Source organism: Loxodonta africana, chromosome 17 (genome assembly GCF_030014295.1).
Source record: "Loxodonta africana isolate mLoxAfr1 chromosome 17, mLoxAfr1.hap2, whole genome shotgun sequence".
In the NCBI taxonomy this organism is placed as follows: Eukaryota; Metazoa; Chordata; class Mammalia; order Proboscidea; family Elephantidae; genus Loxodonta; species Loxodonta africana.
The window spans coordinates 5,359,584-5,503,762 of record NC_087358.1 but is presented as its reverse complement, the minus strand read 5'-3'; the positions used below and the strand labels follow the sequence as shown (position 1 = coordinate 5,503,762).

General features: G+C 43.0%; 1 protein-coding gene across 1 annotated transcript; it reads left to right on the top strand.

Annotated features, from left to right (window-relative positions):
* The first annotated feature begins 53,217 nt into the window (after positions 1-53,217).
* RXFP2 (relaxin family peptide receptor 2) lies at positions 53,218-134,041 on the top strand. The gene is given in 18 exon segments (XM_023547263.2): positions 53,218-53,415; positions 71,894-72,040; positions 75,866-75,943; positions 80,491-80,596; positions 81,298-81,369; positions 89,395-89,466; positions 94,853-94,924; positions 97,536-97,607; positions 99,716-99,787; positions 103,008-103,079; positions 105,486-105,557; positions 115,030-115,101; positions 115,209-115,280; positions 119,273-119,344; positions 125,898-126,127; positions 127,035-127,445; positions 131,598-131,816; positions 133,788-134,041. Coding segments are annotated over 18 exon segments (2,214 nt in total). The 5' UTR covers positions 53,218-53,366.
* Positions 134,042-144,179: the final 10,138 nt, after the last annotated feature.

The window sequence follows — 144,179 nt, the reverse complement described above, 5'->3', positions numbered from 1 at the left end:
TTTTAGGGCAATAAAACTATGGTGTACAATAAATAATGGTGAATACAAGACATTAAAATTTGTCAAATGAAATGATACTGGTGAAAAGTGAGCTTCTTACCTTAAGTAGACACTTGAGACTATGTGGGCATCCCTGTCTGGAGGTGAGATGAGAAGGCAGAGGGGGCCAGGAGTTGGTTGAATGGACATGGGAAATACAGGGTGGAGAGACGGAGTGTGCTGTCACATTGCAGGGAGAGCGACAAGGGTCACATAAAAATGTGTGTATAAGATTTTGTATGAGAAACTGACTTGAATTTTAAACTTTCACTTAAAGCACAATGAAAAGAAGAGAAAAAAGAATTTGCCAAAATAATATAAATTCATAGTACAATAAATAAATGCTGTGATATATAAATATTTAAAAAATCATGTAGGAGATTGAAAGATCCCAGAATGGAATGCAAAATGTGACAGAAGAATCTAAATAGACATTTTTTAATGTGATGGAGAAACAAATCACCAACTTCATATGGAAGGGAAAGAAGCCCCATAAGTAAAGCATTACTGAAAAAGAAGAAGAAAGTGGGAGGCCTCACTCTACCTGATTTTAGAACATATTATACAGCCACAGTAGTCAAACAGCCTGGTACTGGTACAACAACAGGCACCTAGACCAATGGAACAGAATTGAGAACCCAGATATAAATCCATCCATGTATGAGCAGCTGATATTTGACAAAGGCCCAGTGTCAGTTAACTGGGAAAAGATAGTCTTTTTAACAAATGGCGCTGGCATAACTGGATATCCATCTACAAAAAAATGAAACAGGATCCATACCTTACACCGTGCACAAAAACTAACTCCAAATGGACCAAAGACCTAAACATAAAGACTAAAACGATAAAGATCATGGAAGAAAAAATAGGGACAACATTAGGAGCCCTAATACAAGGCATAAACAGAATACAAAACATTACTAAAAATGACGAAGAGAAAGCAGAAAACTGGGAAAAATCCAGTGCCGTCAAGTTGATTCCGACTCATAGGGAAACCCTGGTGGCCTAGTGGTTAAGTGCTACAGCTGCCCACCAAAGGGTCGGCAGTTTGAATCCTCCAGGTGCTCCTTGGAAACTCTGTGGGGCAGTTCTACTCTGTCCTATAGGGTCGCTATGCGTATGAGATAACTGGGAGCTCCTAAAAATCAAACACCTATGCTCATCTAAAGACTTCACCAAAAGAGTAAAAAGACCACCTAAAGACTGGGAAAAATTTTTCAGCTTTGACATCTCTGACCAGCGCCTGATCTCTAAAATCTAAAAATTGGGCAAAGGATATGAACACACACTTCTCTAAAGAAGATATTCAGGCAGCTAACAGATACATGAGGAAATGCTCTCGATCATTAGCCATTAGAGAAATGCAAATTAAAACTACAAAGAGATTCCATCTCACTCCAACAAGGCTGGCATTAATCCAAAAAACACAAAATAATAAATGTTGAAGAGGCTGTGGAAAGATTGGAACACTTCTACACTGCTGGTGGGAATGTAAAATGGTACAACCACTTTGGAAATTGATTTGGCACTTCTTTTTTTTTTTAAGAAGCGAGAAATAGAACTACCATACGACCCAGAAATCCCACTCCTCGGAATATATCCTGGAGAAATAAGAGCCTTTACATGAACAGATATATGCACACCCATGTTTATTGCATCACTGTTTACAATAGCAAAAAGGTGGAAGCAACCAAGGTGTCCATCAACGGAGGAATGAATAAATAAATTATGGTATATTCACACAATGGAATACTACACATCGATAAAGAACAATGATGAATCTGTGAAACATTTCATAACATGGAGGAACCTGGAAAGCATTACGCTGAGTGAAATTAGTCAGACGCAAAAGGACAGATATTGTATCAGACCACTATTACAAGATCTTGAGAAATAGTTTAAACTGAGAAAAACACATTCTTTTGTGGTTATGAGAGGGGGAAGGGAGGGAGGGTGGGAGAGGGTTATTTACTGATTAGATAGTAGATAAGAACTACTTTAGGTGAAAGGAAGGACAAAACTCAATACAGGGGAGGTCAGCACAATTGGACTGGACCAAAAGCAAAGAAGTTTCCTGAATAAACTGAATACTTCGAAGGTCAGCGTAGCAAGGGCAGGGGTTTGGGGACTATGGCTTCAGGGGACATCTAAGTCAATTGGCAAAATAAATTCTATTAAGAAAATATTCTACTTCCTACTTTGAAGTACGGTGTCTGGGATCTTAAACGCTAACAAGCAGCCATCTAAGATGCACCAATTGGTCTCAACCCACCTGTATCAAAGGAGAATGAAGAACACCAAGGTCACAAGGTAATTATGAGCCCAAGAGACAGAAAGGGCCACAGGAACTAGAGACTACATCATCCTGAGACCAGAAGAACTAGATGGTGCCCGGCCACAACCGATGACTGCCCTGACAGGGAACACAACAGAGAACCCCTGAGGGAGCAGGAGACCAGTGGGATGCAGACCCCAAATTCTCATAAAAAGACCAGACTTAATGGTCTGACTAAGACTAGAAGAATCCCGGTGGTCATGGTCCCCAAACCTTCTCTTGGCCCAGGACAGGAATCATTCCCAAAGCCAACTCTTCAGACATGGAAGGGACTGGACAATGGGTTGGAGAGAGATGCTGATGAAGACTGAGCTACTTGTATCAGGTGGACACTTGAGACTATGTTGGCATCTCCTGTCTGGAGGGGAGATGGGAGGATAGATGGGGTTAGAAACTGGCAAAATGGTCACGCAAGGAGAGACTGGAAGGAAGGAGCAGACTGACTCATTAGGGGGAGAATAAGTGGGAGTATGCAGTAAGGTGTATATAAGTTTATATGTGAGAGACTGACTTGATTTGTAAATTTTCACTTAAAGCACAATAAAAATTATTTTTTAAAAAAGAATCTAAATATACATCAAATGTATGAAAAGACCTCACTGAGGGGGGTGAGTGAATAAGGTGCTGACCTTTGAAGATGAGTGGAGTCGAAAGATTAAAGGCAAGAGTAATTGTACATAGCACTGTACTTTACTTGATAAAGGTGTTGTCCTGCCATGGTGGTGGTTGTTGTTGGGTGTTGTCAAGTTGATTCTGACTCAAAGTGACCCATGTGACAGAGTAGAACTGCCCCATAGTGTTTCCTAGGTGGTAGTCTTTACAGGAGCAGATCACCAGGCCTTTTCTGCTTTGCCATCAGAGTCCCTCACGGGGGCACAGGTTATCAATTCTAAAACCACTACACATGTATACAGGAATTGAACAGTAAAGTAAAGGATGGCAGATCATGGGAGCGAGGTTTCTCACTTTTTAAGTGGGAGATTACAAAGAAACAAGAAGAGTCTAGGGTAATTCATATGGTAATGGATTAGAGTTGGGAACATCAGTATGAACTCACGTTTAGCTTACAGATGATTACGTATAAAACTATGTGTAGATTTGTGTATCTACATGGAGGCCCTGGTGTCACAATGATTAAGAGCTACGGCTGTTAAACAAAAGGTCTGCAGTTAGAATTCACCAGGTGCTCCTTGGAAACCCTATGAGGCAGCTCTACTCTGTCCTATAGTGTCACTATGAGTCAGAATTGACTTGACGGCAATGAGTTTTTGTTTAGTATATACACGAGTTAGTATATACACAGATATCTCCTTTCTCTCTCATCTAAGAGGGCCTAAAAGCAATGACACCCCAGTATCAGTGAGCCCACCTAGTACCCAGATCTTGATGTCTAACACCATCTTCCAATAAAAGGAGCCAGGGCTTCTTGGATAAATGGCTGATTCTAAGATTGAGGCAGGGAATATACAAGATGAGCCTGGACCATCTTGCGCCAGAAGGTAAGAAAGTGCTCAATCAATCAATCAATAATCAGTCCACAATGATGGAGCTATCAAAGGGATACAGGCACCAACTGAAAACTCTCCCAAGGGTCAAAGTAGTACATACAATTTGAGCAACAAAATAAAGTAGTATTGAATTACAACCCAAAGTATAAAATAAATATTTGTGAGTCTATACTAATATAAATAAATGATTAAAAAAGTAAATGAATAAGGGAGAATAGAAAAATCTCCCCTGTAAAATATTTCCAAGTAATTTATGTAGCTACTCTGCCCTCGAGAAGACGGAGCACCGTTAAGTGTGGGCTACACATACTGACGCCTCTCCAAAGAGTACAGTATGAAAAGAGGAGGAAAAAGAATGACTTTACAGTGGAGAAAACTGACAAGCACTACTTCAAGCCAAGTGATCACGGTTAACATCAACAATGATAGGCCAGATTGAGTATATACCCTTGAAATGATGTGACGAAAATGGCACTTAACCTCTGAGGTCTTCCTCCAAAAAATACATCGTTGTTGAGTGCTGTCAAGCTAATTCCAACTCACAGCAACCCCATGTGTTACAGAGTAGAACTTCCCTATAGGGTTTCCAAGGCTGTAATCATTATGGGGAGCCTGGTGGTGCAGGAGTCAAGAGCTTGGCTGCTAACCAATAGGTCAATTCTGATTCATAGCAACCCTATAGGACAGAGAAGAACTGCCGCATAGAGTTTCCAAGGAGCGGCTGGTGGATTTGAACTGCTGACCTTTTGTTTAGCAGCTGAACTCTTAACTCTTGTGCCTGCTGCCAGGGCTCCTTGCTCTCTGTTAGTGGAAAATATTTCAGTTTTCCTTCTCTAACAGGTTTCCCTCTTACACAGGTTCTGGCTTTTGCAGGTTTCACTGTACAAAGATACTGCTGTATTTCTCTCTGGTTCCCATTTTTCAGGCATTTGAGAAAATGAAGGGCATTGATGGCTACTTGCCAGATTGGATTCCCTTGATGAGTGCTCATGTTAAATGATACATACATTCACCATTCCAAACATTTCTGATTTAAAATGAAATATTTGGACAAAATTCAAAGCACTCATTTTATGTGATATCAGGCATCCAAAATACTTGGGAACATCTTACCTAATGCTCTATCTACCTGCCACCAAACGATCAAGTCATAGGTAATTGTCACTAGATCCCAGGAGTAGTACAAACCCATATGGACATCTCATTCCCAAGTTTTTCCTTTTAAGCTTTTTGATTAGTCTATTTTTTGCCCCAACCGTTATCCATCCCTTCAGGCAGCCACAATATTAAGCAACTGCCCTTAATTGCTTTTGACAATTCCCTCTCAGGACAAAGCCTTTTCACACTGGGTGAGCTCTGAGCCCGGTCAAATACAGGCAACTTTGCAAGTGGGGTCTTCCAGAAAATACGTCAAATGATGACAATTCTTTTGTAATAAGGCTTTGAAAGTGCTCCAGCCACATTCTGCTTCCTCCAGTGGCTGTCAGGATATGAATGCAGGATGTGGTTTTTCAAAGGAATCACAGAGCTGAGGAGTGGTAGACGGGACTAGGGCAAATTGAAATGCCACAAAACTCACTGTGCTTACTGAGGTTCAGCCAATTTTCTTAAATAAACATGCCTTAAGATTTTTTTAAGAGCCCTGGTGCCACAATGGTTAAGTGCTTAGCTGGCAGTTTAAACCCACCCAGTGGCTCTGTGGGAAAAAGGCCTGGTGGCCTGCTCCTGTAAAAATCACAGCCCTAGATAAGGCTGTGGGCAGTTCTGCTGTGTCACATGGGGCTGCTATGACGTGGACTCAACAGTACCCAACCACTATAAAAACAACAAGGTTGCTGAGAGCCTTTGGTTAATTCCCTGAGTTCTGAACAAAAGCCGATTCTGACAATTTTGCCAGATTTTCCCTACGCTTTTATGGAGTAGAGAATCATCGGAGGTCTTTGCTGTTGTTGTCAGGTGCCATCAGGTCAGTTCCGACTTACAGCGGCCCCATGTGAAGGAGAAGAATGGCCTCACTGGGTTTTCTAGGCTGTAATCTTCACGGGAATAGATCACCAGGTCTTTGTCCTGAGGAGCTACTGGGTGGGTTCCGACCACCAACCTTTCAGTTAGAGCTTCACCATTGTATCACCAGGAATCATTATCAGAGTCCTTTATTCTACCGTTTTGCTAACGTTCTAGTCACTTGTTAGTCTTCTGATCTCTTCTCCTGCCCTTCCCACCCTTCAATTCATACTCCTGTAATAACAATTTGCAGCTCCCTACACACAGTTCAAAAGAACAAACAAATCTGTCTTGGAAAAAGTACAACCAGAATGCTCCTTAGAAGCAAGGATGGCGAGACTACATCTCACATACTTTGGGCATGTTGTCAGGAGGAATCAGTCCCTGGAGAAGGACATCATACTTATGAAAGTAGAGGGTCAGCGAAGAAGAGGAAGACCCTCAACAGGACGGATTGACACAGTGGCTGCAACAATGGGTTCAAGAATAACAATGATTAAAAGGATGGCACAAGACTGCGCAGTATTTCATTCCCTTGTACATAGGGTTGCTATGAGTCAGAATTGACTTGAAGACACCTAACAACAACAACACACAGTTCATGTGTCTGAGCTTCTTCTCCTATCTTTCCCCAGCCTTGGATGCCCCCTTCCTCTTTTTCTCTTGCTAGTGCATACACATCCTTTAAGGATCAGAGCAGGTGCCTTCCTCTCCAGGGAAGCCTTTCCTGGCCTTCAGGCTAAGTCAAGTTCTCTTTCCCTAGGTTAGCATCATTAGCTCCGCGCATTTATATTAGTGAGCCCACTGCTTTGTTGAAACTCCTCCATTACCTTCTGTCTCTGATCTATACTGTTACCTGCTGGTCTCTTCCACTGCAGGGAAGATCTTTGATGGCAAAGACAGACCTCTTACTCGCTTTTGTATCTGTAACCAGTTGCCGTTCAGTCGATTATAACTCGTGGTGACCCCATGTGTATCAGAGTAGAACTGTGCTGCACAGTGTTTTTCGATGGCTGATTTTTCGAAAGTAGATGGCCAGGGCTTTCTTTAGAGGTGCCTCTGGGTGGACTCAAACCTCCAATCTTTTGGTTAGCCGTCGAGCAGAGCAATCATCTGCACCATTCAAGGACTCCATTGTATCTTTAGTACCAGTAGGGTGTTGTATCCTTTCACCATACTTATTCAATCTACATGCTGAGCAAATAATTCGAGACGATGGGCTATATGAGGAAGAACAAGGCATCAGGATTGGAGGAAGACTCATTAACAACCTGCGTTACGCAGATGACACAACCTTGCTTACTGAAAGGGTAGAGGACTTGAAGCACTTGCCGATGAAGATCAAAGCCCACAGCTTTCAGCATGGATTACATCTCCGCATAAAGACAACAAAAACCCTCACAACTCGACCAATAAGCAACATCATGATAAATGGAGAAAAGATAGGCATCAAGGATTTCATTTTACTTGGATCCACAATCAATGCCCATGTAAGCAGCTGTCAGGAAATCAAATGATGCATTGCGTTGGGCAAATCTGCTGCAAAATACCTCTTGAAAGTGTTGTAAAGCAAAGATGTCACCTTGAAGACTAAGGTGTGCCTGACCCAAGCCAGGATATGGTCAATCACCTCATATGCGTGTAAAGCTAGACAATGAATAAGGAAGACTGAAAAGAATTGATGCTTTTGAATTATGGTGTTGGCAAAGAATATTGAATAGACCATGGACTGCCAGAAGAATGAACAAGCCTGTTTTGGAAGAAGTACAGCCAGAATGCTCCTTAGAAGTGAGAACGGTGAGACTTCATCTCATGTACTTTGGACATGTTATTAGGAGGGATCAGTCTCTGGAGAAGGACATCATGCTTGGTAAAGTAGAGGGTCAGAGAAAAAGAGGAAGACCCTCAACGAGATGGATTGACACAGTGGCTGCAACGATTGGCTCAAACATAGCAATGATTGTGCAGGACTGGGCAGTGTTATGTTCTGCTGTACCTAGGGTTGCTATGAGTTGGAACTGACTTGACCGCACCTAACAACAAGAAGGTGTCCGAAAATGTGAAAACTCAGACACGATGACCCCACCAGCTAGCTCAATCTCAAGTCTTACGAATGGCAGTAAAAGTAAAGTGAATCAGTGTGTGGATTCTGGCAGCTGGTTTTTGTGGACTCAGGGACCCCTGATTCATGTAGCATCTTTGAGGGCAGAGGACGTACTGGGACAGTTGAGGTGAATGGGGGAGAGCAAAGAGCTGTGTGGAAACCCAGAGGCAATGTCTATATGCTCACTGATTTGTCTAGTGTGGGGGAAGACAGGTTTATAGTCCTGTTGTTGTTGGGTACTGTCCAGGCGATTCTGACTCATAGTGACCCCATTGTGTTAGAGAGAAGAACTGCCCCGTAGGGTTTTCTAGGCTGTACTCTTTACGAGAGCAAATCACCAGATCTGCTGCTGGGTAGGTTTGAACTGCCAAGCTCTCCTTTAGCAGCCAAGTGCTTAACTGTTGGGCTGCCAGGGCTCCTTTTTATTGTCCTACAAATCAGAAAAACCTGCAATTGTTCAAAATGTCGAAGCAAGGAATGCAGTCTTTTCCAAAGAGGATATTGGAGGGAAAATAGCCTAAGAATGCCTAATTGATCTGATCCTAAATCAAAGGCAGATTAAATCAAAGGCGGAATATACATTTTATAGTAACAGTAAAACCTGAGTTCAGTAGGCAATGGCCAAGAAGTGGTGATGAGAAGGTAACCTTAAACCAAAAAAACCAAACAGTTTCTGTTGTGTCTATTCTGACTCACGGAGACCCCATATGTGTCAGAGTAGGACTGTGCTCCTCAGAGTTTTCAGAAGTAAATGGCCAGGCCTTTCTTCTGAGGTGCCTCTGGTTGGACTCTAACTGCCAAACTTTGAGTTAATAGCCCAGCGCTTAACTGTTTACACCACCCAGAGACCCCATGGAAGTCCCATTCCCATGATGAAAATAAAAAATTCAAGTTTCTGAAGTCATTAAAGAGGAAAATGCATGTGCAGATGCATAAAGAGGCAAATTAAAAATGAGAGAAACGTGTGTCTGGTTCCTCAAGTGTCCACGAAGACAAGATAACCTGAAAAAGAAATATTCTACAATCGTGCTGGTACGTTGACACCCCTGTAGCAAGAATGCGCAGAAATGTCTGTTTCTCCCTAGACAAATATCTTTTCTGTAAGAATAGCGATGCAACCACAAGTCTTTAGAGTACGCATAAATGAATAAAGAAAGAAATGGATCAATATATAACTATGGCGTAGAGCATGATGTCCTTCTCCAGGGACCGGCCCCTCCTAAAAACATGTCCAAAGTATGTGAGACATAGTCTCACCATCTTTGCTTCTAAGGAGCATTCTGGCTGTACTTCTTTCAAGACAGATTTGTTTATTCTTTTGGCAGTCCATGGTATACTCAGTACTCTTCCCCATCACCACAATTCAAAGGCATCAATTCTTCTTCAGTCTTCCTTATTCGTTGTCCAGCTTTTGCATGCATATGAGGTGACTAAAAATATCACGGCCTGGGTCAGACACACTTTAGTCTTCAAGGTGCCATCTCCACTTTTCAACATTTTAAAGAGGTCTTTTGCAACAGATTTACCCAATGCAATGTGTCTTCTGATTTCTTGACTGCTGCTTCCATGGGTGTTGATTGTGGAGGGATCAATTCCTGGAGAAGGACGTCATGCTTGGCAAAGTAGAGGGTCAGTGAAAAATAGGAAGTCTCTCCATGAGATGGATTGACACAACGGCTGCAACAACGGGCTCAAGGATAACAAGGATTGTGAGGATGGCGCAGGACCAGGCAGGGTTTCATTCTGTTGTACACGGAGTCACTACGAGTTGGCACCAACTCGACAGCACCTAATGACAAAAACAACAACAACATGCTATAGGGCAGGAAGAGAAGTTTGGAAAATGAAAACAAGAAGGGGAGAAACAGGGAAGTGTAGAGAACAATGGTGGGAGAAAGCACTAATCAGGAGACTGTATCTTACAGGACCAGGAGAATAAAAATCCATATCAAACAAACCCAAAGTTGCATCCCACTTTGGAGAGAGGTATCTGGGGTCTTAAATGCTAGCAAGGGGCCATCTAAGACCCATCAGTTGGTCTCAACCCACCTGGATCAAAGGAGAGTGAAGAACACCAAGGACACAAGCTAAGTACAACCCCAAAAGACAGAAAGAACCGCATAAACCAGAGACTACATCAGCCTGAGACCAGAAGAACTAGATGGTGCCCAGCCACAACCAATGACTGCCCTGATAGGGAACACAACAGAGAACCCCTGAGGGAGCAGGAGACCAGTGGGATGTAGACCCCAAATTGTCATAAAAATACCAGACTTAATGGTCTGACTGAGACTAGAAGGACCCCAGGTGGTCATGGCCCCCAGACCTTCTGTTGGCCCAGGACAGGAACCATTCCCTTTAGCCAACTCTTCAGACAGGGATTGGGCTGGACAGTGGGATAGAAAAAGACGCTGCTGGTGAAGAATGAGCTTCTTGGATCAAGTAGACACTTGAGACTATGTTGGTATCTCCTGTTTGGAGGGAAGATGAGAGGGCAGAGGGTGTCAGAAGTTGGAGGAATGAACACGAAAAGAGAGAGTGGAGGGAAGGAGTGTGCTGTCTCATTAGGAGGAGAGCAATTAGGAGTATATAGCAAGGTGTATGTAAATTTTTGTATGAGAGACTGGCTTGATTTTTAAAGTTTCACTTACAGCACAACAAAAATTAAAAACAAACAAACAAAAAAACCCCAAAGTTCAAAGCCAGAGAAGAAGTAATGGCAAAATCAGTTTTTTTCTTCATACTTTTTTGATGAGAGTGGGACAGGTATCATTACTGTTGTGTGCCTCTGTTTAAAGAAACTCGATAAGCAAACACTCATTATCACAGAGCTGACACAGTTGGAGGTGGCTGTATTTTAAGAAGAGCCCCTGGGCGATACAAATGGATAGCAGTGCTACCCAAAAGATTGGAGGCTTGATTTTACCTAGAGGCACCTCAGAAGAAAGGCAGGGTAATCTACTTCTCAAACATCAGCCACTGGAGACCTAGGTAGCATAGTTGTACTCTGACACATGCGGGGTCTCCATGAGTCAGAACAAGTCGGCGGCAACTGGTTTAGTTTTCGATATTTTACTACGGATTTAAATTATAAAGAAATTCTTCCTTTAAATTGCAAGCTTTTCTACTGCTTTTTTTAATGGCAGGAGGGAACCCAGCTATTCCATCAAGTGGGAAATAAGTGAACTGGGGAAACTGGTTGAAAGGAAAGTGATTTTTCTTTTGTGGCGGAGGGGTGGGTGGATACAAAGCTGGGTTACAGGAATTTTCCATCCTGTTTCCATCCTGTCAAAATAGCTGAGAACAATGAGAATGTTCCACAGTGCCACCTAGTGGTCTTGAGGGATGGCTCCCAGAAGCGAGGCAAACTCTGGGTGGATGACAGCTGGTTTCAGGAGCTGCGGTTTCAGACCCAACCTTCACCTTCTAAGGGGTGAGGGAGTTGGACAGGATTAACGGCTGGCCTTGGCCAGCGCTTTGTGGTGAGGCCAGCAGTCCCGCTCCACCCAGCCTGGATCTCAGGGATTTTTATGTCTAAAGCCAGGGCTTTCCTATGAGGATTTATATAACACTGATACGAAACGGCTCGTGCTGGTGCCTTGGAGATTTCGGGCTCAGAACCAAAAGGAGAACCTATCAGACATAGAAATGCACAGTTTTATGAAAGAACCAGGAAGCCCTGATGGCGCAATGGTCAAGCACTCTGCTGTTAGCCAAAATGTTGTCAGTTCAAACCTACCCAGCAGCTCCACAGGACGAAGACCTGGCAATCTGCTCCCGTTTCCTAGGAAACCTTATGGGGCAGTTCTACTCTGTCAACGTGAAGTCGCTTTGAGTCAGGATCGACTTGAGGACACCCAACAACAGCAACAACATGCAAGAACCACTTCTGAGAGTATGGAAATGGCTGGTACACAAATAGTCTCATTCTCGCTTTAAGCTTACACTCTGTCTCCTATTTGCTCAGATACTTGATGACAAGGTCATGGCTTCTGTGGCTATGACATTTAGTTCAAAGAACTGTCCTTTGTTTCCAGGATCACACAGCTGTCCTTTAAGCGACTGGCCTGCCTGGGCCCTGGACCCCTGGGGATGCACCCCCGGCCTTTCTCCCAGCCGGTTTCTATATTATTAGTGGTTCCGTTGCTCCCCACCTTAAACCCTTTGGCTTCTCTTTGCCTTTGGTGTAAAGCTAACATGCCTCAGGGGAGAAACCAAGCACATCAGGATCTCAACCCCACTCACCTCCCCAGGCTCGTCTCCTGCTCACACTCCACGCCCTGCATCCCCGAGTCATCCCACGCGCCTGGCCCATCTCGTGCTGCCCCCACCACTGAACAGTCTGCCTAGCCTCGCTTTGCCTGCTTGTTCCTGCTCATCCTTTGTCCTTCCCAGTCCGAGCCTGGACTAGGGCCCTCTCAACCTTCCCTTGGAGCATTCCATATGAACCATCCTGCAATGCTGGGTACACTCCTTGTGAATGACTTGTACTCCTCCCAATTTAACATATTAACCCCTGAAGGGCCTTCTAGCCCTGTGTCCCCAATGCCTGGAAGCATGCCTGACAGGCGCATCGGTTATCTTGATAAGTATTTGAATGAAAGTAAGGGACAATATTGGATCGGGGGCCTGCTTCTACGCCCCTGCACAGTCAGACAGTCATCTTATTTCCAAATATAAATGTAACAGGTGTTAGTGGGACTGAATTCTGCCCTGTTACATGGGGTCACTAGGAGTCAAAATTGACTTGACAGCACTGAACAGCAACAACTTGTTGCTATTAAACCAACAAACCACGAAGATGCGTGACATTCTAAAGAAAGCCCACACCAGTGAAAGCCAGACATCCCCCACCCCAGGCCCTGTTACAACCAACGCCCACCTACCTCCAGCACCCTGGTCTCATCATAGACCTTGTGGGGACCATGGTGTTCATGGAGGGTTTACTGTCCCCCACAAACTCATGCGAAGCAGCAGAGTCCAGCAGATCCACGTGCGGCCAGTTGGGGTGCCATCAAGAAAGTGGAGCTGGACTCTTGCTCCCCAGCTGGTTGCTCACTGAGTGTGACAACAGAGCTCTTGGGAAAGCCTGCAGTGTCCTCTGGAACTGGAGTGGAAGGACCTGGAGGCTGGTGTTAGCTTCTCAGCTGGGTATTTCTAAAGTCAGAAGGCTTAATGGATAGCCCACACCGGTGCATAACAGCAGACAGTAGTACAGTGTGCCTGGGAAGAAAGGATAGAGGCACACCCTCACTCCAGTTCCTCAAGTCCTCATGTGGCCCTCAAGTGGCCCCATGAAGGAGCTTAAAGAGAAGACAAGATGCAGGAGCTATGGAGTGGCCAGGATGGACACCAGGCCAGGAGAGAAATGTCCTGCTGGGCGGGGCAGCCAAATGTCTGTCTCAAGGTTCCTCAGCAACAGAGAGAACCAGAGAGAAGCTGAACACCATACACCACGTCTGCCAAACCATCTGCTGTAGAGTCGACCCCGACTCATGGCGACCTCGTGTGTGTCAGAGGAGAGCTCTACTCCATAGGGTTTTCAATGGGTGATTTTTTGGGAACGGATCGCCAGGCTTTTCTTCCAAGGCTCCTCTGGGTGGGTTTGAACCTCAGGCCTTTCTGTTAGTAGCTAAGTGCTGAATTGTCTGACCACCCAAGGACAGTACCGCATCTACCAAACTGAAAAACCCAAACCCATTGCCGTCGAGTCAATTCCAACTCACAGCGGCCCTATAGGGCATGGTAGAGCTGCTCCACAGGGTTTCCAAGGCTGTAATCTTTAGGGAAGTAGACTGCTGCATTTTTCTCCTGCAGAGTGGCTGGTGGATTCAAACCACTGCCCTTTAAGTGAGCACATGAGCGCTCAACTGTTCACACCACCCAGAGACTCTGCCTGTCTGCGAAACCACCATATCAGCAGAGGACAATCTGGAACAGGTATCACCTGAGTAAGGCCAGCAACCCCCACGTGTCTTGTCAGTTTGTCGTACTGTGGGGGCTCGTGTGTTGCTGCGATGCTGGAAGCTATGCCGCCGGTATTCGGATACCAGCAGGGTCACCCATGGAGGGCAGGTTTCAGTTGAGCTTCCAGACTAAGACAGACTAGGAAAAAGGACCCGGCAGTCTACTTCTGAAAAGCATTAGCCAGTGAAAACCTTATGAATAGCAGCGGAACATTGTCTGATATAGTGCTGGAAGATGAGCCCCCTACGTTGGAAGGCATTCAAAAGATGACTGGGGAAGAGCTGCCTCCTCAAAGTAGAGTCGACCTTAATGACGTGGATGGGGTAAAGCTTTCGGGACCTTCATTCGCTGATGTGGTGTGACTCAAAATTAGAAGAAACAGCTGCAAACATCCATTAATAATTGGAACCTGGAATGTACGAAGTATGATCTAGGAAAATTGGAAATTGTCAAAAATGAAATAGAATGCATAAACATCGATATCCTAGGCATTAATTAGAGAGCTGAAAGGGACTGGTACTGGCCATTTTGAATCAGACAATCATAAGGTCTTCTATGCCGGGAGCGACAGCTTGAAGAAGAATGGTGTCACACTCACTATCGACAAGAAAATTTGAAGATCCATCCTGAAGTACAACCCTGTCAGTGATAGGATAATATCCATATGCCTACAAGGCAGATCAGTTAATAAGGTTATTATTCAAATTTATGCACCAACTACTAAGGCCAAAGATGAAGAAACTGAAGATTTTTATCAGCTTCTGCAGTCTGAAATTGATCAAACAGGCAATCAGGATGCATTGATAATGACTGGTGATTGGAATGGAAAAGTTGGAAACAAAGAAGCGTAAACCAAAAAAAAAAAACAAAGAAGGGTAGGTAGCTGGAAAATATGCCCTTGATGATAGAAACAATGCCAGAGATTGAATGATAAAATTTTGCAAGACCAACGGCTTCTTCATTGCAAATACCTTTTTTTCACCAACATAAACAGTGACTATACACATGAACCTCAACAGACAGAATACACAGGAATCAAATCGACTACATGTGTGGAAAGAGATGATGGAAAAGCTCAATAACATCAGAGCAAGTCCACCAGAACAAAAGTATGACCTTGAGTATATCCCACCTGAATTTAGATACCATCTCAAGAATAGATTTGACACGTTGTACACTAATGACTGAAGACCAGATGAGTTGTGGAATGATACCAAGGACATCATACATGAAGAAAGCAAAAGGTCATTAAAAAGACAGGAAAGAAAGAAAAGACCAAAATGGATGTCAGGGGAGACTCTGAAACTTGTTCTCAAACGTCGAGCAGCTAAAGCAAAAGGAAGAAATGATGAAGTAAAAGAATTGAACAGGTTTCAAAGGGCGGCTCGAGAAGACGAAGTAAAGTATTATAAGGACATGTGCAAAGAGCTGGAGATGGAAAACCGAAAGGGAAAAACACGCTCGGCATTTCTCAAGCTGAAAGAACTGAAGAAAAAATTCAACCCTTGAGTTGCAATAGTGAAGGATTCTATGAGGAAAATATTAAATGACACAAGAAGCATCAAAAGAAGATGGTAGGAATACACAGAGTCATCGTACCAAAAAGGATTAGTCGACGTTCAACCATTTCAAAAGGTAACATATGATTAGGAACTGGTGGTACTGAAGGAAGAAGTCTAAGCTACACTGAAGGCATTGGTGAAAAACATGGCTCCAGGAATTGACCAGAATATCAACTGAGATGTTTCAACAAATGGATGCAGCACTGGACGTGCTCACTCGTCTATGCCAAGGAATTTGGAAGATAGCTACCTGGCCAACAGACTGGAAGGCATCCGTATTTACACCTGTTCCCAAGAAAGATGATCCAGCTGTATGCAGAAATTATTGAACGATATCACACACTAGCAAAATTTTGCTGAAGATCATTCAAAAGTGGCTGTAGTGGTATATTGACAGGTAACTGATTCAGAAGAGAACGTGGAACCAGGATATCATTCCTCCTGTCAGGTGGATCCTGGCTGAAAGCAGAGAATACCAGAAGGATGTTTACCTGTGTTTTATTGACTATGCAAAGGCATTTGACTGTGTGGATCATAACAAATTATGGATAACACTGTGAAGAATATGAATTCCGGAACACTTAATTGTGCTCATGAGGAATCTGTACGTGGATCAAGAGGCAGTGGTTTGGATAGAACAAGGGGATACTGAGTGGTTTAAAGTCAGGAAAGTTGTGTGTCAGTGTTGTATCCTTTCACCATACTATTCAATCTGTATGCTGAGCAAATAATCCGAGAAGCTGGACTATATGGAGAAGAATAGGGCATCGGGATTGGAGGAAGACTCACTAACAACTTCTGCATTATGCAGATGACACAACCTTGCTCGCTGAAAGTGAAGAGGACTTGAAGCACTTCCTGATGATGATCAAAGACCACAGCTTTCAGTGTGGATTACATCTCAACTAAAGAAAACAAAAATCCTTACAACTGGACCAATAAGCAACATCATGTCAAACGGAGAAAAGATTGAAGTTGTCAAGGATTGCATTTTACTTGGATCCACAATCAACACCCATGGAAGTAGCAGACAAGAAATCAAAAGATGCATTGCATTGGGCAAATCTGCTGCAAAGGATGTCTTTAAAGTGTTGAAGAGCAAAGATGTCACCTTGAAGACTGAGGTGAGCCTGGCCAAAGCCATGGTATTTTCAGCTGCATCATGTTCACGTGAAAGCTGGACAATGAATAAGGAAGACCGAAGAAGAGTTGACGCCTTTGAATTGCAGTGTTGGTGAAGAATATTGAATATACCATGGACTGCCAAAGGAACTACAAACCTGTCTTGGAAGAAGTACAACCAGCATGTTCTTTAGAAGCAAGGATGGTGAGACTGTGTCTTATATGCTTTGGACACGTTGTCAGGAAGGATCAGTCCCTGGAGAAGGACATCATGCTTGGTAAAGTACAGGGTCAGCGGAAAAGGGGAAGACCCTCAAGGAGATGGATTGACACAGAGGCTGCAACAATGTTGGCTCAAGCTTAACAATGACAGTGAACATGGCCCAGGACCAGGCAGAGTTTTTTCTGTGGTACATAGGGTCTCTATGGGTCGGAACCGACTTGATCGCAACCAGCAACAGCAACAGTGGAGATCTTTCAACAGATTTGGTACACATGTATTACCATTTTCTATAAGGCTGTGAGAATGAAACTCTACAGAGGCACTGGATAAATTCTGTTCATAAATGCATTACTTAATAATCTCTTCATTATTCTAATATTTATTTTTCTCGTATCTAACCATGCTTGTTTGAGTTAAAAATATGCAATAATGGTATAAAAAGATGAGTCATTTAAATCTGAATTTTCTTGAAAAGAAAAGTATTTCCCAGTAAAAATATTGCAATGGTATGCAGAGAAACTACTTAAAAATTAACCCTGAAGACCTTGATCAGGGAATTAAAATTCTCAAATACTTAAAAAAGTTATTTCACTTTAGAAAATTTCTATTTTGAAAATTTTTTCATTGTATCATGAACACAAAACTCATTGTAGTTTCTTTGACTTTGCCTAAATTGAACAAAAATGGATCCCTGTTGGCACAAGTGTTAAGTGCTCAGCTGCTTGCCAAAAGGTTGTTGATTCAAACCCACCCAGCTGCTCCTCAGGAGAAAGACCTGGCGATCTATCCCGTAAAGATCACAGCCTAGAAAAACCCCTATGGGGCTGTTCTACCCTGTCACACGGGGTTGATGTGAGTGGGAATCCACTCAACGGCGCCTGACAGCAACAACACATTGAAGATGCTCTCTTGATACATTAATTCGAATATGGACCCCTTTCTAATTATCTTTACGTTGAAGCGGTGACTGATATGGATTGAATTGTGTCCCCCAAAATTTGTGTGTCAACTTGGCTAGTCCATGGTTCCCAGTATTGTGTGATTGTCCACCATTTTGTCATCTGATGTGATTTTCCTATGTGTTGTAAATCTCTATGATGTTAAGGAGGCAGAATTAGGTTGTGTCGTAAATCAATCTCTTTTGAGATATAAAAGAGAGAAGTGATCAGAGAGGCAGGGGGACCTCATACCGCCCAGAAACCAGAGCCAGGAGAATATCGCATCTTTTGGAGCTGGAGTCCTATGCTGAGAAGCTCCTAGAGCAGAGAAAGACTGATGACAAGGACCTTCCCCTAGTGCAGACAGAGACAGAAAGCCTTTCTCTGGAGCTGGCACCCTGAATTTGGACTTCTGGCCTCCTAGACTGTGAGAGAATAATTTTCTCTTTGTTAAAGCCATCCACTTGTGTTATTCCTGTTACAGCAGCACTAGATGACTGAAACAGAATTCTAAACCCTATACTTGTGGACATAATCCTGTTTGGAAATAGGGTTTTCTTTGTTTTGTTACTGAATCTTGTCAATGTCCTAACCCTAATCACTTCTGAGTTATCAAAAGCCCAGTTTAGACACAGGACAAAAGGAGCCCATTGCCAGGAGGTGCTTAGCCATTATGAGGCAAGACCCGTTCCTCCTGTCCATTTTCAGGCAAGACCTGCTCCTCTTGTCCATTATCAGGCATCATTAAGTGACAGCACTCTGTGTGGCTCAATTAGCAGCTGCTCAGACGAAGCAGAACCTGCCCCCTCCTGTCCATTGTCCTCAAAGCTGCATGTGGCTCAAGCCAGTCAAACCCAGTTTACTAGCCTCCATGCAAAAGAAAAAAAAAAAAATGCAATTAGTCTTACTGCGCCTGCACACCATGATAACATGTGTAGTCCACAATGTTTGTGTGTACGTCACGTCCTAGACAGGGACGGTGTAAAAGGTACTGCGTTGCTTTGTTCGGGGAGCTTGATTTGAGGCACGCACTTCCTTGTTCCTTGCCTGCATGCTAGCAAGAAAAGCCCTTCCTCCCTCCTCACCTTGGTGTGTCTTTGTTGACGAGAAGGCACAGGAGCGCTTTGGGTAACACCCAGGTGGAACAGTGGTTAAGCACTTGGGCAGTCAACTGACTGTTCAAACCCACCTGCCTCTCTGTGGGAGAAAGACCTGGCGATCTGTTCCTGTAAAGATTACAGCCAGGAAAACCTGCCGTGGGGCAAAAACATCACAAAGTTTAGTAAAGCAAAATAAGTTTTATTTGGCTTATATTTAAAAGGCGAAAGCGGGAAACGAACAAGCATGCTGCCCGAGCCGTGTCTGCCCGAGTCCAAGGAAATATTACAGAATAAGCGAAAGTGGGAAAACAGACAATCATGCTGCCAGAGCCAGGTCTGCCCAGGTCCGAGAGTTATACATAGAATAGGCAAGAGTGAGAAAACGGACAAGCACGCTGCCAGAGCCCTGTCTGCCTGAGTCTGAGGAAGGCAACAGAGCCACCAGGATATGTTAACATTACAAATGGACAAAACCATTGAAAGCTTCACCTTTCCACAGATTGGCTAGAAACTGTGAGCCTACATTTTGAACTGTCTTTTGTAAAAATCATTGGTACAGGTTTCAGTAACCACAGTCAGGAGGCTCTTCATTGGTCCAACAAATTTTCTATTCACTAAATGCTAATAGAAAAAGGTAAGAGCGGAAGCTCTTTCGTGCTCTGTTTTGTGATTTGTTTATGTGAAAATTTCCCTAAAAGATATTTTCCAAGATTGTCCTAGCTGTTGTTTTTATACCTCAGGGAATAATGGCTCCAATATTATCTCCTAAATCAAACCCTATGCCCAGTTCTCCTCTGTCTCTATGAGTCAGATTCAACTCGATGGCAACGGGGTTTTTAGACACAGAAAACAGCACAAACGGGAAAACAGATGCCATGTGATGATAGCCAAGAAAGGGAGGAACGCTGGGGCTACGGAAGCTGAAAGAGACAAGGATTTCCCTCCAGAGCTAACAGAGAGACAGACTTCCCCTGGAGCTGGGGCCCTGAATTCAGACTTCTAGCCTTCTGCGCTGTGAGAAAATAGACTTCTGATATTTACAGCCACCCACTTGTGGTATGTCCGTTACAGCAGCACTAGATGACTGAGACAGGGCCTTAGATGTTGTCTTAGTTATCTAGTGCTGCAAAAACAGACATACCACAAGTGGGTGGCTTTAACAAACAGAAATTTATTTTTTCACAGTTAGGAGGCTAGAAGTCCAAATTCAGGGTGCCGGCCCAAGGGGAAGGCTCTCTCTCTCGCTCTGTGTTGGCTCTTGGAGGACGGTCCTTATCTCTTCTGAGCTTCTGCCCCTGGAAGATATTCGTGTAGCTTGACATGTCTCTTCCTGTCTCTGCTTTTCTCCCTTGCTTGTTTAATCACTTTTATATCTCAGAAAAGATGGATTTAAGACACGCTTTACTCTAATCCTGTCTCATTAACATAAAGAGGACAAACTCTGAACTAAATGGGGTTATAGCCATAGGCATAGAAGTTAGGATTTACACACACCCACAATTCAGTCCCTAAGAGATGCTATTCTGCTTTTTGCAGGAAAAAACACCTGATACTTGGAAAGGCCTTCACCAAGAGTCACAGATGATTGACAAATGTTAAAATTGGGTCACGTTGCTTTAACTTGTATCAAATGCTGGTTCGGAATGAATTTTTAGTCTCGTGAATGATTTAAGGAAATAATAATTTAATATATTCAGTATCGAGTAAATTTTTATGTTCTTTTCACTTTATCAAGTTAAAAGTAGTAAAAATGTGTAATAAAATGTGATATAAAGTTTTATTTAAAATCTTATCAAATATCCTTTTGGGCAATAAATTTTTACCCGACATAGCTGGTGTTTCCGTTGAACTACTAACAACTCTGCTAGCAGATGGAAAATTTCTGTCATTCTGTATGAAAACCTGCTCCCCAAAGAAACTTTATACAGAATATTGCTTATATTTATATAAAAGAGTGACTAAGCGGAATACGTAAATCTCTTCACGGAAGACAAACTCGGGCTTATACAGAAAAGGCGCTTCTTCCTTGCCGTTGTTAGGTGCCGTCAAGTTGGTTCCCACTCATAGTGACCCCAAGTCCAACAGAACGAAACACTGCCCAGTCCTGCGCCGTCCTCACAATCGTCGTTACGCTTGAGCCCGTTGTTGTAGCCACTGTATCAGTCCATCTCATTGAGAGTCTTCCTCTTTTTTGCTGACCCTCTATGTTACCAAGCGTGATGTCCTTCTCCAGGGACTTGTCCCTCCTGATAAGACGTCCAAAGTATGTGGAACAAGTCTCACCATCCTCGCTTCTAATGAGCGTCCTGGCTGTGCTTCTTGCAAGACAGATTTGTTCGCTTTTCTGGCCGTCCATGGTATATTCAGTATTCTTTACCAACGCCACAATTCAAAGGCGTCAGCTCTTCTCTTATCTTCCTTATTCATTGTCCAGCTTTCACAGGCACAAGAGGCGACTGAAAACACCGTGGCTTCAGGAAAGCACACCTTAGTCCTTAAAGTGACATCTTTGTTTTTTAGCATTTTAAAGAGGTCTTTTGCAGCAGATTTGCCCAATACAATGTGTCCTTTGATTCCCTGACTGCTGCTTCCATGGGCATTGATTGTGGATCCAAGTAAAATGAAATCTTTGACAACTCCAATCTTTGATTCTTCTGTAGATGTCTGAATTTCCTTGCTTGTAACATTCTAAAAGTATTTTATGATATCTGAAAAACCTTTCGTACTTTGCCAAACTCCCAAGATAACTCACTTCAGAAAGACCCAGAGGGTGGGTTAGAAATATGTTTTCCATTATGTTTGATGAAATGTTCAGCATAAATCACATATATATTTGATTTATAAAAATATGTCCTTCAGGTTCAAGTTTCAGTTGGAATGCAAGTATTTGTTAAATAGAAATGGAACTTTTGATTTGTATTCTAGCTCCCTCTTCCTAAACAGTTACGTGATCGTAAAAAAAAAAAAAACAAACCCTCTTTTTCCAAGCCTCAGATTCCTCTTTGTGAAATGAGTTGAACTCGTTGATTTCTAAGATTTCTTCAGTTTCACAGAGCCTGAAAGTGATTAAATGTAATTTAAATTTAAGTGATTAAATATTTACCATGTAAAAAACTATATGTCACATCAATAGAATACTTTCTTTTTCTTGAACCACCAAATGATTTCACCGTTTTAACTCAGAATTTGCGCGGAGTACACTTTGCAATGTTTTGACCCCCCAAAATGCTAATAGACCCTCCTGGCAGGAATTATTAATCATGTATCTCTTTGAGATTAAAACCTGAAGAAGAGCGCGACCCGTAAGCACTTGATTACAATTTGAATTAATTACACACCATCTCACCACAATTTCCCAAGATGTGTTCGACTGAGCTCCAGTCTGCTCTTATAAAATAGTTCTGTTGTCAAACAATTTGGGGGAAATAACGGGTTAGCAAACTTAAACCCATCTCATGACTGAGTTTGGAACACTAAATCCGCTAACTTGAACTTGATTCTCCAGTATGGGTATGGTATGCTATAGGACCCCAGGTGGTGCAAACGGTTAACATGCTTGATCGCTAACTAAAAGGCTGGTGTCCACCTAGAGGCGCCTCAGAAGAAAGGCCTGAGGATCTACTTCTGAAAATTCAGTTATTGCAAACCCCACAGAGCACGGTTTCATTCTGACACACGTGGGGTCGCCAGAAGTAGGAACTCAGCGCACGGTGACTGGTTTTTTGTTTTTCTGGTGTGCTATAAAGGGGTGCTGTCTGCTGTTGTATCGGTACATGACACCCACCCTGCCACCCAGCCCCCCCGCCCACACACACACAGCTCCCAGAGTGAGCAATTAGACAATGCAGTTTTGGATTGGAGCAATTCTTTTTGTACTGGGTGTGTGAGCACTAAAGTGAACACAGGTTGACTATGAGGAGGAGACAGGGCAGACCACAAGCCAGGCAAAGAATGCTCAGGTTACAGGTTCATTTTCAAACGGCCTCTCGGAAAACTAGAGATAAGCAAAATGGGAAGGAGTTTTTGGAGTCAGTGGACTTCCAAGTAGAGGACTTGTCCATGCAGAGCCAAGCGGGACCCCCAGGAGCCTGCAACCTAAGAATTTCTCATGGAAAAGGTGGGCGTGACTTGGTAAGAGCCCCTGCTTACAGCTGCAGGTCCCCGTGAAGGTTAGGGGCTTGCCTAGTGAAGGGCGTCACAGCAGGGCTTTGCTCTCCCGTTCCATCATGTTTCTGGGAGTGGGACACCCATATCGGAGGTAAGAACCCACCAGCAAGGTGACAGGGCTGAGGCTAAATTAAAGAAACCAGCTGCTGCCAGGTGGACTCTGACTCCTGGCACTCGCATGCGTGTTAGAGTAGAACTGTGCTCCACAGGGTTTTCGGGGCTGGTTTTTTGAAAGAAGATCACCAGGCCTTTCTTCCAAGGCACCTCTGGGTGGACTCAAACCTCTAGCCTTTGGGTTAGCAGCCAAGCACAGTAATCGTTCGCGTCACCCAGAGACTCCAAGTGAGACCTTGAAAAGAAAAAGCAATCGCTGTCCTGTAGACACTGGCTCACGGCAGCCCCCGCTGTGTGGAGTAGGACTGTGCTCCATAAGACTTTAAATGGCTGATTTTCCAGAAATGTTTTGCCAGGGCTTTCTTCCGAGGTGCCTGTAGGTAGACTCGGACTGCCGACAGCCAAGTGTGGTAGTGATTTGCACCACCTGGAGGCTCCGTGCTCGCCATAAAACAAAAACCAAACCAGCTACCATCAAGTCAGTTCCGACTCGTGGTGACCCACATGTGTCAGAGCAGAGCTGCGCTCCACGGGTTTTCAGTTGGCTGGTTTTTCCGGTGGGTGACCAGGCCGTTCTTCCCAGACACCTCTGGGTAGACTTGAACCTCCAATCTTTCGGTTAGCAGTCAAATGCCTTAACCGTTTGCACCCCCCAGGGTGCAGGGAAGGGGTAGTACTCACCCCGAAGCCTTGTTCTAACCTCAGGCTGCCCATCCACCTCCACCACACCGGACACCCGGCCCGACGTGGCCCCTGTTCTGTTCATGGAGCAAAGACAGTTCAGAAACAAGGCAGCAGAATTTAGAAATTAAGAGCATGGACTTTGGAGTCAGGTGACCTGGGTTGGAACCCTGGCTTGCCCCTGTACGTTGGTGTGAGCTTTCTGCAGCTCAGTTTCCCTGCTGTAAAAGGGGGGTGATCTTAATAGTTAGCACTGAGGGTTGTTTTGAGGATTCAGTGAAGTGGTAAAAAACCCAGTACATGTAAGTAATTTATAGATGCTCTTAACACAGTTAAGGGAAACCCTGGTGGCATAGTGGTTAAGAGCTATGGGTGCTTAACCAAAACGTCAGCAGTTCGAATCCACCAGGCACTCCTTGGAAACTCTATGGGGAAGTTCTACTCTGTCTTATAGGGTCACTATGAGTTGGAATCAACTCGATGGCAACGGGTTTTGGGTTTTTAACATGGTTAAGGAGCTCTGGTGGCCCAGTTGTTAAGCACTCAGCAGCTAACTTTAAAAGGTCAGTGGTTTGAACCCACCAGCAGCTTCGCAGGAGAAAGACCAGGCTATCTGCTCCCATGAAGATTAAAAAAAAACCCAAACCCATTGCCATCAAGTTGATTCCAGCTCCTAACGACCCCATAGGACAGAGTAGAGCTGCCCCGTAGGGTTTCCAAGGCTGTAATCTTTACGGAAGCAGACTGCCACATCTTTCTCCTGAGGTACGTACGGCTGGTAGATTTGAACCACCGACCGACCTTTTGGTTAGCAGCTGAGCACTTTAACCACTGTGCCACCAGTTCTACTCTGTCACAATGGGTCACTCTGAGTCAGGATCAACTAGACAGCACCCAACAACAGCATCTGGTCAGTGTCTCAGTTTCCTTATCTCTGAAATGGGGATAATAATCACAACGTTATTGCGATAATAATTCACAACGTTATTGCGAAACACTGAAGAGTTAACAGGGGTAAAATACTTATACCACAGCCTGGCAAATCACAAGAACTGTCATTTTTGTTGTTGCTTTTATTCTATCCTCACATGAGTCAGAATAGACTTTCTGGCAACAGGTTTGGTTCAGGTTTGGCTAGTGTTACTCTCTCTCTACCGCTCCAGTGTTGGAGAGCACTTAGTACACAGGAGGTGGATCATTTTTGATGGATGAAGACGCTGCAGGATTTCAGAAGAGAAGGAGATCAGTAAGGCCTCGGGAAGCCCTAGGAGGTTTTTAGGAGGTAGTGGGCCTGGGTTGGCTTCGTGTCGTCCTTGTTGTTGGGTGTCATTGAATCGATTCTGGCTCATAGCGACCCCATATGACAGAGTAGAAGTTCCCCACAGGGTTTTCTTGGCTGTAATCTTTACTGGAGCAGATTGCCAGGCCTTTCTCCCGAAGATCCTCTGAGTGGACATGGATGGCTAGAATTCAGTGTGATAGCGTACACAACGGCACATGGACAGGTGACCGTATAGGTGAATGCAGGCAGATTACAGGCTACATTCCCCTCCCGGATTTAACTAATTCTGTATTATAGGACTTAATTCCATCTATTTTTTATTAATTAAATGCAAAACTTGTTCAAAACGCACCATGAAATGTAGCCTATGACACATCTTTTACTTGTTTGATGTAAAATCAGTTTATATAAACATAAACCAAACTGCATTCATTATCATTGTAAGATACTCTGAAAAAAAAAATCAAACCAAACAATCTTATCATTCAGCTGTGTTATAAGAAATACCCACAATAATTTCACAGAGAACTTTCATTTTTCTCTTAATTTCATTTTTAGCCAACTGAGTCCAATTACAACTCAGTTTCCATTAGTACTTTGGGTTTTTTTTTTTTTTTTTAAGGACTTCAAGCAAAATCTGTGTTTAATCTGCCTGGAAGGAGCCCTGGCGGCTCAATGGTTAAGTATTTGGCTGCTAACCAAAAGACCCGCTGTTTGAATCTACCCAGCGGCTCCGAGGAGAAAGACCTGGTGACCTGCTCCTATAGCCTAGAAAACCCTATGGGGCAGTTCTGCCCCGTCACATGGGGTCACTACGAGTCGGAATCGAATTGATGGCAACAGGTTTGGTTTAGGTTTATAACTAGCATGCAGTCTCCTGGTAGTGCAAATGGCAATCACACTCGGCTGTTGGTAGTCCAAGTCCACCTAGAGGTGCCTTAGAAGAAAGCCTAGGCAATCTACTGCTGGAAAATCAGCCACTGAGAACCCTGTGGAGCACAGTTCTGCTCGCACACGAGGCCGCCATTAGTCGCAGCCTACTCGACAGGGACTGCGTTTTCTTTTTTTCCTTTGGGGTCTCTGGGTAATGCAAACGGCTAACGAGTTTGGCTGCTAACCCAAAGGCCGGAGGTTTGAGCCCACCCAGAGCAACCATCTACCTGGAAGGAAACTCCTTTTTCAACTGTGGAAGGAACAGTTGGGCCATTAGTGTGTTTTCACTTTTCATTCGTTAGCGGAACTGGAGTCTCTTGATTTCTTTCCTTTCCAAACGTCTGCCACTGCCAGCGGGCGCACATTAAGCATGTTGTAACACAATTAACACTGGGTGTTCTTCAGAAAGTAAGGAAGCTTTTTTGTTGTTTGCTATTTATTTCGTAAACTCTATAGCTGTTCCAGTGATGCTACTATATCCGAACAAAAGGGCAAAGGAAACGAGCTCTTTATTGATCTCCCCCGTATTGATCTTCTCTCCTGAAATCCTGCAGCATTTTCGTTCAACGAAGTCAGCTGAGTGTTTTGACCCCACGCTGGCCTCCAGGTGGTTTGGCCACTTACCTGTTCTGGACGGCCTACAGCACGTCATTCGAGGTTCACGCCTTTCCTCACTCGTCTTCCTGGTCATCTTTAGACCCCTTAGGAGCCCTGGTGGCGAAACTGTTCAGCATTCGCCTGCTAACTGAAAGGAGGCAGTTTGAATCCACCCAGTGGCTCTGCAGAACAAAGGCCTGGCAATCTGCTCCTGTAGAGATTACAGCCTAGAAAACCCAATGGAGCAGCTCTACACTCTTACATGCAGTTGCTGGGAGTCAGGATTGACTAGACGCACCTGACGAGAACAACAACCGACTCCCTCGTACTCACTGATGACTTTATCAGTTAATCTTTTCTCCTCCCACTACTACTCATGATATCATTCTCTTGCTCTTTTTTTTCATACTTTATTATGTTTTTGGTGAAAGTTTATACAAGAAATCAGGTTCTCATTGAACAATTTCTGTACATTTTATTCAGTGACATCGGCCACGTTCTTCATAATATATCAGCATTCTCTTTGTTTCTACTTTGGTTGTTCTGTTCCCATTAACCTAGCTTCCCTGTCCCCCCTCGCCTTCTCATTTAGGTCTAGGGTAAATGTTTACCATTTGGTTTCATCTGGATGAACATTTTGAAGAGCCCAGTACTCACAGGTAATATTATCATTTTACGGGCCAATCTGTCACTTGGTTGAAAGGTGACCCCTGGGAGTGGTTTGAGTTCTAAGTTTAAAGAGATCTCAGGGTGATAGTCTCTTGGAGGTTCATCTAGTCTCTACTGGTCCAGTAAGTCTGGCCTTTATTTAGGAATTTGAGTTTTGTTCTACATTTTTATCCCATTCTATCCGAGACCATCTATTGAGTCCTGGTCACAACGGTCAGTAGTGGTAGCCAGGCACCGTCTGGCTCTTCTGGCCTCAAGGTAGGTGATGTCATGACATCGTTCTTAACAACGTCATCATCCACATAGACAACTGATTCCACATCTCAGTCTCCCAAATCCTTGGGCTCTTGCCTTCCAATGGTCTCTTACTTCATCCCACCTCGTTGTTGTTGTTGTTGATGTGTGCTGTTGAGTGAATTGTGACTCATAGCAGCCTCATGTGACAGAGTGGAACTGCCTCATAGGGTATCCAAGGCTATAATCTTTACAAAAGTAGATGGCCAGGTCTTTTCCGCCATGGAGTAGCTGGTGTGTTTGAGCCACTGACCTTTCCGTTAGCCGCCTAGTGTTTAACTACTATGCTACCAGGGCTCCTTGAATAAAAGTATAATTATAATTACATTAATATATATATAATTATATATATGATATAATGTACATATTGTATAATTATATAAATAATTACATTTTTTGTTTACCTAAGTTTGTGAATCGAAAACACGGCAATTGCAATATAGCGGGCTACTTCCCGATTTCTTTTCAACCTCATTAAAATAGCTTTCAAATATTGCTTCATGATAGCATACTTAGGTGTATTCATATTGTATTTGTTGTGTGCTACTGTGTATATGTTTGACTCATGGTGACCCCATGTGACAGAGTAGAACTGCTTCTTAGGGTTTTCTAGGCTGTAGTATTTACCAGAGCAGATTGCAAAGCCTTCCTCCCACAGAGCCACTGGATGGATTCGAACTGCCAACCTTTAGGTTATCAGCCAGGAGCTTAACCGTGCGGTTGAATAAAAATGTCCAGTGATATTTGAAGGATCAGTGGAAAGCAGGAGGTGGTCTGTAGAGCCACCAGGCTCTGTCCTTGATTGATGGGGCCCAAAGCCAGGTTACCCTATTCACAGATGCTGCCATGTTGGAGACAAAAGCTAATATGTTGGATGAGAAAATGTTTTAAAAAAAAGTTGTAACATGCTGAAACAATGGGCTGAAACAAATAAGACAAAATTTAAGGGGGGTAAATATAAAATTTTTCATTTAGGCATCAAAAGAAATCTGTGCACTAGTAGAAGTTGGATCTTCGTGATTTAGCAGAAATAAACGTACGTAAGTCAGCTGTGTATTAGCATAAAGTTAGGGTTTGTCACAAAGAAAGAAATAGACCCACCGTCCGAGGCACGAGCCAGCCCCAAGCTGGAGAGCTGGGCTTGTTTCAAGAGAAAGGAGGGGACTCTTGAAGGAATCAATGGAGGGGAGGCAGGAAAATAGCCAGTCCCCTCTGAGAGGCTCTGGCAGAAATCCTGCCGTGGCTGGAAGGCTGATGGAGGCTGTCTGGCCTGGCTGACCGGTGTCCCACATTTGTTGTCAGATGCCGTCAGATTGGCTCTGACTCATGGTGACTCCAGGCACAACAGAACAAAACGTTGCCCGGTCCCGTCCCATTCGCACAGTCACTGGTGTGCTTCAGCCCATTGTTGTGAAGCTCCGCTGAAACCTGGCCACCACCGGTGACCTTGCTGATGTTTGAAATACCAGTGGCATAGCTTCCAGCATCACGGAAACAACAGCAGCAACATGCAAGCCACCACAGTACAACACACGGACGGTCCAACGTGCTGACGGTACAACACGCTGACGGTCCAACGCGCTGACGGTACAACACGCTGACAGTGGTGGGGTGCCCCACATATGTGGGTTTGAATCCCAGTTATGCCTGTTACTTGTCTCGCGGACTCTTGACAAGTTACTCAGCCTCTCCCAGCCTCCGCGTTTTCATTTACCAACCCCATTGCTGTCGAGTAGACGCCGAGTCATGTCGACCCTGACTCACAGTGACCCCTGTGTGTCAGAATAAAACTGCCCCCTAGGGTTTTCGCCAGCTATAGTGAAAGACCACCAAGTCTTTCTTCCACAGCACCTCTGGGTGGATTTGAACAGCCAACTTTTCAGCTAGTCGTTGAGAGCAAACCCTTTGTGCCACGGAGGGACCTTCATTTACCAAAAGAGCATAATGTTATTAGCACCCACCTCATGGAAACCAAATGAGATAATCCACTGGGTGCAATTAGCCTATTCCCACCACATAACAAACCTCTAATAAACGCTTATTATTAGGCAAAGGCAACACTGGCAGAAGGTGTTAGAGGAAAACAGTTATCATATAGATGGAGGTTGGTATTTTGGAATTTCAGTTTTTTTTTATATTAAAAAAATTTTACTCACTTTATTGGGAGGTTTTGTTATTGTTCTTGTCATTGTTATTTTAATCCAGATGGGTTGCTGTGTGTCAGAATCTACTCGATGGCCACTGGTTTGGTTTTGGGTTTTAAGGGGGCAAAGGAGGAGCCCTGGTGGTGCAATGGTTAAGATTTCAGGTGCTAACTGAAAGGTCAGCGGTTCGAACACACCACCTGCACCGTGGAAGAAGGATGTGGTGGTCTGGTCCTGTAAAGATCACAGCGTTGGAAACCCTGCGGGGCAGTTCTACTCTGTCCTACTTGGTCACTAGGAGTCAGAACCGAGTCGATGGCAGTGGGTTTAGTTTTTGAAGGTGGAAAAGTTGAAAAGGACTATTTGGTTCCCCCTCGTTTGTGGACCAGCGAGCAGAGGGAGCTAAGGGCATCTCTGAATGCAGCCGGGGTCAAGGAAACAGGAACACAGACCTCGTCAGCCACTGCTCTAGCTTCTGCAAAGGGCTTTGTGAAAACCTCTGGCCCTGCCTTGGGGACGCCAGTTTTGTGTATACAAGGGTTTTGTTTATACAACCCGTTGCATTCGAGGGGGCTGAAGACCCAGCTTTGGGACCAAGAGTATTTCCCACAGAAAAGACTAAAAGCAGTCAGTTGGCTTGAGGCCCCGCTGCTGGGCAGCTCACCGCAGGCTGAGAGCTGTGAGCCGTTTCTGGGATACCTCAGGAGTCATGTCTCAGTGCCTCCCCCTCCAACAGGAGGGCACATGGGCGTAAATCCCTGTCACCTGCGTGAGTCAGGCCCTTCTAGACTTGTCCCTGAAGGAGGAAGAAAAAGGCTAATCCCTCAGGAAGAGCAACCACCCGTACCAGTTGTCGTCCAGTCGGTTCCTCAGACTCCCGGAGGCCCTATGTGTGCAGAGGAGAACCGTGCTCCATAGGGTTTTCAGTGGCTGTGATCTTTCGGAAATAGATTGCCAGGGCTTTCTTCCAAGGCACCTCTGGGTGGGTTTGAACAGCCAACCTTTTGGCTAGTAGCACAGCGCTTAACTGTTTGTGCCTCCAAGGGCTTTGCAAAACCAGCCCAATGCCTCATTACTTCACTGCCCCGGCCCTCCTGTGATGGGCACTGGGGTGCTGCCGTGCTGCTTTCTGTCGCACTTCCACCTGTGCCTCCTCACCCTTCTTGCCTTCACGAGCCCCTCCAGCCTGCAATGCTCACTGTGTTCTGCCCTTGAAGAGAGTGCTCCTCAGAGCCAGGTAGATGCAACCCTAGTTGTTACGTTCTAGCTCTCCAGCTGGGTGCAGGGTGCTGGTGTTCACCTCATCCTGATGCTTGATAACTTACCTATGGGTCACGTATGTGCCTCTGTAAATATTAAATATTAAATGTTGTTGTTGGGTGTGGTTGAGTTGATTCTGACTCATAGTGACCCCATGTGACAGAGAAGTGTCCCATAGGGTGTCTTAGGCTACAATTTTACAGAAGAAGGTCACTAGAACGCTCTCCTCCAGAGCCACTGGGTAGGGTTTGTTATTCTCACATTACAAGGAGTTTTGAGGTGAGTATTAATTCCTGGAGAAATCTCTGTAATTTTTTGTTTCCTATAGCTCTGGGTTTTTTTGCTGGGTATAGCTCTTAGAGTAGCCTTGGTGGTGCAGTGGTTAGCTTGGCCGCTAGCCAAATGACGACAGTTCAAATCCACCGGTCTCTCCTTGGAAACCCCATGGGGCAGTTCTGTTCTGTCCTATAGGGTCACTATGAGTCGGAACTGACTTGAAGGAAACAAATTTGGGTTTTTTTCCCCCCTCTGGTATAAGGCACTCAGCTGTTAACTGAATGGTGGATGGTTTGAACCCACCAGCCGTTCAGCAGGAGTAAGATGTGACAATCTGTTTCCATAAAGATTACAGCCTTGGAAACCCTGTGGTGCAGGTCTACTCTGTGCTATAGGTTCACTGTGAGTCGGAATTGACTGGACAGCAACAGGTTTTGTAGCTCTTAGTCAAGGAGCCCTGGTGACACAATGGTTAAAAACTCAGAATATTTTTTCCCCCAGGAAATGTCTACATTAAGCAAGGTTTAAGGAGACAAGCTACGGAAACCCTTCAAAGGGAAGTGTTATCCACATGGCTGTTTTTCTCTCCACTTCTCTATTTGTTTCTCTCGGCCTCTTCCTTCTCACTGTTTCTCTCTATCTCTCTGTCTCTATCCCTCTGACTCTTTCTCCCTCTCTATGTCTCTTTCTGATAGCAATGGCTTCCAAAACGGTCTAGAAACCAAAGCCAAGAAAGATGAACTATACTCTGCTTTAGAATATTGGATCAAGAGTTTTATAAAGCTGGAACTTTTCTTCTTCTTTTTTTATTGTGCTTTAGATGAAGGTTTCTCATCAAACAGTTAGTACACGTACTGTTTTATGACATTGATTAACCACCCCATGACATGTCAACACTCTCCCTTCTCAACCTTGGATTTCCTATTACCAGTTTTCCTGTCCCCTCCTGCCTTCTTGTCCTTGCCCAGGGCTGGTGTGCCCCTTTAGCCTCATTTTGTTTTATGGGTCTATCTAACCTTTGGCTGAAGGGTGAACCTCAGGAGTGACTTCATTACTGAGCTAAAAGGGTGTTCGCGGGCCATACTCTCAGGGTTTCTCCAGGCTCTGTCAGGTCAGCAAGTCTGGTCTTTCTTTTTTGAAATAGAATTTTGTTCTACATTTTTCTCCAGCTCTGTCGCAGACCTAAAGCTGGGACTTTCTAATTGTGTTTAGTGAACTCTCAATATTTACCATTTAGGCCCTTAAGTTAAAATAACGAAAAAGTTAAAATATTTTCATATTTCCTTAGATCCTATTTGCAGTTGTGAAATTATTTTGCTGATACCTGAAAAAATCTTTCTTTATGTAAATTATTTTAAAGGCTTTGCTACATTATGAAACACAGCTTTTCTTATACCTGAAGGTCAAAATGTTTTTCAGAGAAAGACATTTCTGACTTTATCATGAAAACCAATGGGTGAATAAGACTCAGTGGAAAGAAACTCATCTCACGGGTACTGTTGTAGGTAATACAACTATTTCAAGATTCAGCTTTACATTAAGAATTTGGAGTGTGGGAAGGATTTTCGGACGAGGTGATTCCCTCTGAAATTGCACAGTGTGGGCCCTCTGTGATGAATGGGACCCAGCCGGTCACCACTGATTTGCCTCCTGCTGACCCCTCTTTAAACTGCTCGAGAAAATAGAGCAGGCGCAAAGCCACCGTGGTGTGGAAGCCAGCTGTATGCTCAGCATTTCTCCTGCCCGAAGTCCAGGTGGCCCTAGAGGTAGAAGGCTATGAATTACACAGGAAGAAGGAGGAATTTCACAGGTCTCTCAACATCCCCTAATCCACAGTTTTAGGGACTTCATTGCGCTTCGGTGGACACAAACTTCACAGTGTTGGGGACATTGGTGAACAGTCAACCTCTTAAAGAACAGAGTTTATTTTGGAGAAAATGAAGGTCATTTGGCAAACACAGTAAGCCCGTTCCTTCTTAGTAATACTCTTTTCTACATGAGTTTGTTGTTGTTGGGTGTCGTCGAATCGATTCTCATAGCGACACTATGTGACAGGGTAGAACTGCCCCCTAGGGTTCTCCAGGTTGTAATCTTTACAGGAGCAGATTGCCAGGTCTTTCTCCTGTGGATCCGCTGGTAGGGCTCAAACTGCCAACCTTTGGGCTAGTAGCTGATCTCTTAATTATTTCACCGCCGGGACTCATAATGAATGTGAAATAGTAGGAAGAGTTGCCCAGGGAGTGGGCTGCAGCTGCCAGGCTACAAGGAGGAACCAGTGATATCAAAGCTAGGGGGCAGCCAGGCTGGAAGGGGTATCCTTGGGCTTCCAGGCTGTTGTTTTTGTATGTCTTTGAGACAGAGTAGAACTGTCCCATAAGGTTTTCTAGGCTGTAATCTTTATAGAAGCAGGCTGCCAGATCTTTCTTCTGAGGTGCCACTGGGTGGGTTTGAACTGCCAACCTTTCAAGTTATCAGCCAAGCACTTAACCATTGTGCCACCAGGGCTCCTTGCAATTAACTAGAACCAGACCAAATCCACTGCCTTCTAATCGATTCTGACTCATGGTGACCCTGTAGGACAGACTAGAGCTGCCCTGTAGGGTTTCCAAGGCTGTAATCTTTACAGAAGCAGACTGCTGTATCTTTCTCCCACAGAGCAGCTGGAGGGTTCAAACTGCTGACCTCTCAGTTAGCAGCCGAGCACTTAACCACTGAGCCACTAGAGCTCCTGTTACACATGTTTACAGACTGTAATTTCCAGTAATGCAATGGAGCCAGAGGCGGAAGAGGCAGGAGTTGTTCACTTAATGTCATTCAGCACATCACCCATGTGCAGGCTTGGGCTGTGTTAAGAATTCAGGGTAAAATGGTGAAGAAGGCACCGCATTTGTTATTGTACATTGTGGGAAAACGAACACAGAAAAACTACAACACAGAAAGCGTCTTAGAAAGGGTTTCCTAAGGCCTGAAAGTTAAGGAGGGGTGTCTCAGAGCTTACAGGTTAGCCATCTCTGTCTCTGTCTTTTTTTTTTCTCTCTGTCTGTCTCTATTTCTATCTCTGTTTAGTTCTTCTGATATCAATGGCTTCCAGAAATGTCTAGAAACCAAAGCAAAGAAAGATGAAATAAACTCTACTTTAGAATACTGGATAAATATGGTAGTTTTATAAAGCTGGAGCTTTCTAATTGAACTTCTACTTGCAACTTTCTAATTCCTTCTTAACAAAACCTGACTCATGGCGACCCCATGTGTGTCAGAGTAGAAGAACTATGCCCCACAGGGTTTTCAAGGGCTGATTTTTGGAAGCAGATCACCAGGCCCTTTCTTTTGAGGCACCTCTGGGCAGACTCTATCCTCCAGCCTTTTGATTAGCACCCAAGTACATTAACCATTTACATCACCCAGTGATTCCTCTTAGAAGCACAGGCTTACTTGCTCAGCTAGCTACATTGCCACCTGGAATCAAGCAGTACGTTTCCTCTTTTCTCTCTCCAAGTGTGAGTTCTTGTTGACACAGTGGAGCCAGCCCTGACAACCATCTTGCCAGAGTTATGTTATGTGAGAAAGAAAGACATTTGTCTTACACTGTTATCTGGGGATTCTGCAGCCGAACCAAAGTCTAACTAATAGTAGAGGCTAGTCAGAGGAGGGAAACCCTGGTCGTGTAGTGGTTAAGTGCTATGGCTGCTAACCAAAAGGTCAGCAGTTCAAATCCACCAGGCGCTCCTTGGGAACTCTATGGGGCAGTTCTACTCTGCCCTATAGGGTCGCTATGAGTCGGAGTCGGCTCTATGGCAGTGGGTTTGATGTTGGCTTTAGTCAGAGGAGGGGAGAGATAGAAAGTGCCTGGCTTGAGAAATAAAAGCAGGCACGCTGAGTCCTAGGGCGGGTCAGAGAGGGGAGGATTCCAGACAGCAGGGCACGCTGTGGTTGCAGCTTCTCAGACCTTCTTTCTAGCAGAAACCAGTTGCCATGGAGTTGATTTTGACTCATGGCCACTCTTTTGCAGCCGATTTGCCCAACGAAATGCGTCTTTTGATTTCTTGACTGCTGCTTCCGTTGGTCTTGATTGTGGATTAAAGTAAAATGAAATCCTTTACAACTTCAATCTTTTCTCCATTTATCATGATGTTGCTCATTGGTCCACTTGTGAGGATTTTTGTTTTCTTTATGTTGAGGTGTAATCCATACTGAAGGCTGTGGTCTTTGATCTTCATCAGTAAGTATTTCAAGTCCTCTTCACTTTCAGCAAGGAAGATTGTGTCATCTGGATAATGCAGGTTATTAACGAGTCTTCCTCCAATCCTGACGCCACGTTCTTTTTCATATAGTCCAGGTTCTTGGACTCTTTGCTCAGCATACAGATTGAATAAACCAAAAAACCAAACCCACTGCCTTCGAGGCTATTCCGACTCATAGCGACCCGATAGGACAGAGTAGGACTGCCACATAGGGTTTCCAAGGAGCGCCTGGTGGATCTGAATGCTGGCCTTTTGGTTAGCAGCTGTAGCTCTTAACCACGAAGCCACCAGAGTTTTCACCAATTGAATAGGTATGGTGAAAGGATACAACCCTGACACACCTTTCCTGACTTTAAACCATACAGTATCTCCTTGTTCTGTTCGAGTAACTGACTTTTGATCCATGTACAGATTCTTCAGGAGCACAGCTAAGTGTTCTGGAATTCCCATTCTTCACAGTGTTATCTGTAATTTGTTATTATCCACACAATCAAAGCCTTAGCATAATCAATAAAACACAGGTAAACAAACACCTTTCTGGTATTCTCTGCTTTCAGCCAGGATCCATCTGACATTAGCAATGATCTGTGGTTCAATGTCCTCTTCTAAATCTGGCCTGAATTTCTGGAAGTTCTCTGTTGATATATTGCAGCAGCCACTTTTGACTGATCTTCAGTAAAATTTTTCTTGCATGTGATATTAATTATATTGTTTGATAATTTCCACATTCAGTTGGATCACCTTTCTTGGGAATAGGCATAAAAATGGATCTCTTCCTGTCAGTTGGCCAGGAAGCTGTCTTCCAAATTTCTTGGCATAGACAAGTGAGCACTTTCAGTGCTGTATCTGTTTGTTGAAACATCTCGTTTGGTATTTTGTCAGTCCCTGGAGCCTTGTTTTTCACCAACTCCTTCAGCCCAGCTTGGACTTCTTCCTTCAGTACCATTGGTTCTTGATCATATGTTACCCCCTGAAATGGTTAAACGTCAACCAGTTCTTTTTGGTATAGTAATTCTGTGTGTTCCTTCCATCTTCTTTTGAATGCTTCCTGCATCATTCAGTATTTTCACCATAAAATCCTTCAGTATTGCAACTCGAAGCTTGAATTTTTTCTTCAATTCTTTCAGTTTGAGAAATGCTGAGTGTGTTCATCCTATTTGATTTTCTATCTTCAGGTCTTTGCATATGTTGTCATAATATTTTACTTTGTCTTCTGGAGCTACCCTTTGAAATCTTCTGTTCAGCTCTTTTACTTCATCATTTTTTCTTTTGCTTTAGCTACTTGGCGTTCAAGAGCAAGTTTCAGAGTTTCTTCTCATGTCAGTTTAGGTCTTTTCTTTCTCTCCTGTCTTTTTAATGACCTCTTGCTTTTTTCATGTATCACATCCTTGATGTCATTCCACAACTTGTCTGGTCTTTGGTCATGTACAGAATTTCAAATTCTCTTGGAATCTAGACTTTCTGGAGCCATTGAGGCTGGAAAACCCCCAAAACTATTGCCCTGAGATAACCTTTAAACCTTAAACATTAAGCCAAAATTATCCCCTGAAGTCTTCTTTGAACCAAAGAATAGCTTATCTTACTTAAATTGACACCATGGCACCTACAACATCACTCAGAGATTAACTGATTTATTGATTCCTGAGGCCTTGCTCTTTTCTGCCCATTCTTTCTTCTAATATGAGCAGTGGGGCATCTTTCTGCATTCTTCACCCCCCTACCTGAATGTGGGAGATAATACGATAAAGAAACAGAGCACAGATCAGTCTTCACACTCAAGCGAAAGCCAAGGAAAAAGAAAAGAAAGGAGTGATCGTTGTAATGAGAATTTGGGCCAGGGTGAGGGCCTCTGTGGGCTCTGCCAGGCTTGTATGTTTATGATCCTATAAAATGAGGGACTGGGATAATGAACTTGAAAAGAATTTAGATAAAAACGATTTGTGGCTTTCCACTTTAAATTAAAAATCGTTACCCAGTAATACATATGATAGGTACATTATAAATAAAGGCACATTCACTCAGGGTAAGATCTATACACAGACTTGGAAAACTTCAAACAGCCATCAAATAGTGTCCTAATTCATTTTACGTTGCCTGAGGCTTTAACATTAAGGCATTCAGAGACACGGTACAGAGGCACTAGAAGATAGTACCTGCTGGCTAAGTATGTATTAAAATTCAGTCATGTTACACAGAATTTCAGGGGGGAAAAAGGAAGGCAGGAAGGGGGAGGGAAAGAGAAGAAGAGAGGAAGAAAGAGAAAGAAAGGAGGAAGGAAGGAGGGAGGGAGGGAGGGAGGGAGGAAAGAAGAAAACTAACTTAGATAATATCCGGAGAGCATTTTGTGACTAGAGAGACTTGACAGCTCTGGAAGTAAGCCCTAGATAATATACTCTAGGAAACTTGGAAAGAGCCCTGGTGGTGCAATGGTTAAGCGCTCGGCTGCTAACTGAACCCACCAGCAGCTCCATGGGAGAAAGTCCTAGTGATCTGCTACCATAAAGATTATAGCCTAGAAAACCCTGTGGGGGAGTTCTACTCTGTCATTCGGGGCCGCTGTGAGTCAGAACCGACTCGATGGCACCTGACAACAATTGATGTTACTTCTTCATCTCTCAAATTATCAGTCAGGATGCATAGAGCTCTGTTTTTGCCAAATAGCCTTCTAACCCAAACAGGTGGCTCTCTTCTCTGAAATGCCATAGAATTTCTTGACTTCATCTGCCATTTTGGTCCTTTCTTAACTTTTTAATATATCTTGTACCTGACTGTATTTTCAACTCCCTTTTAAATGACAGTTTTTCTGAGCACATGGTTTTAAGTAGCCATTTATTTTTTCTCAGAACTCTGAAGATATCATTGTGCTTGCTCTGGCTTCCATTGCTGTTGTTGAGAAGTCTGCCAGCATGCTAATGTCTCCCTTGTAGGTGATCTGTCTTTTCTCCTTGGCTTCTTTTAAAGCCTTCTCTGTATCTCTGATACCATTCCATTTCAATACCAAACGTCCAGATACGGATTCACTTTTATTTGTCCTGCCTCGTAGAGACTGTTCTTCCTAAATTTGTCTTTACGGATTCTCGTTTTTTTCAGTTCTGAGAAATCCTCAGTCATTATTTCCTCAGATATTATCTCTCCTTCACTCTCACTATTCGCCCCTTCAGGGACTCTAATCAGATAATTGTTGAAACTTCTCATGCTTTCCTCAAAATCTCTTCACTTGTTTAAATTTTTTCATTCCCTGTTTTTCTCTAAAGCTTTTTTGGTAATTTCTTTAATCTTTTATGCAAATTTGCAACTTTTTTCAACTGTGAAAATAGTTCTTTAACTCGTCCATTGAGTTTTTTAGCTCCATAAAAGTATTGTTCATTTATAAAAATTCTCTTTGGTTTCTTTTATTTTATGGTTTCTTCTTGCTTACTCGTTTTTGAGATTCCCTGAGTTTCTTCCTTTAAGCATTTTATGTTCTACCACAGATTTGGAAGTTCTTGGGGTCCTAAATCTGTTGCTTTTTTCCTGATGAAGTTCCCTCCTGTGTGTTTGGATACCTGGTTGGAGTTCATCTGGGTAAAACCCAGAGGTCAGAACTGAAAACGTTTTCCTTCAGAGTTTGTATTTCTATTGCATGGCGCTAGGGGGCGCCACCTTACCAAGTGCTCAATTCAATTCTTCAGGAGGCTCAGGTCCAGCTCCCAAAGGCTTCACCTGAAAGTTTCTGTGCTGATATGCACTTTGATTTTCGAGGTAACCTCGCCTCCATATGTGTTTACTATTTCCCGTTCCAGCTCCAGCATTTCGTCTTTGTTTTGTGTTTTCCTTTCACACTTACTTGATTGTCCTCAATACGGTTATCGGTGCCATCTGGTCGATCCTGACTCAAAGCGACCCCATGTGACAGAGCAGAACTGCCCCACAGGGCTTCCTAGGCTGTAATCTTTAAAGGAACAGATCACCAGGTCTTTCTCTGGCAGACCCCGGGTGGGTTTGAACCACCAGCCTTTAGTTAGCAGCTGAGCACTTAGCCATGGTGTCACCAGAGCTCCTTTCCAAGACTCCAGAATGCAATGAAAATTGTTTTTTGCATCAGCTAGCTATTATTTTAGAGCAAGAAAACCCTTCAGAGTCTCTAAACCACCACGGGCCAGTAGTGGCTGTCCCAGTGACGGTGTTTACTCTGGGCTGTGGCTACATTCTTAACAGCTGAGCTTGCCAAGAGCTGAATTCCCAGATAAATGGAGCATGACTTAAATTATTTTAAACTTAGAACACCAGAGCTAGAATGCTTAACTTAGACTCTCTTGCTCAAGGCAGACCCTGCAGGAGGACTGGTTTAGTCAACGGAAGAACACACGACGCTGATAAAATCCAGTGATTCAGCTGGGTTTGTTGTTGTTGGGTGCCAACGGGTCAATCTGGACTCAGCGACCCCATGTGACAGAATAAATCGGCCCCATAGGGTTTTCTTGCCTGTCATCTTTACAGGAGCAGGTCGCCAGGTCTTTCTTCCACAGACCCACTGGATGGATTCGAACTATCAACTTTTCAGTCTGCATCCCTGTGCTTAACCATTGTGCCACCAGGGCTCCTTTGCCTCTGCCTGAAGGGTGCAAATAACTGTTACCACTGCTGAAATTGTTAATCAAATATCAGTCACATTGAATGCTGAGTTAATGATATAATCCGATGTAGGAAGGTTAAACATGATTTTAACCACAAATCGTAAGCTAACACGGCTGAATCACGGAGGTGCTACTAGAACTTACCTTACGGTCAGACTATTCGAGTGAACATTGCTGTTTTTGGCCTGCTCTCATAAGCTTGGGATTCCGATATTTTTTATCTTTTTGACTCAAAATCTTATGTATTCATGTAATTCCTCCATTAAATATAACTCAGCCTTTTTCCTCCAAAAAAGAGACACTAAAATGTTAATGGATTGGATTTGGTAAATAAAATAATCTGCAGAAACGAAAGGTATTTAAGACTGTACTGTCACTAAGGACAGTGGGTGTTCAGTAAACATCGTAATTAAAACTATTACTTTGGCAAGATAATGAGTTATAGCCTACAGGAAAAACAGTGACACAACTCTGAAAATGTGTAAAAATTGGGGCTTTCTGGCCGTATTTAAATAAATGAAGTTCTAGCCTTCAGAGCTTTTTCTTTAACAATGGTTTCTAAGAAGTTCATGCAAGACACAGCAGAAGCAAAGAAAACACCCCACAGAGGAACGCGGTTATTAGCTGTTGCTGCTGGGAGCTGTCAGGTGGATGCTGACTCACAGCAACCCCGTGGGACAGAGTAGGGCGCCCACAGCTGACTCACAGCAACCCCGTGGGACAGAGTAGGGTGCCCACAGCTGACTCACAGCAACCCCGTGGGACAGAGTAGGGTGCCCACAGCTGACTCACAGCAACCCCGTGGGACAGAGTAGGGCGCCCACAGGTCTTCCTAGGCTGTGATCTTTACAGAAGCACATCGCCAGGTCTTTCTTCCACGGGGCCTCTGGGTATTGGCCAGAATTTTATTGAATTGTGCTATATAGCAAATATTATCCTATCACTGACAGCGTTGTACTTCAGGGTTGATCTTGAAATGTTCTTTGTGACCATGAATGTGACACCATTCCTCTTCAATTTGTCGTTTCTGGCATAGTAGACCATATGATTATCGGATTCAAGATGGCCAATACCACTCCATTTCAGTTCACAAATGCCTAGGGTATCTATGTTTATGCATTCCATTTCATTTTTTTAAATAATTTTTATTGTGGTTTAAGTGAAAGTTTACAAATCGAGTCAGTCTCTCACAAAAAAAAACCATATACACCTTGCTACACACTCCCAATTACTCTCCCCCTAATGAGACAGCCCTCTCTCTCCTTCCACTCTCTCTTTTCGTGTCCTTTTCACCAGCTTCTAACCCCCTCCACCCTCTCATCTCCCCTCCAGGCAGGAGATGCCAACATAGTCTCAAGTGTCCACCTGATCCAAGATGCTCACTCCTCACCAGCATCCCTCTCCAACCCATTGTCCAGTCCAATCCATGTCTGAAGAGTTGGCTTCGGGAATGGTTCCTGTCCTGGAGCAACAGAAGGTCTGGGGGCCATGACCACCGGGGTCCTTCCAGTCTCAGTCAGACCATTAAGTCTGGTCTTATGAGAATTTGGAGTCTGCATCTCATTGCTCTCCTGCTCCCTCAGGGGTTCTCTGTTGTGCTCCCTGTCAGGGCAGTCATCGGTTGTAGCCAGGTGCCATCTAGTTCTTCTGGTCTCAGGCTGATGTAGTCTCTGGTTCATGTGGCCCTTTCTGTCTCTTGGGCTCGTAATCACCTTGTGTCCTTGGTGTTCTTCGTTCTCCTTTGATCCAGGTGGGTTGAGACTCACTGATGCATCTTAGATGGCTGCTTGCTAGTGTTTAAGACCCCAGATGCCACTCTTCAAAGTGGGATCCAGAATGTTTTCTTAATAGATTTTATTATGCCAATTAACTTAGATGTCCCCTGAAACCATGATCCCCAGACCCCTGCCCCTGCTACGCTGGCCTTTGAAGCGTTCAGTTTATTCAGGAAACTTCTTTGCTTTTGATTTAGTCCAATTGTGCTGACCTCCCCTGTATTGTGTGCTGTCTTTCCCTTCACCTAAAGTAGTTATCTACTATCTAATTAGTGAGTACCCCTCTCCCACCCTCCCTCCCTCCCCGCCTCATGACCACAAAAGAATGTTTTCTTCTCAGTTTTAAGTATTTCTCAAGTTCTTATAATAGTGGTCTTATACAATATTTGTCCTTTTGCAACCGACTAATTTCACTCAGCATAATGCCTCCCAGGTTCCTCCATGTTATGAAATGTTTCACAGATTCCTCACTGTTCTTTATGGATGCATAGCATTCCATTGTGTGAATATACCATAATTTATTTATCCATCCATCCTTTGATGGGCACCTTGGTTGCTTCCATCTTTTTGCTATTGTAAACAGTGCTGCAATAAACATGGGTGTGCATATATATCTGTTTGTGTAAAGGCTCTTATTTCTCTAGGATATATTCGGAAGAATGGGATTGCTGGATCATATGGTAGTTCTATTTCTAGCTTTATAAGGAAGCGCCAAATCGATTTCCAAAGTGGTTGTACCATTTGACATTCCCATCAGCAGTGTAGAAATGTTCCAATCCCTCCACAGCCTCTCCAACATTTATTATTTTGTGTTTTTTGAATTAATGCCAGCCTTGTTGGAGTGAGATGAAATCTCATTGTAGTTTTGATCTGCATTTCTCTAATGGCGAATGATTGTGAACATTTCCTCATATATCTGTTAGCTACCTGAATGTCTTCTTCAGTGAAGTGTCTATTCGTATATTTTGCCCATTTTTTTAATTGGGTTATTTGTCTTTTTGCAGTTGAGTTTTTGCAGTATCGTGTAGATTTTAGAGATCAGGCGCTGATCAGAAATGTCATAGCTAAAAACTTTTCCCCAGTCTGTAGGTAGTCTTTTTACTCTTTTGGAGAAGTCTTTGGATGAGCATAAGTGTTTATTTTTAGGAATTCCCAGTTATCTAGTTTTTCTTCTATGTTCTTTATAATGTTTTGTATACTGTTTATGCCATGTATTAGGGCTCCTAACGTTGTCCCTATTTTTTCTTCCATGATCTTTATCATTTTAGATTTTATATTTAGGTCTTTGATCCATTTTGAGTTAGTTTTTGTGCATGGAGTGAGGTATGGGTCTTGTTTCATTTTTTTTGCAGATGGATACCCAGTTATCCCAGCCCCATTTGTTAAAAAGACTGTCTTTTCCCCATTTAACTGTTTTGGGGACTTTGTCAAATATCAGGTGCTCGTATGTGGATGGATTTATGTCTGGGTTCTCAATTCTGTTCCATTGGTCCACGTATCTGTTGTTGTACCAGTACCAGGCTGTTTTGACTACCGTGGCTATATAATAGGTTCTAAAATCAGGTAAAGTAAGGCCTCCCACTTTGTTCTTCTTTTTCAGTAATGCCTTCTTTATCCAGGGTCTCCTTCCCTTCCATATGAAATTGGTGATTTGTTTCTCCATCTCATTAAAGAATGCCATTGGGATTTGGATCAGAATTGCATTAAATGTAGATCGCTTCTGGTAGAATAGACATTTTTATAATGTTAAGTCTTCCTATCCACGAGCAAGGTATGTTCTTCCACTTATGTAAGTCTCTTTTGGTTCCTTGCAGAAGTGTACTGTAGTTTTCTTTGTATAAGTCTTTTACATCTCTGGTAAGATTTATTCCTAACTATTTTATTTTCTTGGGGGCTACTGTAAATGGCATTGATTTGGTGATTTCCTCTTTGATGTTCTTTTTGTTGGTGTAGAGGAATCCAACTGATTTTTGTATGTTTATCTTGTATCCCAACACTCTGCTGAACTCTTCTATTAGTTTCAGTAGTTTTCTGGAGGATTCCTCAGGGTTTTCTGTGTATAAGATCATGTCATCTGCAAATAGAGATACTTTTACTTCTTTCTTGCCAATCTGGATGCCCTTTATTTCTTTATCTAGCCTAATTGCTCTGGCTAGGACTTCCAGCACAATGGCTGAATAAGAGTGGTGATAAAGGGCATCCTTGTCTAGTTCCCGATCTCAATGGGAATGTTTTCAGGCTGTCTCCATTTAGGGTGATGTTGGCTGTTGGCTTTGTATAAATGCCCTTTATTATGTTGAGAAATTTTCCTTCTATTCCTATTTTGCTGAGAGTTTTTATCATAAATGCGTGTTGAACTTTGTCAAATGCCTTTTCTGCATCAATTGATACAATCGTGTGATTCTTGTCTTTTGTTTTATGTATGTGGTGGATTACATTAATTGTTTTTCTAATGTTGAACCATCCCTGCATACCTGGTATGAATCCCACTTGGACATGGTGAATTATTTTTTTCATATGCTGTTGAATTCTATTGGCTAGAATTTTGTTGAGGATTTTTGCATCTACGTTCATGAGGGATATAGGTCTATAATTTTCTTTTCTTGTGGTGTCTTTACCTGGTCTTGGTATCAGGGATATGGTGGCTTCATAGAATGAGTTTGGTAGTATTCCATCCTTTTCTATGCTCTGAAATACCTTTAGTAGTAGTGGTGTTAACTCTTCTCTGGAAGTTTGGTAGAACTGTGCAGTGAAGCCATCCGGACCAGGGCTTTTTTTTGTTGGGAGTTTTTGATTACCTGTTCAATCTCTTCTTTTGTTATGGGTCTATTTAGTTGTTCTACCTCTGTTTGTGTTAGTTTAGGTAGGTAGTGTGTTTCTAGGAATTCACCCATTTCTTCTAGGTTTTTAAATTTGTTTGAGTATAGTTTTTCATAGTAGTCTGATATGATTCTTTTAATTTCAGTTGGGTCTGTTGTAGTATCGCCCATCTCATTTCTTATTCGGGTTATTTGCTTCCTCTCCTTTTTTTTTTTTTTTTTTTATCAGTTTGGGCAATGGTTTATGAATTTTGTTGAGTTTTTCAAAAAAACAGCTTTTGGTCTTGTTAATTCTTTCAATTGTTTTTCTGTTTTCTATTTCATTAGTTCAGCTCTAATTTTTATTATTTGTTTTCTTCTGGTGCCTGTGGGTTTCTTTTGTTGCTCTCTTTCTATTTGTTCAAGTTGTAGGGATAGTTCTTTGGTTTTGGCCGTTTCTTCTTTTTGGATGTGTGCATTTATTGATATAAATTGGCCTCTGAGCACCGCTCTTGCTGTGTCCCAAAGGTTCTGATAGGGAGTGTTTTCATTCTCATTGGATTCTCTGAATTTCTTTATTCCATCCTTAATGTCTTCTATAATCCAGTCTTTTTTGAGCAGGGTGTTGCTCAGTTTCCAAGTATTTGATTTCTTTTCCCTGCTATTCCTGTTATTGATTTCCACTTTTATGGCCTTATGGTCAGAGAAGATGCTTTGTAATATTTCAATGTTTTGGATTCTGCTAAGGCTTGCTTTATGACCTAATATGTGGTCTATTCTAGAGAATGTTCCATGTGCACTAGAAAAGAGAGTATAGTTGGTTGCTGTTGGCTGGAGTGTTCTGTATATGTCTACGAGGTCAAGTTGGTTGATTGTGTCATTTAGACCTTCCGTGTCTTTGTTGAGCTTCTTTCTGGATGTCCTGTCCTTCACTGTGTGCTGAAGTCTCCTACTATTATTGTGGAGCTGTCTATCTCACTTTTCAGTGGCGATAGAGTTTGTTTTATGTATCTTGCAGCCCTGTCATTGGGTGCATAAATATTTAATATGGTTATATCTTCTTGCTGTATTGTCCTTTTCATCATTATATAGTATCCTTCCTTATCCTTTCTGATGGATTTCACTTTAAAGTCTATTTTGTCAGAAATCAATATTGCCACTCCTGCTCTTTTTGGATGGTTTGCTTGATATATATTTTTTCCATCTTTTGAGTTTTAGTTTGTTTGTGTCTCTAAGTCTAAGGTGTGTCTCTTAGAGGCAGGATATAGACGGATCTTGGTTTTTAATTCATTCTGCCACTCTCTGTCTCTTTATTGGTGCATTTTTTTTTTAGTCCATTTACATTCAGGGTAGTTATGGATAGGTATGAATTTAGTGCTACCATTTTGATGTCTCTTTTTGTGTGTTGACAGCATCTTTTTCCCACTTGATTTTATGTGCTGAGTAGATATTCTTTATATATTGTCCTTTCCTCGTATTTGTTGTTGTTGATTTTTTTTCTGCTGAGTCTGTATTTTTCCTTTGTATTTTATTTTGATGAGTAGGATAGTTTGTCTCCTTTGTGGTTACCTTATTATTTACCCCTATTTTTCTAAATTTATAACTAACTTTTATTTCTTTGTATTGCCGTATCTTCCTCTCCATATGGAAGGTGTATGATTACATTTCTTAGTCCCTCTTTATTATTTTAATGTTCTCTTCTTTCATATAACAACATCGCCGTTACTAGGCTTTTTTTTTTTTTTTTTTAATCTTGCTTTGTTTTTTTTTTTTTTGGATTTCCCTGTCTGGGTTGACTTCTGGTTGCTCTGCCCAGTGTTCTAGTCTTGGGTCAATACCTGATATTATTGATTTTCTAACCAAAGAACTCCCTTTAGTATTTCTTGAAGTTTTGGTTTGGTTTTTACGAATTCCCTCAACTTGTGTTTATCTGAAAATGTCTTAATTTCACCTTCATATTTAAGAGACAGTTTTGATGGATATATGATTCTTGGCAGGCAATTTTTTTCCTTCAATTTTTTAAATATGTCATCCCATTGCCTTCTTACCTGAATGTTTTCTGCCGAGTAGTCCAAGCTTATTCTTATTGGCTCTCCCTTGTAGGTGACTTTTCTTTTATCCCTCGCTGCTCTTATAATTCTCTCTTTATCTTTGGTTTTGGCAAGCTTGATTATAATATGTCTTGGTGACTTTCTTTTAAGATCTACCTTATGTGGAGTTCGATGAGCATCTTGGATAGATATCGTCTCATCTTTCACAATATCAGGGAAGTTTTCTGTCACCAAGCCTCACCAATTTTCTCTATATTTTCTGTTATCCCTCCCTGTTCTGGTACTCCAATCACTTGTAGGTTATTTCTCTTGATAGAGTCCCACATGATTCTTAAGGTTTCTTCATTTTCTAAAATTCTTTTATCTGATTTTTCTTCAAATATATTAGTGCCAAGTGCTTTATCTTCGAGTTCAGAAATTCTAGCTTCTACTTGCTCAATTCTGCTCCTCTGACTTTCTATTGAGTTATCTAATTCTGTAATTTTATTGTTAATCTTCTGAATTTCTGATTGCTGTCTGTCTATGGATTTTTCCAGCTTATTAAACTTCTCATCATGTTCCTGAATAATCTTTCTAATTTCTTCAGTTGCTTTATCTGTGTGTTCCTTGGCTTGTTCTGCATATTGCCTCATTTCCTTCCTGATGTCTTGAAGGGTTCTGTATATCAAACTTTTGTATTCTGCATCTGGTAATTCCAGGAATGCACTTTCATCTAGAAGATCCCTGGATTCTTTGTTTTGAGAGCCTGTTGAGGTGATCATGGCCTATTTCTTTATGTGACTTGATATTGACTGTTGTCTCCAAGCCATCTATAAGTTATTGTATTAGTTTATGCTTGCTTACTGTGTCGTAGCTGCTTGCTTTGTTTTGTTTTGGTATACCCCTACGGGTTGCTTGAGTGAGCTAGCTTGATTATTTTTGCTTTTGGAGATCTGGTGTCCTGTCCCCAGCTGGCTAGAGCTGTTATCAGGTATATCAGTCTACGAGTCCAATCAGTTTTCTTGTATGAATTCAGCTTAGGTTTCCAGGTAACTGATCATCAAGTGTGTGGTACAGGCTGTGTCCTAGAGTCTTAGAGGGGTGGGGTGATTGGCGTGTATACCGGTATCTGATTGCAGCAGAGTGTCACGCTCTGAACAAGGCAGGGGGCTGAGAACCGACCCCCAAGTGTCTCTGAGGAAAAAGCGTCTCTGTTGCCTAGAGCATGCTGGTGGGCAGGCTCTGCAGAGGGACCATGGGCACCCAAAGTTTTTGGTTGTAAGGACTGGGAGGTACCAGTTATCCCTGGCCCCCTGTCTCCGGTGGCTGGGCGACCCAAGTGGAGCCACCAGTCCTTAGGTCCCTGATGTGGGTAGGTGAGGACCTTGTTTAGTAGGCAAAGCAATGTCAAACGTCAAATACCCACCTCTCCACCGCACCACTGAAATGGTTGGAGTTTGCCAACAAGGGCCTATTCTCCCGAAATAGGCCCACACAGGTCCATGCAGAAGGGAAAGGTGCTCAAGGTCCACGGACAGTTTATGCCTAGACAGGAGCCACTTCTGTCCTGAGCTCCCCCGGTTAATGGAGCTAGCAAATTATCTTTTCCCCCCAGTTGCAAATTTTTTCCTTCCCCAAGGCCGGGAGGATGGCTGTAGGTGCTCACCAGGGTCTATCTCAGGCCCAGGGGTTCAGCCGCTGAAGCTGGGTTGGGGGGGTGGGACACGGTAAAATATACGCAAGTACTTAGCTTTTGCAGAAAGCGTCCTTCTGCTCAGGTTCCAGAGGTGTGAGTGGCCTGTGTGGCTGCTACTTCTCCCTGAGGAAACTGAGGCCAAACTCTAGGACCAGCCTGCTGCAGCCTCAGCTCTGGGAATGGTGCCTGAGGGCTCCCAGTGATTCAGGCCTGGTAACTCCTCTCCGCTTCTGAATGGTCTCTTCCTTCCCCTGCCCCTCAGTTCGTTGTCTAAGCTTGCCTTTGATGCTCAGGGCTCCCAGCTTGTCACAAATATAGTCGTTTCACTTGTTTTTTCGGTCTTTGCTGTAAAGAGGGCTCGATGGAAGCGTCTGTCTATTCTGCCATCTTGGCTCCGCCTCCCTCCATTTCATTTTTGACAATTTCCAATTTTCCTAGGTTCATACTTCATATATTCCAATTTTTAATGGATGTTTGCAGCTGTTTCTTCTCATTTTGAGTCATGCCACATCAGCAAATGAAGGTCCCCAAAGCTTGACTCCATCCACATCATTAAGGTTGACTCTACTTTGAGGAGGCAGCTCTTGCCCAGTCGTATCTGAGTGCCTTCCAGCCTGAGGGGCTCAGCTTCCAGCACTGTATCAGAAAACGTTCTGCTGCTATTCATAAGGCTTTCAGTGGCTAATGCTTTTCAGATGTAGACCGCCAGGTCCTTCTTCCTAGTCTTAGTCTGGAAGCTCGGCTGAAACCTGTCCGCCATGGGTGACCCTGCTGGTATTTGAATACCAGTGGCATAGCTTCCAGCATCACAGCAACACACAAGCCTCCACAGTACAACAAACAACAGATGCATGTTAAAAAGCAAAAATGTCACTTTAAAGACTAAGGTGAGTCTGACCCAAGCCGGGCTGTTTTCAATAGCCTCATTTGCTGGACAATGAATCAGGAAGACCGAAGAAGAATGGTTGCCTTTGAATTATGGTGTTGGTGAAGAATATTGAATATACCATGGACCGCCAGAAGAACGAACAAATCTGTCTAGGAAGAAGTACAGCCAGAGTGCTCATTAGAAGCAAGGATGGCAAGACTTCTTCTCACATACTTTGGACGTGTTATCAGGAGGGACCAGTGCCTGGAGAAGGACATCATGCTTGGTAAAGTGGAGGGCCAGTGAAAAAGAGGGAGACCCTAAACAAGATGGATTGACACGGTGGCTGCAAGAATGGGCTCAAACACAGCAATGATTGTGAGGATGGCGCAGGACGGGGTGTTGTTTCGCTCTGTTGAACACAGTGTCGCTATGGGTCAGAACAGACTCGATGACACCTAAAAACAACAACATGTAGTAAATAGTGTATTTACATGGGTTTTTATGCTATTATTTCAAAAAAACATTGGTGCTACCCCTAGGAGAGTGAAATGAAGGAATGAGTTGATTCAGGCAAGGATCAGTAAGAGAAATAAAAAGCAGATCATATCAAATGAAACGTATTTCAGTGCTTTCTCTTTGTCTTTAGAAACTTATTAGTTTCTTATTAGGAGCTGAAGATGCTGTTTATTATTTATAATTATTGAGTTCTGGATTTTTTGTGTTAAGTGTTCCAAAGATTAACTTTGAAAAAAGCTAACAGAAATGGAGAAATGATACAACTTTTTAGCAACTTAAATCTATTTCTAAGGCTTAGCAGTCACAAAGAATTCTAAACTAAGCTCTTTGAAATCCTGACAGTTCTTCTTCCTCCGAAAAATTATAAATCCATGGAAATATATTTAAACTTCAAATAGACTTGGGATGGGCAGTTCATAGTGTTTGATCGCACTTAGAAACTAACGCTCAAAGTTCAGTACCAAAAACTAGCATCCAGCATCTTGCAAAATGTGAGAAAAACTAATAGCCCCTGATTTAAGTGAAGTAGAGCAATTTTTATCTGAAATGACCTTCACATTAGAGAAGGAAAAAAGGTGTTTGAGATGTAGGAAAGGATTCCGAAATGCTTCTTTTCATCTTTGACTGTATTCTGTTTGTTGCTCTTGCTTTTGGTTGGGAAGATCGCACGAGAAGGCATCTAGATGTATCTGGAATGGGTCACGGGCAATGTAGCTCATTTCTTAAAATAGAGCAATAACTACGTTAAGTGATAAATAAAATATTTTCTACTTCAAATTTCATTTGAATCCTTATTCTATCAAAGGTTGAGGGGGAAGAAAGAACAATGAAAACCCCTGCTGATGTGTGATGACGACAGGCAAACACATCACAGGACAGTTTTTCAAACACTGTTACGACGACATGGTTAGTGAGGACACACAGGAGAGCCTGTGTTATTCAGTCACAGAACCCTCTGTCCCAGTCAGGGCTACAAACTGCTTTATATGTCCGCACAGATTACTCCAACAAGGAAATTCTGCAATGTCTTTTTGGAGAAATCTTTACAAGTACAAAAAGATCCTTAAAATTGTTGGCAAATTCTTCAAGCAAAAGTCCTTTTCCACCCTTCACCTTGTGCCGACTTTGCTGTTTAAGAAGCTGCTCTCAGGATGTGAGAACCAAGTTATAACCAAATTGAATAGGTACGGAGTGCAGAACGGGAAACACAGGCAAAACAATCCACTTTAAAAAAGGGGTATGACTGTGGCAGAAGTAAACCAAGTGTGAAAGATTGTGTAAATGTTTTACAGTAAGGCCAAGCACGAGGCTGTGCGCTTTAATTATCTGTCTGTATGTCACTGGAAAACATTTAGGCACATTTGAATAGAGGAGGGTGTTTCTTTGTGTTTCCTAGTAAGCAGTTTTTGTCACTTACTTTGTGCGTGAAACGTATTTCTGTAGGGAGTTTCCTAAGGAGCCCTGGTGGCGCAGTGGTTAAGCGCTTGGCTGCAGTTATAGATTGAATTATATCCCCTCAAAATATGTGTCAACTTGGCTAGGCCAGGATTTCCAGTAGTGTGTGGTTGTCATGGATTGAATTGTTTCCCCCAAAAAATATGTGTCAACTTGGTTAGGCCATGATTCCCAGTATTGTGTGGTTGTCCTCCATTTTGTGATCTGATGTAATTATCCTCCATTTTGTGAGGTGTTGTAAATTCTAGCCTCTATGCCTGTGGCTATGGTCGCATTTGGGAGTGAGTTGTCCATTATGTTAATGAGGCAGGATTAGGGTGGGATGTATCTTGAGTCACTGAGTTACTAGAGGGTGTGACTCCAGTCACCACCCTTACCACCCTTACTCAAGTCAGGCCCTTACTTGAGTCCTACCTTTTTTACAAGAGTTAAAAGGAGAGAGCAGCAAGCAGAGATAGGGACCTCACTACCCCCAAGAAAGAAGAGCTGGGAATGGAGCTCGTCCTTTGGAACTGGGGTCCCTGTGCTGAGAACCTCCAAGAAGCAGGAGAAGCAGAGAGAGAGCTGTAACACTGGAGATGGCACAAAAGGATGAGAAGCAGCAGCAGAGATACTTTGGCAGCAGAACCAGGAGACTGGGTGAGACAGCAAAGGAGCTGACTCACGGGCCAGGAGAGCTGAGCACCCTCGGGCAGGAGGCTTCCTGGCAGAGTGGAGTGCCTCTGGGTACTATCAGCAGAGCTAAAGAGCTTTGTAACACTTGCCCAAGCAGGGCAGGGCCAGGCCAAGGAGCCTTAGAAGAGGCTGCCCTGATTGACAACTCTCCTCCAGAGCCGACAGAGAGAGAGACTTCCCCATGAGCCAGCTTTCTGAATTTGGACTTCTAGCCTCCTAAATTGTGCAAAAATAAATTTCTCTTTGTTAAAACCATTCATTTGTGGTATTTCTGTTATAGCCCAAAAAACAAACAAACAAGACAAAAACCCATTGCCGTCGAGTCGATTCTGACTCATAGCGACCCTAGAAGACAGAGTAGAACTGCCCCCACAGAGCTTCCAAGGAGTACCTGGTGGATTCGAACTGCCGACCTTTTAGTTAGCAGCCCTAGCCCTTAACCACTATGGCACCAGGCTTTCCGGCACTAGCTAATTAAGACAGCTGTTAACCAAAAGACGGCAGCGTGAACCTACCAGCTGCTCTGCAGGACGAAGAGCTGGTGATCTGGGCTGTAGATGGCAGCCTCGGGAACCCGCGCTCTCGTCCGTCCTGGAAGGTTGCTGTGAGCTGGAACTGACCTGACGACTATGGTTTTTTTCAGGTGTTTCATCGCGTCTTCAGTGTAAATCTGTAGCTCTCCGTGTGGCTCTGAGTCGGAATCAACTCCACGGCTGTTGGCTTTCGGTTTGTGTATGTGTGGATTTAAGTAAGAGCAAATTGCATTACATGCTTTGAGGAAAAAATATTTTTTAAGGTATTAAAAATGTTTCTTATCTCATAAGAAACGTTTATTTTTTCTCCTTATCTAATACTTAGGTTTTCATTAAAGTAAAACCTTTTGTTTTCATGAAAATACAGAAGTAAAATCTGGCTAGATGTATTTAGATAATATTTTTAAATAATTTGAATCAAAATTTTAATATTTCAAATTCAAAATAAAATTTAAGCTTTTAAAAATCTTCCACTTGTTATAAGTTCACAAATAATTGCTCAAAAATATTGGATTTTATCTCCGTATTATTATAATCGAGCTCTCTCTGTATCTCTCCATACGTACCATAATGGATAAATGGCCAGGAATGCAACAGTAGATTTAAAGCGAAATAAAACAAAAGTCAGCACAAGGAAAGATAATCCGTCTCCTGACAAGAGACCTTCTTTCTCCCATCCTACCAGGGAAGGCCTGGCTGTGAGCATGCTCAGATCCGTGGGAGGCACCGAAGTTGCTAGATTAGAGCTCCTTCGGAGGTATAAGGATACGTCTAATAACTCAGTTGCTGTAAATCCGTGGTTACATTCCTGGGACTCAACATCTCTGCAAGCCTCAGGTTGATGGCAATGTTCTTTCTACTTCATTTCATCCTCCTGTTTGATGCCAAAGGTAAGAATGCTGCCTTTTCGCCTTAAATGAGTGCACTTCCAGAAAAACACCCTATTTCTCTTTGGTTCTGCCATAGCTGTAATAGGTTCATTGTGGTGTTTGACAAATAGCAAGCTTGCGTTGTCCTTACTGTTAATTGTTGGAGTCCCACACCTCCTGGCAGTTTCTAGATGCAACAGACTTTTCACATGCGTTTGCCTTTATCTGTTACTAAAACTGCAGGTGAGATAGCTTTTTAAAAAACGATGCTGAACATATCAATTTTTATGGAGAAAATATATATTTTTGGTATTTGAAAAAGAATGACAGTAAATTAAAATTTTGTTTGATGAAATGTTAACCTGTTGAAGTAAATCCATAAAATGTGTGTAATTGTTGGTGAACTACTATGTTTCATTGTTCACATAAACTGGGAACGACAAAACCACCGACAAACGCAATACTTTCTCTGAAAGTAAAGTATCTAAAGTAAAAATCATTACAAATTTTCAAGAGTGCATCTATTTAGGTAACTTTTCTTTTTAATTCTGGGGAATTTTTCTTTCAGTCACACTGCTAATTTTCAAATTAGTGAGATTCTTATTAGAAAGCTAGAAAAAAATAGAACCTGCGTTTTCACCTGGTTTTAAAGAAGGAAATAGACTTGTGAACTTGTACACTTCTGAGTGAACAATCTTGTCATCACACACGAGGCACGCTGGGTGTTTCTCATTAGTATTCAGAATGTATCTACTGTAGTTCATAGTTTTTCTTAAGGGTATCTGATAAACCCCTGAGAATACAAGTTAGAATACGAAATTATTTTTTTGAAAAATTCATTTTGGGTTTTAAAAATACTCGATTTTATTAAGTGGAATATTTTTATCCAACGGAATATTTTTAATCTTGAGATAAAATTCAATATTTATGAGCAATTATTTATGATTAAAATATATTTATAATTAAAAGATTTTAAAAATATTTCAATTTTATTTTGAGTTTGAAATGATACTAAAACTTTGTTTCAGATTATGTAAAAATATTATTTCAATAGACCGAGCAGGATTTTACTTTTGCATTCTAACCTCTCTTAATGAAAAGTATTAGCTAAGGGAAACAATCTGTGAACTCATTTTGCTTGAAATACAGTTGAGGAAGCAGTCTAGTTCATCGATTAAGCCTTCAGAAGTTCACGTCCTAACCACATTTGTAGTATTAAACTTCATAGGATTTTTAGTAAAAAGACAGCTGAAAAGTAGGTTCTTAGATTCAAGGCACTTCATAAACGTTCTCTGTGCCCTTAAAAAATTCTTTAATATACAGCAATGTAACTCTAGTTAACCAATTTTATCATAGGGTCACTATGAGTCAGAATTGACTCGACGGACGGCAACAGGTTTTTTTCTTTGTTTATTGCCTTTATTTGTACTTATACATTTAATTGATTTGGCTTAAAACCTTTATCAGATAGAAATAATCTATTACTTAACTAACGTTTCATGATGTACCATAGTGTAACAGTGCTCTTCAAAATAAAAGAAAGAAAATTTAAACAAATGCTTTTGTTTGTACTTTTCTTGTTATTGCTATGTAAATGTCATATCTGAGATTCATACTGTACCCAGTGCCCAGTGCCATCGAGTCAGTTCCGGCTATAAAAAAAAAAAAAAAAAAAGTATATAACCTGGTAAATATTTATCAATTCATTATCATTCTCCAGAAATTTTTCTTTTCTAATTTTACTTTACTCTTGATTGCAAATTTAAATCTTTACATTGAAAATGACTTATTTTCAGAGAAGGGCGTATTAGTTAAAGGCTTCAGTATTCTACTCCTAGTTATAAAAGTAATAAGCATTTGCCATATAATTAGTAAAGCTTTTTTTCACAATAAAATTATATACGCTTGAAGTGACAAAGCTCACAGTAACCAAAGAAAAACCACTGAGGATTTATGTAAGGATAAGAGTTGCTTTTTAAATGCCAATAGTTGTGCTCAGTGGGTCTGGGTGGTTGTGATCAGAACTTAAGCTAGATCCAGACAAAATGAAGTCAGGAACGATAGGATTGTCTGTTCTCCAGGACCACCCTCGAGTATTTAAAAAATGGGTGATATTCACTCTCTTAACTACTGACATTACTTGATAATTAAAGGTAACATATCTTTTACTTGTTATTGCTTTCTACAAGTACTTTATCAATTGGGATTCACTTGGTATTCTTGTTAACCAGCCTCGTGCCCCTCCCACACACACACACACACACACAAAGTCATTTTTTATGGACTAATTAGGGACAACATTGCAAACCAAACACATTGGTTTATAAGGAAAAATAAAAGCACAAAGTACTGAGAATGCCACTTGGTAACTACCAGTTGCTACTTGTTCAAATAATTTCCAAACCATCAAAAGCTGCCCTCACACCCCAAAGCAGAGCCGGAGCCCAGAGGCGTTGGGAAGTTAGCAGTCTTTTACTGCCCTCTAGTGGACATTGACTAAGGCTCCACTTGGACCGTCCTTTCCAAGTGGTGGCGGTACCACAGGGTGCTCTGTCTTGAGAAAATTTTCACGCAATTGTATCCATGCTGCCAGTAGCTGTGGAAGTCAATTACATTTCGGCCAGTCATACTGAGGGGATACAGCAGCACCACGAATGGAAAAGAGCTTGCCTGTTTCAGGTCTGAATTGAGCAGAAAGATGGAGAATCCAGAAGGGAAAACCATTCAGGACAGGACACAGCTGACGACAGATGTTGACTCAGTCGCTCATCTTACTGTGAATAATTACGACCGGATGTAATACAAGAGCTTGAGGACGCTCATTTAAAGGCACAAAATTGTCTGCTACCTGAATTTTAGAGAGGACATTGGGATGCTGATTTGATATGAGTTAATACTGAGAAATGGCACATTTATCCTGGAAGATAAAACAAAACAAACAAAAACCAGCTGTCATTGAGTTGATTCCGACTTATAGCGACCCCACACGGTTTCCAAGGCTGTGATCTTTATGGAAACAAACTGCCACATCTTTCTCCCTTGGAGCTGCTGGTAGTTTCGAACCGCTGACCTTTCGGTTAGCAGACAAGTGCTTTGTCCACGGCACCACCAGGACTCCTATCCTGGAAGACAGTGGCCCAAACGAAGGTTCAGTTACCTGAAAACAGTCTTGTGTACATAGTTGTTCTTGTTATTAGGTGCTGTGGGGTCAATGTTTTACTCTCAGCGATTCCGTATGACAGAGTAGGAGGGTGACATTGGGTTTTCTAGGCTATAATCTGTATGGGAGCAGATTGCAGGTCTTGCTTCAAAAAATGCCTGTGGGTGGGTTTGAACCACCGGCCTTTCAGATAGCAGTCGGCTGTGTAACCGTTGATGAATGCAGACAGTTTTTAGGAGTGTGTATCAATGTGAGAACCCACAATAGTTGCGTTTACTTAATTTGTAAATATATGCCTTAAAATGTAGCAGGAAAATGAACATGCTTGATTGACATGAGAAATAATAGTGAAATTAGAGGCACAGTGATCCGAGAATGAAGACAAAGCCTTTATCCACGTGGCATCTAGTTCTCACCCGGGCACTTGGAGCTGTTGAGAATGAATTCTCAGAGAAAAAAAATAAAGTTTGCAGAAAGAGCCAACATTGTTAAATACCTTCCCCCAAACCAAAATAAGGCGACTGATTCACTGCTCATGTGACGAGCAGGTGTTGGATTAAGATTAAATTGAAGAAATTGACTTTGTTACTAAGTGAAATGCCTTGAAAACATTTTCAACAGGATTGACAAAATTCTAGACTTCTTTTCTTACCCCTCTCTCCTTCCACTGTTCCTCTGACTTGGGTCCCTTACCTCTGTTCCTGTTTACACCTCCCTCCTCGTTCCCCCGACCCCACTGTTGCTCTCTTCTTAGTTTAGCTTCCCACCACACTTATGCTCTACTCCTTACCTAAGGGAGCCCTGGTGATGAAGTGGTTAAGCGCTTAACTGCTAACCAAAAGGTTGGTAGTCCCAATCCACCAGCTGCCACTTATAAACCCTATGGGACAGTTCTACTCTGTCCTGTAGGGTCACAATGAGTCAAAACTGACTCAACAGCAATGGGTTCTTTACCCAAGGAGCCCTGGTGGTGCGGTGGTTAAGCACTCAGCTGCTAACCGAAAGGTCGTCGGTTCAAACCTGCCAGCTGCTCCAGGGGAGAAAGACCTTCTGTAAAGATTACAGCCTTCGAAATCCTGTGGGGGCAGCTCTACTCTGTCCTATAGAGTCTCTGTGAGTTGGAATTGACTCAGTGGCAATGGGTTTCGGTCTGGTTTGGACTCCTCACCTTTGCACAGGTCTCTCAGGTCCCTCCTGGTCTCTCTGTCCACCATTTCTACATCCCTCCCTCTTGCTGTCATTTCCGGAAATCCTTCTCTTTCTGTCTTCTTGCCTCTGCTTTTCAGCCGCCTTGCTCTCTGAGCTGTTCTCTTCTTTTTCCTCTGCTCTGCTTTGTCTCACCTACACTCTTTTCTCTCTGATGATCAGCATGCCCTTTCATTTCTACCTTGAGATATCTATCCCCTAATCCCCCCCCCCGCCCCCAGGTATTCCTCTACTCCAGTTGTCTCCTGTCCATTCTTACTTTCTGGGTCTTCCTGTATCTTTCTTGTATCCCCTTTTGTGGCGCTCATTGTGTTGTTAGCTGTCACCAAGTTGGCTGACTCTTGGCGACCTTAAAGATATCAGAACGAGATGTTGCCCAGTGCTGCACCATTCTTGTGATCGCTGGGTGTTTAAGTCCACCGTTGCAGCCACTGTGTCAGTCCATCTCGTTGAGGGCCTTTCTCTTTTTTGTTGACCCTATACTTTGCCAGGCATGATGTCTTCCTCCAGTAACTGATCCCTCTGATAACATGTCCAAAGTACTTGAGACAAAGTCTTACCATTCTCACTTCTGGGGAGCATTCTGGTTGTACTTTTTTCAAGACAGATTTGTTCATTCTTCCAGCAGCCCATGGTATATTCAATATTCTTCGACAACACCGTAATTCAAGGGCCTCAATTCCTCTTCAGTCTTCCTTATTCATTGTCCCACTTTCGTGTGCATATGAGACAAATGAAAACACCATGGCTTGGGTCAGGTGCACCTTAGTCTTCAACGTGACATCCTTGCTTTTTAACACTTTGAAGAAGCCTTTTGCAGCAGATTTGCCCATTGCAATGTGTTCTTTTGATTTCTTGACTGCTGCTTCCATGAGCATTAATTGTGGATTCAAGTAAAATGAAATCCTTGACAGCTTCAATCTCTTCTCCATTTGTCATGATGTTGCTGACTGGTCCAGTTGTGAGGATTTTTGTTTTCTCTATGTTGAGGTGTAATCCATACTGAAGGCTGTGGTCTTTGATCTTCATTAGTAAGTGCTTCAAATCCTCTTCACTTTCAGCAAGCAAGGTTGTGTCATCTGCATAATGCAGGTTGTTAACGAGTCTTCCTCCAATCCTGATCCCCCGTTCTTCTTCATATAGTCCGGCTTCTCGGATTATTTGCTCAGCATACAGATTGAATGGGTATGGTGAAAGGATACAACCTTGACAAACACCTTTCCTGACTTTAAACCACTCAGTATCCCCTTGTTCTGTCCGAACAACTGCTTCTTGATCTGTGTACAGGTTCCTCATGAGCACAATTAAGTGTTCTGGAATTCGCATTCTTCACAATGTTACCCATAGTTTGTTATGATCCACACAGTCAAATGCCTTTGCATAGTCAATAAAACACAGGTAAACATACTTCTGGTATTCTCTGCTTTCAGCCAGGATCCATCTGACATCAGCAATGATATCCCTGGTTCTACGTCCTTCTCTGAATTCGGCTTGAACTTCTGGCAGCTCCCTGTTGATATACCGCTGCAGCCGTTTTTGCATGTTCTTCAGCAAATGTTTACTTGTGTGTGATATTAATGATACTGTTCAATAATTTCTGCTTTTGGTTGAATCACCTTTCTTGGGAATAGGCTTAAATAGGGATCTCTTCCAATTAGTTGGCCAGAGAGCTGTCTTCCAAGTTTCTTGGTGTAGATAAATGACCACTACCAGTGCTGCACCCATTTGTTGAAACATTAAATTGGTATTCTGTCAGTTCCTGGAGGCTTGTTTTTCACCAATGCTTTCCGTGCAGCTTGGATCTCTCCCTTCAGTACCATCGATTCCTGATCATATGCCACCTCCTGAAATGGTTGAACGTGGACCAGTTCTTATTAGTACAGTGACCCTATGTATTACTGCCATTTTCTTTTGATGCTTCCTGAGCCATTTAATATTTTTCCCAATATCGTAACTTGAGGCTTGAATTTTTTCTTCAATTCTTTTAGCTTGAGAAATGCAGAGTGTGTTCTTCCCTTTTGGTCTTCTAACTCTAGGCCTTTGCACATTTCATTATAATACTTTACTTTTTCTTCTCGAGCTGTCCTTTGAAATCTTCTATTCAGCTCTTTTACTTCATCATTTCTTTTCACTTTAGCGGCTCAACTTTCAAGAGCAAATTTCGGAGTTTCTTCTGACATCCATTTTGGTCTTTTCTTTCCTGTCTTTTGATGACCTCTTGCTTTCTTCACGTATGATGTCCTTGACGTCATTACATAACTGGCGTGGTCTTTGGTCATTATTGTTCAATGTGTCAAATCTATTCTTGAGATGATTTCTAAATTCAGGTGTGATATACTCCAGGTTGTACTTCAGCCCTTGTGGACTTGTTGTAATTTTCTTCAGCTTCAACTTGAACTTACATATGAGCAATTGATGGTCTGTTCTGCAGTCGGCCCCTGGCCTTGTTCTGACTGATGATACTGAGCTTTTCCATCGTCTCTTTCCACAGATGTAGTCGATTTGATTCCTGTGTATTCCATCTGGCAAGGTCCATGTGTGTAGTTGCTGTTTATGTTGCTGAAAAAAAGGTTTTTCCAGTGAAGAACTTGTTGGTCTTGTGAAATTCTATCATGTGATCTCTGGCATCATTTCTATCACCAAGGCCATATTTTCCAACTACCAATCCTTCTTTGTTTCCGACTTTCACATTCTAAACACCAGCAATGTCAATGCATCTGGACTGCATGTTTGATGAATTTAGGCTGCAGAAGGTGGTAAAACTCTTCAGTTCCCTCACCTTTGGCCTTCGTGGTCGGTGTGTAAATTTGAATATTTGTATTAACTGGGCTTCCTTGTAGGTGTACGGATATTATCCTATCACTGACAGTGTTGTTCTTTAGGACAGATCTTGAAATGTTCTTTTTATGATGAATGCAGTGCCATTCCTTTTCAAGTTGTCATTCCTGGCATAGTAGACCATATGATTGTCTAATTCAGAGTGGCCAATACCAGTCCATTTGAGCTCGGTAATGCCTAGGATATCAATCTTTATGCATTCCATTTCATTTTTGACAATTTCCAATTTTCCTAGATTCATACTTGCATACATTCCGTGTTCTGATTTCTAATGGGTCTTTGCAGCTGTTTCTTCTCGTTTTGAGTCGTGCCACATCAGTAAATGAAGGTCCTGAAAGCTTGACTCCATCCACTTCATTAAGATCGACTCTACTTTGAGGAGGCAGCTCTTCCCCAGTTGTATTTGGAGTGCCTTCCAGCCTGGGGGTTCATCTTCTGGCACTATGTCAGACAATGTTCTGCTGCTATTTATAAGGTTTTCACTGACTAATTATTCTCAGAAGTAGGCTTCCGGGTCTTTCTTCCTAGTCTGTCTTAGTCTGGAAGCTCAGCTGAAACCTGTCCTCCATGGGTGACCCTGCTGGTATTTGAATACCAGTGGCATAGCTTCCAGCATCACAGCAACACACAAGCCCCCACAGTATGACAAACTGACAGGTGTGTGGCGATAGTAAAGTAGAGGGTCAGCGAAAAAGAGGAAGACCCTCAATGAGGTGGACTGACACAGTGGATGCAACAACGGGCTCAAACATAACAAGGTTGAGAGAATGGTGCAGGCTCAGGCAGTTTTTCATTCTGTTATATGGAGGGTCTCTAAGAGTGGGAACCAACTCAACAGCACCTAACAACAAGAGCATGATAGGAGAGGGACCCCTGGTGGTGCAGTGGTTAAAGCACTCAGCTGCTAACCAAAAGGTTGAAACCACCAGCTGCTCCACGGGAGAAAGCCGTGGCAGTCTGCTTCCATAAAGACTTACAGCCTTAGAAATCCTGTGATGCAGCTTTAGTCTGTCCTATAGGGTCACTTTGAGTGAGAATCGACAGTAGGGTAGTAGGTTTGAATTTGTTAGGTTTGATAGGAGAAAGGAGCCCTCGTGAATCAATGGTTAAGCACTTGACTGCTAACCAGAACTTCAACGATTCAAACCCACCAGCAGCTCCATGGAAGAAAAGACTCAGCGATCCTCATTTGTAAAGATTACAGCCTAACAACCCCACAGGGGCAGTTCTACTCTGTCCTACAGGGTTGCTATGAGTCAGAATCGACTCAACAGTACACAACAACAACAACAGCAATGGCAGGAGAAGCCTCAGAGTGGAAAGGCAAGGTCAGCACACCTGTGTGCAGGTGACAGCCCTGACCCTCCCTAGCGTCTGGTATCCAGCATGCCAAATCACCTCCCAGCCTTATCCGGAAAGTTGCCGTAATTATAGAGTTTCTAAGAACCACTTGTGATGGTGTTAAATAAATTCATTCTGGTACTCCAGCCCCAAAGATCCCATCCAGCTAGAGTGGGGCTTGGGCTCTGCACAGGAGGAAGACCTCAGGTAATTCTAGTGCAGCTCCCCCAGTGGGTCAGGCCTCTGGAAGCATGGGCAATGCCGTGTGTTGTTGTTAGTTGCCGTCAAGTCAATTCCTTGCTTCTAAGGAGCATCCTGGTTGTACTTCTTCCAGGACAGGTTTCTTCCCTCTTTTGGCAGTCCATGGGGTGGTCAACATTCTTCGCCAGCACCACAAATCAAAGGCGTCAGTTTTTCCCCATGTGAAATGCTGATTTTTTGTTTTCTTCTTTTTGAGGGCTGGGATTGTTAATTGGGCCTAGCTGGATTATTTAACACTCATCAATTCTACTTGAAAAGATTTTGTTGTTGTTGTTGTTGTTGTTTTTAATTTGGGGGTTATCAGGACAAATTAGGATCCCTGGTGGTGCAGTGGTTAAGAGCTATGGCTGCTAACTGGAAGGCTGGCAGTTCGGTTCCACCAGCCGCTCCTTGGAAACCCTGTGGGGCAGTTCTACTCTGTCCTATAAGGTTGCTATAAGTCGGAATCAACTTGATGGCAATGGGTTAGGGGTTATAATTAATATGCAGGTTTGACAGTAGAGTAGTCTTGATGTTAATTACCATTCTTTCCTTTAGAGGAAAGAGAGCCTAGTGGCACAGCAGTTAAGCGCAGCTGCTAACCCAGAGGTTGGTGGTTCAAACCTACCCAGTGGCCCCATGGGAGAAAGACCTGATGATCTGCTCCCGTAGGATTACAGCCGAGAGCACCCCGTGGGGCAGTTCTACCCGTCACATGTGGTTGTTAGGAGTCCGCGTCGACTAGATGGCACCTAACAACAACAGCCTTTAGTGGAAATTACGAAACCACAGACACAAGTAGCTAGGGAAGAGTCACTTCTGGTTTGGGGCAAGGTTCTCGTTCTCGTTCATCACCTATTTTTCATTACCCACTTTTTGTTTGTTTGATTCTGGTTCAGCTGGTGGATATTGTGCTGGTCATTTAGCTATAGCAGGGCAAGGGGACGAATTGCAGATTCTTCTCCCCTTTATTTCTCTCTTTTTCTCTCTCTCTTTCCCCTTTTCCCTCACTCTCTGCCTTCTCACTTAACTCACTCTTTCTCAGGCTCTTTTCTTTCCCTTCCTTCTCTTTTCTCTCTTTCTCACTCCCTCTCTCCCTCCCTCTCTCTCACTTATTCTTTCTCTCATTTTCTCTCTCCCTCACTCCTTTCTTTATCCCTCTCCTCTCTCTCTCTCCTTTCTCTCCCCCCTGCTTTGTTCACACCTTGCCTGAGACTCTCCCTCTCAACCACATAGGCTAAAAGTAGTATAACTATTGCTGTGGATATTTCTAGTCCTACCACCTTTTCATATAAATCCATGAAATATAAGAAATTCAGAAGATATTGATTCTCTTCCATTCTGCCTTTGAGGGCCACTGAAAAACGTATTCCCTCACACACCTGAAATTCTGACTGAGGGTGAGATGGGAGAGTCTTCACATAAACTTACTTACAGGCAGGAAAAGTATGACAATCCACACTTGGTATTGCTGGCAAATTCTGTCCCCTTGTCCAGAAGCCACTTCTTTTACAGTTGCTTCCTGTTTCTCACTTAAAAATGCCATTCCTGCTGTCATCGCTATAGCTAAAATTGTCTACTTGGAAAAATAAACTGAGCGCTCAGGGTTGTACATACGCCATTATTTTTGTCCATGGTATGTGTGAAATTTATTTTGCCCATGGTATGTGCGAATTTTATTTTGTCCACTGCACGTGTGAATTTTAAAACCTTCACAAAGGGTGAAGCACGAGGAAATTACAGGGAAGCCTGTGAGAGCTGGAACGTGACGGGGCTGCCTTGTTTTTCCAGGTCTTCCAAGTTTTCCACCTTTGACAGGGTGCAGTCTTACCACTTTTCTATTGCTCTCTATTAGTGGAAAATAAAGTAAAACCTGGAAAGCCAGAGCCTGTGCAAGGCGGAAACCTGTCAGAGAAGGAAAACTCGTCAGGTGTTTATAAGGTAGGATCCGTATTTGCATTTTCCTCCTTTGACAGGTTTCTGCTTACACACCGTCCGTTTCCAGGTTTCACTATACCTACTTTGCGACCTGATTCCCAGACATGCAGCGTATAGGACAATAACCCAGGGCAGGCACCTTACTCCAAGCTATGTAGGGTCCGCCTACAAAGTAGGAGAGACCCAACCACCTCTCCTCTTCTGGCTGCTGAATTCTCGCTAAGAAGTCAACACTGAAAAAAGAAAAGAAAGAAAACCATAGCACTGACAATAACAAAAGGAAAATGAGCATAAAGTGTCTCTGTGCCCTAACTCACGATGAAGCTGGATCTAACATGTGGACACCAAGATGTGGCTTGTTCTCCTGACACAAATTATTACTAAAGTGCCATGTGCTCCCCACCCCCACACATGGGGACCTGGGTGCATGTGGCCCCACTTTGCAAGGAGCCCTGGTGGCGCAGTGGTTAAGTGCTTGGCTGCAAACTGAAAGGTTGGCGGTTCATACCCACCAGCCTCTTTTGCCGGAGAAAGATGTGGCAGTCTGCCTCTGTAAAGATTACAGCCTGGGAAACCCAACGGGCAGTTCTACCCTGTCCCATGAGGTTGCTGTGAGTAGGAAGTGAGTGATGGCAACAGATTATTTGGGGGGGGCCAATTTTGGAAACAACGTTGCTTTCTCTGAAAATGTTAAGTTTAATCAACAATTTTGAGTCATGTCTTATGTGAGAAAGGAGCCCTGGATGCACAACGGCTAAGCACTTGGCTGTTAACCTAAAGGTTATTAGTTCAATCCCACCCTGCAACTTTGCAGGAGAAAGGCCTGGCCATTTGATTACAGCCCAGAAAACCCTATGGGATGGTTCTGTTGTGTCATATGGTGCCCCCATGAATCGGAATGGACTCAACTGCACCTAACAACAACATGCTACGTGATGACAGCTTTTTCAACCATTGAGAGAATCAAAGTTAATAAAATAAATTTCCTTCCATTAGGTGGGGCACACAAACTATGGGAAAAAGATAGAAAATAGCTCTCATTACAACACAATGTGATAAATACTACAATAAAAGTATGGGCAAGATGCTTTGGGAAGAAAAAAGGGAAAACATGAACTCTAGAGTGGTCTTGGAGAGGTTGGTAGAGTCTTCACAGAGATGACTTCTGAGATCAACCTCGAAGAAGGTAGAGGTGGATGAGAAGAAAATGGCATTTCGGGTAGAAAAAACCACAGATTCTAACGTCACGACTGGTGAAGAACATTGAATATACAGGAGCTCTGGTGGCGCAACGGCTCCGTCATTTGAATCCACCCAGTAGCCACTTGGGGGAAATAGCTGGCGATCTTCTCCCATAAAAATTGTGGGCTAGAAAACCCTAAGGGGCAGTTGTACTCTGTCACGTGGGGTGGCTACGAGTCAGAATCGACTCCATAGCACACAACAGCAACAACAACAGCAACAGAGTGAAAAGGCAAGCTGCAGAGAAGAAGATACTTGCAAAGGACTTGTGTCCAGAATATATATCCGCACCGTCTACAAATCAATAAGGCAATGATGAACAGTAAATAGAAAATGGGCAAGAGACTTGATTAGATACTACACAAGAGGGTCTCCAAATGGCCAGTAAAATATCTGCTGAAAAGGCAGTAAATCGGATCAGTAGTCAGGGAAATGCAAACTAAAGCCACAATAATATACCAGTGCAGAAGGCCAGAATGACCGTAATTGAAAAACCAACCAGCAAACTGATGATACAGTGTTTGGTGGGGCTGTGAAGCTACGGGAACTCTCACACGCTGGTGAGGATGTTAACCTGCATGATCACTTTGCCAAACAGTCTGTCCTTACCTGCTAAACGTGAAGGTCCACAATTTCACTTCTAGGTATTTGCCTGTAGGAATACATGCACGTGTACACCAAGAGGCGCGTGTAAAAATATTCATAAAAACATTATTCTTCATAGCCTGGAACTGGAAACAATCCAAATATCCTTGAAAAGTAAGATTAAAAATCGTGACGTATTCATTGATGGCGTACTATGTTAATGGTGGTGACTTTCTTTTTTAAGAGAATCTCTTAATTTTATTACAGTCGAATATAGCAATCTTTTCTTTCACGGTTAGTGCTTTTTGTTAATCCTTAAAATCCCCACTCTGAAGTCATAATATTTCTTCCAGAATTGTTACTGTTTGAACTCTCACACTTAGATCTATAAGGAGCCCTGGTGGCGTGAAAGTTAAGTGCTCAGCTGCTGACTAAAAGGTTGGCAGTTTAAACTTCCCAGCCGCTCCGTGGGAGAAAAGACTTGGCAATCTTCTCCCGTAAAAACTGCAGACTAAGAAACCCTATGGGGCAGTTCTACTCTGTCCTGTAGGGTCGCTGTGAGTTGAAATCGACCTGACAGCACACAACAACAACATTGAGGTTTATACTCCACTTAGAGTTGGCCACCTTGCCCCGCTACCCCGTTGTGTCACTTGGTAGGAAATCAAATGTTCATATGTGTGTTTGTCTTTTTCCAAACTTTCTATTCTGTTCCATTGGGTTTTTTAAAAATCTTTCCATGAATATCGTACTGTTTTAATTATTGTAGCTTTTTTGTAAGTCTTGATATACAAATAACTAGACCTCTTGCCCTTGTTCCCATCCTCGAAAGTGTCTACGCTCTTCCTGCACTTTTGTATTACCACAAACGTGCCTTTTAGATTCAGCTTATCCATTCCTACACACACACACCACACACACTCATGGACACACGCACATTCATACATACACACAGACACTCATACAGGCACCACACACACACACACACTCATACATGCACACACCCGTAAACATACACACACATACACACACAATGATGCTTAAACACACTCACACACACAAACATGCACACTGGGGGTATTGCTTTGAATCTGTAGAGCAATTTGAGGGAAGCATGAATGTCTTTAAAATACTAGATTTTCTATTTATTTACGCCTTTTATGTCTCTCAACAACTTTATACACTTTGCATAAATGTTTTGCGTATTTTAGATATTTTCCTAGATATGTGGCCCTCTTGAAGCTGTAGTAAATGTTAGCACTTTTTAAACACTTGCTTAAACATTGTTGCTGATATATGGAAATACAGTTGAGTTACAGAAACCTTGTTAAACTCACTCATTCTAACAACTTCTCTGTAAAAGAGCTTGGATTTTTTATGTTCACAATCATATCACTCATGATTGACGACTGCTTTATTTTCTCCCCTCCAATAATTATGTTGTAGTGTTTGGGTGTGCCCGCCAGTTGATTTCAACTGACTCATAGTGACCCTGGCGACCCTAGAGGGCAGAGTAGCGCTGCCCCACGGGGCTCCCAAGGCTATAAATCTTCGCAGAAGCAGATGGCCAGGTGTTTTCTTCTGTGGGGCTGCTGGTGGGTCCGAACTGCCAAGCTAGCAGCTGGGCGCTCAATCGTCGCACCACCAGGGCTCCTGAGTTTTCTTAGATCTCTTAAGTCAAGGAAGTTACCTTGTTTTTCGTTTACATGGCTATTTTAAAGTCAGAGTCTGATTTTTCCATCTCTGGGCTCCTGGTCACAGGCAAAGTAAAAGGCAGGTGACATGCTGGGAGAAAGCGGTCGTGGGATACGGAGCAGAGGCCTCACCTCCCGGGGAACCCCGCACCGCTCCCGGCTTTCACGTCCTCACACTGTTCCAGGCGGTGGTTCCAGCCATCGCTGTCAGCACTGAAGGCTTCACCAGCCGCCAGGATGAAGACGTCAGTTTCCTATAAGATGGAATGCCTTCCTTTTAAAGGGCTGTCTTTTCTTCTGTACCAATGTCCCCTCTAATATTATAACAATAAAATACTATTTTTCTAATAAATCATTGTTATTGTTGTTGTGTGCCTTTGAGTCGATTTTTGACTCATAGTGACCCCAAGTGACAGAGTAGAACTACCCCATAGGGTTTCCTAGGCTGTAATCTTAAAAAAAAAAAAAAAAATTACCATATATTATAATTATAATATATAATTATATTATATATTATAATATATAATATAATTATACTACATTATAATAATCATTGATTATTGTAATTAATCAATTAATTTATAATTAATCAATATTTTGATTTTTTTTTTATTAACCAATGATCATTATAATAGATGGTAACTTAGAGTTTTTAAAAAATATCTTAACATGACTAGCAAAAGAGTTTGCATCTCTTTGCAGGTCCCTCTGAATTCTTTGATTTTATTGATGTAAGAAATAACTTGGGAACTCACCACCCCCACCCACTGCCCTCTAGTCAATTCCTACCCACAGTGACCCTATGCCCCAGAACTGCCCCACAGAGTTTCCTAGGCTGCAGTCTTTAAAAGACATAAATTATAATAATTACCACGTATTATAACAACCATCGATTATTATAATACATGATAATTTAGCTTTAAAAAAAAATCCTAATATGACTAACAAAAGAGTTAGCATCTCTTTGCAGGTCCCTCTGAATTCTTTCCCTGATTTTATTGGTCTGAGAAATAGAAAAACTTGGAAACCCACCACCACCAGCCCATTGCCATCAAGTTGATTCCAACTCATAACAACCTTATAGGACCAAGTAGAGCTACCCCATAGGGTTTCCTAGGCTATAATTAAAAAAAAATTTTTTTTAACCCCAGATTACCACATATTATAATAATACTGATTATTATAATACATTATAATCAATGTTTATTATAATTTATGGTAATCCAGGCACCCCAGGTTTTTTTAAACATCCTAATATGACTAACAGAAGAGTTAGCATCTGTTTGCAGGTCCCTTGGAATTCTTTCCCTGATTCTATTGGTCTGAGAAATACAAAAACTTGGAAACCACTGACCTAATATGCAGCAGTGACATTCAGGGAACTGACCAAGAAAAAGGAGACAAAACCTTAAGGAAGTTAAAAAGGGTGGGTGGGCGGGGGGAGAGATCTGGAGAAGGAGGTAAGCCAGGGCAGTGAGACCTCCCAAAGCCCAGGGAAGGAAGTTGCCAAGCTGGGGGAGGGATGGGTGGTGTCAACTGCTGCAGAGAATCTAGTTGGTCAAGGAGGATAAAACACCTGGTGCATTTAGTAACACAGAGGGCGTTAGTGACTCTGGTGAGGAGAATGTTGGGTCAAGACTGAATGCTCTGGGCTGAAGAATGAATGGGTGGTGAGGAAAGGTCCATTCTGCCCAACCACAGGCAGCAGTCTTGGGTGCAGATAAATGTGTAACCGGATAGGACTAGAATTTGGGAGAATTAGGACAAAGAGGGAGGAGCCCTGATGGCACAAAGATTAAGTGCTTGGTTGCTAAATGAAATGGTGGTTCGAACCCACCCAGTGGCTCCAGAGGAGAAAAGACTTGGTGATCTGCTCCCATAAAGATTATAGCCTAGGAAACCCCATGGGGCAGCTCTACCATGTCACATGGGGTCGCTAGGAGTTGGAATTGATTTGATGGCAGTCAACAACATCAACCCCCCAAGAGGGATGTCCCAGGGTGGTGTCAATGATTAACACGATCAACTGCTAACCAAAAGGTTGGAGGTTTGAGTCCACCTAGAGGCTCCTTGGAAGGAAGGCCTGGCAATCTAGTTCTGAAAAATGAGCGACTGCAAACCCTGTGGAGCACAGTTCTACTCTGACACACAGGGCATCCCCATGAGTTAGAGCTGACTCCACCGGGACTGGATGGGACCACACAGGGAAAGAAGAAGTCCTTTTAGGCAGAGCAGACTATGAATCAGACAGGAATTAGCTGAAAGGGCAAGAGGGGGGCAAAGGCAAGGAGGCTTCCCCCTGCACATTTTCCACACCGAGTTTCATCAGGCGGCATCCTGGCCCCCTTACAGCCTCCCTTTCCATGGTCTTCCTTTCTTCACCTGTCATCATGGTCACTCTCTGAGTTCACTGTTCTCGGGCAGGTTTTAGGAAGAAGACAGTCTCTCAAATGGATGCAGACCAAGACAGGTATTTAAATTCTAAAAGAGAAGATTGTAACCTAGAAGAACGCATCCCTACAGGTAAAGTTGAGGCCGTTACCAGTTGCCGTCAAGTCAACTCCAGCTCATGGCAACCCCACGCGTACAGAGTACAGCTGTACTCCCTAGGGTTTTCAGCGGCTTATTTTTCAAAAGTAGATTTCCAGGCCTTTCAGAAGAGAGAGTTTTTGGAAGAAAATATCCTTATGTCCCAGCCACAGCATTCAGGATACGGTGCGTGACCCCCATAAAGGCGCCCAGCCCAAGGGGAACATGGGACCAAAATCCATCATTCATGAGGTTGACATTGGCAATGTGAAATTCTTGGTTTTCCCCCCAGTTTAAATAAACATGCACTGAGCTTCCACCCTGTTCCACATAACAAGAAAACCAAACCGGTCACCATCAAGTTGGTCCCAACTCATAACAACCCTACAGACAGAGCAGAACTGGCCCATACGGTTTTCTGGGCTGTAACCTTTACAGAAGCAGATTGCCAGGTCTTTGTACCGTGGAGCCACTGAGTGGGTTCAAACAGCCAATCCTTTAGTTAACAGTCCAGCACTTCACTGTCATGCCATCAGGGCTCCTTGGTATAACCTTACCTGTAGGAAATACGGGGAATCGGCAAGTGTGTAGAGACCAATGTTTATTAGTGATAACTAGGGACGGATGGGAGGGAGGGGTAAGGGGGGACTTGTTGCTTAGAGGAAGCGTTCTGTTACGGGTGTTGGAAAAATCTAGAAATCGATCGTGGTGATGGGCGAACAACATGGTGAACGTAATGAATGTCACTGAACTGTACATGCAAAAAATGTTAAATGGCAAATGACGGTTACATATATGGTTGCCACACCACCACCACCAGCAAAGACAGTGGGTAGAAAAATATCCCATGGGGGCCCTCTGGTGGCCTCCTCAGGTCAGGGAGGGCCCAGCAGACGCAGCAGCCACCTCAGGTGAGGGTACGTACTGTTGTCTCTGCCTGTCCCCAAGAGAGGGCCAGATGCCTTGCTTTTAAGGGCTTTCCGGGTGTCCCAGGTTACCATGACTAGACAACTAAAGCACAGATAATCCGTTCATCCTCTTCAGCGCTGTCACTAAAGCCTGGCGTGCCCTTGTAATTCAGACACAACACCAGGGCCCGAACTCAAGATGGCGCCTTAACTGGTGGAGGAAGTGTGGCCTTTGCTTGGAGGACTCAGACCTCCCAAGGACAAGTTGTTTTTGTTGGTAGTTGTTGTTGAGTCTATTCTGATTCACGGTGAGCCCATGTGTGCAGGGTAGAACTGCTCCATAGAGTTTTCAAGGCTGCCAACTTTCAGAAGCAGATCGCGAGGCCTGTCTTCTGAGATGCCTCTGGGTGGGTTCAAACCACCAACCTTTTGGCTAATATTGGAGCGCTTAACCTTTTGCCTGATTGTTTAAAATGTTATAATTAAGAAAATTATTCCGAGAAAATGTGCATTGAGAATAACAGCGCGCTGAGCTTCTGTAGCGGTGGTGGGATATTTGGGAAGAGGGTAGTGGTGTTGGTTGTGCAGCATGCTGGACGTGGTCGATGTCACTGAGTTGTACACGTAAAAGATCCCTGAATTGGCAAATGCTGTGTTACATATTTTTTACCACTGTACAAAAAAATAAATAAATAAACCCGACAAACTCAATTCATAAAGTTCTCGTGAAAATTAAATGGCACAGCATGAAAAGAGCTTGGCAACATGAACCTTCCTGATTTCAATTACACAGGATTTTTGTCTGCTCTGTTGTATAGATTTCTTACTGACTGAAGGCAGGACAGTCACTCCTTTGTGCCAAAAAGGATACTTTCCCTGTGGGAATCTTACCAAATGCTTGCCCCGCGCTTTTCACTGTGATGGCGTGAACGACTGTGGAAACGGGGCTGACGAGGAGAACTGTGGTGAGTCTCCCCCATTCAGCGCCATATACACACCTCACCTATGAACTCCCCCAAACTGTGGCTGAATCAAATAATAACTGAAATGAACTAGAAGAGTGACTCATTATTCTGCAGGGAATTCTTCTGTAACACAAACAATTGTTCCCCAACCTATTTGTTGCAAATATTTGTAGTTTCATATTTGTTGTTGTTGGGTGTCGTCAAGCCAGTTTTCAACTCATGGCAACCCTGTGTGACAGAGCAGAACTGCCCCACAGGGTTTCCCAGGCTGTAATCTTTAAGGGAACAGATCGCCTAGTCTTTACCCTGGGGAGCTGCAGGGTGGGTTTGAACCGCCACATTTTTGGTTGGTAGACAAGTGCTTAGCTGTTGTACTACCAGGACTCCTGAGTTTCGTATATAGAGGTTGTTTAGAGCAGAAATATATTGCTGAAAACTGGAGCCCTGGTGGCACGGTGGTTAAGATCTCCGCTGCTAACCAAAATGTTAGCAGTTTGAATCCACCAGGCGCTCTTTGGAAACCCTATGTAGCAGTTCTACTCTGTCCCATAGAGTTGACGTGAGTCAGAATCAACTTGATGGCAATGGGTTTGGGTTTTGTAAAATGTTGTATTTTAAAAACTTTGAAATTATATTTTAAAATTACTTGGATATCCGTATTTTAATTTCGAATGGCTTTCTATATACTCCTGTTGTTGTTGGGTGCCATGGAGTGGATTCCCACTCATAGTAACCCCATGGGACAGAGTAGAACTATCCCATAGGATTTTGTTGGCTGTCATCCTTATGGAAGAAGATGGCCAGTTCTTTGTTTCTCAGAGCTGCTGGGTGCGTTTGAACTGCTGACCTTTCAGTTAGCAGCCGAGCGCTTAACATCGAGCCACCAGGGCTCCCTACCTATCTCTTAATGGCTGATAATTTGACTCAACTGCAAGAAAATAGATAATGTGCAAATGGGCCCACCTAAAGAATTAATTCATTTAAGAGACAAACATTGAGACCTCACCGTGCGCCGGGTGCTCTCTGGCTCGCTGGAACAAGGCAGGCTTAAGGCAGACAAGACCCTTTCCCTCGTGGAGCTCACGTGGACAGTGTGAGCAAGGGGGACAATAAACTTGTAGACAAATAATCTCAGACATGGTAGGTGCTATGGAGCAAAAAACAAACAAAAACAAGACAATGGGAGAGAAAGTGACTTGCGGGGAGGGGTAACTGTAAAGAGACAACCAGAGAAAGCCTGCGCCCATGCCCCCCCCATCCGCCCTCAAGATGATGACATTTGAATTGAGAACTTGAACAGAGTGGACAAGTGTATAAATAGAAGGTGAGGGGTAAGCAGAGGCCAGATCACGCAGGGTCTCACAGACCACTGTGGTCTGAACACTGGGACTGTGTATGTGGTCTGGGAGTCCCTGCGTGGTGCAAACAGCTAATGCCTGCTGACTGAAAGGTTGGAAGTTCAAGCCCACCCAGAGGTCACTTGGAAGAAAGGCGTGGCGATCTACTGAAAAATCAGCCATTGAAAACCCTGTGGAGCACAGTTCTGCTCTGACACACGTGAGATCGCCATGAGTGAGAACCAACCAGATGGTAACTGGTTAGGTTAAGTTATATACAGTCTAATCTAACCTATTTTTCTCCTGAGGAAATGGATTCCAAGAGAGGTTGGCACATCCCGTGGTTAGTCAGTCCCAGAATAGACACTAGATGCCAGGTCTTCCGAATCTGAAAGAATCCCACGTGTTTCCTGCCACATAGCTGCCTCTTCTTCAGCACTGAGCCACTCTCAATCAAAGGGCAGCAACAAACCCAGGAATGTGGCGTCTGTCTCTGCATCTGCTCTCCTGCCCGTGGGGGCTCACACAGGCTTCTGCCCTCACTTCCCGTGGATCACCCTGCTGGTCCTTAGGACGCAGCTTAGGTGTCACCTCCTCCAGAGGCTTTCCCTGAGACACCCTCCCCTACCCTGAAGCTTAGCACCAGTCTAGGACCAGCCCTTTCTCTCTGTCGCCTTAGTTCCCTGGGCGTATCTGCCTGAGCGCCCTGAGTGTGCGCCTGGCCATTGTCTTCACACTGTATTTCTCTCGCTAGACATGAACTCCTTGAGAAGAGTGCTTGGTTTGGGGGTCACCAGGGCCTAGAACAGGAGATTATACAGTAGGTGCTCAATCTGTGCTCGGTGATGGGGCAGCCATCTAGATGCCAATGGGCAAGTGTCTCAAAGTCTTGGCCTTTCCTCTTCACTGTAAAAGAATCAGAGACCATGGGTGTCCACCTACCTCATAAGGGTGTTCTGAACCCAAGTTACATAACCCGCATAAGGGAGTTTATACACGTAGTCCCTGACTTACGATGGGGTTCCATCCCATGACACGGTTGTTAAGTCAGTTCTGACCTAAAGTCAAATACCTCTTTTGTATTATTTTTTAGTTGTCATTATTGTTGCCTTTTCTTAGCAGTATCTTAATAAATTTACTCTTTGAACATCTGCATGTAAACATCTGAGAAAGATAATGTCAGCAAATTACATCCCGCAACATTGTGTGCAGTACATGTTACTAACGATCAGATGTAAAAAAAAAGAAAAAACACGGAACAAAACAGCTGGTTGTAAGTGCAGTTGGCAGTAATTCGAATAGATTATAAGTCTGGGACTACTTGTAATATAATTAAAAGTCTCATTGTAAAAGGAGGACAGAAACTATTGAGGTTATTAATAAGAAATAGAAGCAAGTTAAAGACTGCAGGGATCAAAAGGGCCTGTGGGTAATTTTTTAAGCTTACTTTTTTATTTGTATGGGCTTCAATGTCATACATCATAATTGGCAACTTATAATCTTAATATCACATGCTAAGGTAACATTACTTCAGAATCAGGCCTTTTTTAAAAAAATACGATTAATTACCAAGAAGAGATGGAAACTTGGCAAGAAAGCAGATTATATTCTCTGACAAACTGAGGCAGGGTTATTTCTCTCCACAGGACTAGAAAGCCTTTATTAAAAGAACTTGGTTTTTTGCTCTATCAAAAAGGTCAGGTGACAAATTTTATCAGAACTCACTATATCTACCAATGGCATGGCAGTATGTACACGACAAAAATAAAATTTAGGTTAGATTTTCCTCTCAGGTCCTCAAAAGTAATATCAAACATTAAAAAGGTCAATATTAGATGTAGGTGACATTTTTCAAGACAAATACATTCATGTATAATAATTATATCTTTGCATTGTATATTTTATGATACATTTGCAGTAGAAGTCCCTGGTGGTGCAAACGATTAATGCATGTGGCTGCTGACCCAAAGGATGAAGGTTTGAGTCCGCCCAGAGGTGCCTTGGAAGAAAGGCCTGGCAATCTGCACCTGAAAAATGAGCCACTGGAAACCCTGTGGAGCACAGTTCTCCTCTGACATGAGTTGGAGTTGACTCTAGGGCAACTGGCGTTGGTTCCTTCAAAATATTAGTAATTGTAAAAAAAGCTAAACCTCCAGAATGTGCCGGCTCATGTATTTACGCTTACCTGTTGCCATCGAGTCGGTTCCGACTTGTAGTGACCCTGCGAGACAAAGTAGAACTGCCCCACAGGGTTTCCAGGGAGTGGTGGGTGGATTCGAAGTGCCAACCTTCTGGTTAGCAGCTGAGCTATTAACCACTGTGCCACCCAGGCTTCGTATTTAAGCTTACTCTCTGTGTATTTAAAATAGCTATCACTCTACTTCTTAAACAAATTTTAAAATTTATTTTATTATCAAACTGTTCATACCTTCGTACTGTGATATTCGGTTTATAGAAAGGCTGACGGGTGTTCCTCCGCATTTCACAGGAGACTCCAGTGGATGGGTGACTATATGGGGTGCAGTCCACGGACGAGCTGGCAGTGGGGCAGTCACACAGGAGTGCTGTAAGTGCGTTGGTTCAGACACGCGGTGTCAGCTTTGCAAACAACGGGATTCGTCGCGTGTGGATTTATGCGGATAGTGTGATAAGATCCCTTTAGAATGTCAATTTTAGTTGCTCGTATTTTAGTGGCCAGCTGGTCTATCGTCTGCCCACGGGACAGAAAAGATTTGAAGTAGAAAATGACTGTCTTCATTTATACCAAGTTTATGGATTAGTCTGTGATTGCAAGAGTATATAGGCGTTGTCCAAATGGTCAACAGTTACTCTGAAGCAAAGATGAAAGGATAAGAGGACAGGTAAACCAGGTTACTGGAAGAGAAACATCCAGAAAGGAACTAATGAGAGTGTTAACACAAGGTGAAGAATGTAACCAATGTCTCTGAACAATTGGTGTAGTAATTCTTACATGGGAACCTAATTTGCTGGGGAAACTTTCACCAAAAACACAAGAAAATATTATTTAAAGACAAAGAGAGAATATACACACATCGAATAGTTGTGACAAACAGTAAAGCTTTTCTTCCTCTTCTTTGCTTTCTTCGATAAAGATACCAAGTGCCCACTCAGTTCCAGCCCCTAGGTTCTTCCTGAACGACTTCCTGGAAGTTCTAGTGTTTTCTTCCTGTCGTCTTACACCCATCCCATTATGAACATCCCTGCTGTATACATGGGCGACTTTGTGTTTGTTTTGGTTTTTTAATGAAGAGGAAAAAGCATAGGATCAGAAGTGTACATCAGAAAAATTCTTCGCCCAGAAGTGCAGAGAGTAGATCAGAGCAGTGGTTCTCCACCCAGAGTAGCTGCTCCCAGAGGACATTTGACAATGTCTGGGGATATTTTTGTTTGTCACAACGGGGGGCTGCTACTGGCATCTAGAGGGTAGAGGCCAGGGATGCTGCTGAACGTCCTACAGTGGACAGGACAGCTCCTTGTAACAAGAATTATCCAGCCCAAACGTCAGTCATTTGGAGGCTGAGAAACCCTGGATTAAAGGAAAAAAAATGGTAAAAGAGATGCTAATTATTATGTTTATTGCAGTGCTCCAGACATTATACTAAGGGTATAAGCCAAGCAGGCAGCATTGGGGAGAGTGAGGTACAGAGAAGCAAGAGACATTTCAGAAGAAGGATCCACAGAGCTTGAGGTGTGAGTGGCTCGCAGGTGAGGAATGACCAGGGTTATGCTGCTCAGCTGGTTTAGGCAGCAGGCTTGGCTGGACCATGTGAACTCTCTTATCTGCAAACACTGGATTTTTATGCTCACAATGCAAGTGTTATACTTTTATTTATTTATTTATGCCAGCTGTGCCCTACCATCCCCAAGGTATTTTTTAAGTACTTTATACTTTTTTTTTCATGTTGTTGTAAAAAAAAGAAAAATAGCATAGCATGCTTCTGAAATACCTCACAGGGAGAGGATGAGGTTGGCACATTATTTTTGTAAAAATATGGTAGGTGTTCCAATCATGGTTTTTAATCTAATAACATAACCACTTTCCTCAATGTCCCTAAGCATCGAAGTAAACATTACTGAAGTTACTTTTAGCAAAAGGAGCTAATTAGCATGTTAGGATATTTTTCCAAATATTTTCCAAGTACTTTTGCAGTAAGTAGGTACTCAAGAAATGCATGTCGGATTTACTAAAATCCAATGAAATGCATTTTAAGAATAAAGTCTGGATAAAAGTGATCTAAAAGAAATAGGGCAATTGGAAAGAACTTGTAATCAGATTTAAATAAATAATAATAAAATGTAGATTTGAAATTTGCCAAGAAATTTGCAAGACAGCTACCTGGCTAGACAACTAAAGGAAATTCATATTTGTGCCCATTCCAAAGAAAGTTAATCCAACAGAATGCGGAAATTACCAAATTATACCATTAATATCACACGTGAGTAAAATTTCACTGAAGATAATTAAAAAACAGTTGCAGCAGTACATCAACAGGGAACTGCCAGAAATTCAAACCAGATTCAGAAGAGGATGTGGAGCAAGGGATATCATTGCTGATGTCAGATGGATCCTGGCTGCAAGCAGAGAATACCAACAAGATGTTTATCTTTGCTTTATTGACTATACAAAGACATTCAACTGTGTGGACCATAGCAAATTATGGATAACATTGAGAAGAATGGGAATTCCAGAACACTTGATTGTGCTCATGAGGAAGCTTTACAAAGACCAAGAGGCAGCCATTCAACCAGAACAAGGGGATACTGTGTGGTTAAAATCAGGAAAGCTGTGTGTCAGGGTTGTATCCTTTCACTATACCTATTCAGTCTGTATGCTGAGCAGATAATCCCAGAAGCTGGACTCTGTGAAGAAGAATGCGGCATCAGGATTGGAGGAAGATCATTAGCAACCTTTGAAATGCAGATGACCTTCCTTCCTGAAAGTGAAGAGGACTCACTGATGAAGATCAAAGACTACAGCCTTCATTATGGATTATGCGTCAAGATAAAGAGAACAAAAATCCTCACAACTGGACCAATAAGCAACATCATGATAAACGGAGAAAATACAGGAATTGTCAAGGATTTCATTTTACTTGGATCCACAATCAATGCCCATGGAAGCTGCAGTTAAGAAATCAATTGACGCATTCCATTGGGCAACTCTGCTGCAAAAGACTTCTTTAAAGTGCTAAAGAGCAAAGGTGTCACTTTGAGGACTAAGGTGTGCCTGATCCAAGCCATGGTTTTAAATGCATGTGAAAGCTGGACAATGAATAAGGAAGACCAAAGAAGAATTGCTGCATGAATTATAGTGCTGGCGAAGAATATTGAATATACCATGGATTTCCAGAAGAATAAACAAATCTGGCTTGGACGAAGTACAGCCTGAATGCTCCTTAGAAGCAAGGATGACTTGACTTCGTCTCATGTACTTTGAACACATTATCAGGAGGGACCAGTCCCTGGAGAAGGACATCATGCTTGGTAAAGTAGAGGGTGAGCAAAAAAGAAGACCCTCAATAAGATGGATTGACTTAGTGTCTGCAACAATGGACTCAGGCATAACAATGACTGTGAGGGTGGCACAGGACTGGGCAGTGTTTTGGTCTGTTGTACACGGGTTGCTGTGAGTCACAACTAACTCTACTGTATCTAACAACAACAAATTTGAAAATAACTCATTTTGTTAGCTCTATCAAGACAAAATATTCACTGGTCAGAGGCAAAAATCAAACGCTCCATAAATATTCTCTCAATCATACTCTTTCTCTTCTATCTTTTTCTCTCTCTCTTTCCCTCTCTCACTTGTAAGTGCACCACACACAAACACACACACACACGGTGATTGTCCCAAGAACCACATTGTCCTGAAGTCTCTGTAATTTATCGCTCCTTTATTGGAAACCCTGGTGGTGTAGTGGTTAAGTGCTATGGCTGCTAATGCAAGGGTCGGCAGTTTGAATCCACCAGGTGCTCCTTGGAAGCTTTATGGGGCAGTTCTGCTCTGTCCTATAGGGTCTCCAGGCGCTCCTTGGAAACTTTATGGGGCAGTTCTGCTCTGTCCTATAGGGTCGCTATGAGTTGGAAATGACTCGACGGCACTGGGTTTGGGTTTTTGGGTTATATGCCATTATGTTAGTAGCCAGAATTTCCTGGGTGGGCTAATGTGCTCAGCTGTTAACTGAAAGGTTGGAGATTTGAGTCCACCCAGATGCGCCTTAGAAAAAAGCCCTGGAGATCTATTTCTGAGAAATCAGCCATCGAAGCCCTATGGGGCACTGTTCTACTCTGACACACGTGGGGCCTCCATGAGCTGGAGTCAACCCGACATCAACTGGTTTATCTTTGCAATTAATTATGCGAGGTCCTTCAAAGTAAACTCTGAAGTCTTTCTCTTTTCTTCTGAATGCTTCAGTTAGATGTATCTTTGGTTTTCTCAGCTTTATAGCTTCTCTGTAACTTTAACCTTCCACTTTTAACTCCTAGTAATGAAAAGCAAATAACCCAATGAAAGGAATACAGCTCCGCTCTCCAGGTATCTGACTTGATTGAAACCAGTAAGTTGCAATAGTGGTTACAGCAGAGCCTGTATCTAACCTTTCTCACAGCTCTAAGAAAAGTTTGAAAGGGGAAAACGATTACATTTCATTTTAATCAACAAGGACTTATTGAACAACTACTTCGTGCAATCAAATTGAAGTTAAATTGAACTGAGTTAATCGTAGTCATTAAGATTGACAAAAACATACCATGTTTCCCAATAAGCAGAACTTAATCTTGCTTCGTTATATGCCTTTATGATATTTAAACATTTCTATGGGTTCCTTGCTTTTGGACGGCTTCCTTCAGATCTGTTACACGCCTCTGAAGTGATCACTGGAAACCAGAATTGAGATAAACACCACACAAGCCTGTAGTTAATTAGGAGAGAATCCTTGTCTGCTTGTATTCTGAGCCTGAGTAAGTCCTTTAAACAGATGTAAATTTTATGGATTCAGTGAAAAGAGAACAATGTCAGTCAGAATAAAGTTGTACCTAAAGAATGTATTTTTTTTTTTTCCATAGTGAAATCTTCCCTTTTTTGTCCCTTAGTTCTAAACCAATACCCACATCACTGTGACTGCAGAGACACTGAGCTGGAATGTATAAATGCTGACTTTAGATCTGTGCCAAGGATTTCCAGCAATGTGACGTTACTGTGAGTAGAACTCAATTCTTTACATTTGTCCCTAAAGTCACATGGAAACCAAGAGAACTTAATCTCTCTTTGTTCTGTTTTTTGCTACTTATATATTAACAAAATGATGGAGAGATGGATGGATGATGGATGGATGGATGGGTGGATGGATGGATGGATGGATGGATGGATGATAAATACATAGATACATAGATAGCTGTCATCGAGTTGACTCCGACTCATGACAACTTCATGTACAACATGGAATAATTTGTCCAAGATTACAAAGGTGTTAAAGGTTCATGGGGCGTGATTTTCTGTACTTTCATTAAAATTTTTTGAGAGCCTTGGGAAATTCGTAGTCACGTCTTAATAGGGTGATGTATATGTCGATTAAGATTTTTAAAAAATTGTTGTTTGCTTTAGGTCATTGTGTTTCATTAAATTTTTCAGAGAGTAAAAGAGAAAAAGTTAAATTATCATCATAGACCTTCCAGCCTATTATACTAACTGGTTAAACTTGTCAGACAATTTGTAAACGTCTTTAATTTTGGATTTATGAACTTATCATTCTCCTATGGAAAAATTTTTAGTTATTACTGTTAATTTCAAATGAGTGTTGAATAGTGTAGAACAGCATCAAACGTTTTCTTTTCAAGCATGCAGCTTCTATGAAAGAGTCATAAAATCCATAATGAAATCTGCCTTACATGTCATTTTAGGTCTCTTAAGAAAAACAAAATCCACAGCCTTCCAGATAAAGTTTTCATCCAGTATACACAGCTTAAAAATATGTAAGTAGCTATTAAGAACATACTTATGAGAAAACTCTCATAATGTTTTGCTCAAAATGTTTTTGATCTAAAAGTAAAATGAAATATAAAGTTAATTAACCTTTATCGTTAATTTATTTTTCTAAATGTACCGAGCATTAAGATTAGAAGATGAGTCATTCAAAAGTACATTGTCTTTCCATTTCCTAATTTAAAGCAGCTGAAATGATTTTGTCTAAACTTTCTTTAGAGAGCTAAATTGGAGTTGAGATCAAACATCTCAATTAAAAAAAAAAAAATCTCCTGAAGTGTTCTTTGAACCAAAAATAGCTTAACTTAATGAGTAAAGTATGTCTGCTTTGAACATTGTGCTCTTTTAAAGAATCATCTAGGTGAGATCAAGGGCAACTCGGAAAGTTGAATGAGAAGCTCAGGGGCAGCGAGTTTAAGACAATGGTGGTGGGAGACTGTGGACAAGGATGGCGAAAACGGTAGCACTCCTTGAAGAATGTAACCAGTGTCACTGAATCATGCATGTGGAAATTATTGAAATGGTTTATCTTTGGCTGTGTAGACTTTCACCAAAGAAAATAAATTAAGAAGAAAACACATGGTTCCACGCTCGTACTGAGGACTATTCTAGAAATGCCAGAGCGGATTCAGAGGCAGTAGTTTCATTTTAACTCGGAGGAAGTGCGTTAGCGTAGACAGGAAGCAACGGGATAATTTAAAACGCATAATGACTGGAGGGCTGTCTCCCCGGGTAACAGGAGAAAACACAACCGTAGCTTAAGCAGTGATATTAACTTATCTGATGACAGAAAATGTCAATAAATAGGCCATGGTTGTTGTTGTTGTTAAGTGCTTTGAGTAACTTCCAACTCATAGCGACCCTACGTACAACAAAAGGAAACACTGCCCGGTCCTGTGCCATCCTCACAATCGTTGTTATGCTTGAGCCCATTGTTGCAGCCACTGTGTCAATCCATCTCATTGAGGGTCTTCCTCTTTTTCTCTGACCCTCTACTTTACCAAGCATGATGTCCTTCTCCAGGGACCGGTCCCTCCTGATAACATGCCCAAAGTATGTGAGATGTAGTCTCACCATCCTTGCTTCTAAGGAGCATCCTGTCATACTTCTTCCAAGACAGGTTCTTCTGGCAGTCCATGGTGTGCTCAATATTCTTCACCAATGCCATAATTCAAAGGGCGTGGTTAGCAGATAAGAAATGGTACCCACTGAGTTGCCTTGGTGGCAGCTTCATACTCTTGCCCCCTAGTCATCTTGCTAATTTCACAAGAAATGTGTCATTGCTAAGCGCTGTCCCCTCTATCCCGTACTGGTGAACTTGACATTTGAGCTAGGTGTGGGTCCTTGAATTTATCCCTCTTAAATTTCATCCTGGAGCCCTGGTGATGCAGTGATTAAGAGCTCAGCAGCTAAGTGAAAGGCTGGCAGTTTAAACCCACCAGCCACTGTGTGGGAGAAAGACGTGGCAGTCAGCTTCCATAAAGATTACAGCCTTGGAAACCCCATGGGGCAGTTCTACTCTGTTCTCTAGGGTTGCTCTGAGTCAGAATCGACTCGATGACAACGGGTTTGGTTTGGTTGGTTTAAGTTTCATCCTGTTAGACTCAGATTTTATTATCAGATTGTCAAGATCATTTCGGATGATACAACATATTCGCTATTCTCCCAGCTTTCCGTCATCTGCAAATAAGATGGATGTCTTTTTCCAAGTCATAGAGGAAAATATTGCAGAAGTCATGGCAAAATTATCTTTCCATCATCATCATTCTTCAGATAAGGATGTATGTCACTATTTTGTCCATAAAAATCTCATAAAACCACTGGATCAATGCCTGGTAGATGTACAAGCAATGTCAATCTTAAAGGACAAAAATGAGGTTGTTTGGACCTGCCCTATTCCCCCTGAACCGTCTGCTTCACTTTCTCTTTGAGACACTCACAGACAATCATCATCATAGCCTGTTCTACGATCCTGTCCAGAACTAACATTGACCTTATCCAACTGTTGTTGTTAGGTGCCACCGAGCTGGCGCCAACTCATAGCAACCCCACGTACAACAGAAAGAAACACTGCCCGGCCCTGCACCATCCTTGCAATTGTTGTTATGCTTGAGCCCATTGTCACAGCCACTGTGTCAGTCCATCTTGTTGAGCGTCTTCCTCTTTTTCGCTGACTCTCTACTTTACCAAGCATGATGTCCTTCTCCAACTACAGCTTGTGAAACCTGCTTATCTGCTGACCGTGCCCCATTTATTGGCATTTCCTGTCATCAAATAAGTTATTATCGCTGATTAAGCTACAATCCTGCTTTCTCCTATTACCTGGGGAGTCAGTCTGTGTCCGATCATTACTGGTTTTAAAGGACTTGATAGCTTCCTGTCTATGCTTGCCCTGCATTCACCATCTTTAATTTTCCAGGTGCTGTTCCTTTCTCCAGATTCCTTAGTAGTCAACGATGACTCTGTGCTCTCCTTTTCAGGGTTTCTCCACTTCTAGGAGAAATTATCAAAACCGGAGGACTTTTATTCATTTTGATTAGCATGTTGTACCCTCTGGGGCTTTACCTGATTTGCCCTATGCCTGTGTCCTCTGTTCAGTTCTGAGGCCACCTTCCTTGACTGAGAAGACAGAAACAACGTACAAGCAGAGAAAGGAGTAGCTGTTTCTCTTGCACTATCTTGCAACACTATATAAACTAGATCCCAGGCGGCAGGCTTACTTTGCCTTTAACACTTTGTTGTTTCTAGAATACAGGTAGAAGTGCATTTCTATTCCCCATGACACGCTTCATAGTCTGAGTTTTAAGCATGGTGTACGTCAACCTTCCCCTGTCATTCCACTCCTGTGAAACCCTCAGATTTATCCTTGAGTTTTTGAAGGAAGACCTAACTGACCCCGTAACCTGCTGCCTAGGTGTGGACGTTCCTCCCGTTTCTCTCGCAGTGCTGTGCACACCCTAGCATATGTTATAACAGATACACGTTGCTGTTGTTGGATGCTGTCCAATCAATTCCCACTCATAGCGACCCCATGTGACAGAGCAGAGCTGCCCCATAGGGTTTCCTAGGCTGTCATCTGTATGGGACCAGATCGCCAGGTCTTTCTTCCTGCAGAGCCTCTGGTTGGGTTCAAAGCTCTGACTTTCCAGTTAGCAACAAGCACTTAACCACTGCACCACCAGGCCTCCTTAATCATGATTTTAGGGGCCTTGAATGCCAGGAAAGGAGCCCTGGTGCTGCAGTGGTTAAGCACTTGGCTGCTAACTGAAAGATCGGTGGTTCAAACCCACCAGCCGCTCCTTGGGAGAAAGATGCGGCAGTCTGCTTCCGGAAAGGTTTCCGGCTTTGGAAACTCTATGGGCCGGTTCTACCCTGGCCTCTAAGGTCACTATGAGTCAGAATTGACTTAACAGCAGTGAGTTAATGCTCGGAATCTGGACTGAATTCTGCTTGAGCAGGAAAAAGACATGCACCAAAATGTGTTTTTAGACCGTACTGGACTAATAAAGTGGGAGAAAGATGTGGCAGCCTGCTTCCATAGAGATTTACAGCCTTGGAAAACCTATGGGGCTGCTATGAGCAGGAATTGACTTGATGGCAGTGGGTTTTGGACTTTGGGGTTAATAAAATTAATCAGCATTTTTAAGTTACATTGGAATATCTCTTAAAAGATCCCAGATTTAACCTTAAGTGAGTTCCTGGTCTGGAACGTTCTAAATAGCCACTGTGGAGATGAGGTCGTTTGTTGTTATCGTTGTTGGGTGTTATTGAGTTGTTTCTGATTCGGGACAACCCATGAGACAGAACAGAACTGCCCCATAGGGTTTTCTAGGCTGTAATCTTTATGGGAGCACATGGCCAGGTCTTTCTCGCACAGAGTCACTGAGTAGGTTGAAACTGCCAACCTTTCTGTTAGCAGTGGAGCGCTTAACCCTTGCACCACCAGGCTTCCTTCTCAGGCAACTTAGGGATAGGCAAAATAAATTCCTAAGTCAAAATGAAATTTTAATTGCCAAATGAATTAAACGTTGCTCAAAGGATCTACTGTTTTTACTACTGATCCATCTTGTAAAATGTCAGGTCTATCTAAATTTGTGGGGGAAGCGCTTTCATGCGACCTTTCAGAGAAATAAAACACGACTTACGAGACTGACTCTTATAATACCTTATCACTGCTACCATGGAAACCGAGAGCAGTTCTTCTCCTTGTAACACAGACCTTATATAAATTAGGAATTCCTTCTTAAACCGAATTCTTGTTAAATGAGACTATTGGCATCAAAATGTAATTCAAGCAGTCCGCGTGGCTCTTGAATATAAAATGTTGCATTAAAATAGCCTATACACGTGGGTGTCATTAAAGCACTTATTTGCTTTAGTTTCGGGTGCATAAATTCCTGGTGTTTCTGCTTGAGAAGTCCTTGACAGCTGAAACAGCAGGAATTCATGAACCAGTAAGTTATTCTTAGAAAAGCCATTTCGTGTGAAGTATATTCAATGGGCTCAGGTCTCAGTTCTGAATAAAGAGAGGACGACACTTGCCAAATTGTCATCTTTCCAAATTTTTCCTCACATTCATGAAGCTACTTTGTGCAAAGCAGAAAGGAGATCCAGGAGGACCAAGTTAAGATTTAGCAACCTAAATCTGAGACATGAGACAAGGAACTTTGTAGTTCTCTTTAGGGTGGCAGCAAGCCCACTAAACAGAAGCTGAGTCGATTCCGACTTGTAGCGACCCCACGTAACAGAGTAGGGCTGCCCCATAGGGTTTTCTAGGCTGTAATCTTTACAGGAGCAGATGGCCAGGTCTTTGTCCTGCAGAGCTGCTGGGTGGGTTCAAGTTAGCAGCCAAGCCCTTAGCTGTCACTCCACCAGGCCTCCTCAATAGAAGACTAGGTGTTCTTTCTGCTTAAGGGGTGTGAGTCTTGGCTCCTGTGGTGAAGGCCCACTAGCTGTGTGCCCTCAGGTGACTGGGCAGCTCATTGGCTCTATTCTCCCATTCGACATCAGACAAAAGCACAAGGTCAAATTTACAACCCACGACTATACCCACCTCTTGAAGATGTGACAACATGTGTGCAAAACGTTCATTGCACTTTTAAATTCATTATTGTGAAATGCAAACGCCACTAGCTAAGTAGTGACTTTACATTAAAGAGGCACGTCGGTGGCACAGTGGTTAGCACGCTCAGCTGCTCACCGAAATGTCGGCAGTTCAAATCCACCAGCCGCTCTGTGGGAGAAAGATGTGGCCATCTGCTTCCATAAAGACCACAGCCTTGGAGACCCTATGGGGCAGTCCTACTCTGTCCTATAGGGTTGCTATGCGTTGGAGCCGCCTCCATGGCAATGGGTCTCTATGCTTATGGTATTAAATACTTTTTTCTGTTTTCATTGGTTGTTGTAACATAACTCATCATGTTAACTTTCATTATATCACCGCAAAGGCTCTGAATATGTTACGACAGATACCGATCTGTATGGGTGCACTGATTCATAGCAGAATTTTCACCAAAAGCAGAATTTATGCTGTAGCCTAAATCATCTCCCCGAAGTCATGGTGCAGAAGGGTGGTGTTGGGATGGCACGCGGTCACACTGTGTTTCAAGCTTACTTTATAGGGTTGAAATTAATGCCTTGTATATCGCTATGGGGTGTAACGCATGTGCTCTGTGTCGCTGTTGGGTTCCACCAAGTCAATTTCAACTCATAGCAACACCATGTGGTAGAGTAGAACTGCCCCATAGGGCCTCCTAGGCTGTAATCTTTATGGAGCAGGTTGCCAGGCCTTTCTCCTGCAGAGCTGCTGGGTGGGTTTGAACAGTCAATCTTTCTGTTAGCAACTGCACACTTAACCATTGCAGTGCCAACCTTTTCCACATGGTGCTACACTTAGAAATCTTTTTGCAGCACCTGGGACCAAGGAATGGGTTGGTTGAGAAGTGGAAGCTGATCTAGGCTTAACCTGGCTCCCTTAAGGGCTCTGGGTGTCCATATCCTGGGACACCTGTAGCTGGGAAACGCTACCCATTGCCATCGATTCCATTCTGACTCATAGCAACACCGTAGGACAGAGCAGTACCGCCCCATAGGGTTTTCAAGGCTGTAATCGTTACAAAAGCAGGCTGCCATATCTGGTGTATTTGAACTGCTGACCTTTCAGTTAGCAGCTGAGTGTTTAGCCACTGCGCAGCCAGGGCTATTGTAGGGTATAGTCACTGCCCAACAGAATCCAGAGTGCAGCCAGGTCCCTAATGAGCACATATCCTACCAACTGTTTTGCAGTGAAGTATCATTACAGTTAGGAGCTCTGGTGGCGAAAACACTTAAGTGCTCAGCTGCTAACCAAAGAGTTGGCAGTTCAAACCCACACAGCTGCTCCAGGGGAGAAAGCCTGGCAATCTGCTTCCACAAAGATTACAGCTAAGAAAGCCCTATGGAGCTTTCTATGCCGTCGCATGGGTTCGCTATGAGTCAGAACTGACTCTATGGCACCCAACAAGTATTTTAGAACCAAAGTGTCTATAAAAGGGTGTGTGCCCTTTCGAAAAGGAGCCCTGGTGGTGCAGTGGTTAAGCACTAACCGCACGGTTGGTGGTTCAAACCCACCAAGTGGCTCCATGGGAGCAAGACCTGGCGACTGCTTCGGTAAAGACTAAAGCTGAGGAAATCCCGTGGAGAACTTCCCCTCTGTCACACGGGGTCTCTGTGAGCTGAAAGTCGACTGGACGGTACCTAACAACGACAACAACATTGCAGTTAAGAAAGTGTCATATAGTAGCTTAGGAACCAATTCAAATCAAAACACGAGGTGTGGAAGCCATTCAAAAGATTAAACAGTAGTTTGTCACAATTACTATTCTGGATATTTTCTGCCCCTGACGACCTTTAGGAAATTTGAATGAGGGCTACCTCTCGATCGTGTAATGAGGACAGGAAATAGAGGTGATTTCCGTAGCTACTCCTGAAAGCACTGTTTCCCAACCAACAGGGCATTGTTAAGTTGCTTCAGAGGTTGAGTCAACCAGCCCTGCAAGCTGAAGCTGGCACAGTAGCCCCAGTTCAGCCACCGATGCCCTCTGTGACCTTCAGCAACTCTCTCACTTTGCATATCGAAGTGGAAAATAATAAGACTTGCTCCTTTCATTTTTCACTGGAATAGAGTAGAGAGAAATGAAATGTTAAAGGCAGAACTGTGTGCTGAAAGAGTAAGAAAGCTTTTAGCAGTAGCAGTAAAGGACTGGCTGCTGTCACATGGTGAGCTGTTGCTGCTGTTGTTAGCTGCCACCGGGGTGGCCCCCAACTCAGGTTGACCCCTTGTGTTACAAAGCAGAACTGCTCCATTGGGTTTTCTTGGCTGTAATATTAATGGAGGCAGACTGCCAGGACTTTTCTTCTGTGGTACTGCTGGATGGGTTCAAACCACCAACCTTTAGGTCAGTGGAACAGGACAAACCATTTACGCCACCTAAGGACCACAGCAACCTCCTTTCAGAACAAAAGGCTGCCATAGTCCCAGTTTGCAGAAACAAATGAGTTCCCCCCTCAGACACAGGACCCCAGGGTTTAGTGGTACAGGTCAGAGGTTCCTGAGCCCCACTTCCCAGGCACCACGCGACAGCATGCATCAGCTTGGTCCTCAGCCACCTCTCATGGATCGCATCTATCCTGCAACATAAGAATGGAATTTTGTGCTTCATAAGCCAGTTTCTCAACATTACCTCAAAGTGAAAAAATGTTTGTTGTTGTTGGGTGCCATTGAATCAATTTTGAATCACAGCGACCCCATGTGACAGAGTATGGGGTTTTCTAGGCTGTGATCATTACAGGAGCAGATCGCCAGGTCTTTGTCCCACAGAGCTGCTGTGTGGGTTCAAACAGCCAACCTCTCAGCAGCTGAGCGTTTAACCATTGTGCCACCAGGGCTCCTTCAAAAAAAAGTGCAGAAAACATTAAACAACCTAATAAAGAACATAAACCACAATCACACGACTGTTCAATCTTATTCCTACCAGGTTTCTTCAGCATAACTGCATTAGACACATATCCAGGGGAGCATTTTTTGGATTATATAAACTACAGATATTGTAAGTAACTCCTTTATCATTATACTATGGGTATGATTTTAAGAATAAATTAAAAGAGTAGACTGGTGCTTTTTAGTGGCTTGACTAGGTTGTAGAGAAATGGGAGGAATCAGTTATCAGAGAATATTAGATGAGCTAGTAAACTGAAAGCATTGCTAAAAGAACCCTACTTTCACCTGAACTTGGTGACAACACTCTCTTAACCTTGTCTTCTCCAGCTTGGGTCACTTCCACAGCGTCTTAGCATTTTATTTTTTTCTGACGCTTGCTAACTTATAAAATATAACATAGTATAGTACAGTGTAGTATAATACAACACCACAATATATTTTATAGTTTATTATTTTATTTTATTATTTCATTGTAACACTATCAACATCCATGGAAGTAGCAGTCAAGAAATCAAATGATGTATTGCATTGGGCAAATCTATTGCAAAAGACCTCTTTAAAGTGTTAAAAAGCAAATTGTCACCTTGAGGACTAAGGTGCACCTGACCCAAGCCGTGGTATTTTCAATCACCTCACATGCATGTGAAAACTGGATGATGAATAAGAAGAAAGAATTAATGCATGAATTATAGTGTTGGTGAAGAATATTGAACGCACCATGGACTGCCAGAAGAATGAACAAATCCGTCATGTAAGAAGTATAGCCAGAATGCTCCTTAGAGGCAAGGTTGATAAGACTTCATCTCACACGGTTTGGACTTGTTATCAGAAGGGACTAGTCCCTAGAGAAGGACATCATGTTTGGTAATGTAGCGGGTCATCGAAAAAGAGGAAGACCCTCAAAGAGATGGACTGACACAGTGACTACAACCATGGGCTCCAACGTAGCAATAATTGTGTGGATGGCACAGGATCAGGCAGTGTTTCATTCTGTTGCACACAGGGTTGCTATGAGTTGGAACTGACTCTACAGCACCTAACAACAACAAATATTATATTATGTTACACAAGTTGTCCCTGAAAACCATTACCCAGTGAAAGCCTTATGAATCACAGCAGAACACTGTCTGATATAGTGCTGGAAGATGAACCCCCCAGGCTGGAAGGCACTCAAAAGATGACGGGGCAAGAGCTGCCTCCTCAAAGTAGAGTCGACCTTAATGACGTGGATGGAGTAAAGCTTTCGGGACCTTTACTTGCTGATGTGGCACGACTCAAAATGAGAAGAAACAGCTGCAAACATCCATTAATAATCGGAACCTGGAATGTACAAAGTATGAATCTAGGAAAATTGGAAATCATCAAAAATGAAATGGAACGCATAAACATCGATATCCTAGGCATTAGTGAGCTGAAATGGACTGGTATTGGCCATTTTGAATCAGACAATCATATAGCCTACTATGCTGGGAATGACAACTTGAAGAGGAATGGTGTTGCATTCATCGTCAAAAAGAACAGTTCAAGATCTATCCTGAAGTACAAAGCTGTCAGTGATAGGATAATATCCATACGCCTACAAGGAAGACCAGTTAATATGACTATTATTCAAATTTACACACCAACCACTAGGGCCAAAGATGAAGAAATAGAAGATTTTTATCAGCTGCTGCAGTCTGAAATTGATCAAACTTGCAATCAAAATGCATTGATAATTACTGGTGACTAGAATGGAAAAGTTGGAAACAAAGAAGAAGGATCAGTAGTTGGAAAATATGGCCTGGTGATAGAAACAATGCCGGAGATCGAATTATAGAATTTTGCAAGACCAACGACTTGTTCATTGCAAATACCTTCTTTCACCAACATAAATGGCGACTATACACATGGACCTCACCAGATGGGACACAAATTGACTACATCTGTGGAAAGAGATGATGAAAATGCTCAAAATCATCAGTCAGAACAAGGCCAGGGGCTGACTGTGGAACAGACCATCAATTGCTCATATGCAAGTTCAAGCTGAAACTGAAGAAAATCAGAGCAAGTCCACGAGAGGCAAAATATGACCTTGAGTATAGCCCACCTGAATTTAGAGACCATCTCAAGAATAGATTTGACACATTGAACACTAGCGGCCGCAGACCAGACAAGTTGTGGAATGACATCAAGGACATCATCCATGAAGAAAGCAAGAGGCCACTGAAAAGACAGGAAAGAAAGAAAAGACCAAGATGGATGTCAGAGGAGACTCTGAAACTTGCTCTTGAGCGTCGAGCAGCTAAAGCAAAAGGAAGAATTAATGAAGTAAAAGGACTGAACAGAAGATTTCAAAAGGCCTCTCGAGAAGACAAAGTAAAGTATTATAATGACATGTGCAAAGAGCTGGAGATGGAAAACCAAAAGGGAAGAACATGCTCGGCATTTCTCAAGCTGAAAGAACCTAAGAAAACATTCAAGCCTCGAGTTGCAATAGTGAAGGATTCCATAGGGAAAATATTAAACGACGCAGGAAGCATCAAAAGAAGATGGAAGGAATACACAGAGTCATTATACCAAAAAGAATTAGTTGATATCCAACCACTTCAAGAGGTGGCATATGATGGGGAACCGACGGTACTGAAGGAAGAAGTCCAAGCTGCTCTGAAGGCATTGATGAAAAACAAGGCTCCAGGAATTGATGGAATATCAATTGAGATGTTTCAACAAACAGGTGCAGTGCTGGAGGCGCTCACTCGTCTATGCCAAGAAATATGGAAGACAGCTTCCTGGCCAACTGAGTCGAAGAGATCCATATTTATTCCTATCCCCAAGAAAGGTGATCCAACCGAATGTGGAAATTATAGAACAATATCATTAATATCACATGCAAGCAAAATTCTGCTGAAGATCATTCAAAAATGGCTGCAGCAGTATATCAACAGGGAACTGCCAGAAATTCAGGCTGGTTTCAGAAGAGGACATGGAACCAGGGATATCATTGCTGATGTCAGATGGGTCCTGGCTGAAAGCAGAGAATACCAGAAGGATGTTTATCTGTGTTTTACTGACTATGCAAAGGCATTGGACTGTGTAGATCATAACAAACTATGGATAACACTACGAAGAATGGGAAATCCAGAACAGTTAATTGTGCTCATGAGGAACCTTTACATAGATCAAGAGGCAGTTGTTCGGACAGAACAAAGGGATGCTGATTGGTTTAAAGGCAGGAAAGGTGTGCGTCAGAGTTGTATTCTTTCACCATACCTATTTAATCTGTATGCTAGACAAATAATACAAGAAGCTGGGCTATAAGAAGGAGAACGGGGCATCAGGATTGGAGGAAGACTCATTACCGACCTGTGTTGTGCAGATGACACAACCTTGCTTGCTGAAAGTGAAGAGGACTTGAAGCACTTACTAAGGAAGATCAAAGACCACAGCCTTCAGTATGGATTACACCTCAACATAAAGAATCAAAAATCCTCACAATTGGACCAATGAGCAACATCTGGATAAATGGAGAGAAGATTGAAGTTGTCAAGGATTTCATTTTACTTGGATCCACAATCAACACCCATGGAAGCAGCAGTCAAGAAATCAAAAGGTGCATCGCATTGGGTAAATCTGCTGCAAAGAACCTCTTTAAAGTGTTGAAGAGCAAAGATGTCACCCTGAAGACTAAGGTGCACTTGACCCAAGCCATGGTATTTTCAATCACATCATATGCATGTGAAAGCTGGACAATGAATAAGGAAGACCGAAGAAGAGTTGAGCCTTTGAATTGTGGTGCTGGCGAAGAATATGGAATATACCATGGACTGCCAAAAGAATGAACAAATCTGTCCTGGAAGAGGTGCGGCCAGAATGCTCCTTAGAGGCCAGGATGGCGAGGCTGCGTCTTACATACTTTGGACATATTGTCAGGAGAGATCAGTCCCTGGAGAAGGACATCATGCTTGGCAGAGTACAGGGTCAGCGGAAAAGAGGAAGACCCTCAACGAGGTGGACTGACACAGTGGCTGCAACAACGAGCTCAAGCATAACAATGAGTATAAGGATGGCGCAGGACCGGGCAGTGTTTCGTTCTGTTGTGCATAGGGTCACTATGAGTCGAACTGACTTGATGGCACCTAACAACAGCAACAAGTTGTTCCCAACTTACAACATATTCAAGCTATGAGAAACTGTGCTTACGGCTGTCTTTTTTTTCTCTTTTTTTGTACATCTTATTTATCACTAGTAATATGTACCACACTGAATGTTGCAGTGGGTAATTTGCTGATATTATCATTCTCAGATGTTCGCTTACAGATGTTCAAAGGTCAGATTTGTAAAAATACTGAAAATAAAAGGCAATAATGATGAAAAAAAAAGAAAGATATTTGACTTACGTCAGAACCAACTTACCATGGAGTTTTCGGAATGGAACCCCATCATAAGTCTGGGGCTACCTATATCATATCACATCACATCATGTCATGTCACGTCACGTCACGTCACGTCACATCACGTCACATCACATCATGGAGCCCTGGTATCACAACACTTAAACTCTTGGCTGTTAACAGAAAAGTCAGTGGTTCCAACCCACCTAGCAGCTCTGCAAGAGGAAGACCTGGTGATCTGCTCTTGTAAAGATCACAGCCGAGGAAATCTTATAAAGAAAAAACCAAACACTGGTTGCTGGAGAGTCAATTCCAACTCATCATGGCCCTATGTGATAGAGTAGAACTGCCCCATAGGGTTTCCCCGGCTGTAATCTTTATGGAAGCAGACTGCCACATCTTTCTGCCACAGAGCACTCGGTGGGTTCAAACTGTTGACCTTTTTGTTAGCAGCCAAGTGTTTAACCGCTGCACTACCAGGGCTCCTTAGGAAACCTTTGGGGCAGTTCTACTCTGTCACATGGGGTCACCATGAGTCAGAATGGACTCAACAGTGCCTAACAACAACAGCATATATATTATGTTACTCTTCTGTGACATTACATTACATTACATTTAAGTACCGGGATATAATAACTCGGTATGTGGAACGCTTTTGTCCTCTTTGGCCACATCCTTTTTAGACCAGCATTTTAAGTTAGCAAGTGTTAAAAAAATAAAATGCTAAGATGTTGTGGAAGTGGCCCAAGCTGAAGAAGACAAGGTTAAGAGAGCCTTTGTCACCGACTTCTGGTGAAGGTAGGGTTCTTTTAGCAATGCTTTCAGTTTACCAGCTTATGTAAGTACTCTGTGTTGTTATTTTATGATCGTGTTCTATTCTCTTATCCCAATACGTGATTTTTGCCCTTTTCCGGCCCTGGTGCTGGTGTTGCCTGCCCTGCGCTGTGGTGGCCTCTCTCTTGGTCCTTCCTCGCTCTGTTTTGCCCCCTGCTCGTCCAGCATTGCTCTTTCAGAAACAGATGTCCACACACCCTGTAAATCACCATCAGTGGTCGACACCCTCACTGTACACAACTGAAGTGAAGTACTGGGTCCGCCTCGTTAACCTGCCTGTGCTGTTTGCAGATATCTCAGTCACAATCACATTACAACTCTCAGACCTGGAGTATTCAAAGATTTACACCATCTAACCTGGCTGTAAGTATTCTAGCTTTTAGATCCCCTAGTAACAATCACTGTCTTAAGGATACACAACAGTGCTGTTTATGTAGCTCGTTTATTATTCTTACTCTTCTGATTGTCACAATGAGAAGATCACAATCACTTCTGATTGTCAGAAGTGCTTTACACAAAGAAATTCAGATAGTGGCATGCTTTTTCAGGTGGCCTTCTGGGACCAGTAGTGGGCTTGCTAAGCCATCTGTCCATCTGTCCGTCCGTCCGTCCATCTGTCCGTCCATCCATCTGTCCATCCGTCCTTCCGTCCGTCCATCCATCCGCCTGTCCGTCCATCGGTCCATCCGTCCGCCTATCCACCTCTACCCAGAGAAAGACTTCTCAATCTTGGCACTGTTGACATTTGGGGCTGAATAATCCCCTGTTGTTGGGACTGTCCTTTGCATTGTAGGAGGCTCTGCAATATCCCTGGCCTCTACCCACTGGATGCCAATAACATCTTTTCTCCACTTGTGACATCCAAAATGTCCCCAGACATTGCAAAATGACTCCTGGAGCCAAAACCGCCCTCTGTTGACCACCACTGACAGAGAAAGTGAGCAAGTTAAGGGCTATCCAATTTCTAGAGCATTTGTAGAAGAGTCTGGAAATATGATGGCTCCTGGTGTTTCCCTGCCCTCTGCTGAGCTACCAGCTCCACCCCAGACAGACTCCACGGGGTCTCCCACAGGTGCCTGTGCTTCTGTGTCACTTTTGCCCGTTTTCTGGAAGTCAGCCAGGCCTTGTTGAAAACCCAGGGTTTGGGCTTCACCAAGGCCCTTCTGAACGCCCTGGCCCTGCTGCTCCCTCTTAGGCAACTTTCTTAATCTTCCTGGGCCTCTTTCCTCACCTGTAAACTATAAACTATAACCATCACTCATTTTCAAGGCAGTTTTTTGAGATTCAGGTAACATAACACATATAAGGTACTACCTGCAGAGTGCCTGGTACAGTAAGAGCCAGAGCTCAAAGGGACTGACTTGTTTTTCCTGGTCTGAGAAGTCTTCCGCCTTTGATGGGGTGCAGTCTTAACCACTTTTCCATCGCTTGTTTTAGCAGAAAATACTTGAGTTTTCCTTCTCTGACAGGTTTCTGCATTATGCAGGTTCCGGCTTTTGCAGGTTTTACTGTATATAGTAGGTGCTCAATGTGAGCTCCCTGCTCTCAGTCCTGGCCTCACAGACCCCGGAGGGTAAGAGGAATTACTATCTGCCTTCCAGAGCAAGCCCAGGAAAGGGGGCATATTTCTCTTCAGTCTCATTTCTTCTAATAAGAATACTATGTATCATTAATGACAGATTTAAATACACAAATATTTTCATTCTTTCACTGTAAAAGCTCGCTAAAAAAAAAATTGCCGTCAAGTCTAGGCCAATTCATGGCAACCCCAAGTATGTCAGAGTAGAACTGTGTCCCACAGGGTTTTCAATGGCTGATTTTTCAGAAGTAGTTCATCAGGCACTTCTAACAAGTTGCCTCTGGGACTTGAACTTCCAACTTCTGGTTAGCTGGATTAACTGTTTGCACCAACCAGGAACTCCAAAGCTCTTTACCAATGGCTTAACATCCATTCATTTGTAGAGACTTGATTCAATGCATCATTTAAACACCCTGAGACCAAAGAAGCATTTGTAGTTTCCTAAGAATTCTGTTTTCTTAATTTGTACTTTAGATGAAGGTTTAAAGAACAAACTAGCTTCTCAATAAACAGTTAGTATACACACTGTTTCATGACACTGGTTGCCAACCCCACGACATGTCAACACGCTCCCTTCTCAATCTTGGGTTCCCTGTTACCAGCTTTCCTGTCCCCTCCTGCCTTCTCGTCCTTGCCCCTGGGCTGCTGTGCCCCTTTAGTCTCATTTTAGTTTATGGGCCTGTCTAATCTTTGGCTGAGGGGTGAATCTCGGGAGTGACTTCATTACTGAGCTAAAATGGTGTCTGGGGGTCATACTCTTGGGGTTTCTCCAGTCTCTGTCAGACCAGCAAGTCTGGTCTTATTTTGTGAGTTAGAATTTTGTTCTACATTTTTCTACAGCTCTGCCCTGGGGTTTTGGGCGGGGTCCAGGACCCTGTATTGTGATCCCTGCCAGAGCAGTCAGTGGTGGTAGCTGGGCACCATTTAGTTGTGCTAGACTCAGTCTGGTGGAGGCTGTGGTAGATGTGGTCCACTAGTCCTTTGGATTAAAGGAATTGTTTTTCGACCATTCTTCATTCAGTCAGTCAGAAGGTCAAAACATTAACTGGGCCCAGACGTGATCGCTAAGTACAGCTTGTGCTGTGCCCCAGATATCCAGAGGTGAAGGACGTAGTTTGGGTCACCAAGTTCAGTGGGAGCTGGGTGCAGGGAGAGAAAGCAGACAATTGGGATATGCGTAGATAAGTGCTTGAATGGGGAGCTGTGGGAATTTGGAAGGATAGTTGATCCATCCAAAAGGTGGAGGAAACGCTCTCTGACCGAAGAAACACCTGAGCAGAGCCCAGAAGCGCAGGTGTGTGTGGGAGGGAGGAGCCTCACAGGCCATTTATTTCTTTCCGACTTTATTTCACGAATGTCTCTGACATTGGAATGTTTCCCATACATCCTTTTCAGAATTCTAGATGACAACCCCATAGCCAGAATCTCACAACGGTCCTTTGCTGGATTGAATTCTTTGTTCTTCCTGTAAGTATTTATCTGCCATTCAGTATAACAGTCTGTAAATTGCAGTGATGTCTAACGCTGGCTTACCGAAAGAGCCTTAAAGCAATCGAGCCCACTATAATTTTTTTATCAGTCAAAATGGTTCCTGGATTTCTAGTCTCAGTTACTGTTGCTACTTCCTGGTGTAGTTTCAAAGGGTATAGGCTGCCAAACCAGATTATAGCGTGTACTTTAAGCCTATTTTGGAGCTTTTTTTTGGGGGGGGTCCCCTTTAATTGCTTTTAGTCTGCAGGCACATTTTTTAAAATAATATTTTATTGTGTTTTCAATTAAAGTTTTCACAGCAAATTAGGTTCCCATTTGACAATTTCTATACAAAATGTTCAGTGACTTAAGGTCCATTTATCACAATGTGTCAACATTCTCATTAATTGCGTTCTGGTTGTTCCATTTCCAGTACTCTAATTTCCCTGCCCCGTTATCTTCTCATCTTTACTTCAGACCTTTTGGTCTCATATCAGTGGTTTTTTACTGGAGCACTATACACGCGGGCAATATCCTTTATTTTGTGTGCCAACCTGTTATTTTGCTAAAAGGTGACTTCAGGGGCTAGATTCCATTCAAGGTCTAAAGAGTATCTCAAGGTAATTGTCTCAGGGGGTCTTCTAGCCTCAACTGGCCCAGTAAGTCTGGACATTTTAAGAATTTGAGTTCTGTCTCACATTTTTCTCTCAGGCACATTTTTATTTGCAGTGGTTGGCCAAAGATAGTATTTATTTTTATCTATTAACCAACAAACAAAAAAACCAATCAGTTGCCATGGAGCTGATTCTGATTCATGGCAACCCTGTGTGTGTCAGAGCAGAACAGTGCTCCGTAGCGTTTTCATGTCTGTGACCTGAGATTGCCATGGCTTTCTTCCAAGGCACCTCTGGGTAGGTTTGAACTACCAACCTTTCAGTTAGTAGCCCACTGGTTAACCATATGTACCACCCAAACCGAAAAAACCAAACCCATTACTGTCGAGTCAATCCCGACTCATAGCAACCCTGTAGGACAGGGTAGAACTATTCCATAGGGTTTGCGAGGCTGTAAATTCTTTGGTTAGCAGCCGAGCTCTTAAACACTGTGCCACCAGGGCTCCCTGTGCCACCCAGGGACCCCTTTTGTATCTTTACTGACATTTAAATCTGATAGACATGCCGATGAGTGCAACTCTGACCACACTTTTCATAAAGGAAAACGTGCTGTGACCTGGTGAGAGTCAGTGAAGATTCCAAAGTCTTTGTGCCACCCCTGAGCTCTTCTCAGGATTGCGTTTTCACTGTTTATTATACACTGAAATGATTTACCAGCAGGGATTGTTACGTTCCTTTACAGCTGATTGTACAGCATAATTATTTCTCCATTTGTCAAAAGGGACCACAACACCATAAATGAATCGTGCAGTTTACCACGCTTATGGGTTGTTTTCTTGACTCGGATGCCCCTATTACCATTTCCTAGACTTAATAAGATTCCAATGGGGCCCTTTAATATTGTAAATGATTAATGCTTCCCTTAAGAAGAAACTTTGGATGAATAGTGCTGGATATGATTGCAAATCCGAAGTTTACAAGGAAAGCTAAAATGAACTTAAATAGCTCCAATACAAACTTTTGTTTCATCTCATAAAGTTAAAATACGAACATTGATTCCTAGGCTATGCATCATATTTATGTATTCATAGTTCCTTTGACAGTATCTGCTCCCTCAGGCTAGCTGTATACATTTCTGAAGGGGTATATATCCTCCTCCTGATATAGCCATCTTAATATATCAATAAACAGCCTCTGGTGGTGCAGTGGTTAAGCACTCAGCTGTTAGCCAAAAGGCTGGCAGTTCACTCTAAGAGAGAAAGAACTGGCAATCTGCTTCTGTAGAGATTTACAGCCTTGGAAGCCCTATGGAGTAATTCTACTGTCATGTAGGGTCGCTAGAAATTGGAATCCACTCCATGACAACAGGTTCAGTTTTGGTTTAAGGTATCGATGTTAGTATGCAAGCTTCTAAATTGTGGAAACAATAATAATACTGTCCTTCAAGTGGCACGCCACTGTGTTTCTAATTAGTCTCTTCTCTGTTTAAAGGTCTATGGTTAATAACTACTTAGAAGCCCTTCCCAATCAGATGTGTGCCCGAATGCCTCAGCTCAACTGGATGTGAGTATGCTCCTAAGATCTTAGTGATGACCTGCCCAGGTTAGAGAAATCAGCCCTGAAGTTAATTCGAGATGGCATAAAAAGACCATGATTTTCTAAGGAGCCCTGGTGGCACTATGGTTAAGTGCTCAGATGCCAACCAAAAGATTGACGGTTCAAACTCACCCAGTGGCTTCGCAGGAAAAAGCCCTGGTGATCTGCTCACGTAAAGATGACAGCCTAGGAAACCCTATGGGGCAGTTCTACTCTGTCACATGGGGTCGCTGTGAGTCAGAATTGGCTTGATGGCACCCAACAACAACGACATGATCTTTCCCAAACCCAGACCTGATCGTGTTACCTCCTGGCCTAAAACCCTGTGAGCGTTTCCACAGACATGAGGTAACCATCACCCTTCCTCCTTAAGCACCCGAAAACCCAAAAAAACTCACCCTGTCGAGTCTATTCCAACTCATAGCGACCATATAGGACAGAGTAGAACTGCCCCATAGGGTCTTTAGCAGCTGAGCTCTTAACCACTGTGCCACCGGGGCTCCAGATGAAGGATCCAAAAAATCCAAACCCATCGCTGTCAAGTCCAACTCATAGCAACCCTATAAGGACAGAGTAGAACTACCCCGTAGGGTTTCCGAGGAATGACTGGTGAATCCCAACTGCCGACACTTTGGTTAGCAGCTGAGCTCTTAACCGCTGCACCACAAGCATATGGATAGGCAAAATCCACTACCGTCCAGTTGATTCTGACTCATAGTGACCCTATAGGACAGGGAAGAACTGCCCCATAGGGTTTCCAAGGCTATGAATTTTTACAGAAGCAGATTGCCATATCTTTCTCCCAGGGAGCAACTGGTGGGTTCAAATCGCCGAACTTTTGGTTGGCAGCCGAGTACTTACCCACTGCACCACCAGGGCTCCTGAGACCCCTTGTTTTCTACCCCGTAGCCCTCTAGTTCTGCTCTTGTCCCTCCTCCACAGGCCTCTTCCTTCCAGATGTACGGAATGACCGCTTCCACAATTGGTTCCCTGGGTACAGGTTGTCTCTTCGACCTGAAAAGTTTCGCTCCGTTATTCTTTTGGCTAACTCCAACGCTTCCTTCAAAAGTCAGCCCTACATTGCCTTGCCCAGGAAGCCATTCCTGACACATTGTCCAGCTCCAGAGATGTCCCTGAACGCCCACTGCACCAGGCGCAAACCTCCACTTTGCCGCCATGTCCTGCAGCTCACACCTGTCTCACAGTGTATTGACAGCTACTGATTTCTTGCTTGTGTCTCCTCTGATGTTTCCTGGGTTCTGTGAGGGCAGAAAGCTCCAGTATCTCCAGGGTTAGCACAATGACTGGCACACAGTAGATGCTCAATGAACATCTGTTCAATGGCTCTGCTAAACCGCTTCCACCCCTTGTTAGCCTTTGCTTATGCCTAACCGGGCGACGTTTCATTTTGTTGTACCCAGGGTCGCTATGAGTCGTAACTGACTCAGCAGCATTAACAACAACAATAACGTGGTTTTAAAGGAAGTCCCTAGGTGGTGCAATGGTTAAGCACTCAGCTGCTAACCAAAACGTTGGTGGTTTGAACCCACCAGTGGCTCCAAGGGAGAAAAGATTTGACAGTCTGCTTCCATAAAGATTACAGCCTAGGAAACCCTATGGGGCTGTTCTGCTCTGTCACATGGGCTCACTAGGAGTTGGAATGGACTTGACGGCACACCACCACCAGCACCATGCCTGTTGGAACATTCATTCATGGCTTCACCATCTATACCCACCATTCCCCATCTCATGTATGCCATCTCCTGGGATAGCCAGGACTGTCACAGCGGTTTCCTGTGAAAAGGCTGACTGTGCCATTCCTGAGAACTCTTCTCTGTCAAATCCAGGGATCAGTACAGATGAGATGATACAATTTTAGTACTTCAGCTTGATCCTCTCTGGACTCAGCTCAGGATTTCTTGTTACGATGCTATTAGGAGGGAGGAAGGAATCCCACCAGTAGGAGGAATTTTCTGGATCCTCTGTATCTTCTTGACCAGCTCCCCCTACGGTGAGGGCTTGTGCTCCATCTCTCTAGGCTTCAGGCAACAAGTGCAGCTGCTAACAAGCCCTTGCACACCTTTAAGGTGTTTCCTCAGCAAGAGGCAGCTGTGTGGTTATAACCTGCCCCGTGACAGCACTGCCCTGGCCCCTTACCTCTGCCATCCCACTCAGATATTACGCCTCCACTAGAGCCCTGGTGGCACAGTGGTTAAAGAGCTCAGCTGCTAAGTAAAAAGTCAGCAGTTTGAATCCACCAGCTGCTCCTTGGAAACCCTATGGGACAGTTCTGCTCTGTCCTGTAGGGTCCATACAAGTTGGAATTGACTCAACGGCAACGGGTTTTTTTGGGGGACATGTACAGGCAGGCCACAAACCATGGCACTTTTAGGCAATTGCTATTTATCTCTATCAATTTATTCCAAACCCAGCTATTTTTGCTCCATTTTTCTCAGTTCTGAGAAGAATGAGTTGCCATCAAGTCATGGTGACGCCATGTGTGCAGAGTAGAATTGTGCTCCATTGGGTTTTCCAAGGCTGAGTTTTTGGAAATAGATCTCCAGTCTTCTTTTGAGGTGCCTCTGGGTGGACTCAAACCTCCAACTTTTTCGTTAACAGCTGAGCGTGTTAACCGTTTGCACCATGGTTGTTGTTGTTGTGTGCCATTGAGTCAATCTTGACTCATCACGTGACCCTGTGTGACAGAGTAGACCTGCCCCATTTGGTTTTCTAGGCTGTGATCTTTATGGGAACAGATCATCAGGTCTTTCTCCAGCTGAGCCACGGGGCATGTTAGAACTGCTAATCTTTCAATTAACAGCTGAACATTTAACTTTGGGTCACCAGGGCTCCTTTAATAAATAATAGTCACTGTTACTATGGTTGGATAATATTATGACAACTGGTGGCCTGGTACCCAGCATGAAGGACTCTCTCTAAATGTTAGGCTGCCCTTTCCCTCAATTCTATTAAGTTTTAACATTAATTGAAAGGACAAAAGATGCATAATATTTATTATACTAACCCTGCAATAATGAGAAGGCAAGCATAGTAAAACTTGGAATGAAGTCAAAATAAAGTTCAGAACTCTTATACCAACAGAAGTATTTTATCCCAGTACCTCTAGACATAGGATTTGCACAAAAAAAATTAAAAAAAAAATTTTTTTTTCATTCTTGCCTTTCAGGGATTTGGAAGGCAATCGAATCAAGTATCTTTCAAACTCCACCTTTCTGTCCTGCAGTTCGCTCACAGTGCTGTAAGTATATAAAGGGCTTCGTAAAGGAGAGGAAAACCAACAGACTCAGAAATCAAAAGGAAACATTGACAAAAAAAAGCATAAAGTAGTGTTTTCTTTACAGTTTTGGCATAAATTGGAATACGATGAAAAGCCCACACTGATTTGTTGGCTTTGATGGTGGCGCTGAGCCTTAACTTCGGCCTCCAGCCTGTTCTCCCAGTTTCTGAAGGCAGCGATTATTTCTGGGCACCCTCTCAGTTCAGCTCTCCCTGGAAGCTCCAATTTCCTAACCCCAAGGTCAACAATAAAATCAGAGAATGTGTGTGGAAGTGGTTAGCTCTCCAGTGATTGGGGCAGTGGTGGTCCACTGGGAGAATTCTCGCCTTTCACGTGGGAGACCTGGGTTCGAGTCCCAGCCGGGGCACCTCACACACAGCCACCACCTGTCGTCAGTGGAGACTTGCGTGTTGCTGTGAGGCTGCTGAACAGGTTTCAGCGGAGCTCCCGGACTGAGGTGGACTAGGAAGAAAGGCCTGGCAATCTCTTTCTGAGTCAGCCAATGACTACCCCATGGATCACAACTTTCTGCTCGCCAGCTGACCATGGGCAGGGCCAGGTGGTGTTTGGTCCCTTGTGCATGGGGTCACCATGTGTCAGGGGCCCACTTGACAGCAGCTAACAACATACAACAGTTAGTTGTTACTGTCAGGGGCACTTATCACATGACATCTCTCTCCCTAAATGGAAAAAAAAAAAATTTTTTTTTTTTATAAGAGAGAAAACAGTTGATATATTCCAACTGGCTAAGGGTTCTAACTGGTGATTCTAACTGGTGATTATGTTGTTTTTTATAGGGAGTGGGGAGGCAGAGAGATTGGTCCATTGGTACATCTACACTAGTAAGCTTAAAAACACAAGGGTTTTTAAATTTTGTTTTAATGTGTAGTAAGTACTTAGTAAGATTTATCAGTTGAATGAGTATTTGAAAGGAAAGATGGAAGAAGAAAAAAAGGAGAGTGTATTTGTAGTATTCTAACCACTTCTCTCCAACAAGCCAGGAGATAGAGCTTACCGTCAGACCGCGTATTTATTGGCATATTTCTGGAGAAAAGAGGCTATTCCCTTTACGGGATACAGAGTGCATTCTTTTTCGCACGGATGATTGATGAAAGGAGACTGGACTAAACAAATTCCGCCCAAAACCAGATACTGTGGAGTCAGTCTCGACTCATGACAGCCCCATTTGGGTCAGAGTAGAACCGCACTCCATAGGGTTTTCAATATGGATTTTTTAGCAGTAGATTGCCAGACCTTTCTTCCAAGGTGCCTCTGGAGGGACTCAATCTTCCAATCTTTCAGGTAGCAGCCAAGCTTCTTAACTGTTTGCACCATCATGCTTGTTAGTAGGTGCCATTGAGTCCATTTCGACTCATAGTGACCCCATGTGATAGAGTAGAACTGGCCCATAGGGTTTCCTAGTCTATAACCTTTAGGGAAGCAGATCGCCATGGCACTGCAAGGTGGATTGGAACTGACAACCCTCCAAATTATCTTCTGTTTGTGTAGCTCCACAGAGTTTTGAATCACTTTCTTTATCTCATTTGTTAACACCCTGTGAGGCAGCTAGCAGCTGGCCCCCTCCTTGTGCCATTTGTCTTAGAGGATTCCTGTTTGTAAACAAAGGCAGTTAGGATCACGATCTGCCCCCAAATTTAAAATTTGTGTGTGGTCCTGGAAACTGCTCTGACGCTGATTCAGCCTTGCTCTTCCCTGTTCTTTTCCATTAAGGGAAAAGCGCCTTAAATGGGGTCCTTTCCAATCCTTCACAGGGAATTATTAACGGGGTCAAAATGTGACATTATATGGAGCCCTGGTGGCACAGTGGTTAAGCGCTTGGCTGCTAACCAAAAGGCTGGCAGGTCGGCAGTTCAAATCTACCAGCAGCTCCTCGTGAGAAGGATGCAGTGATCTGCTTCCATAAAGATGACAACCTTGGAAACCCCGTAGGGCAGTTCTGCTCTGTCCTGTAGGGCTGCTATGAGTAAGAATCAACTCGATGACGGTGGGTACACTGGGAAAGAAACAATTTCTAAAATGGTCTGCTGATGGCAGTCACCCCTGGAGGGAGCTGTGGGTGGACATGCCTGGAGCTGCCCTGATGGCAGTCACCCTTGGAGGGAGCTGTGGGTGGACATGCCTGGAGCTGCCCTGATGGCAGTCACCCCTGGAGGGAGCTGTGGGTGGACATGCCTGGAGCTGCACACCTCAATGAGAGAAATTGCGCCTTCTCTTCCTCACCGGCCTCCCTCTGAGACATCAAAGGGGAGCTATCAAGCCACACCTGGATCAATGGCGTCTCCCAATGGGGACTGATCGTTAAAGCAGACGACACCCAACAGTGTTGACTCTCCACATGTCTTGCAGGTTCCTGCCTAGAAATCAAATTGATTTTGTTCCAAAGAAGACATTCTCCTCATTACAAAATTTAGGAGAACTGTAAGTAGCATTGTCTATTAGAAAAACATGATTGGGTCTTCTGAGATTATAAATTTAAATGACAAGTGAGACTGTTTTTTCCAGAGTAGCAATCAAAGTTCTGCATTGTTTTTGTTGTTGTTGTTAGATGCTGTCGAGTCAGTTCCAACTCGCAGCGACCCCAAGTAGAACAGAACAAAACACTGACCCGTTCTGTCCCATCCTCACAATCATTGCTATGTTTGAGCCCATTGTTGCAGCCGCTGTGTCAACCAACTGGTTAAGGGTCTTCCTCTTTTCCGCTGACCCTCTACTTTACCAGGCATGATGTCCTTCTCCAGGGACTGGTCCCTCCTGATAACATGTCCAAAAAATCCTGTATACTACTAGATATTAAAAACCAAGTAAGAAAATTAATACTATCCTAAAGTCAAAAGTACATTAAAATCCGATGGTGTGCTTAATATGAATTTAACGTACTCTAGTTTCCCTATTTTCTTTGGAAGACTTCGTATAAATATTGCCATAGCTCCTTGAAGGAGCCTTGGTTGTACAGTGGTTAAGCTCTCGGCTGCTAACCAAGACGTCAGCAATTTGAACCCTGCAGCCACTCTGTGGGAGAAAAATGTGGTAATCTGCTTCTGTAAAGAAGGACATCAACTCTACGGCAATGCGTTTGTTTGTTTGTTTTGTCTATGTCCTTAAATGCAGGGATCATGTCTCATTTATACATATATTGTCGTCGTTAGGTGCCATTGAGTCACTTTTTGACTCGTAGTCAACACTGTAGGCAGAGTAGAACTGCCCCACAGGGTTTGCTAGGCTGTGATCTTATAGGAGCAGATGGCCAGGTCTTTTTCCTGCGATGCCACTCATTGGGAACCACCAGCCTTTCGGATAGTAGTAGCCAATTGCTTAACCATTGTGCCGCCATGTTGTATATACATATACACATATTACACATACACGTTACATATAAATACACATGATACATATTACATACACATATACACACATTACATTCACATATACACACATTACGTAAACACATGTGACATATATGCACATATATTACATAGACACATTACATATAAATACACATGATACATGTTACATATACATATGTTACATATACATATTCATATGATACGCATTACATATACATACACACATGTTGCATACACATACACATGTTACGTTTACATATATATGTTACATATAGATGCACATGATACATATTAAATATACATATACACTACACATACATACACACATGTTACATATACACAAACACATGTTACATATACATACACAAATATTACATATACACGCATTACATGTACATACGCATGTATTACATATATACGTATGTTACATATACATGCACACACGTTACATGTACGTATACACACGTTACACATACATATACACACATGTTACATATACAGATACACATGTTACATATATACCTACACATGTTACATATGCATCTCCAATGGTTGAAGTATGCCTAACGCTCAGTAATTGTTCACTGACTGACTGACTGACTGACTGACTGACTGGGAAAATAACTAATCAATGCAATAGAACAAAGCAATGGACTTGCCATTATCCCTTGAGAATTATGATCTCTGGGGCAGGGGAAGCAAACACAAATGTTTAGAATGAAGATTAGACTCCATTAAAAATATTCAGAGAGCATATGTAACTTTTTCTGTTCAAATCTGCATATATTTTATAGATCTAAGCCTTTTAAAAACCGCCCGTCTGGCTATTAGGACATTGTTACTTCCATAATTGTGCATTGTTAGGCATTAATACGGAATCTGTTACATTACACATAGCAGTGATTCACGTAGAGAATTCCCCTCGTCATCTGAAGCCTTAGAGTGGAAACTGATCTCCCAGTTAACCTCACCCCCATCCTTTATACTTTGTTCTGAACTCCAGAAACGACAGGAAAAACAACGCAGAGTAATTTGAAAAAGTAATTTACCAATAATTAAGATAATTCAATCTAACTAATGACAGTCCTAAGTAAAATCCACAAATATTTACTAAGTGCCTAGTATGTGTAATGCAAGGAGCCCTGGTAGCTCTCAGCTGTTAACCAAAAGATTGGTGGTTCAAACCTACTCAGCAGCAGAAAAGACCTAGTGATCTGCTCCTGTAAAAATTAAAAACCAGAAACCCATTTTCACTGAGCTGAGTCAATTCCAACTCATGACAACCCTGTAGGACAGAGTAGAACTGTTTCCAATGCTGTAATCTTAATGGAAACAGGTCGCCAGCTCTCTCTCCAGCAGAGCTGTTGGTGGGTTCTAGCCGGTGACCAGGCTCTAGCCAGGCACCACCAGGGCTCCTCGTCCTCTAAGATTACAGCCTAGAAAACCCTATGCGGGCAGTTTTACTCTGTCATAGGGGATCGCTATGAGTCGCAGTCAACTCTACGGCACTAACAATGACATGCGCAATGCAGTGTATTAAAAAAAAAAAAAACAGTGCAGTGTATTAGAACTGAACATATCATCAGTTTACCGCAAAAATTAAAGGCAGCTCACTCGGAAGGGTCTTTCTTGCAGGAAGGATACAGGTTACGGAGGTGGTATGAAGGAGCAGCCCAGGACTAACAGGGGCGTGTCTTATACACAACTTTAAGGAAACAGTGGTATGAAGACAACATTTGTTTTTTTTCTTTCTTCTTTAGGTTTAAAAAAAAATACTGTGTTTTAGGTAAAAAATGACGTGGCAAATTAGGTTTCCACTTAACTTTTATATAGCTTGTTCCATGACACTGGTTACATACTTCACAATGTGTCAACATTCTCATTATTTCCATTTTTTTGTTCTGTTTCCATTAATCTAGCTTCCTTACCCCTCCTTAGCTTCTCATCTTTGTTTTAGGGTAAATGTTGACCTTTGGTCTCGTGTTGTGTTGTTGTTGTTAGGTGCTGTCGAGTTGGTTCTGACTCATAGCAACCCTATGTACCACAGAATGAAACACTGCCTGGTCCTGCACCATGCTCACAATTGTTATGCTTGAGCCCATTGTTGCAGCCACTGTGTCAATCCGTCTCATTGAGTGTCTTCCTCTCTTTCTCTGACCCTTTACTTTACCAAGCATGATGTCCTTCTCCAGGGACTGATCCTTCTTGACAACAAGTCCCAAGTATATAAGATGCAGTCTCGCCATCCTTGCTTCTAAGGAACATTCTGGTTGTACTTCTTCCAGGACAGATTTGTTCATACTTTTGACAGTCCATGGTATATTCAGTATTCTTTGACAATGCCACAATTCAAGGCATCAATTCTTCGGTCTTCCTTATTCACTGTCCACCTTTCACATTCATATGAGGTGATTGAAAATACCATGGCTTGGGTCAGGTGCACCTTAGTCTTCAGGGTGACATCTTTACTTTTCAACACTTTAAAGAGGTCTTTTGCAGCGGATTTGCCCAATGCAATGAGTCTTTTGATTTCCTGGCTGCTGTTCCATGGGAGTTGATTGTGGATCCAAGTAAAATGAAATCCTTGACAACCTCAATCTTTTCTCCATTTATCATGATGTTGTTTATTGGTCCAGTTGTGAGGATTTTTGTTTTCTTTATGTTGAGGTGTAATCCATAACTGAAGGCTGTGGTCTTTGATCTTCATCAGTAAGTGCTTCAAGTTCTCTTCATTTTCAGCAAGCAAGGTCATGTCCTCTGCTTGACACAGGTTGTTAATGAGTCTGTCTCCAATCCTGATGCCCTGTTCCTCTTCATATAGTCCAGCTTCTTGTATTATTTGCTCAGCATACAGATTAAATAGGCATGGTGAAAGGATACAACCTTGACACACACCTTTCCTGACTTTAAACCACGCAGCATCTCCTTGCTCAGTCCAAACAACTGCCTCTTGATCTATGTAAAGGTTCCTCATGAGTACAATTAGGTGTTCTGGAATTCCCATTCTTCCCAATGTTATCCATAATTAGTTATGATCCACACAGTCAAATGCCTCTGCATAGTCAATAAAACACAGGTAAACATCCTTCTGGTATTCTCTGCTTTCAGCCAGGATCCATCTGACATCAGCGATGATATCCCTGGTTCCACGTCCTCTTCTGAATCTGGCCTGAATTTCTGGCAGTTCCCTGTTGATATACTGCTGTAGCCATTTTTGAATGATCTTCAGCAAAATTTTTCTTGCATGTGACATTAATGATATTGTTCAATAATTTCCACATTTGGTTGGATCACCTTTCTTGGGAATAGGCATAAATATGGATCTCTTCCAGTCAGTTGGCCAGTTAGCTGTCTTCCATATTTCTTGGCATAGACAAGTGAGCACCTCCAGCACTGCATCTGTTTGTTGAAACATCTCAATTGATATTCTGTCAATTCCTGGAGCCTTGTTTTTCGCCAATGTCTTCAGTGCAGCTTGGACTTCTTCCTTCATTACCATTGGTTCCTGATCATATGCTACCTCTTGAAATGATTGAACATGTCCAAGTCATCTAGTGCTGCTATAATAGAAATACCATAAGTGGATGGCTTTAACAAAGAGAAATTAATTTCTTCACAGTAAAGTAGGCTAAAAGTCCAAATTCAGGGTGTCAGCTCCAAGGGAAGGCTTTCTCTCTCTGTCTGCTCTGGAGGAAGGTCCTTTTCCTCAAACTTCCCCTGGCCGAGGAGCTTCTCAGGCACAGGGACCCTGGGTCCAAAGGACACGCTCTGCTCCTGGCACTGCTATCTTGGTGGTATGAGGCACCCAACTCTCTGCTTGCTTCTCTTTCCTTTTTAAATCTTGAGAGATAAAAGGTGGTGCAGGCCATACCCCAGGGAAACTCCCTTTATACTGGATCAAGGATGTGGCCTAGGCAGGGGTGGTGTTACAATCCCACCCTAGTTCTTTTTAACATAAAATTACAATCACAAAATGGAGGACAACCACAGAATACTGGGAATCATGGCTTAACTAAGTTGACACACACATTTTTGGGGGGACATAATTCAATCCATGACAAACGTCATCCAATTCTTTTTCGTATAATGACTCTGTGTATTCCTTCTATCTTCTTTTGATGCTTCCTGCATCATTTAATAATTTCCTTGTGGAATCCTTCACTGTTGCAACTCTAGGCTTGAGTTTTTTCTTCAGTTCTTTCAGCTTGAGAAATGCCAAGGGCGTATCTTCCCTTTTGGTTTTCTATCTCCAGCTTTTTGCCCATGTCATTGTAACACTTTATTTTGTCTTCTCAAGCCACGTTTTGAAATCTTTTGTTCACTTCTTCTACTTCATTATTTCTTCATTTTGCTTTAGATGCTCGACATTCAAAAGCAAGTTTCAGAGTCTCTTCGGACATCCATTTTGGTCTTTTCTTTCTTTCCTGTCTTTTTAATGACCTCTTCTTTTCTTCATGTATGATGTGCTTGATGTCATTCCACAACTCGTCTGGTCTTCAGTCATTAGTGTTTAACACGTCAAATCTGTTCTTAAGATGGTCTCTAAATTCAGGTGCGATATACTTAAGGTCATACTTTGGCTCTTGCCGACTTGTTCTAATTTTCCTCAGGTTCAACTTGAACTTGAATATGAGCAATTGATGGTCTGTTTCACACTTGGCCCCTGGCCTTGTTCTGACTGATAATATTGAGCTTTTCTATCTCTCTTTCCACAGGTGTAGTCGATCTGATTCCTGTGTATCTGTCTGACGAGGTCCATGGGTATGGTCACCGTTTATGTTGGTGAAAGAAGGTATTTGCAATGAAGACGTCATTGGTCTCATAAAAGTCTATCATGCAATCTCCGGCATAATTTCTATCACCAAGGCGATATTTTCCAACTACTTATCCTTCTTCTTTGTTTCTAACTTTTGCATTCCAATCACCAGTAATTATCAATTATCAATGCATCCTGATCGCATGTTCGATCAATTTCAGACAGCAGAAGCTGGTAAAAATCTTTAATTTCTTCATCTTTGGCCTTAGTGGTTGGTGCATAAATTTGAATAATAGTCGTATTGCCTGGTCTTCCTTGTAGGCGTATGGATGTTATTCTTTCACTGACAGTGTTGTACTTTAGGATATATCTTGAAATGTTCTTTTTGACAATGAATGCAACACCATTCCTCTTCAAATTGTCATTCTCAGCATAGTAGACCACATGATTGTCTGATTGAAGATGGCCAGTGCCAGTCCATTTCAGCTCACTGATGCCTAGGATATCAATGTTTATTCGTTCCATTTCATTTTGGACTATTTCCAATTTTCCTAGATTCATACTTCGTACATTCCAGGTTCCAATTATTAATGGATGTTTGCAGCTGTTTCTTCTCGTCTTGAGTTGTGCTGCAATCAGCAGATGAAGGTCCCAAAAGCTTGATTCCATCTACATCATTAAGGTCGACTCCACTTTGAGGAGGCAGCTCTTCCCCAGTCGTCTTTTAAGTGCCTTCCAACCTGGGGGGCTCATCTTCCAGCACTATATCAGACAATGTTCTGCTGCTATTCATAAGGCTTTCACTGGCTAATGCTTTTCAGAAATAGACTGCTGGGTCCTTCTTCCTAGTCTGTCTTCGTCTGGAAGCTCAGCTGAAACCTGTCCTCCATGGGTGACCCTGCTGATATCTGAATACCGGTGGTACAGCGTCCAGCATCACAGCAACACGCAAGCCCCCACAGTATGACAAACTGACAGACACATGGGGGTTTGGTCTCATATAATTGATTATTTAAGGGAGCACAGTAGTCACAAGTGATGTTGTTTATTTTATAAGCCAATCTATTTGGATGAAAAGTAACCACTGGAAGTGGCTTTAGTTTCAAGTTCAAAGAGTATTTTAGGGAGCATCTCAGGGGTTCCTCTACTTTCAGTCCAGTAAGTCTGGCCTTTTTAGACATTTGAGTTTTGTTCTACATTTTTCTCCTATTCTTTCTGGGACCTACTATTGTGTCCCTGGTCAGAAAGGTCAGTAGTGGTAGCTGGGCACCACCTAGTTCTTCTGGTTGGAGAAAACATTTTGAAAAATTTCCTAATACACCTCCCATCCCACACTTGGGCAGAGACACACCCCAAAGTGCCCAGTGAAGAGCCACTGTTGTTTTTGGAGGCAGTCAAGTCTATTCTGGTTCATAGAGACCCCGTGTGACAGAACTGCCCCACAGGGTTTCCTAGGCTATAATCTTTACGGGAGCAGATAACTACTAGCTGCTTTTTAAAGAAGGTCAGTAATCCATTCCAATCTGCTTAACATCAGAAAGCTAGAAGAAATTTAGAATCACTGGCCCCAGTGGTGCAGTGGTTAAGTGTTAGGCTGCTAACTGAAAGGTTGGCAGTTCAAACCCACCAACGCTCCACAGGAGAAAGATGTGAGAGTCCACTCCCATAAAGATACAGCCTTGGAAACCCTGTGGGGCAGTTGTATTCTGTCTTATTGGGTTGCTATGAGTCGAAATTGACTTGATGGTGATAGATGTGGTTTTGGGTTTCGAATTAACTTGACCAAGACATTTGTGCTTCTTGAGTTTACAAAAGTGTGAGAAAATTCAGTGGTGCCTTCAGGGCAATAAACCCTTTTGGTCAGGAACAAGCACAAGTATATGAGGCCAGTGAAGTCCCCTGCCCGCCCCCCCCCAAAAAAAACACTATTTTCCCACATAACACTGTGAAGGATCTTTTTGAGATACATGAGATGGCCTTAATCTCAGCTCTGTTGCCACTGTTCCTCAGATCCCTTGCACACCCGTGGATTTTCTTCTGCACTGGGATCCCAGGTGTCTTCCTCCCATTGTTATTGTTGTGTTAGCTGCTGTCGAGTCGGTTCCAACTCATAGCGACCCTATAAGACAGAGTAGAACACCCCCGTAGGGTTTCCAAGGCTGTAATCTTTATGGGCGCAGGTTGCCAGGTCTTTCTGCCACGGAGCCACGGGGTGAGTGTGAACAGCTGACCTTTGGGTTAGCAGCTGAGTGCTTAACCATTGTGCTACCAGGGCTCCTTCACCTTCCTCTACCTCTCCCCATACTTCCTGTCCTCCATCCGCCCTGGACCACTTGCTGGCTTCTGAACATGCCGTTGAATTCCAAGCATCTCTTCCTCTGACTGTGCTTGGTTCCCCCTGAAAAGTTCCCATCATTTACTCCACCCAGGAATAGCATCAGCTGTGCTTAGATATTTCCTCATTTCCGAAGCAGCATGGACAACTCCTTCATCTTGGCTTTGTACTTTTGCCACAGTATTTGTTTCATTCTTTCCTTGTTTTATAATCTAGGTGTTTAATTTAACCTTCTTTAGAAAAAAAAAAAAAAAAACCGTTGTTTTTGAGTGCCGTCGAGTTGATTTCCATGCGTAGTGACCCCATGTGACGGAGTAGAACTATCCCACAGAGTTTTCCAGGTTGTCATCTTTACCAGGGAAGTCCTTGCGGTGCAGTGGTTAAGCATTCAGCTGCTAACCAAAAGGATGGCAGTTCAAATCCACCAGCCACTCCTTGGAAACACTATGGGACGGTTCTACTCCTCCTTTAGGGTTGCTATGGGTCAGAATCAACTCTACGGCAATGCGTTTGAGTTTTTTTGTTTTGAATCTTTATAGGAGCAGATTGCCAGGTCTTTCTCCTAAAGAACCACTGGGTGTGTTTGAACCACCAACCTTTCAGTTAGCAACTAAGTGCTTAACCATCACATCGGCTGGGCTTCTTCAGAAAAAGACCTAATCCATAGTTGTTTGTAACTCCCATATATCCATCAACAGCTCCCAAGTATCAAAAATAAATCAAATATATTGTTGGATTCTTAACTAGGTAATTTCACATCTGTCTCACCTTTCATATCTTCTCTGGTTCAGATGGCTATTTTGGACACTTAAAGAGCTGTGATATCTTCTGATCCTAACAGACCTTTTTTCTACGTTCTATAATTGCCTATTAATCTCTTTGGGTTAGACAGTCCTATTATATTTATTCCTAAACCCTCATTTTCTTCTACAGAAACAGTTCCATATACGAATGTATTTAAAATGTGAGAACTTATCCATTCAAGATTAACTAGGCAGGTATTGTGTGGCCAGTAGTATCTCAGCTGGAATGGAAAATAAATAGACGACCCGAGTCTTGACCTACAAAAGTTTATAATGTAGTTGGATAAACAAGGTATCACATGCAAGAACCAAGGAGGAATCACAGAAACAATGCATGATAGAAGTGTACAAAGACTCTACCTAAAATGGACGAATTTAATCAAAATGGCTATTAAAGCCAGGTTGGGACTGTATTGGCAAGGGGTGAGAGGAAATTCCAGCCAGGAACTAGGTGAGCAAAAACATCACGTGACTGAAAGGGATGGAAGCACGTCCTTCAGGCTGACTCACAGCCTTGCTGTGCGAGCCGTCGTCAGGTTGGTTGAATTCACACTTTCTGTTACATCAAGTGAGACGTCGGTAATTGTGAGCAGTAACAACTATGTCACTTATTTCCAATCTAACGGCTTTGAGTTTTCACTGTCGCCAACAGGAATCTGTCCGACAATCTGATAACGGAGTTACCACCCCACATTTTTAATGACCTGAAGCTTCTACAAAAACTGTAAGTCCTTCTTCCCACCATAATCAGAGTTAAATGGCAAAGTCCTGAGCTTCTGAACCAATAACAGCCTGATGCTTTTTCCCCTCCTCTTTTTTACGGTACAAAAGGAATCTGTCGTCCAATCCCCTTGGGTATCTCCACAAGAACCAGTTTGAAAGCCTTGAACAGCTTCAGTCTCTGTGAGTGAAATATTGCAGTATGTTGACTGTGATTTAGTAGATGTACTTCACTAAGTGACACAATTGTGTCAAATGAGTGTCTCACACTCAGGAGGGCTTTTACTCTGAGCACGCATCCTCAGACAACTGTGGACACCATGGTACTGTAAGGTGGGTACTGAATGATAACAAAGCCTCACATTTTTACTGTTTTAATGGTGTAAAGGCCATTGCTATGCCTGAAGCTACATAGACCACCTCCCTAAAAACTGGGTTAACATGGAAAAAATCTCATCCTACATTTTTCACAAAAAGAGTTGTTAATAGAAGGTTGGTACACACAAATTATCTAAGGCTTGCCTGTCTTTTCCTTTTCCCCTTTCTTGCAATAATGTACTTGACATTAGTCTGTAGTGAATACTTTCTGCTTTTTAATCAGTGTAAGGAAAAAATTATCCCACAAACATGAACACTCAGAGAAATAATTTTGTTTAGTGTTTTAAGTTTTCAACCATATTAGCTTTCAAATGATGTCAACTCTGAATAGTTATTCTTTGAACTTCATCATTAGTTTCCCGTGAATGGCCATGGTTGGTTAATATCTGGCTCTTTGTGTGCTTGTTTGTTTTTACACAGAGAGGATACCACCTTATCTGATGTCAGCTAAAGCGTTTCTTCCTTTAAGTCCAAAGACCACTCCTCACTGTCACATTTTGTTCTTGCTAAATAGTATTCCATTGGAAATTAATGCAAGGTTTGGGTTCTTTCTCAGCAAATATTAGTGACCGTCCCCTGATGAAATAGGCTTGCTCCTTGCTCTCAGGCGCTCAGCCTGTTGCTGGTTAGTGCCCTCAAGCTGATTCTGGTTCATGGAGACCCCGTGTACAACAGAAGGAAACACTGCCCAGTCCTGTGCTAGCCCCCAAATCGCTGCTATGCTTGAGCCCGTTGTTGCAGCCACTGTGTCAGTCCATCTCCTTGAGGGTCTTCCTCTTTTTCGCTGACCCTCTACTTCCCCGGGCATGATGTCCTCCTCCAGGGACTGGTCCCTCCTGATAACGTGTCCAAAGTATGTGAGACAAAGTCTCACCATCCCTGCTTCTAGTGAGTATTCTGGCTGTACTTCTTCCAAGACAGATTTGTTCTTTCTTCTGGCATTCCATGGTATGTTCAATATTCTTCACCAATACTGTAATTAAAATGCAGCAATTCTTTTTTGGTCTTCCTTATTCATTGTCCAGCTTCCGTATGCATAGAAGCAGTTGAAAATTCCGTGACCTGGATCAGGAACGCTTAGTCCTCAAAGTGACATCTTTGCTTTTTAACGTTTTTAGGAAGTTCAGCCTAGAACCAAAACAATATAAATACCCATTGGTTTTAAACATAAAGACAGACCTCAGGATGTGGGCAAAAGAATGCTTCCCTTCACTCATCACGCACTGCATTTTTGAGAACAAAATTACCAAGTCACCATACGGTGCCTTTCTAAAAGTCCAGATAGCGACTATTTACTCCACACTTGCCCCTCTTCACTTCTTTCCTTTCTTTATTGTCTCTTTTCTCTTTTTTCTGATTCATTTTACAAACATTGAAGACCAGAGCATGACATGGTATTGGACATTCAGGATATGATGACCTCTGCCCTTTTGAAAACTACAGGACATTAATCAAACAACCACACAATACATAATAAAGCTAAAACAGGGAGAAGTCAAGAGCATAAGAAAGAAAGGACCCAAAACCAAACCCATTGCCATCGAGCCCACTCTAACTCCGACTCACAGAGACCCTATAGGACAGAGTAGAACTGCCCCATAGGGATTCCAAGGCTGTAATCTTTACAGGAGCTGACTGCCATATCTTTTTCCTGCAGAACGGCTGGTGGGTTCCAACTGCTCACCTTTCGGTTAGCAGCCAAGCACTTTAGCCACCACACCACTGGGGCTCCTCTGAAAGAAGGGAGAAGACCTCTACTAAGGATACAGACTCCCTGCTGGAGAAGCCATGTGATGGCTTAGCCATATATTAGCTCCCCCAGGGTTCATTTCTGACTGCCAAAAAGCCAAGTTTGTTCCTCCAGGAAGGACTCATCAAGCCAATGAAAACTCAGAATCATGCCCAGAAGCCCTCATTCAGATTAGCCAAAACAGAAACCAAGGGAAGTGAGATCCAGACGTCATCCAATATCAATCGTAAAAGCAAAAGGCTTTTTGAATTGTTCCCTTTCCATCTATGTCTCCTGAGAACACGGCCAATGCCCGTTATTCCCACCATCCTAAAAAGGTCTTCAAAGAACCGGATTTGAAGAAGCCTCTGGATAAATGAGGAGTATATTGTTGGGTGCCGTTGATTCCAACTCATAGTGAGCCCATGTGACAGAGTAGAACTGCCCCATTGGGTTTCCTAGGCTGTAGTCTTTTGGGGAGGAGCCTTGGTGGCACTGTGGTTAAGTGCTCAGCCGCTAGCCGAAAGGCCAACGAGTAGTCCAAACCCACCAGCTGCTCTGCAGGAGAAAGATGCAGCACCCTGCTCCTGTAAAGATTACAGCCTTGGAAATCCTATGGGGCAGTTCCACTCTGTCCTATGGGGTCACTATGAGTCAGAACCCACTCGATGGCAATGGGTTTGGTTTTTAAAAAAATCTTTATGGAAGCAGATTGCCAGGTCTTTCTCCCATGGAACCACTGGATGGGTTGGAATTGCCAGCCTTTTGGTTTGCAGCTGAGTGCCTAACAGTTGCGCTACCAGGGCTTCTTAGATGAAGAGTATGGGGGTTATCTTTGGTGCCTTCTGAGGATATCTTATAGGGCCTGGAGGAATTTTAAAGGTCCTTCTCACTGTTGTCTTAGGAAACCTTTGTCCTCAATTGGAGCTTCTCTTGCTACCGCCAAAGGAGCCCAGGCAGCGCAGTGGTTAAGCACTCGAGTGCTAACAGAAGTGTCGGTAGTTCGTGGCAGTGTGTTTCTATAAAGATCACAGCCTTGGACACTGTATGGAGCAGTTTTACTTTGTCCGGTAGGGTCACTAGGAGTCAGAACCGACTTGGCGGCAATGAGTTTTTGCTGCCTCTGGCTGTGTTTTGACTGTTGCATCCGTTGTTTCCCATCCAAAAGAAACAGAGTCTGGGCAAAAGTGCCTGCATTTAAATCTAGATTCTCACAAACCTCATTTCAGTGATGCCCTGAGGTCAGAAGTAGCAGCTCCTGGCCTAGTTTATAAAATCCAACTATGGAGCCAGTTTCATAATCATGCAAATCTCTACTGCTATTTTTAAATTGAATAAATGAATGAAAGCTTCATGAGAATATAATTCTTCCTGGGAAGTGACAAAATCAGCTGTAACTGTATACGAGAGGCATGAATAGACAAGGCAATCTTCTACGATAGTACTGTAAAATTGTCATCCTAATTTTAAGTGGCAACATAAGATTTTGAAGCTTTTTATTTGGGATTTGACAAACAGCCTAGTTTTTAAAAAGATTTTATTTATTTATTTTTAGTGGCAATACACAATCAAACATACATCCATTCACCATTTCACATGAACAGTTCAGTGACACTGGTTACACACTTCGCATTGTGTCACCCTTCTATCTGGGCCCATGTTGTTTCATCACCGTTAATTTATCCTCTTTGTCCCTCAGTATTCTCGTCTGTGCTTTAGATTAACTGTTGTCAGCTCACACTCATACGGATAATTCTTCATAATAACTCTATGCCTGAGGCAAATGTTCTTTACTAATTGAGCTAAACTGTTGTTTAGTTTAAAGATGGCATCATGGAATAGTTTCAGTTAGTTTTGAAGATTATTTACAGGCATTAGATTCAGGGGTTCCCCCAGTCTCAATGTACCTAATAAGTCTGGTTTCTGTACGAGTTTGAAGTTCTATTGTACACTTTCCCTCCTTTTGATCATGATCTATCTACTGGGTCCTTGATCAAAACAGAACACAATTTTTATGACACTAAATGAAGGCATTAAAACATTGAATGTATTTGTACGTACTTTCTAGAGACCTGGAAAGGATAGAGATTCCAAATATAAGCACACAAATGTTTCAACCCATGAAGAATCTTTCTTACATGTAAGTATGTATGAAGAACTGGAGAAGAAGGCATAGTGAAATGTTTTAAATGTTCTAACGTAAATTTTCCAATGTATTGCTGCCACGTGTTGTTATTGGAGAAAAGTCTTTTTATTGAGAACTTTTTAATTTTGTCAGCTTTGGTCCCCATTCAAATAGAGTTTGATATTATGGCGTGCTGATATCAATGATACTTCTTTCTGGAACATGCTGTTTGCCCAGTTGAGACCCAATAAGAATCACGGTCCCAGAATGTCACATATTATACGAGATGAAGTCACAGGCAAAATGGTACCGGGAGACCTGGAATGTTAATTTACCTCCCATGAATGAGCAGCCAACTGCGCTAAGATTTGAGCCCTTGGGAAGAAAGGGGTTGTAATAATCCCAGGTGTTGTTACTGTTACTAAGTGCGCTACAACATGGAGGTAATTAATCTTTATCACAGTTTTTGATAAGTCACATTAATATATTGCGCTGAAGTGCACTGTGAATGTTGTGTTAATTTATATGTTGATTACATGATCATTTCTTAGCAACTGTATAATTTGTGTATGCAAGATTTCAAAAATTAACCATTATTATCCACAAAAATGGGGGGCTTTGCTGTAAGATTACAAATTGGGTACAACAGGTGGATGAGATGGTTGGCGTGAAGACTCTCTTTTGGGAGAACATCTTGTTTATATCTGTGCAGTAGGTGTGATTACTAAAAGACACGTGTTTGACATATACCCACATAGTTTTCATAATTTCTATTACTGTGTCAGCATTACATAAATATTTAATGAGGCTACCATTTCCTTTTGCAGGCAGGATGTGAGGTCTTCTTAGAATAGAGAAATTATACCCTTTTAGGACTTCATGAAGAAGCTGTCACTTTAAATATGGACCTCAGGTCAAGGTCAAGAAGGACCCAACAATTGTGTTTACCTTAGTTACTTGTCTACAAAGTGACCTAATGAGTCTTCTCGCATCTTCCCAGTCCACCACTTATTAAACCATTTCCACAATCCCTTTCACCTCCCCACCCCATTCCTTCCACCTCCAAGCAGCAGCCCAGTCACAGTGGAAAGGGAGGATGAGAGCCCCTCGATGACTATATCTGAAGACAGAGGAAATAATGGAATCCTGAAAGAACAAAGAGTGTGGGCCAGGGACTGCGGGGAAGGTGAAGAGAACCATAGCATTATATGTCAAGTTCCTTTAACAAGATAAATGGTATCAGGGCATTAGACCATAAGCCACATGAGGGCAGGGATTGTGCCCTACTTCTCCACATGGCACTCTCAGCGCTAAACAATTCTTATTCATTTGCTGATCTAAAAGTTATCAGTTGAATACTTACCAGGTACCGATCACTATTCTAGATGCTGAGAACCCAGTGATAAGAGAAAAAGATGTCTGCCATTATGGGGATTCCATTCAGCTTTAGAAGTCAGAGCAAACAAATAAACAAATAGTTAATTAATTAATAGATGCTATGAAGAAAGTTTTCAGAGTCTCTTCTGACATCCATTATGGTTGTTTCTTTCTTTCCTATCTTTTAATGACCTCTTGCTTTCTTCCAGTATGATGTCTTTCCATATCTCGTTCTGGTCTTAGGTCGTTAGTGTTCAACACATCAAATCTATTCTTGAAATGGTGTCTAAATTCAGGTGGGATATACTCAAAATCGTATTTTGGCTCTCAAGGATGTATAGTCGCTAAAATGAATGGAAGAAATGATGAAATAACATAGCTGAACGGAAGATTCCAAAGGGTGATTTGAGAAGACAAAGTAAAGTATTATAATGAAATATGCAAAGACCTGGAGTTAGAAAACAGAAAAGGAAAGAACAAGCTAGGCACTTTTCAAGCTGAGAGAACTGAAGAAAAAATTCAAGCCTTGTGTTGCAATATTGAAGAATCCTACAGGGAAAATATTGACCAATGCAGGAAACATCAACAGAAGATGGAAGGAATACACAGAATCACTGTACCCAAAAGAATTGTTCAATGTTCAGCCATTTCAGGAGGTAGCATATGATCAAGAACCAATGGTACTAAAGGAAGAGGTCCATGCTGCACTGAAGGCATTGGCAAAACACAAAGCTCCAGGAATTGATGAAATGCCAGTTGAGATGTTTCAACAAATGGATACAGCGCTGGAAGCACTCACTCATCTGTGCCAAGAAATTGGAAGACAGCTTCCTGGCCAACTGACTGGAAGAGATCCGTATTTGTGCCTATTCCAAAGAAAGGTGATCCAGCCAAATGCGGAAATTATTGAACAATATCATTAATATCAGACGCAAGTAAAATTTTGCTGAAGATCATTCAGAAGCAGTTTCGACAATACATTGACAGGGAGCTGCCAGAAATTCAAGCTGGATTCAGAAAAGGATGCGGAACACAGGATATCATTCCTCATGTCAGATAGTTCTTGGCTGAAAGCAGAGAATACCAGAAAGATGTTTACCTGTTTTGTTGACTATACAAAGGCATTCAACTGTGTGGATCATAACAAATTATGGAAAACATTGCAAAGAACAGGAATTCCAGAACACTTAATTGTGCTCATGAGGAACCTGTACATAGACCAAGAGGCAGTCGAAGAACAAGGGGATACTGCGTGCTTAAAAGTCAGAAAAGGTGTGCGTCAGGGTAGTATCCTTTCACCATACTTATTCAATATGTATACTGAGCAAATAATCTGAGAAGCTGGATTATATGAAGAAGAATGAGGCATCAGGATTGAAGGAAGACTCATTAACAACCTACAGATGTAGAAATGACACAACCTTGCTTGCTGAAATCGAAGAGGACTTGAAGCACTTACTGCTGAAGACCAAAGACTACAGCCTTCAGTATGGATTGCACCTCAACATAAAGAAACCCAAAATCCTCACAACTGGACCAGTAAGCAACATCACGATAAATGGAGAAAAGACTGAGGTTGTCAAGGATTTCATTTTTCTTGGATTCACAATCAGTGCCCACGGAAACTGCACTTAAGAAATCAATTGACACATTGGATTGGGCAAATCTGCTGTAAAAGACCTCTTTCAATTGTTCTAAAGCAAAGATTTCACTTTGAGGACTAAGGTGCCCCTGACGCAAGCCATGGTATTTTCAATCACCTCATATGCATGTGAAAGCTGAACAACAAATAAGGATGATAGAAGAAGAATTGACACCTTTGAATTATGGTGTTTGCAAAGAATAGAGAATATACCATGGACTGCCAGAAGGACAAACAGGTCTGTCTTGGAAGAAGTACAGCCAGAATGCTCCTTAGAAGCAAGGATAATGAGAATTCTTCTCACATAATTTGGACATGTTATCAGGAGGGAGAAAGAGAAGGAGAAGGACATCATGCTTGGTAAAGTAGAAGGTCAGGGAAAAAGAGCAAGACCCTCAACGAGATGGACTGACACAGTGGCTGCAACAATGGGCTCAAGCATAACGATTGTGAGAATGGCGAAGATCCAGGCAGCGTTTCATTGTGTTGTAAGGGGGTTGCTGTTGTGGACTGAGTTGTGTTCCCCAAATATGTGTGTCAACTTGGCTAGGCCATGATTCCCAGTATTGTGTGATTGCCTACCACTTTGTCATCTGACGTGACTTTCCTATGTGTTGTGAATCCTACCTCTATGATGTTAATGAGGCAGGATTAAAGGCAGTTATGTTAATGAGGCAGGACTCAATCTACAAGATTAGGTTGTGTCTTGAGTCAATCTCTTGAGATATAGAAGAGAGAAGTGAACAGAGAGACGGGGGGCCTCATACCACCAAGAAAGTAGTGGCAGGAGCAGAACATGTCCTTTGGACTCAGGGTCCCTGTGCTGAGAAACCCCTAGACCAGGAGAAGATTGATGGCAAGTACCTTCCCCCAGAGCCGACGGAGACAGAAAGCCTTCCCATGGAGCTGGTGCCCTGAATTCGGACCTCTAGCCTACTCTGTGTGAGAGAATAAACTTCTGTTTGTTAAAGCTATCCACTTGTGATATTTCTGTCATAGCAGCACTAGATAACTAAGACAGTCACTGTAAGTCAAAACCGACTTGAGTGCACCTAACTACAATGACATGAAGAAAGTAAGGAGCCCTGGTGACACAGTGGTTAAATGTTTGGGTGCTAACCAAAAGGTTGGCAGTTCAAACCAACCAACTGCTCCAGAGGAGAAAGATGCAGCAGTGTGGTGGCCTGCTTCTGTAAAGATCACAGCCTTGGAAACCCTGTGGGGTGGGTCTACTCTGTCCTACAGGGTTACTGTAAGTTGGAATTGACTCCACAGCAATGGGTTTGGTTTGGGTTATGAGGAAAGGAAAGTAAGATAAAGGGACAGAGGAAATACTTAGACAGTTTAGATAGAAATCAGGAAGGTGAAGCGAGCCCTGTCAGTACCTGGGGGAAGAGTCTTCCAGGCAGTAAACCCATTACTATGGAGTGGGTTCTAACTCACAGCGACCCCTTGTGTGTCAGAGTAGAACCATTCTCCATAGGGTTTGCAATGGCTTATTTTTTGGAAGTAGGTCGCCAGGTGTTTCTTTCGAGATACGTCTGGGTAGACTTGAACCACCAACATTTTGGTTAGCAGCTCAGCGAGTTAACTGTGTGCACCACCCGGGGCATCCTCTATCAGGTGGAGGAGACAGCAACAGTTCTGAAGGGCAATGAGCTGGGCTTGTCTGAGGACTGGCAAGAAGGCCAATGTGGCTGGGGTGGGCTGAGTCATGGGGAGAAAGGAAGGGTGGAGTGGCCAGGGTTCCAATCACGCAAAGCCTTGAAGGCCATGGTGAAGCAAAGCTGTGCTGTTAACTTTCTGGTCTAGGAACCGAACTGGGAGTTGACAATGACAAAAATAAATGAATTAGTCTGAGAGAAAAGAACTAAAAGAGGTAGTGAAAAAATAAAAATCTAATGCGTTTCGTGTGAGAAAATCTCAAGCACACAGATTTGAGGGCTGGGAATGGACCAAATGGCCTCAGCAGCTCAAACCCTTCGAGATTCCATACACTCCGATAATAAAGACCTTGACCAAAAACAGACCTTCATTTTTCTCTAGAAATTAAGTCCTTGGAGGTTCTGCTTCTCCTGTCAGCCACAGTGAGATGGGATTTTCTCATCTCAGAGACCCTCCCTGCCTGCCAGTATCATTGGCTTTTTAAACCAAGTACGAGACACGAGTGTTTTTTGTGAGCTACAGAAGTGAATTTCTGTCTTTTATGTTCTTGGTCTTTAGAAGAAGAGGGACGGTGCCTAAAATAACATGATACTTAATGAAGAACTCTGTAATTGTATAATCACCATTAAATAAAAATAAATGAACAAAGCCAGCGTAGCTGCATACCCAACATAGACCAATGTAGAATTGGGAAACTGCATACCCAACAGTTGGGTTGCAATGCTGCATAACCAGTGTAGACCAACGTAGAGTTGTGAAGTTGCTTACCCAGCGTAGACCAACGTAGAGTTGTGAAGTTGCTTACCCAGTGTAGACCAACGTAGAGTTGTGAAGTTGCTTACCCAGTGCAGACCAACGTAGAGTTGTGAAGTTGCTTACCCAGTGCAGACCAACGTAGAGTTGTGAAGTTGCTTACCCTGTGTAGACCAACGTAGAGTTGTGAAGTTGCTTACCCAGTGTAGACCAACGTAGAGTTGTGAAGTTGCTTACCCAGTGCAGACCAACGTAGAGTTGTGAAGTTGCTTACCCAGTGCAGACCAACGTAGAGTTGTGAAGTTGCATACCCAGTGTAGACCAATGTAGAGTTGTGAAGTTGCTTACCCAGTGTAGACCAACGTAGAGTTGTGAAGTTGCTTACCCAGTGCAGACCAACGTAGAGTTGTGAAGTTGCTTACCCAGTGCAGACCAATGTAGAGTTGTGAAGTTGCTTACCCAGTGCAGACCAACGTAGAGTTGTGAAGTTGCATACCCAGTGTAGACCAATATACAGTTGTGAAGTTGCATACCCAGTGTAGACCAACGTAGAGTTGTGAAGTTGCATACCCAGTGTAGACCAACATACAGTTGTGAAGTTGCTTACCCAGTGTAGACCAATGTAGAGTTGTGAAGTTGCTTACCCAATGCAGACCAACGTAGAGTTGTGAAGTTGCTTACCCAGTGTAGACCAACATACAGTTGTGAAGTTGCTTACCCAGTGCAGACCAACGTAGAGTTGTGAAGTTGCTTACCCAATGCAGACCAACGTAGAGTTGTGAAGTTGCTTACCCAGTGTAGACCAACATACAGTTGTGAAGTTGCTTACCCAGTGTAGACCAATGTAGAGATGTGAAGTTGCTTACCCAACAAAGACCAACGTAGAGTTGCAAAGTTACCCAGCGTAGAGTTGCAAAGTTGCATTTCAAACTGCAGATTTGCAAAGTTGCACACCCAACATAGACCAACACAGAACTGGGAAGTTGCGTACCAAATGTAGAGTTGGGAGGTTGCGTATCCAACGTACAGTATGGAAGTTGCTATTCGGCGTAGAGTTGTAGCCCTGATAAAGTTACAGCTGCAGTGCCTGTGTCATTACTGTGTGGTGACTTTTTTTCCCTTTGACTTTAGTTATTTCAAAAACTTCCGGTACTGCTCCTATGCTCCCCACGTTCGAATGTGTATGCCCTTGACTGACGGCATTTCTTCATTCGAGGACCTCTTGGCTAACAATATCCTCAGAATATTTGTCTGGGTGATAGCTTTCGTTACCTGCTTTGGAAATCTCTTTGTCATTGCCATGAGATCTTTTGTTAAGGCTGAAAACACGACTCACGCCATGTCTATCAAAATCCTTTGCTGTAAGTACGTTTCCTATCTAAGTAGATTTAAGATATGGTCTGTCTGCTGTGTGCTAGATACATACGGGCCTTCAACAATGGCATTTAATATAAATTATATTATGTCAGGCAATTTTTTTTTTCCCAAATATGAACCTGCTGGTCTTTTCAGCTGCTCTGTTTTAGATTGCATGAGCTTGCACTGTCTTTTCACTGGGGTAACTTGCTTTAGAAATGGGGTCACAGGGAACAGACAGGCCAAGGGGTGGATGAAAGATGTTTTGTGGGTGGTAAAACTAAGCTTTGTTCAATTGCAATAAAATCCATGCTCCTCGGGCCAAGAAAATGATTCCTTTTACTAACTAAGCAAATAATGCATGTTTACTGCTTAAAAACTCAAACCAGTTACCATCGAGCCAACTCTGGCTCATGGTGGCCCCACGTGTGTCAGAGTGGAACTGTGCTCCGTAGGGTTTTCAGTGGCTGATTTTTCAGAAGTAGATCATCAGGCCTTTCTTTTGAGGCACCTCTTGTGGATTTGACCTCGAACCTACTCCCCAACCAAAAAAAAAAAAAAATCACCCCACCCCATTTTCTCATCCACAAAACAAAAATGCTTTATAGAAATTTAGAAATGGTACAAATTTTGAAGTCCTGGGCGATCGTCACGTGTCTTGGCGTCTCTCTTCCCCCATCTCTGATCTGCTGGCTCGTTACTCTCTTTTCTATCTTAAAAGAGATTGACTCAAGATGCACCCTACACTAACCCTGCCTCATTAACATAACAAAGACAACCTGTTCCCAAATGGGATTATAAGCACAGGTATAACCCCAACCCAGGTATAGGGGTTAGGATTTACAGCACATATTTTGGGGGGATGCAACTCAACCCATAACAGCAACACACACTGTGCCGATTCTTGGACAGGTGCTGACTGTCTCATGGGCGTGTACTTGTTCTCCGTGGGCTTCTTTGACATCAAGTACCGAGGGCAGTATCAGAAGTATGCCTCGCTGTGGATGGAGAGCCTGCCGTGCCGGCTGCTGGGCTGCCTGGCCATGCTGTCCACTGAGGTCTCCGTCCTGCTGCTCACCTACTTGACTCTGGAGAAGTTCCTGGTGATCGTCTTTCCCTTCAGCAACGTCCGTCCGGGGAAACGACAGACGGCCTTCATTCTCATCGGCATCTGGATCGCGGGCCTTTTAATCGCCGTAATCCCGTTTTGGAATGAGGATTATTTCGGAAACTTTTATGGGAAAAATGGAGTCTGCTTCCCACTTTACTATGAGCAAACAGAAGATACTGGGAGCAAGGGGTATTCTCTTGGGATTTTCCTAGGTAAATTATATTTTTCGTTTTCCTGGACAAACATAGTTTTGATAGAAATGCCACAAATTTCAGCAGAGGTGACTTTGTCCATTTCAGAGAGGAAGCTAAGGCAACCAATTTTTACTCTTGTTACTGTTGCTGTTAGGTGCTGTCGAGTCGATTCCAACTCACGGTGACCCCATGTGACAGCGCAAAACTGCCCCATAGGGTTTCCTAGCCTGTTATCTTTCTAGGAGCAGATCGCCAGGTCGTTCTCCCTTGGAGCCGCTGGGTGTGCTTGAACCAACAACCTTTCGGTTAGCAGTTGAGCACTAAACTATTGTGCCATCAGAGCTCCTTATATAATCAAGAGTGTGCCTTTATAAAGAAAAATTCTTGCTTCCTGTGTATAGAAGTTTTTATGAAACTTTTTATTATAAAAGTTTAACTTGAAAAGTAAAGATACACCATCAGGACCCATGGACAACCTTTTCGTTACCTGTAAGATCCTTTGATTTCTTTTTCATCTGAGTGACCATGGGCTGAAGGAATTCTAGTTTAGTGCCTTGTCCTGTGACCCTACCAAATTATTTGAATTCATTTTTTTTATGATCTAGTTATTAGTTAAATAAATATTAAATTCTGGAAATTCACTAGCAGGAGAATTATCTGACAGGAAATGCCAGGAGCATTTATCATTTGTCAAATGCAGCTGTAAAGTCAGTGACATAATAAAACTCCTTTTTGGTTTTCTTAATTCTCCACAATTTTTTAGAAAAGAAGACCCTAAGTTCTCTGTGACAGATCGATTACAAGTTTACTTCTTTAAGGTTAAAACACGTTTTTTCTATTGTCTGATATGTATCTTTCCCGCTTAAATAAGGCCTTTAACATGTCCTTTCTTTCACTAAAACCGGTTGCCATTGAGTCAATTCTGACTCGTGGAGAACCCATGTTACGCCACAGTAGAACTGAGCTCCAAAGGGTTTCCAGTGGCAGATTTTTTGGAAGTAGATTGCCAGACCTTTCTTCCGAGGTGTCTCTGGGTGGACTCGAACCACAAGTCTTTCTGTTAGCAGTAGGGTGTGTTAACCGTTTGTACCACCCAGAAGCTACTTTTTTCACTAGGGCAGTATTATCATTTTGACTCTTTCTGCTCATCCTTTCCCCTCTTCTGAATAGTCACCAAACTGAAGGCAAATGGTTAAGCTCTTGACTGCTATCCAAAAGTTTGGCTGTTCAAACCCACCCAGAGGCACCTCGGAAGATGGGCCTGGCAATCTTCTTCCTAAAGGTCCCAGCCTTGAAAACCCTATGGAGCAGAATCCTATTCTGTGCACATGGGGTTGCCATGAGTAAGAATCAACTCGATGGCAGCCAACAACAAATTTCGGGAACCAAAGACAAAGGCCAACTTGAGTTCTTTGTATCACTCTATGACCAATCCCAGGTGTTACCACATAGAAGCCCTGGCGGCACAGTGGTTAAGAGTTTAGCTGCTAACCAAAGGGCAGCAGTTGCTATGTTAGACTGTGCAAATAGTCACAGAGCTCAACTTGTCCTTTCTTTTTCTTTAAAATATGCCCTCTGTCTCTTTCAGCCTGTACGCACTGCCATCACCCTCGTTTTACATCAGTCTATCTGGTCTTTCAGCCTCTGGGGCCTGCCTTCTCCAATTTACCTGTCCACTACTGCCATTATCATCTCCCTCAGTACCACTATGACTGTGTACGCCTCAGCTCAGAGACCTTCGATGGCTCCCTACTACTACTGAGATCAAGTTTAACTTGGTCACTTAAGGCAGGAGCCAAATGGCCCTAACCACCTGGCTCTTCTCCAACTCTTCTTCCTCTCGAAAACAAAACACATTATCTGCACCATTTTAGTGTATATGCCTCACATACCACCTTGCTTTATTGTTACTTGTTCACAGGTACGTCACTCCCAGGGCATTGTGGGCTGTTGTCTTATTTCCACATTGCTCCTTTCTTGACTGTTCCTAGCACAGTGCACGAGATCCTTCCCCCCACACACAGAGATACACTCACAGACACACACACAGAACACTCACAGGCACACACAGACACATACACACTCACAGACACACACGTAGAGACACATACAGACACAGACACATAACACAAGCATACTCAGATACACACATGTAGAGACACATACACACACGTACACACACATACACAGACACACTCACAGACATACACAAACACACATGTAGAGATATACAGACACACACACACACAGACATACACACACATACACACAGACATACACAGACACACACATACACACAGACACACTCAGACACAGACACACAGACACATACACGTAGAGACACATACAGACACACACACAACGCTCACAAGCATACACAGATACACACATGTAGAGACACATACACAGACACACTCACAAATATACACAGACACACAGACATACACAGGCACACATGTACAGACACAGACACAGACACACAGACACATACACACAAACGTACACGGACACACATACACACAGAATACACACACACATAGACATACACAGACACACATGTAGAGACACATACAGGCATACAGACACGCACACTTTCACTGAGTCACCGAGGACTTGAGAAGCCCCGTCTTGGTCACAGCAGACACAATGCAGCTGTCCTGGCCCTCCAGACCTTGCAGGGCAGCAGGGAGGACGTGGACCAGTAAACGGGTCCTGACATCCCAGGACAATAAACGCCACAGTAGACAAGTGCAGCAGGTCCCAGGGGCCCCAGATCTGGGGACCAGGGAAGGGAAGGCGTCCAACCAGAGGCCCAGAGGCTGTGGTGGTTAGCCAAGTGAGGGCAGGGAAGGGTGTGTTCCAGGAAAAGAAGTAGTGGAGTCAGAGGCCCAGAGCCAGGGAGCAGGTCCAGTGGAATGGTAGAAAGTTCCTTGTGGCTGGCTGTTACAGTTAAGGAAAGGGGTCGGCTAGTAGGGTCAGTACCTCTAATACATTCCAGGTAGATAAAGAGATAAGAAGCCCTGGTGGTACAGTAGTTAAGAACTCGGCTGCTAACCAAAAGGTCAGCGGTTCAAACCCATCGGCTGCTCCACAGGAGAAAGAGGCAACCTGCTCCCGTAAAGATTACAGCCTTGGAAACCCTAAGGGGCAGTTTTACTTCTTCACATGGGGGCACTGTGAGTTGGAATTGACTCAACGGCAACGGCTTTGGTTTCCTGGCAGATGAAGAGCTAGTGATACACACACACAATTATGATCCTCATGTATATATATACACATGGTTTACACGTGAGAGGAGTCCTGGAGTACTAGGTAAAGTACAATTTTGTTTCTGTTTGATCTAGGTGATCTATTTTTCATTTAAGATAAAAAAAACTGAAAATAATGAGGATAACATTTCTGGAGGAATTCTATTCTTGGTAAATCCCAAGGCTAACTTATTCACATTTATAAGAGAAGTGAATGGAGTTGTATTTATTTTTTGAGATGTGCCTTCAATGACAGTAATCCCTTAAGTTTTGAGGTTTCACAGAGCTACAAAAAAATAGCTTTTCTCCATACTTCAAAAAAGCTAGAGTTCACTGCGTGATGATATACTTAGATCAGAACTTCAGAGGTCATAAGGGGCGTATATACTAGAAACCTCTTTTTCTGACCTGGCAAATTCAATGTCTTTAATTTGTTCGAGAGTATATCCTTGAACTCAGGGTTTTAGCTGAATACGGCTGTTGTTACTGTTAGGGGCCACCGAGCGGATCCCAGGTCGTAGCGGCCCCATGTGACGGAGTAGAGCTCCCCCAGGAGGTCTTCCAGGCTGTAATCCACGCGGGAGCCGAACGCCAGGTCGTAGCCACCCCATGTCTGTAATCCATGCGGCAGCGGATCCCAGGTCGTAGCCGCCCCATGTGACAGAGTAGAACTCCCCCAGGAGGTTTTCCAGGCTGTAATCCACACAGGAGCTGAATGCCAGGCCTTTCTCCTGTGGAGATGCTGGGTGGGTTTGAGCCACCAACCTTTCATTTTAGCACCAGAGTGCTTAACTGTTGTGCCACCAGGGCTCTTTCTGGAAGTACCGGTATCACAGCCAGAGTATTCAACATCTAAATACCGTCATATTTTTCCTGTTGATTTATCCATCTGGGACGCTAAGAGGCGTGCTTTCTCCAACAGGTGTGAACTTTCTGGCTTTCCTCATCATCGTGTTTTCCTATATTACCATGTTCTGTTCCATTCAAAAAACGGCCTTGCAGACGTCGGAGGTCAGGAATCACATTGGAAGAGACGTGGTTATGGCCAACCGCTTCTTTTTTATAGTGTTCTCTGATGCCATCTGCTGGATTCCTGTATTTGTCACTAACATCCTTTCCCTCCTGCGGGTGGAAATACCAGGTCAGTCCTTGCTGTTACTCACAAGTACCCGTGACTTCTTGTGCCCTGTGATGGATGAGGCCAGAAAGAGAACCAGGACAGAGTCTAGGGCAGTGACCTGCACATGGTGAATTCCCCAGCTTCAATGTGAAGCTATTGTTTTCCCCAGTGTTTTACAACTGGTATTCTGAGATAAAAGGAGCCCTGTGGTACAGTGGTTAAACACTGCTATGGAAAGTCGGTGGTTTGAACCTACCAGCTGCTCTGCAGGAGAAAGATGTGTCAGTCTGCTTCTGCAAAGATTACAGCCTTGGAAACCTTATGGGGCATTTCTCCTTTGTCCTGTGGGATCACTATGAGTTGGAATTGACGATGGCAATGGGTTTTTGAGTTTATTTTGAGATTGAAACTGGGTACTGATGCCATCTAGCCAGGAATAATAAACAACAGGAGCTAAAGAGATACCAGATACTAGAGTTCCTGGGTGGTGCAAATGGTTATCATGCTTGGCTGATAACCAAAAGGTTGGAGGTTCAAGACCACCAGAGGCACCTCGAAAGAAAGGCTTGGCGATCTGTTTCCAAAAAATCAGCCACTGAAAACCCTTTGGGGCAAAGCTCTACGCTGACACACATGGGGTCACCACAAGTCTGAGTGATTGTAGCAGGTGGTAGAAGAAATACTTAATGTCTTGTTTCTCCCTGAGCTAAATAGTGGTTCTTAACCAGGAATACAGATAAGAAATCAAAATATACCTGCTGAGGTTCCACCCTGACAGCTGGATTTAGATCTCTTAAGAGCTGAGCTCTGGACATGGGTGTTTGGCAAATGTCCCCCTGTGATTCTGAGACACACACCCCTGGCTAGGAACCACTAGTCTGTTTCAGGGGCCTGTGGAGTGCTAGCTGGTTGGTACCAGAAACGAAACCAAACCCACTGCTATCGAGTCAATTCTGACTCATAAAACCATTTACACCACCAGGGCTTCCTTTCCCTGAACACGCTATTAGTGTCTGTAAGGCTTCACACAGAAGGAATCCGTTCAGTTGGGGTGTATTCCTTGCTCTTCAAATCTTCAGACACCATTCAAAACAAAACAGCCAGAACGTCAGGGCCCGGGCAATACGGCTGTGATGACTGGAAGACGTTAAGAACAAGGCCAGATCTGACTCCTGGGCCACAAGTTGCCCGAACCTTCTGTTCCTGAAAATTCTGCTTCATTGATTAAGAATTACTGCCTGCTTTTCTTATTTTTCTATAAAAAAGGAAATAAAACCAAGAAAAATACCTTACATTATTAAAATTTAAAAAGTTACCATCCAGTCAGCTCCAACTCATGGCAGCCCTGTGTGTCAGAGTAGAACTGTGCTGCACAGAGTTTTCAAGGGCTGATATTTTTGGAGCAGATAGCCAGGCCTTTCTTCTGAGGAGCCTCTGGGTGGACTCAAGCCATCAAGCTTTTGGTTAGCAGCCTAAAGCATTAATTTTGCCCCACCCACAGATTCCCTTACGTTATAAAGCAATTTGTAGCCCACAGAGTGCCTTCATTCACATAATTCTTATCTGATCTGACAACAACCCCTGAAGTGTTGTTGGGTGCCCTTGAGTTGATTCTGACTCATACTGACTTCCATGTGACGGAGGAGAACTGCCCCATGAGGTTTTCTAGGCCGTAATCTTTGTGGGAGCAGATCACCATGTCTTTCTCCCAAGGAGCCATTGGGTGGGTTCAAACCACTAACCTTCCAGTTAGCAGCCGAGTGCTTAACCATTGCACCACCAGTTATACTGAAGCTCAGAGAAGTTACATGGTAGAACCTTGAACTCAAGCCCCTGTGTTTTTCTAGCGTAGAGATTTCCAACAAGGTGACAGAAAACGTAAAGGAATTAGGTCATCCTCTCAAAAATAGCATTGATTGCAAACTGCTATGTGTATTTTGTGTCTATTCAAAACCTCAACTATTTTTTTTCCACACTCATCTTCTTCTCCAGGCACAATCACCTCCTGGATAGTCATTTTTTTCCTTCCAGTAAACAGTGCCTTGAACCCAGTCCTCTATACCCTCACCACCAGCCTCTTCAAGGACAAGGTGATACAGCTTCTGCACAAACACCGTGGGAAATCGATTTTCAAAATGAAAAAAAAGTGTATCAGCGTCCATTGTGTGGGCAGATGACTCCCAGCACTTAAACTTGGGGTGAACAAGATAACCCCTGGGGACAGCGTAAGGAAGCCGCTTTCCTAGGAACGGTTTTGGATAGTGGGCTACCTTTCAGTGGACGGACAGGGCAAGGTACACCTTTTGCAAGATGATACCTGTGATGTTTTTCATCCTTCCCGACAGCAAGTCTTTCCCCTGGAGAGCACAGAACGATGCTGGTGCTGCCGGCCAATGGCGGCTGGGCTGTCACCTGTGTGAGACTGCACCTGAAGGTCCTACTTCTCACTCCTGCAAGCCCGACCTGTACAGTGAGTCCGTGTATGGAAGGCTGATCAGCTGGTGATCTCCAGCCAGTCAGCACCAGCAACTGACCAGAGAACGTCCACGTTTGGCCCCATCACACGAAGTCTGCGTTTACATGGAGGTACACTGTCCACAAAGCAAAAAGTGTTCACAACATCTAACTGCAGTGTGACCATAATGACGTGAGCCTAGCATCTCTTCCCTTGCTGTCTCAGTATCAAATAAAACCATCAGCATTCTGCTGAGTTGATAGCAAAGGATTTCTGAGATGTTCCCCCACCCCAAGTCCCAGCCTCCGGAGTGGCAGCTTTGAAAGCAGGGCTTCATGCCAGGTTTCCAATGTCTAACAGAGGACCAAGGAGCCCTGGTGGTGCAGTGGTTAAGCACTTGGCCCCTAAATGGAAGGTCAGCCTTTCAAACCCAGCAGTCGCTCCACGGGAGAAAAATGTGGCAGTCTGCTTCCGTAAAGATTTACGGCCTTGGAAACCCTATGGGGCAGTTCTACTCTGTCCTATAGAGTATCTATTAGTTGGAATCAACTTGATGGCAGTGGATTTTTTAATGGGTTAACGTAGGACCAGAGAGGTGCAATGATGAAGCCTGCCACCATTCGCCTTCTTGGCTTTTATTTGATCTCGGAAGAGCTGAGGTCTTAAACAAGGTGTTTTTCTTAAGGTTGCTCAAGGCATAAATGAAAATTAAGCACCATGATTGCCAAAAACTATTGTGGGATGCCAGGGAGTTGATTTGGAATTCATAGTGACCCCATGTGACAGAGCAGAACTTCTCCATCGGTTTTCCTAGGCTGTAATCTTCATGGAAGGAGATCGCCAGGTCTTTCTCCCGAGGAGCTGCTGGGTGGAGTCCAATTGCCTACCTTTCGGTTAGCAGCTGAGTGCTTCACTATTGTGCCACCAGTGGTCTTTGCCAAAATCTACACTTCCATATTTTTAAAGTACAACTTCTTTATAGCAGTACCTCTATTGCCGACAAGTCCTGCCACCATAGAATATACGGTTAAGAAGTGTTAAGAGAGATTCAGAAACAGTGGTTTGATTTGGGACCATTCGCTTAGTCAGCAATTTTGAGCAAAGAGGCCTATAAATGTGGATTTGTTTTTTGAAAATGAGAAATAATGATGAAGGCCTGGACTTTTTTTTGTATTTAAAGTTTCTACGTAAAAAAAAAAAAGAAGAAGAAGAAAAGGAGTTGGGTAAATAAAATTATATTTTGCGCTTGTCCTTATATTATTCTAAGTTTAAAATAGACCATGAATAGGGTTTATTAATTGTCACACGTATTTCTCCTAGTAAGGAATGTGACTGGGAAACTGAGCTCCTCAGATAACAAGACGTATCTTACATTTTTCTTTCTCTTTCCCTTTTTCCAAAATATGAGGCAGTAATTTAATTCTTCACTTCTTTCTAAGTTCCTTTAATAAGATAAAATCTGTTTGAGGATACCAGATAACCTCTTACTGAAAAACCCATTGCAGTTGAGTCCATTCTGACTCATAGCAGCCCTGTAGGACAGAGAGCCAGTGCTCCATAGGGTTTCCAAGGCTGTAATCTTCACAGAAGCAGACTGCCACATCTTCTTCCAGAGTTACTGTGGGATTCGAACTGCAGACCTTTAGGTTAACAGCCTAGCACTGTGCCACCCATGCTCCTGGATAATCTCCTCCCAGAACCCACCTAGTGCCGTCGAGTCGATTCCGACTCATGGATAACCTCCTAGTGCATATTAAATGCAATTTCTTTTCATCCCACATTGTTACAGAGAACTGCCCCATAGGGTTTTCTTGGCTGCAATCTTTATGGGAACAGGTCACCCAGACTTTTTCCCACAGAGCCAGTGGGTAGGCGTGAACCACCAACCTTTCAGTTAGCGGCTGAGCGCTTGACCATTTGTGCCACCAGGTCTCAGGTAATATCCAATAATAGCATGCAGGAAACAAAGAAACTCAGGGTGTATGTGTCACGGCTGTTCTGGTGACTTACTTATTATTACTTAATGTTGACTAAAGCCATAGTACGAGTTCCCTCATTTTTGTCAAATGGAATATTTCTTGCATCAATGAAATCCACGGGAATATTAGAAATGATGTTCCTACCCACTGACTGAAAAACCAGCCGCTGTCAATCAGCTCTGACTTGTGGCAACCCCCTGTGTGTAGAGCTCTGCTCCACACGGTTTTCAGTGGCTGGTTTTTCAGAAGTAGATTGCCATGCCTTTCTTCCAAGGCACCTCTGAGTGGACTCAACCCTCTAACCTGTTGATCAGCAGCTGAGGTCATTAACTGTTTTCAACACCCAGGGACTCTGCTTATTGACTGTTGTTGTGTTGTTAGGTGCTGTCGAGTCGGTTCTGACTCATAGTGACCCTATGTACAACAAAACAAAACACTGCCGGGTCCTGCACCATCCTCACATGTGTTGCTATGCTTGAGCTCATTGTTGCAGCCATTGTGTCAATGTATCCCACCGAGGGTCTTCCCCTCAAGCATGATGTCCTCCAGGGATGGATCCCTTCTGATAACATGTCCAAAGTATGTGAGGTGTAGTCTCGCCATTCATGCTTCTAAGGAGCATTCTGGTTGTACTTCTTCTAAGACAGACTTGTTCGTTCTTCTGGCAGTCCATGGTGTATTCAATATTCTTCGCCAACACCGCAATTCAAAGGTGTCAATTCTTCTTCGGTCTTCCTTATTCATCGTCCAGCTTTTGCATGCATATTAGCCGACTCCCTGATTTGGACTTCTAGCCTCCTAAGCTGTGAAAGAACAAACTTCTGTTCCCTAAAACCATGCACTTGTGGCATTTCTCTTACAGCAGCACAGGATGACTAAGACACCTACTCACGCTACATTTTCAGGAATTGATCTCACATAGGCGGTTCTCTACTCTGCTTTACTGGCCAGCAGTCCTCACGTTAGTAAACGATGCCAAGATCCAGAGTATGCACGTGCTAGAAACAAGGTGCTAGACTGTAATCCATTATTCCACCTGCCATCACAGAAACGCTCCAAGGGGGTTCCGTTATTCCACCTGCCATCACAGAAACGCTCCAAGGGGTGTGAAGAAAACGTGTCTTCCACAGTTAGCTAGGAATATATGTGACATATTTGTTCTTAGTTTTTCTTTCTTTTTTTTTTTTAATCTAGCATAATGGTCATGGGACTATATTTAATAAATATAGTCTTAGGTAACTTTACTCAAGAAACAGAGCATTTAAACTTTGCCCTGTTGCTTTTGAAAGAGAAAATCTTTTTGTCTTTAGTTTTCATTTTACTGAAGCTTACACTCTTCCTTAAAATACTCCTGGCCTTTCACTTGCTCTGGATTTTTCCTGTTTACCTCGCTTATGTCACTGTTCAAAACATCCAAAAAAAAAAAAAGCCTCAATGTTTTCTCCTGAATAGAAGCTAAGCCTAGACCCACGCTGCATGAGTAGGCTTTGATTCACTAACAATGTTTCTCTACTCAATCACAAGTCCTGCCCTTGGCCATACAGCCCTGAGTTGTGGCCATCAGTAGAGCTCTTTGTCAGCTTCTAAGGAACAGTTGGACATAATGTACAACAGTAAAGTAATAAGACTTTTTAAGAAAGTTAACCATACCAGGAATTATATGTCTAAATTTACATGGCCATTCACTCATTCAGTCATTCAACAAACAGTCATTGCCTAGCTACTTGGAGCCCAATACTTTGGTGTCCAACAAGGTTACCTTCCAGGGCAGGGGAATTCATACTCCAGTGAAATGGCCATGGGAAGACAACTACAGAACTTCCTTGGAGTTGCCTTCACAGGTTCAGTCTCAGGTGTTCACTAGTCTCGTTACTTTTATTCACCAGATGCTGCTCGTTAGTGTGGTACCTTGTCTCTGCTCTCCTTCCTCTTCCCTTTTCCAACTTTTTCTGACGTTTCATCTCTTTTTGCTTTCACTTTCTCACTACATAGACACACACACATGCATGCACACACATGTGCACACACATGCATATATGTTGCTGTTGTCGGGTACCATCAAGTTGATCCCCACTCATAGCGACCCCCTGTGACAGTAGAACTGCATCATACGGTTTCTTAAACTGTAATACTTACAGAAGCAGATTGCCAGGTCTTTCACTGGCAGAGCTGCTGGATGAGTTGGAACCACCAACCTTTTGATTAGCAGCTGAGCCCTTAACCGTTGTGCCACCAGGGCTCCTTACAGGCAGGCATTACACCTCTTTATCTGTTTCCAAATCTAGTTCTTTGTCTCTTGGTCTCTGACCTACCTCTATCTTTCAATCTATCTCTCCCCTGTCTAGACAGTGTTTGAGGATGGATTATGAGTACAGACCAAGGTCAAAAGCCAGATGGACACTTAAGTTGATCATATCAGGAAGCAGGCTGATGGATTAAGTTCTTTTTTTATGCTCTCAGACTCCTAAAAGTGCGCTAAATTGATAGCAGGGTTCTAACTGGCTGACTAGTGCCATATAACACCAGAATAACCATAGAAACGCATTCCATTTGAACAGCACCATAGAGACTGCGCAGGCGTTCACACGGCCTTGGATCTGCCGGGTCTGCGCTAGTTCTGACTGTGTGCATTTGCAGACAGGTACATACACAGAAACACCTCACCAGGCTGGAAATAATTTGTTTGACAACCTCAAGTATTTGGAACATAACTAAATAAAAAGAATGAATCCATAAATTTTTAAGGACCACTGAGGAACCAAAGACAAAACAGTTGTCTCAGATTTATAAATTGAAGTTCAGAAGTAGAGTTGTTGTTGTTGTTGGGTGCTGTTGAGTCAAGTCCAACTCATGTGACAGAGTAGAACTGCCACATGGGGTTTTCTGGGCTGTGATCTTTACCAAAGCAAATCCCCAGATCTTTCTCCTGAGAAGTTGCTGGGTGACCTTGAACCACTGCCCCTTCAGTTAGCAGCACAGCACTTAGCCACTGTGCCATGAGGGCACCTCAGAAGTGCAGTGGTGTATAGGAAAGTGCCTGGAACATGTTGCTGGAATCATTCATTCATTCACGAATATTTATTGAGCGTTCGCTATGCCAGGTTCTGTTCTAGGTGATGGAAATGCCACAGTAAACAATATGGACCAGAAAGGATCTGGATGGAGCTTGCATTCTCGAGGAAGGGGAAGGGTGGAGGGGGAGAGAACAGACAATAATCAAGGAAAATTAGCCAAATTCATAGCATACTCTAGGATGAGACATTCGACAAAGAAAAAATAAATTAAGAAAATGAAAGAATTATTGTCAGACAAAAAATGGCCATGAAAGAAGAAAACCAAAGTCTCAGAGAAGAAACGCGTCTATAGGGCTAATAGCCTACATGAGCTATGGCCTATCTACCCTGAGACCAGAAGAACCAGATGATTCCCGGCTACCACTACTGTTTATTCTGATCAGGGACACAAGATGGAGCCCAATAGAATGGGAGAAAAAAATCAGAAGAGAACTCAAATTCTTTAAAAATTCAGATTTATTGGACCTGTTGAGACTAGAAGACTCCCTGATACTAGTGCCTTAAGATACTACTCTTTAAACTTTGAACCAAAAGTATCCCCTGAAGTCACCGTTTAGCAAAATAACAGCTTGGCACACAAAATGAAGGATATTATCCCTGAGTATGGTGCCCCAGTAAAAAATCATCTATATGAGACCAAAAGGTCAGTAATTACTCTAAAGCAAAGATGAGAAAGTAAGGGGGCAGGGAAACTAGAGTACTGGAAATGGAACAACCAGAATGCAATTAAAGAGACTGTTGACACATTGACAAAAATGTAACTAAACCAGACCCACTGCCATCGAGTCAATTCCAACTCATAGTGACCCTATAGGACAGAGGAGAACTGCCCAAAAGAGTTTCCAAGGAGCACCTGGCAGATTCAAACTGCTGGCCTTTTGGTTAGCAGCCATCGCACTTAACCACTACACCACCAGGGTTTCCTAAATGTAACTAAGGTCGCTGAAAAATTTGTGTAGATATTGTCAAATGGGAACAATAATTTGCTACGTAAACTTTCACCAATAACACAATAAAATAAAGAAATGAAAAGACCTCACTGAATGCTGTCATTTGAATAAAATACCTTAGTTTGCTTTTCTTTAAAAGGAAAAAATAACTACCTCACACAATTACTGGAAAGTTTCAGTGAAAAACTATATATTCCAGAACGTAGCCTGTTGTTGCTGTTGTTGGAAGCCATCCAGTCGATTCTGACTCACAGTGACCCCATGTGACAGAACAGAACTGCCCCATAAGGTTTCCTAGACTGCAATCCTTATGGGGGTAGATCGTCAAGCCTTTCTCTCATGGAGCCCCTGGGTGAGTTCAAACCACCAACCTTTCAGTTAGCAAGGCAAGCACTTAATTGTTGAGCCACCAGGGCTCCTTAAAATATGTTGTTGTTGTTGTTGGGTGCCGTCAAGCTGGTTCCGACTCATAGTGATCCTATGTTCCACAGAATGAAGCACTGCCCGGTCCTGCCCATGCTCGCAATCATTGTTACGCTTGAGCGCCTTGTTGCAACCACTGTTGTCAATCCATCTCGTTGAGGGTCTTCCTTTTTTCTGCTGACCCTGTACTTTACCGAGCATGATGTCCTTCTCCAGGAACTGATCCCTCCTGATAACATGTCCAAAGTGTGCAAGATGCAGTCTCGCCATCTTTGCTTCTAAGACAGATTTGTTAGTTCTTTTGGCAGTGCATTGTATATTCAATATTCTTTGCCAACATCAAAGGTGTCAATTTTTCTTCAGTCTTCCTTAGTCATTGTCCAGCTTTCACATGCAAATGATGCAGTTGAAAATACCATGGCTTGGGTCAGGTGCACCTTAGTCTTCAAGGTGGAATCTTTGCTTTTCAACACTTTAAAGAGTTCTTTTGCAGCAGGTTTGCCCAATGCAATGCATCTTTTGATTTCTTGACTGCTGCTTCCGTGGGTGTTGATTGTGGATCCAAGTAAAATGAATCCTTGACAACTTCAATCTTTTATCAGTTTATCATGATGTTGCTTATTGATCCAGTTGTGAGGGTTTTTGTTTTCTTTATGTTGAGGTATAATCCATACTGAAGGCTGTGGTCTTTGATGTTCATCAGTAAGTGTTTCAAGTTCTCACTTTCAGGAAGCAAGGTCATGTCTTCTGCATCACGCAGGTTGTTAATGAGTCTTGCTCCAATCCTGATGCCCCACTCTTCTTCATATAGTCCAGCTTCTCAGATTATTTGCTCAGCATACAGATTGAAAAGTATGGGGAAAGGATAGAACCCTGACATACACCTTTCCTGACTTTAAGCCATGCAGTATCCCCTTGTTCTGTCCAGACATAGCCTAACCAAAAACAAACAAACAAACAAACAAACCCGTTGCAGTCTTTGATTCCAACTCACAGTGACCCTATGGGGCAGATTAGAACTGCCCCATCGGGTTTCCAAGGGGCAGCTGGTGAATTGAAACTGCGGATCTTTTGGTTAGCAGCCGAGCTTTTAACCACTGTGCAACCAGGGCTCCATAACATAACCTAGAAGTCATTAATTACTGTAGTTCCCCCGTAAGCTCGGTTTTGATTTCTGTGGTTTCAGTTACCCGAGGTCACCTGTGCTTGGAAAATGTTAATGAGTACATAGCATGGTGGAATCTTTACCCTGCCCTGCTCTGTCATTCATTCACATGACTTTTATTACAGTATATTGTTATAATTGTTCCATTTTACTATTAGTTATTGTTATTAATCTCTTACCAAAAAAAAAAAAAAAACAAAACCCAGTGCCGTCGAGTCAATTCCGACTATGCCTAATTTATAAATTAAACTTTATCATAGGTATATATGTATAGGACAAATCATAGTATATATAGGATTCGGTACTGTGGTTTCAAGCATCCACAGGGGATCTTGGAACATATCCTTCACAGATAAAGGGAGACTACTGTACTTAAGATATAGTTTTTTTTTTTTTTTTATATGTATAGGAAAAATCATAGTACATACAGGATTCGGTACTGTGGTTTCAAGCATCCACAGGGGATCTTGGAACATATCCTTCACAGATAAAGGGAGACTACTGTACTTAAGATATAGTGAATATAGCTTAATTTTATGAATTTCACCCCTCACAGACACACTTACATATTAAAAGCCTCTTTTCCTGTAATTTTAACATTTATTTTCTTATTTTTTTTTATTATACTTTAGATGAAGGCTTACAGAGCTAACAAGTTTCTCATTAAACAACATACACATACTGTTTTGAGACATTGGTTGCCAACCCCACATGTCAACACTTTCCATTCTTGACCTTGGGTTTCCTATTACCAGCTTTCCTGTTCCCTCCTGACTTCTAGTCCTTGCCCCTGGGCTGGTGTGCCCATTTAGTCTCATTTTGTTTTATGGGCCTGTTGAATCTTTGGCTGAAGGGTGAACTCAGGAGTGACTACTTTACTGAGCTAAAAGGGTGTCCGGGGCCATATTCTCAGGGTTTCTCCAGTCTCTGTCAGACCAGTAAGTCTGTTTTTTTTTGTGTGTGTGAGTTAGAATTTTTTCTCCAGCTCTGTTCGGGACCCTCTATTGTAATCTCTGTCAGAGCAGTCGGTGGTGGTAGCTGGGCACCATCTAGTTGTACCGGACTCAGTCTGGTGGAGGCTGTGGTAGTTGTGGTCCATTAGACCTTTGCAGAAATCTTTCCCTTGTGTCTTTAGTTTTCTTCATTTTCCCTTGCTCCAGACCTTTTTTTTCCAGACCTAGAGAGACCAGTGGAGTATCTTAGATGGCCGCTCACAAGCTTTTAAGACCTGAGACACTACTCACCAAAGTAGAATGTAGAACATTTTCCTTATAAACTATCTTTTGCCAATTGAGTTAGATGTTCCTCGAGGCCATGGTCGCCAGGCCTCAGGCCAGTAACTCCATCCCTCTGGGAGTTTGGATGTGCCTGTGGAGCTTCCATGACCTTGCCTTGCACAAATTGTATTGGCTTCCCCAGTATTTTCTTATTTCTAAACTCAGAACAGATTGTAAGAAAAAATACAGTGTGTATGTGAGTATGCGCGTGTAAGTGTGTGTGTGTGTGTGTGTGTGTGTGTAGGAGGAGGAAGGAAAGGATTATTCAGGCAGGTGAAGTATTAGCAGTGTGTAGTGGTAAACAACAGCCTGACAGCTACTGAAGAAATATAAAGTACAAGAAGTGCTCTATAAATATAACCTAAATGGGCTTGCAATTTCTGTAATATGGCTAGATAGGTCATCTAAAAATGTTTACACCACAAACGCTTAGAAATTTTAGATAAAAACATTGCATGTAATTTTTGCGTTGCAAAGCTAGGTTTTGCAAGACAAGGAATAAAGGGGAAACCTGAGGTGCATAGGCAAAACCAATAAATAACAATAGTGAGTGGGTGAATTTAGGTCATGAATGTAAACCTTGGACACGCAAGGGCATGGGTTGTTGTGCCTACATGCAATGCTATAGCTTGGGTTCATACTAGGCACAGCATTAAAAATTAGACCTTCTCATAAAGCTGGAATCCTCAAATTACTGACCGTTCAGGGTATGAGAAAAACATCCATTGACTGATTCAGGAAGAAAATTTGTATATCTCTGCTTAGTGCTGCAGCAGTCAAGTGCTCGGATGCTAACCGAAAGGTAGGCAGTTCGAACACACCCAGCAGCTCCTCAGGAGAAAGACCTGGCCATATGCTCCATAAAGATTACAGCCTAGGAAACCCTATGGGGCAATTCTACTCTGACATCCATGGGGTGGCTGTGGGTTGAAATGGACTCGATGGCACATGACATCAACATCAAGCTTGGACTCTGAAAGAGTCGTCTCTGAGATTTTGCGACCATTGGCCTGTGGCACATCTACAAATTTGGACTTCCTGTGGTTGATGAGCCTCAAAGC